The sequence below is a fragment of the Vidua macroura genome, chromosome Z (genome assembly GCF_024509145.1).
Source record: "Vidua macroura isolate BioBank_ID:100142 chromosome Z, ASM2450914v1, whole genome shotgun sequence".
In the NCBI taxonomy this organism is placed as follows: Eukaryota; Metazoa; Chordata; class Aves; order Passeriformes; family Viduidae; genus Vidua; species Vidua macroura.
Genome location: NC_071611.1, coordinates 4,609,481 through 4,753,659, shown reverse-complemented (window position 1 = coordinate 4,753,659; position 144,179 = coordinate 4,609,481). Strand labels below are relative to the sequence as shown.

The following is a 144,179-nucleotide window of genomic DNA, read 5'->3' as shown; positions in this document are numbered from 1 at the left end:
GCCTCAGTGAAACCTTTGTATCACTAAAGTAAGAGCTATCATAAGCACAGGCTTTTGGTCTTGGAAGGTAAGAAATTCTCCAGTGGCCACATTATTGTAGTGGAAGTCAGGAATGCTGCTTCTATCATTAATCTGCTTTGTGACCAGTTTCACTTTTCCTTCCAGCTTTCATCTGACCTGTCTGTTAAAGCAGGTGAGCCCTTGGTTTCAGAGGAGTCTAACTGATGCAATTAGGACCAATAATATGAGGACTCCATTTTAGGTTCAGAGATATTGATAGGTTTTCTATTTGCTGTCCAAAATGTCACTGGAAGGTGAAAATGGTATCTAGTAAGTGAACTTGATCTCTTTGTATGTCCTTCTGAGCCCCAAAATGCACATTTTAGTGTTCTAAAGAGGGTGAAATAAAAACTATTTTAGAGCACCTAAACTTAGCATGGGAGGAAAAATGTTTTGAGAATTACGGCAAGGTTGAACTTGCTGGGACTGTTACTCATTCTCACAGAAATAAGTTTTATTTAACACAGTAGAAAGCCAAGATTCAGGAAGACTGACGGTCTTCAGAGACACTAAGCAGCCTTGGTGATCACAGCAGATGAACTTCAAATCTGAAAAAGACAATGATGCTCTCTGGAAAAAGAGAAAAGTTGGAGTTACTTCATGACTCATCTACAGTCTCAGGGAAACATGCCTTCTTTAAAATTTCCTGGAAAATATACCCACCACTCAAACTTTAGTCCAAGTTTTTAAAGTTCTTAATAAAATGGCCTGAGTTAGAAGCTGATCTGAAGAACAGCCTTCCAGGGAGTTTGGCTACAATAAGGTTTTTATAAACCAGACTGAGATTTTAAAAACAAATTGGTTAATTTAAATCTGACTGGGACCAGCCTTTTGCCAGCCTCAGCAGTTCTGCCACACCTCAGGACCTTTTATCAAATCTATGCCTCAGCAAATTTAAATGCTAGTTTAACTGCTGTTGTTAGTTAAATGACAGTTAATTACATCCTTGTAGCTCAGATTAATCACCTTAGCATATGAGTAGCTTACACATTGGACAGGATGTATCTGAAATGTCCCTGGGAAAGCTGAGTCAGAGCAGCAGCTTTCTCTTCACTGTGAAACCACCTTTCTGCCCCACCAAGGGCAAACCTGAGCACCCATCAGCTCCTCAGTGCCATCCTCAGGTACAGGAGGTGTCAGCTGGGCTGGTCACTGCCTTCTCAGGGAAAGAATTGAGAACAGCCTCATGGCACACTGAACTGGCAAAAGCACTGGAACAAGTTCCCTGAAGAGGCGGTGGATGCCACATCCCTCATAACGCTCAAGGTTAGGATGGATGGGGCTCTGAGTAACCTGGTCTAGATGGAGATGTCCCTGATCATTGCAGAGGTGTTGGACTAGATGACCTCTAAAGGTCCCTTCTGACCCAAACTATGTTGTGATTCCATAGGATTGGAGACTAAAAAATTCTTAAAGTAGAATGATCACATTAAACAGGTGGAGGTTTATTTTGCTGCTATTATTAACACCATTATGATTGTGTCAGTCCTTCTCACAAGTACCAGACAGAAAGAAACCCCAAGCTGTCCCAGTTCCTGTGTAAATTCCAATCCACACACTAGAAAACTGCCACTTAAACTTTACAGGTAAATTACATCGAGTGATTGCTATTTAATTTGAGTGTAATGGCTTTAAAGTAATTGCACTGCAAAACCATCTATGCAAAATATTAATTCATATTCTTATTTATTTCATGTGTCAGTTGGTTTTGCTGCCTTCTCTTCATCCGGTTTTATCAATAGTCTGGCGACCCTCAAAGACCATTTGAGAAGTGGCACAGCCTTGGCAAGGGCTAAATCCTAGCAGAAGACTCTCTGAAACTCACTGTAAAGCTCTCCCATTCTGTTGCTCCACAGACCCTGCTTCACCATCTGCCTTGTGAATTAGATTTTTTGTTGCTGTATTTCACAGATTTAAAAATATGGTTATTATGATCCATAAACCAGCTTTCACAGAGATTATTAATTAAGCCCCAAATATTGTACTGACGTGCTTTGTGAAATATATCTCCAATGTCAGAGCACTGCTGCTGCTATGACCCATCTGCATAATACTATCTCAGAGTGCTTAAAGGCCCCAAGTTTTGTGTTTGCTGCAGGGGTTTGGTGGAGGGGGGGAAGTTTTGTTTTGTTATCCCTTGTAGCAGTTCAAGAAGTAAAACCTGGAGCCTTAAAATCAGGTGGGTGAGATAAATTGAAACGGATCTTATTGCTCCCAAACACTCTCCTGGAAACAATGGCATCTTGACATTTTATCAGTCACTCATGCGGTCATTCTCAGCGGTATCAGCCAGAGCTTGAAGGATAGAGCCGTAAAGAAAGGATTGTCAGCCATAAACATTCCTCAAAACCATGAAAGCCACAAATGAAAGCTTAAGTAATGGAGGACGGAATACCCTTGATATTTCAACAATTACCTGCAACAACAGGCTTTGTTCAGAGCCCAGGCCATTTTTTTAAAAGCCTTTAGTTGTCATGGCCAGAATAGGATAGGGAGGGGGAAAAAAAAAAGAAAAAAAAAACAGAGAAAAAAAAAAGAAAAATGGAAAAAAGAAAAAGAAATAATAAGAAAAAGAGAAGGATTAAAAGCTCTGCTGTGAAAAGATAAACTTGAGTGGCTACATACATGAGGAAGTTTATGGAAATTTTTTATTTTTTAAAAATCAAGAGTTTTTACCAGAGATTAGAGTTATTAGATAGATAGATAGTGAGATACTTCTTTTTTTTTTTACTTTTTTCTCTGAGTGATCATTAGAAAAACATTCATGCTGCTAAGCTGTTACTTCTCTGGTCAATTCTGATGTCAAATTACAGAAGAAAAAAATTACACTTGCAAGCATATGACAATTTGAAGGAGCTTCGGTAACAGGCAGAAGTGAGCAAGTGGAAGAACCAAAGTGAATTCAGCTTCATTACACTTCAGGGAAAATACTATATTTATGTGCAGGATTCTTTTTCTTTTTTTTTTTTTCTTTTTTTTTTTTTTTTTTTTTGTTTTGTTTTTGGGTTTTTTTTGGTTTTTTTTGGTTTTTTTTTTTGTTTTTTTTTTTAATCTAGTTTTAAATTGTCTTTGTGCAAATATTTTAGCAATTTAGAGCTCATAGAAACAAAGCAAAATGTAGTGCTTGGTATCTAAGTCAACCCAGACTCTGGAGGTAGCAAACATGAAAGGTTAAATGTTCTAGAAATTGCATTTGTAGAGTTTCTCAATTTAGGAGATTAATAGTTACTCAAAGCAATGGATAAATATTAGTAAAGGACCATTAGCAGGGAAAAATACATCAGTGAATCAGAGCTCCTCAGCTTATCAGATCAATTTTAAACAGGTTTATCTTGGACTTTTCCAGCACCTTAATAAGGAACAAATTGGTTCTTTACCTCTTTTTGTTTCCTGAGATTTTGTTGATTTTTTGTTGTTTGGTATATCCAACCATTAATACAAATGGGTCAGTGGCATAAGAGTGTTAATTCCCTCTCCTTGCAGGTTCCTGAACACCATAGTTTTATGAAAGTTCCCTTTTATTGCTCATGGTCACCAAAAAATTTTGAACAAATGAGTTATTACTGTTTAATGTTTCCTACAAAGGAGGAAGAGACCAAGTAATTAATGTAAACAAACCCAGAAACAGAAGACTAGCTTTTTTTGCCTTTTATATACATACATATATATACATAGACAGCAATAGGAACAGCTAAGCTGGAGCTTGTTCACTGGCATGACTAAGCCTGTGGTCAGAAAAAAAAGAATCATATCCTGTGTTTACAAGTAAATATTAAACCAGGCAATTGAATAGGAAAGCTCTGTTTTAACTTTTAGATCTCCATGAAGTTTAAAAAAAAAGAAACAAAATTAAACTAAAGAAATAAATTAAAAAAAAAAAAAAAAAAAGGAGGCTGATGGAGAATGATATTTAAAATACAGTCCTTGCTAAAGCAACAGAACACACTCAATATACTTTATTAATGGTAGAGCAGAGAGCACAACAGGTACTCTCTGTTTTAACTGCTCACTTGCTCATGTAGAAACCTGAGTTCATTCACAATGCTCCAGGACATGCCTGTGGCCCCTCACTGTCATTCCAAAAAAACTGCAGGTCCCCATAAATTCTAGACCATTTCTGACATGGTGATGTGGATCTCTTAAACACCCAAGATTGTCTCAGATAATTCAAAACACCTAGGGGAAAGAAAGTAGAATTAACTTGGAGAGCTAAACCATCTAAGACACGGCAGACAACTGCCTCTGGGCCAAGCATCTCATTGACTATTGACTTCTGTGGGCTTCAAATGTCATTTGGCACCTAAGTGCTTCTGTGAAGCTGACTACAGGATCTTTTTCCCTGGGGTACTTCTGTCTGGAGTTCATAACATTGCTCTGCAACTTGGGGGCTGGGTTTTGCTCCTGACCAGTTGAGTAAATCTTGATGATCCAATACCCACCTCTGCTTTCATTTGGCATTGTATGATTTTGGTGTATTTAAACTGCTGCCTGCAAGGCTAAATTTCTCTTTGCGACTGTAAAAGGAGTCCAGACTCTTTTGGACACTGTCAAAGGCTTAGTTTCCACAGTCTTTGAATACAGGTTTGTCATTTTGGAAGGGTGCTGGAAACTGTTTATGCCCTGAGGTGTCTGTGAGATGGAAAGTAGTTACCTTGTGGACCTGTAAAATCTCATGGAGAAATTTACCCTCACCTCCATCAGCACATGTATGTTTCCTGGAGGAGGAACATCATGCAATACACTTCTACCCATGGACTTCACAGACCAGGGACAGCTGCTCATTCTCCTCTTGGCCATATAAACCTGTCAGAATCCTGCAAAAGTCTTAGTTTACATAAAGCATAACTTTTCACCAAAAAATCCTAACAGGTTTTCACATTAGAAGTTTGTTTTATACATAATTTTGACGTAGAAGGTCTAACAGGATAATTCAGATATTTGTTTATACCAACTGCAGCTGGCAAACAGATGAAGCTGCCCTTATACATTTTTTCTTATAATCGGTATTGTCTGAGTTCTGCAAAGAATGATATTAGGAAGTTTAGAAGTTTTCTAAACTGGATTTCTTTTGGATTCATGTATTCATCCCATTTTCATGACAAAAAAAAACGTTCTTTTTGTGTGAATGCTTCATGTTTTTATAGGGGAAAAAACTGAGTTACCATGAGGTTAAATGTTGCAGTAAAGGTCTGCAAATACAAAGCTACACTTCTACTTCCTCCAATGAAATATGCATTTCATCTTCCATGAAGACTTGTTTCTTGCTAGTCTCTGTCAGCAGGAGCCATCAACATAACAGTGTTTTGCTGACCTGTGAAAGAGCTGCTGGTAACCACTACTCAAGAGCTCCATTAGGATGGAATCATTTAAGCTGATTCTGTAACAATGCAAAACTTTTGCAAAATGAGGTTAGGAGGTTGATGCATTTTATATAACAAAATGCAACCATTTTGGGTCTGAACTTGTGAGCTGCTGAATAGTCTCAGCTTCCATTAACGTCACAGACATGCTCAGCATTTTATGAGATCAATATCAATGAAATCTAAAATCTTAAGATAATGTTTTAGTTACAGTAATAGCAGTGAAAGTGCATAGGAATTTGAAGGCATTTCCAAAATAAAAGAAACAAAACCCATAGCATGTTTACTTGTTACTGATGACAGTTCCTAGTTAAATCTTTGCTTTGTTTTGCATTGCCCTGCCTTACCTTCCTTCCTCTTTAATCTGGACTACCTCCTAGAATACATAGTAAAGCTAATCTAATTAATGACTTAATCTATTTTTTGCCACTGTTCCTCAACCAATCACCAAGTATATTAATTTATTAATGGTTACTTGGGCAGTTCTAGTTTTTAATGAGTACAACATAACACAGTCAACCCATTAAACATAATGAAAGGGCCAGTAACCAATGTAGATGAATCAAATCAGAAGTCTACCCTGAAAAGAATCAAGTCCAGTTCCCTGGGGTTTTTCTCAGGAAAGTTTATAATTTAGTCACACATATAAATGTACTAAACACTATTGCAAACCTTTTTGAGTTCAGTTGCCTCTAACTGGAGGCAGGTTCCACAGCCATATTCTTCTAACAGATACAAATTTTATCATGTTTTTCAGGCTAAATATATTAATTTCTAGTTTATCCCTATAAAAAATATCGTGGTGAAACCATTAATGCCCATTGCATCTGAACCCATAAAGCTTTTAAGTTTTTTCTGGAATATGTTCAAGATTGTCCATTCCCATTGATCGCAGCAGGCCTGAACAGAGTCCACCAGGAAGATCAGAGCTAAGATACTTCCAAAAATTTCATCAGTGCAAGTAGAAAGAGGACTGCTAAGGAGCAAGTAAAATTATAGTTTGTGGGAAGTTATAAACCATTTCCCAAAAATATCCTTTAATCTTGAAACTTCTAGTACTTGAACACAGAGATCCCTCCTCTTTCTCAGGTTATTTATCATTTTTAGAGGCTATAAATTATACACACCGAGCACCAATTTTATACATCAACAACCATAACAATGCAGTTGCAAAACAGAACACTCTGAAGGGTATGTTCCCCTTTCAAAAAGGATAAGGAAGAATAATAATGAAATGCCTAAGTCTGCAGTAACGTTTTCTGTTCAAGGATCTCAAACTGTTAAAAGGGAGCCATTAACCTCATTAAACACCTGTGAGACAGGAATCTAGCCATTATCTTCACTGCTTTCCATGAAGAGGAAGAGTGGGGAGGGTATCCTAACATTTGTGCACCTTAAGGGTAAGTTTTCCACTTTTGCTATGACTGGTTCAACTCCATCAGTTTTAAGCAAATTCAGGAGCAATATATTGATTGTTCTGAGCTAGGACAGATTACATGATATATAACATGCTGACAACAATGCTGGATAGATCAGGCTCCTAACACCAACTGACTGACTGTTGTTAGTATTGACATTAAGTTAATTCATTGGGAGGAAAAGTTGTACTATAGAAATCAAAAGTGCACATCACCACCTTCTCTCAAGCCAGGGATTAACTGAGGGAGTTTAGGATCTCCCATCACCTGGAAAGGAGCATGTTTGTCTCTTAGGAGAGCTTGCCACAGATTGGAAGTAGGGAGTCGCCTCAACTCCCTGCCAAGGGGGACATCCTGAGTGAGGAGGGCTGATTGGCAAAGCCAGGGCTGGCAGGATGCTGCACCACTTTTCCTCCTGGATAGCTCCTAGCAATCACCATTTAGCTGAGTTCTGGATCACAGATCAGAGCTAACCTCCCCCTAGTCACTGAAGAGTGACTGTGAAAGATCAGGCTTTCACTCTTGTCTATCTAGAGAAGCCTAGAGCTGAACTTGGCAGCCTGAGCTTTTATTATATTCAGCAGCAATTCAACAGCATATGGAGCACTATTCAACCTACCCAAAAGTGGGTACTGCAGTCTGAATGTAGAACTAAATCCCACCCTGTTTTCATTGCTGCTGTCAGGCATCCTATTTTTCAGATACTGAGATGCCAGAGCTGTCTGTCTCAGTCTTTTCCCTGTGTGTTTATAGTCTGTGTGACATTTTGACTCCTGCTTTTGCTTCATTAACAGTATTTTTTACAAAGTTTCCTGGAAAAACAGGCCCAGAGAGGCTCAACTGCTTACTTGGGGTCATTAGCACAGAAACAGAATCCATATAATCTGTATCTTTTGCCCCCAAATCACCAGACATCAATGCCACACATGGAAGAGCAGTTTTCCACCAAGAGTTAGCTTATTTTCCAGATAAAGTCTTCTCTGAAATGTCTCCGTGGCTGTCATCAGAGTCACATTGTCTCAATTTGAAAATCACTTAGCTCCATTCTGACACAGCCACTAGCACAGGGAGACCCTGCTATATTGCTTATCTTCCAACTTTGCTGCCTTTTCCCTTTTTAATATTACATCTAAATTCTTAGGAGATGTTATATATTCACACAGAAATACATGAAATAATAAGACATTTCTTAGATACCTGAACAATTAAGAAATTTCAGGCAGTACTCAGGAGGAAATTTCCAATTTTTGCTTTGCTTCTTAACTATTATGAAGGTCAGTCTTTGTTCATACTTGTTACCAAGTATATTTCATGAAAAATGCCAAAATTGCAGCTTACACAAAATGTCTTTACTTTTTTTCACCAGCGTTTAGTTCACCAGCTTTTTTCACCAGCTTTTAGTGAGGATATTTAGGGAGTCTGACATCAGTTCCCCAAACTCCAACATAGCCATTGTGGTAAGAACTGAACATGCCATGAGTCAGAGCATCCCTGAAGCGCAGAATAGTCAAGCGAGACAGAAGATGAGTAAGGAAATGTCCACAGAGGCACCTGGCCAAAGTTACAGGAGAGGTCAAGGGGAGAATGAAACATGGATCACAAAGCTCTTGTCTTCTGCCAAGTGCTCTTCCCACAAGGTGAAAAGGACTTGTTAATTTAGCCTTTCTATTTCAGTACCTATCACCACATGAGACTGTCCTACCTGTTTTACAGACTAATTAAATAGTTTTAAAATTCTTGAGGTTTCATCTGGACTCTCAGAATGAGATGTAATACAAAATGAGTCATGAGAAGAAAAACCTGGTTGCTTTACCCTTTCCGCAGTGACGTTCACAGGAAACACACATGTCATCTGATGATTTTATGGGGAAGGCTAAATCATAGTTTTGCACCACACTCTTAAACAAAAATCCTTCTCTCCTTCCCACCCTCCAAGTGCATACAAAACTCAGAAGTGTGTGGTCTTTGCTCTTTGTAAATATGCCTACCTGGAACATGAATTCAAGTTTGAGCATGTGCTTTGCTTGATCTGGAACTCACTTTGCCAAGAGGATGCGAACAAGAACATATAAGTGCTGACAGTTCTCCAATGCCATTTCCACAAATCCTCCTCCAGGGACAGATAAATAATGAAAAGACTGAATGGGAAACAATACTAAAGCATCTCAGCCTATAGAACCACAGGATACGCACCAGACACACATGGGTGAATGCTGAAATGCTGAGAACATTTAGTAACACAGATAGACTTTGGGAATCCTCATGCCTGTCTAGGCTAACTGAAGCGTAAATCTGGAGTAAATGGAGCAACAGCAATGCAAACTGTCATAACAGATTGAGAAACAGACTCAGAGTTCCTACCATCTACCTACATGATAGGAAAAATCTTCATCATCTTTATATCAAGGCATATTTCTTGATATTCCTCTTTTGAACGCCTACTCTGCTGTTATAGAAGTGCTAAAATGCAAAATATTCATCTTACATTTTCCACAGCTGACTCCCATTCTGTTAATTCAGTTATGCAAGGCTTGACCCAAATGATCCTTCTCTTGTTTGTTTGTGGTTTTTTTATTACTTTGCTGATATTGGTAGGCAGTCTTTATGTCCAAGGCTGTCAGTGAACTGAGTTTGATCAGGCAAATCTTTACTCCCAAGACCGTGCTGCTGAACTAGAACGGTGGAGTGTACTCTCCATTAAGTGCATTAAGCAAAACAGCATAACAGCATGCAGCATTTTAGACTTGTAGCCTACAATTTCCCCTCCTGCCCATATCAGGGAGATCTATTATCCTGTAAGGACAGGATTTTTCCATTCAGTGACCACTTCCTTTCCTATTCATTTTTAACATGCTATTAACCATTTCAGCTACTGCTAAAATTGAGCTGATGTTTGTAGAGGAGTATCTAAAATGATTTGAAGATTGTCTTCCTGATACTGTTAAATATCTCCTAAACTTCTTTATAGAATAGTGTGGTTTTTTCCCTTATTTAGCAGGTAGATTTAGATCCCTCTAACTGTAAGGGGACCATATACCACTAGGAATCTATATATTAACTCTGGGACTTCTCAGACACATCAAAGTCTCCAAGTCTGAGGAATTAATGCTTGTTATTGAAAAGATTTACCTCAACTTTCTCTAAGCAAATAACAACTGAAGGACGTACAGTCTTCTGCTGCAGACATTAGGCCATGCCATCCTCCTCCCCCACTTAAAAGCTGCTTGGTGTCTCTTCTCTTCTTAGTCAGAGTGGCACTCTGATTCAAGACAATGAATCAGTGGCCCAATTTTCTACTGTGGGCTATAGATATAACACATCTCTTTTAGTAACCCAGTCCCATCTTTTTGCTATCAAGCAATCCAAGGGTTTCTTTCTAATATGATACGTGTTGTTCTTTGAGACTTTTTCTGATTTTTATGAGAGACTGCCCACTTGGACCCACCTTTAACAACAAGAGGCAGGAAAGGGTCTTAAGCCCCTTAAAACCAGCTTAAAAGGGAAATGCTTTTCAAACAGCAGCTCTTCAGTTTTCAAATGATTCTTGAGCATTGTGCTTTGATTCTATTGATGCTGAATGCTCTCTTGCTATACCTCAGTGTGATATAATGGAAGGAACACCATGTGGTAGTCTGCAGAAAAGTCGATTAAACTAGCAGACATAAAACTGCAAACAGCTTTTACGCGTCACTAATGGACTGGGACCACTTGGCTTTCATGATAGCTCAGAAAACCTTACACACCTGAGGTGTTGTAAAAATGAGTAACAGTTAAAAACAGGAAGAAATGTAAAGGACAAGGTGCAAAGATAGATGGCTTTTGGCATGAGCTGTTCAACAGTGTCAGACCATGGTTTACAGGTACAAACAAAATAAGCTCTTCTTCTCAGAGGAGAGCTGCCTTTATCCCAAACATACCCTGGAAACTTGGTGATCAAAAATTTGACTATTAGCAGAGTCCCTTTCCATCTGTTAAAAAGAGGCAATGGCTTTGGTCAACAGGGACATTAATATTTGGTTAACTAAGGTTGAGACTTGGGACTTCTCTCAGACTTAGCAGAAACAATGGTCATTAAGTATGTCCCCACATCATGTTTAGCTCTGGCCAGCACTGCCTGTCTTTCACTTTCAGACCCTCAAGGCTTTTTGCCTTGTCACCCTGTTGCCTGCCACATGTAATGTCTACATGGTATTGTCTCTCCTTTTAGATGTCAGGACTCAGAAGGACAAAAGTTCTGCCAAATCCTTTTCCTCTCTCCTCAATTCACAGACACACGGGCTAATTCTCCAAGACAAACTTAACAAAGCAGTATCAGAGAAATGACAAATTTCTATAAATAATGCTGAATACTGCAAATGATATGCCTGAAAAATCACTTGATCATTAAACAAGAGAAGATGCCTTCTGTAAAATAAATAAACCATGAAAAGAGAAGGCAAACTTGCAATTTAATATTCATAAGGTCTGAACTGCTCAGGAAGATCTTGGCCAAATGTGAAGACACTCTGTGTGTCATGCACTTTTGACAGATGCTGTCCCCAAAGAAAAGCTGAAGCCAAGTCTGACACCTGACTCATACCAACAGGGAAGACAGAGAAATCTCCAGTGCTGGCTCAACTAGGCAGGAGACAGCAGGGTTTTTTATGGCAAAATCTTTTGACTGTCATAAATTTTCATGCTCTGTACCTCGATAACATGATGAAAGGCGATGGATTAGATCCATTTGTCATTATTAAGATTCTTGCTCATAGTTGGAGGAAAAAAGTTAACTTGCAGACAGTATAGCTCAATTAAGTAGAAACCACACATCCTAAAGAAAACCAACCTTAATTGCAGAGCTTTGACCTAAAATGAATCAGGTTTGGTCTTAACTGACTGAGCACCAAAATGTATATTCTATTATTTTTTATCTTGCCATAGTAATTAATGTAACAAATGTTTCATGCCAAGGTAACTTCGCCTGTAATGTCCTCAGATTAAAGAAATTGGAAATAGCATCTCTGTCAGAGTGGTTGCACAGTGTTCTTATCCCCTGAAGGAAACCCAAGCTCTGCTGATTAAGAAGACTTCAGCCTTTGATCATGAGTTATTGGATATTGACCCATCATTCAGTCAGGGCTGCAGACTGACTGTCCTGAACTGAAAGGCTTGGAATCAGATCACATCCAGGGGGAACAGCTCTCCAAGCAAAACTTCCATCTCATCTAAATCAAGTTTACAAATAGCAACTCACGTTTGTCAGACATTCATCAAATGTGACATGCTTCATGGAGCCAGGCCACAGAAACACAGGAACCTGTCATAACAACCTCATGCAAGACAGTAGATGGTCCTGATGCTGTATGACATGCCAGGGTGCAGATATTGTGCTTCCTAACCACGTGAATGTAAAACTCAATCCTGTAGAAAGAGAAATTGTCACTCATAAATGGGGGGGAAGGGTGGGGTGGGGAGAGGGGGAAGGAGACTATCTGATACAATTAAAGTGTACATTGATTACTGTCAGGTTGCAGAAATGCTGACACAGAAGGATTGATCCTGCTTGAAGATGGTGCGTGAAGCAGCAAGCTCCAAAACTGGGGGTTATTGGACTTCCCAAACCCACAAAAAGTAGCTGATAAACTCAGGCACAAAAGGTCTCCAGAGTTAGGTATCTCAGCCTATCTTTTAAAGACACTACTGGTCTGGGCAACAATTATCACTATTTTTGTTACTGTTCAGTACAGAATGCTGCAATTTAGACCATCCTGCATCAAAGAGCTGCCTGCAAGTCTCCAGGATATGCAAGGACAAGCTCCACAAAAACACAGCAAACAAGATATGATGAGAAAGACCAGTCAGTGCCTATCCAAGTCCAGCTAGCTTCAATGGGCAGCAGGACTGCATCAGAGGGCAGCACAAATGGAATGTTTTGAAATACAGCTGAAATCAACAGCAAAAGAAAAGTAAAAGAAAAATCTTCCAAAAAAAGGAGAAACTTTTAACAAAACTGCCTCCTTTCCAAAATTAAGGAGTGAGAGAAAGTAGGTTTAGATTGAAAGAAGTTCCTGGCTGTGAGGGTGATGAGGCCCTGGCACAGGTTGCCCAGAGAAGCTGGGGCTTCTTGGATACTTCCTATCCCTAGAAGTATCCAAGGCCAGCTTGGACAGGACTTGGAGCAACTTGGGATAGTGGAACCCCCATGGCAGGGAGTTGGAACAACATGAGCTTTAAGATTCATTCCAACTCAACCCTTTTTGTGATTCTATGAAAACTATTTTGACCCCTAATGATTTGTTCCTTCTGCAAATTTTCCCTTTTTTAAGAGGACATTTCCTCCCTTCACCATTCTTCCTTTATATCCCTTCCTTTCTGTTTTCAACCTCTTCCTATCCCATTTTTCCATAATGAAAGCAGAGATAAAATAAGGAAAATAAAATTAGAGATTAACACTTTTAATAAAATTTTCACAACAAAAATCTCAAATAAACAAATATGAATTTGTTTTGGAAATACAAGTTAAAAACAAAACAAAACCAAACCAAACAAAACTTACATAAAAAGATTTAGTGGAAAAATCCTATAAGCAATAACAAATTCAAGTATTTTCTTGCCCTAAAAGAAAAGAAAGATGGATGTGTTTGGTTGACCCAGTGAGTGGTTCAAGGGTCCATGGTATCCATTTGTGTCAAATCCGGACACATCCACAACACTCACATGTGGAAATTTCTGTGCCATAGATAGTATAATATGATACCTACATTTATACTACTAAAAGTGTATCCCCTTAGGTTAAATTACATCAATTTTCCTTGTGTCAGTTCATTCATCTTCAAAAAAGGAAACTAATACATCTTGTGAACATTTCAAAAATTCTATTTAATCCATTGACAAAATTATAGACAGAAAATATTAAAACACATGGACCTATCTATCTAATGCATTGATACATTTTCGATCAGTAGATGAAGTGATGCTGTCATCAGAGAAATATTCCAATTGAGTGGCCTGAAGGAATGTAAAACTCAGCCTTCCCGTGGAAGAAATCATGACTGCTCAACTTTGGCTTATGTTCTTTAGCAAAATAGGTAATTTCTGAAGTAGATAATAGCTTACAGCTGACTTTTTAATGTAAAACAATAGGTGTCTGTAGTTTGCAGATAGAAATTCTTTCCCTTTTGATGGTCAAGTTCTAAATTACTGTGACAGACATTTCATTGACAGCCTGTGATAGTCAGAGCTGGATAACAGTATCCATCCAGTTTATGTACTGGATGTAGCTGTCTTGAGCTACATGAGCTTGAACTTTCAAAAACCTCCCAAAACTGCAAGGCACCTTGGAAAAATCTGCACATAGAACTTCATACAGGCACATGTCTCTTCGTAACACAAGACGTAAGAGATCTTTTATACCACGACAAAAAACTGATAATAACGCCCCCTTGGATGGTTGAGAATTTGCAGATGGAATGAGGTACTTTATGAATGCTGTGTGAGTATGATGCTGTAAATAAAACGTTATTTTGTATTGTAAAGAAATGGGTCTGCTAAGTGCTGTCTAAATCCCCCCAGGTACCAGTGGTCCACAGCTCTGAGAAAAATGCATTTGCAGAGCACTTAGTGTCAAGAAAGCCCATCTCTTGGTGCCAAAGGGTTAAGAGTTTCTCCAAATCAGAGGATAAACTCATTAAAATGGGCCATTACTGGAGAAAGAAGAAGCCCCAAGACTCCTTCCCCGTTTCTGTGCCAGGTTAGCAGGAGGAACCAAAGGGCATAATACAGGTTTGAGTGCACATAAAACAATAGTAAACTCCATAAGGAATGAGGATTCCAAAGTAAATAGAATAGTGAAAGTCAGCAGAGGCAAAAGTTAACTTAATATAAAATACTTGACTCTCAGGTAAGGCATTAAGAGGCTGTTTTGGCAGCCAGAACTAATAGCAGGCTTGCTGAAAGGGTATTGGCTTCAGAAAGAAGACAAATACAATCCTAATCCCTTTTTCCTGCCACACACTGGAGATGAGTGAAACCCAAGGGGGAAATTCTTATTACAGCAAATAGGTGCAAGTCCACAGGAAAAGTTAAGTCAACTTGACAATTTACAAACTTCTTTTCAAGCATGAAAGGTGGATGAAAACAGAAGGTTATTTTTAAATCTAAACAACAATATTTTGTATCTGTTAATATCATTGCCGAAGAAAAAGGGACATAGGAAAAGAGTCCATAATAAACCCAAGCTTCGTTTCACTGGCACAAAGCCAGGACAAAATAACTTTTGTTATACAAGCAGTATTAGAAAATCTAATACCAGGAAGAGATATTTTTCCTTCTTACCATCAGAGGCAGTGAGACCTGGCAGTTTATCCACAGCTTTCCAGGTGAAGATGCAAACCAAGGAAAAATCTGCTTATCCCTGTCTTTGCTGGCTAAGGAATATACAGCACAATGTTCCTCAGTTAAAAAAAAAAAAAAAAAAAAAAAAAAAATTCCTTTACTGTGTACTTCACGTTCCTTCTGATTTATTCCCCTGCAGACAAAAGAGGATTAGGAGTAATCAAAGTTTGCCATCAGCATACCTGTACCATTCCACAAATGAAAGACCTTGAGCTTTGTGGAAAATACCCATACTGTTAGGTGGGCATCTGCTTAACTCTTACGGACCTTTAACACATATTTTGAAACGCTCAGGCATGCCAGGACCTAGCAGTATTAAATCTTGCTTTTGTAGGTGGAAAAAATTGCAATCCATGCTCTGTTACAGTGAATTGACCGTACAGATCAAATTATATCCTACCCACTACATGGAGACAGATATACTCCTGAATCCTGGGCTCAAATGCTCCCAACTCCCTCCTGGCATCCAGCAAGCCATACTTCCACTGTTCACTTTGGGGATGGAAAATAAATACCTTCCTCTCCAAATGCATTGTGGTTTGGATATACAGCAACACAAGCATGAGAGTCAGTGCAGATTGTACCTGGGGCAAAAATAGCTAGTTTGGGGATGAAATGCTAAATGTTAAAATCACATCTTTCTTTGATGTTCCAAAAAGTGGTTGCTTGGCTTTTATTCCCCCCATTGTAGATCCAGATGTCTCTTCCTGTTGAGTGAGGAAATCAAAGCAGACCACTCTGTCCAAGTTGCTGTATGAGCTCTAAGCACATGTGGCTCCTATGAAAGCATGCTTGACAAGGAGAAAGGATCTGATGCTGAGAAGTAGACAGATGCTGGGGGAAAAGAAACTGCATCTCAGACACTGGAAGAAAGAATTTTACCCTTATAGACCATAGAGGAGTCAAAGGGATGTGATAGATGAAATGAGAGAATTGGTTTGGAAATTTGTTCTGTTGTTTCTCACAGAGGTCACATGGGTGGAGAAACATGTTCAGTCCTTGGGGCAGTCTGTGAACTTAAGGCTGGAGCCATGCAGAGATAATTCCCTGGAGGGAAGAACATAATTAAAATTCTGAAATGGAAAACATCACAGAAGTTCATAAACAGACAACATTTAAATGTCTCTGGGTTATCATGATCTACCTCAGATAGCAAAAGAATTTCCAGCCAACAAATACAACAAAAATGCTCAATCACAAGAAAATACTACAGGAACTTTCCAAACCAAGAGAGAAATCTAGCAGTATTTTTTCATTATTTTGCTCTATATGACTTATAACTTAATATAAAATATATGTACCTTATCTAGCATGATTGGGTCTAGTGTCTAAATATTCTTAATAGAATAAGTTAATTACATAATTGCTACCATGAATTGCACTGTAATACTATTAATATACAAAAAGTGTTTGCAGGATTGGGACCTAAGCTGCTACCCCATGAAACTTACCCCAAATCCCTAGTTCTTTTTGTAATACCGTTCTTCATTGACAGCACCTAATTAGAGGATTGTTTGGTGAGAGATCTATATGATTATCTGTATGCATATATAAATATTCAGATAAACATGTAAGTATCTATAGATGAATATATAAATATCTTTACATTTGAGCCAATTTAAAATTATGTCTTCTTTAGAGCAGTGTCAACAAACAAGATGGGGACTTCTGAAAATTTAAGTTGGTTTGGGTTTTAAGATTCATAAGATTCTTCAGATTCACCCTTGCTACTTTTATCTATTTAGTTATTTGCTGTAACTGAGGTCTCTTGCTCATCCTTGCATTTCTCTAGAGTTGAAAGAGAGAAGGAGAGGAAGATGTTCTTTGAGAAGGTGACTCTGCTCTTTTTTTGGGTTGAATCACCCTCTAAAGGTGCCTATTCCAACCCTGCCTAAGCAGCCAATATAGGATTACTTCTTACTTAGCATGCTGAGTTAAAAAATTGAAGTTGAATTTGGTGCCTGGTTCCAAATTCCTTGATCAGCCAAATAAAACAATCTTTCCCCTTATTAGGGGCTGATCAGTAGAAAGGTGTTTGAAGGAAGTGAATTAATCCTGCTTTGTTCAGTGATTGACCTCATCTTGGAACAGGCATCTGGAGGTGCCAACACAACATGACTGACCTCACATGGTTATGTTACAACTTTTTGACAGCTGAAGTCACATGAAGTGCTCCTCTTGCTTTTCTTTTTAAAAATATAAGCATGTTTCCTCTCGTCAGGGTGAATCTCAGATCTCTTAAAATTCAAGCAGAGCAAGGTTGAAATGTAGTGTTTTGGGTTTTTTTTTTTTTCAATCTTTTACAAAACTGTACCTATCATTTAGGACAGAAAATTATTTAAGTCTGAGCTACTCACCCAGGCTCCATCACAGATAATAGAAAGAGGCAAACATGTTCAGAGGACAATTAATGCCCAGGACCAGTCTTGATTTTGGTAAAGTGAAAGTTGTTTTGGGGTGGGTATGAAATGTAGGAATGTCCTACAACAGTGATAAATAGAAGGAGAGGTGTTATTAGACAAGAAAAATGAAGGCAACAGTACATCTGCTAAACATCTGAGCTAGGGGTGTACATGCTGGAAATCATCTCATCCAACTTCATCCACTTAAAAGATCTTTGTCAGGTTCAAGTTAATCTAGGTTCTTTTCTAGTTGATGGAGACAGCATGGCCAGAGGGCCCACCTAGCATCTCCACTATTGGCAGTCAAAACACTCATGGCATGTGCCAGCACTTGTCATCAACTTAAGCAAAACCTTGATAACTAGTTGCTGGGTGACTTACTTTTAGTCAACTTAAGTGAGGTGAGATGGATATTATATCAGATATTTCCTGTGGAGTCAAATTCACTTTATTTAAATGTTGGCTTGAGAAAAGGATACAGTCCTCCAAAAATTCTTCTGTGCTACTGGCTCAGGAAGTGTAAAGCCTGGAAAAAGAATATTAGGTCACCTAGTATAACCACTTGGATATCATCAGCTATTTACTGCCACACAACTGTATCTGCACTAAATCCAGTCAATGCTTTTGCTTAAACTTAATCTGAACTTGGTTACATTTAGTTTTCAGTGTTGGACTGAAGACATCAAAAGCAAGTGAATTTCCCTCATCTCTGTAGTTTATTCTGAGAGCTAATTCCCTTCTCCACTATAAATGTGCACCTTTCTTTCCCATTGGAATTTGCCTGGCTTCCAGCCACTGACTCTTGTTAAGACTTTATCTTAAAGATTCAAGATTCTTTTACAAGCCAGCATATTTCCCTTAGGAGGCAACTTACACATGGTCACAGAGGAAATATATAACAGAGTAAGGAACCAAACCTTACACTCTGAAATCTCAAGCTAATGCTGAGATCATCATCTCATCCATGCTGCTGACAGCACTTTGGAGAATGGAGATGGATAATGGTTATTAATGCAGCATGCAGAAAGGGTTTTTACAGGTGAGACTGTGAGAAAGGACAGTGTTACTTCTGTCTCGTCCAGTGATACACACTCCATGTGGCAGCTGGGACACCACAGAAGAGACCTGGTTATACAGGACACAAAGGTCTCAGGAAGTCAGCAATGTATGGCTCTGGCCTCTCATGAGACAGACTGTTTCCCACATTTCTGTTTCAACCTGTTTCTAACCTAATAAAAAATGTCTGCCTTGACTGTACTCTGACTTTCATGAACCAGACAATGCTCTCTGCAACAGTGAGCCTGATATCCCTCATCCTCTTCCTCCAGCTTCCCCTTCTGGCAACCTGAGGTTATTGTGGCCAAGAAACATGAAAAGGCACACAAGTTTTATAGGAATTGGCAAAATTCATATATAAGAAAGCACCTTTTCCCTCCCTGGAGCTTCACCTTGACGTTGTGAACTGAAGCTCTGTTCTCTGTCTGTTGCAGCCCCACATAAAAAGAAAATTGTTTCTCATAAATTACTTCAGAAATGCACATTGCATGTTAATTGTAAAATAAACAGTTTAAATTCATTTCATTGAGCACAACATCAGAAAGAAAATGAGCCAACTGCAGTAGATTATTTTTGTTGGATAGGTTTCAATCATCTTTACTGATGCCCTTCATTCTTCTCCTGATTATCATCACTAAAAACCCCCATAGCAAATTTCATCTGAGTACCTAAAAATAGAGATATTTATAACTTAGCTGTTTTTGTGTCACAGTTCTCCTCCCACTTTCATCCTTGCATTTCTGATCAGACTTATTTCAGAAATATGTAAAACATCCAAGCAATGACTATGTACGGAGAGGAATCTGGGAACATCAGCACCTTCTTTTTTATCTGTACCATAGCTAGCCAAAGGGGTAGGTTCAGCTTATTCCCATTTGCTCTACCCAGTGTTGTCCCTTGAGACTTTTTTCTCTCAGCTGCTTATATAACAGTGCCTATTGACATTTAGCAAAGAGTTCCTAATTAGACCAGTTAAACAAACCTAGTTTGCTTTCACAAAAAAAAAAAAAAAAAAAAAAAAAAAAGAAAAGAAAAAAGTGAAGCAGAAAACACAAATAGTCCATTCCTCAGGCCAGCAGGAGCAGAACAGACTAGATGGGGAAGACAGAAAGCAACATCTTCCTCGTGAGTTGCACTACATCCAGTAGATGAGTGATCAAGGCATTAGTGCAAATTCTCATTTGTAATGAAAAGGCCATAGCTCTACTTAGCTCACACCGAGGAGAAGTCAGCTGATAGGCTGGATGCAAAACCAGCAAGTTCCACAAGTCACAGAGATGGGTGTATGTCACCCCTCTGTGTTTGATCTTTTGTTTGACATCTCAAAAATTAAGCAATTTATATTGAAGTCAGAAGACTACACGCTGAGCCTACATGATCACACTGTAGGTTGCAAGTCATACCTTAAGGCACAAGATAACTTGAAACTTAGCCCAGGCTTGTTTAAAATTCAGCTCAGGTTCATAGAACTACAAACCTCAGTTAACCCTGTGAACTTGGCTCAGTTTTAGGGTTTGAACAGTCTAGGTCTAAACACATTTAAAATACTTTTTATTTTTTTTTCAAAAGCAGCCTGGGCAACAACTGAAAGCCTTGGGAAAAGTTCCTGTGCATAGGAAAATAGCTAATGCATCAAGTTATGGTTTCTTAATGGCATTCAATTAACACATCACCGTTGTTAGTTGATTAAAAATTAACTGTGAATACACATTTAACATTTAGTACTTACAAATGTTCCTTGATTTATTAAAATTGTCAGGAGTTAAGGAGTCTTGGGATAAGCAGAGAATATTTTCTTTGCCTATTTTGGTAACTCTGTAATGAAGCAAGCAGCTTTTAATAGAGAATTCAGACTTGCTGAAAACTTTTCTGTAAAGCACCTTATAAATCATTCTTCAGATATTAAACACTCACTTTGCTCAGTTCATGCTGTTTGCGAAAGTGTGTATTGACTAGCTGCCGTTGCACTGGAAGAAAAAAACATACTTTAGAATTGCAAAAGAAGGGACTGTTTTTGGGAAAAGGGCCGATGAGTTTCCTCTCATCTTCTGTCTGCCAATGAGAAATCTCCATACTCACTTTTTGGGTTGCAGTATGGGAACAAATGCCACCACGGGCCTTTTGGTGCATGGTATCCCAGTGCCACTGCTTCATCAACAAGGTAAGAGGTGACATTCCCAGATGGTGGTTAGGAGCAAGCAGATGGAAAGCCATGCTCAGGAGAAGCACAGCCAATGCTGGACATGATGTGCATCCTCCGCACAGAGGGTTTCCAGTGACTGCCAGTCCCACCCCACCTCTGATGTGACTTACAGGACCACTTCAGGCTTACAGGCCCATTGATGCAGCCAGCCTGTGTTCCCTGTCATCTCACATCGGTGTAGCTCCTCCTGTGTGGGATCTCCCTAAATTTGGACGTGTCAGTACTGATAATGTATACTGGGCTGGCTCTGACTGCATGTGCAGTTACTGCAATCACATGTTCAAATAGACATTTAAGCCTCTGAAGAAATATTTGTACTCTCAGATGTGGCTAATATGTTTATTGAACCGGGTCCAGGCAATGACAGGCATGAGGACACTGCGGAAATAGAAACAGTCCAACCAAGAAGCAGCAACAGTAGTGCAAAGAGCTCGACATTTCAGCTAAAAAATTCAGAGAAAAGAGGGCTTTCCTCCTACCTTTCCTCCACTGGCATTTCAGGTCTGCCTTCTTTAATCCATGATCATGCTTCTCTCATAAAGTGACATATGGATGCATATCACGAAAACAAGACCCCTACAATGTGAGCATTTGGTCACCCTGCTCGTGAGATGCTGACAAAAATCTCTTAAACACAGAAGCTTACTTCAAACACTAATTTTCTGTCTTTGCTCTTCCACATTGATCTGCCCCCAGTATATAACAAATGAGGAGAAAAGAAAGAAATTAAAAAAAAAAAAAAAGCAAGCTTGGGAGCACTTTTTATCACGTTCCCCTCTGAGCTGCTCCCGGGGAACACAGCAGTATTTTTCCCTAGTTCTGAACCTAATGAAACTCTTGTCATGATGCAGGGATTAATTTGATTATTTATTATTTGCATTAGGATGATACCATCTGCCCTTCCTTCCCCTCTCTTCTCTTCCTCCTGGAATGATTAGGGATCTGTGGTGTTGAGCAAGATGGGCACTATGTGAAGAAAAGGTGGCTGCCCCTGTTTCAAGGAAGGGAAGTGAGGTGGGGAGAATTTAGTGATTTAGCTGGGGTTTGCTGAAGCACAGTCAAAAGCATCCTATCAATTTCTGTGGGCTGTGTATCAGGCCCTAAGCACACGCCTGCTCTGCACAGAACATCACTGTGAGACAGAGATTTAAATTGGCTCCGAAATGGTTGAACGTCTGCACTGCAGCATCGCCACCCGAGGAGAGGCTAGTTCTGGCTGCTCAAGCAGACTGGTCATCCCAGCTTGGTGCTGGTAAACTGAGGTCCTACAGCCTCCTCAGTAAGAGCTGGCTCAATGTACAGCACTCCAGGCTGTATCAAACACAAATGCCCAGGATAACCTCCCTCAACCAGCACAGGAAGCAGTAAAATGAGAAAATAATGTTTTCAATCATATAAAGTACTTTACCACCATTCTGTCTCAAAGTGTATCTGCCATGCTGACAAAACAGGGTTCAGGATGAATAGAAAATAAGAACATTGTTTTCAGCCTGCTCTCAAGTATTCTGCTGTATTTATTGAGTCTCTTACCAGGTCTAAAATTCTAGTTTATGAGAGACATCTGAGAGGGGACCTCATCAGTGTCATTCAGTGTCTGGAAGGAGGTGTCAGAGGATGGACCAGGCCTTGTTCAGCGGTGTTCAGCAACAGGACAAGGGACAGTGGGCACAAAATGATGCACAGGAAGTTTCACTTGAACATAAGGAAGATCTTTAATCTAAGCATACTTAAAAATCTGTTTCTTGTGTGCGCTTAAAAATTAAGTGTCTGTGCATATCTGACACCCTTAACTGTTGAAGTATTTTGCTGCCATCACTTATAGACAGTGATTCGCCAAGAAAAATCTAGCACTAATAACAACCCTTTTTGCCCTTTTTGCTGACTTTCACATGGTCAGAAATCCATGAGCTGATGACTAGTCTCCACAGACACATCCTACTCTACTTAGTAGACTGGTCTTGTTTTGCCACTTGCTTACATGAACCACACGCTGCTGTTACCAGCATTTACTGCTTAAGTCTCGGCCTGACATTCTTCAAGGAAATGAAGGGAAAGGGCTTACTCACCTCAATGCTCTTCATGTAACAAGTATGACAGAGCTTATATGCCTCAGAGACAAAGAAGGATCTACCCAGGCAACAAGAAAATTCTGTCAGAAACCAGGTATTTGTCAGGCTGTGAAATAAAAGGCTAATCTCCACACACACAGAGATGCCCAGAGCATAATAATGGTGAAGGAGGGCCACCCAAATAACTTCAGGGAAGAAATGAGCCCCTGTTACGCCTCCTCCCAGGGGTGTCATCACACCACCTGGGTGAACCACAGGAGCTGCTCTTTGGGGCACCTCAGGGACGAAGAGAGGTCAGTACCCAGGGGCACATTATGAGGTGCACCAGAAGAGTGTTTTGGAATAGGATGGAACTTATGGAAAAATTGGGAGAAGTAAGAAAACTAAAAACATGAGAAAGAGGGGATCAAAGTGGTTTGGGACAACCAAATATGGGGAAAATTAAGGAAAAGGGAATAAACCAGTCTGTGGTGTGTAAATACTACTGGCTAGTGCTCTTGTCTGGATCCTGTGTGTGTGTGTGTGTATTTGCGATGGTGTGTGCAAGGTCTGTATCACCCTGGGCTGCAGCCTCCTATGTGCAGATGCCAGCAATATGAGGGAGATTGGGATTCACAGGTAGCTACTGGTCAGACTGAGTGTCTGAGCCCAGCTGCTGGTGGATCCACATTTTATCCATGCGTGTATATTTTGCACAGACTTTCACCCTGACCAGCCAGAGAGGAGACATGATGGGCTGTGGGTGCTGACTGTGTTTGTGGAGTGTCTTTGAGGAGTGTAGATCTGGATGCATCTCTATATAAATACATATATGTTTCTGTGCAGGGAATACACACTCTGTCTCCGTATTTGTGGGACCTCTGGAGTGCATCTGTAGCAGTCTCAGCTCTCCTAGGCTGCTGAATTTGGTGTTTCCCTAGCAATATTTTCAAGCCACTAGAAATGCAGGTGTGCCCTATGCAACAAATTCAGCGATCTCAGTATTCAGAGTCAGACTTTGGAGGCTTGAAGAGGCTACTATATCATAATGCTCTGTTTGATAAGCTTTGCCAGATAAGCTTTGCCAGCCAGATCTGAGGAAAGGAAGGAGAAAAGGAGGTACCTTTGGACAGTCCTGCCAGGCAGATGGACAGGGGAGCTTTTCTTTTCAGTTGAATGATCCCAAGTACAATTGCAGAGAACAGTTTATGGTGCAAAAGGAAAGATAATAAGAATATAATGTGGAGGAAATTTTCAGATTAACAACTGTCTTCTCACTCTCTCCACAGGCTGATATTGCTTGGTGCTTTCATTTTCTGTTACGCTTTACATCCAAGCAGACTGTGATCTCTCTTGATGAAGGCACTGAGACAAAGAGCAGTTGGGTGCCTAAATATCTCTGAATATCTCTATGGACATAGCTCTGAAGACCCTGAGCATTCAAAATTCAAAATGGGGTTAGATTCCTCCAGCTGCAGAACAATAACTTTTATAGCCCTTTTCCCCAGACAGTCTCAAAGCCTAGAGTTTGAGACTATAATGAGAAGTTTAGAGCAATTGAAGTCTCTTATTTCATATTCATCTGAATGAGGACAGCCTGGAACCTGGGATATCTCACTTTTTCGTTTAAATAGCTAGACCTTTTTTATCTATGAAAGGGGCCTTGAGTAAAGTAAGGCCTTGTGCTGAACTTGAAGACATCAGGGATGGTTCAAGTTATATACCTATCAGATTCAGAGCCTTAACTTTGCCTAATTCCTGGATCTCAATGGGATTTAGGCAGGAGTTAGCCAACCCACTGTTCAAATTTAGAGGTGCCCAGGGTATATTTCCAGGGTAGAAGCATAGAGACCAAGAGATTTTTTATTCCCATGGATTAAACAACTGAAAGGTGGTATGGTTTAAATGGCAATTTGAGAGCATCTTTGGCACCAAATTCCTTGTTTAAGAGTATTCCTAAAATGAATTTATGAGCAACAGAGCAATGGGCTTTGCAGGCACTGTTTGCAATTAGAAAACATTTAATCTCACCTAGTTTATCCCATTCCATCAGGTAGTACTGAACCTGGGGTCCTTCCAGTGACAGAGGTAAGCAGAAGGGACTCCCTTCATCTGCAATCTATGCAGCATGAATTACCTTCTTCATGGCTCTGTCTCTCCCTTTCTCCTATAAGAAGGAAGTTGGATATTCATCTTAAAATAAGAACAGGAAAGAAAAGATAGACCTTTCCTGGCACCACACTCTTTCTTCCCAAAGCTCTGTCCTAACTTTCACTGAGTTTAAACCATAGAAAACTCTGGGAAATGACCACTCATTCCAAATCTTATTCTATAATTGGAAGATGCTTACTAGCATGATGCAGCTTGTTAATTATGAAGCATTAAACATACCAGGCCAGATTTTGACATCTTGACAATGATGGCAATCTTGTATACAAATAGTCCTGCTGTAATAAATTGGACCATTTGTGTAATGGGATCTACCCAAGGCTACAAGTGACTCTGTGAATCCAAATCTGACACCTAGTATTTATAACAGGGGGTTAGATGACTCAGGGCTTCATAACAAAACACAGAGTTTTTCAGCCTCCGGCTACCTGCTTTAATCTCACCGCTGTCAACCGTGACAAAAAGTCAGCACCACATGACAGCTGTTCAGAGACATCCTAATGAGCGGGTGATGTTGGAGGTCCCGGCGGACACCACCCCGGGAAGCAGAGCTGCGCCCCGGCCCCCGCGCTGGCAGCCGCAGCGGAGGAGCGCTGGCCTCTGGGTCAGGGTCGGAGCATGTCGGGTGGCACAAAGAAACTGGCGCCGCCACCGTCCTGCGGCATCTGCTCCAGGAGAAAGGCATGTCTCGGCACTCCAGGCACGGCAAGGACGCAGCACCCCACCAGCATGCACAACCAAAAATAATCCCTCCAGCCCTCCCCGACAACTGTGGCTCACCAGTGAGGCCTAAACCATGTATTCTTCAGGGAGTGCAGCAAACCCGGAGACCATAATTAAAATATGTTAATCTACACTGGGCACTTACCCATGGATAAACACTTCCATTTGGCACAGTTTGCTGCAATCTTCTGAGATTTGTGACTGATCTCAGAACCCCATTCCTTTCCCTTTTGGCATTTTTGGTCTTACTTTTGAGCCAAAATTAAAAAAAAAATAAATAAAAATAAATAAAATTTGAAGTGAAAGAGAGAGTGGGGGGAAATTTACACTTTTTTTTCCTCATAAGCTTTGTAATTCCAGTTCGTTTTTACAGGGGGTGGGGGGGTGCTGTCACTAAGCTATGTATTCATTACAGCCAGGGGGAAAAAATGAGGTTGGCTCCCAGTTTTGCTTATGTTGTTAAAAAGAGCCTCTGAAGCTGCAGTTCTGGAACAGGTCTCCTCTTTCTTTGAAAGCATGCTGTTTGATAGACTGTCATTTGTCCCCTCCTTTCAGAAGAGCCAGCTGGCAGCTAAGTGCTAAAGCCAGTGACTTGCATGTGTTTTTCTGACATTTAACAAATGGGAACAGCTTGCAAATCTGCATTAACTCACTCTGTCTCACAAATAATCATCGGCTACGCGGTGTAGACATTCGAACATTAGCGCAAACACAAAAGGGAGCAGGAGTCTGTGGGAAAAACAAGTTGGCAAATAAAAGACGTTTCACTAAGGGACAGATAAAGCTTTTTGGTTCAGATGGAGGGTTAGGATATAGTTCCTGAAGATAGGGGGTGGGTGGAGGTATGAGAAGAGCGTAGTGAAGGGAGATAATCCTCTCCCTCAATCCACAGGGTAAGTTATCGGATTTGCACCTGAAATTATAGTGTCTTTCCCCACCATTCACAAGTGTTTATCACTGAAGCATTTTCATTCTGCAGCCTCCTCCTGATACAGTCTGAGGAAAATACAGAAAGTGCACCCAACACCAAGCTGTTTCCTCATCAGTGTTTCTGTGTGGAAGCTTATGGATGCCTCCAATTGTTTCTCTTTGTAAATTAACATAAGAGTCTTCTACTAGCATAACAAATGCTATGCGATTGTTCACATAACAAAGGAACATGGATAACCTCAAAATATGATCAGTTCTGAGGCTAAAATATAGCAAGCAAAACATTTACTTTCCAGGCTTATGTCAGAGATTTGGACTTTTGAGTTGAAAAAGAAATACATACTTAATTCCTTTATCCTCTCTGAAAATGATAGCCACAGCTTTCAGGGAGTGAAAGACAAATCCAACTGTTACATCGTATGAACCTCTCTTTATTTCCCCCTCCTGGAGACTGAATAGGTTCATGCCCAAGTAACAATATGGACATTTTTCTCTGGTGTAAGAATATCCTGTTTCTTTGCTGGTAAACATTCTTCCAGGCAATGGGGACAAATGAAGTTCACGTAAAATTATGGGAGAACCTCACATACAGACCCATATGAGTTTGTGGTGATCATCTTCCTTTGAAATAACACTCAAGACAGCACTCCAGCATTTAGACCAAAATGCCTCTCTTACTTGACCTAAGTCCTGTGCCTGGGAGGCACAGAACCCTGGCACTTGTAGGTACATCTCTCAAGGATGTGAGTAGTAAGTTGCAGTGCAGAATTGATCCCCATCTTGGGAAAAAGAAAACCCCCACAGTAATGGCACAATTATGATTTCCAGAAAGTACCTGATGTTTTTGAGTCCAATTATAAATTGTTTTGCCAGTGGAGTCAAAATAATTTGCACTACCGGTAGCTGGGAAGGAAACATGCCTTGGCTGCCTCATCTAGCACACCAACATTTCAGAAAATATTGGTGTTCAGAAAAAGGGTGCACCTGTATTTCTGACAAAATTTAACCAAGATGATATATAGTGTACCACTTTGTCTCTGAATTCTCCTACCTCATACTAGTTGCAGTTTAAAATCTGGATTATATGCAAATCTGTTATTAATCTCACTAATGCCAAGAAAAAGAAGCCCAGGAAGTCTTGTGCCAGCTTTTTCACTAGGCAAAAGTCAGGCCTGTAAGACCCTGTGAGGACACAGTCCTTCTGGAACCTGCCTTGTCTGTCGGTAAAGCCTTAGTGTACTCAGGACATTGTAGACAACTGAACCCCTCTTCCACTGGGAGCAAAAACAGCCCCATACTTTCCTGGGAGTTCAAAGCCTCTACCAGAAAGAGCAGCAGAGTCAAAGGTGCTGGATGGCTGTGTCACCCCTCACCTGAACATCTGTAAGCAAGTTTTCTCATGAGTTAAAGATTCAGGTTTCATTGAATCAGCAACCAGATCTACTGGGTAGCATCCTTGCTTATGGCAGGGAATTGAGGCTAGATACTCTGTGAGGTCCTTTCCAACCCAAACCATTCTATGAGTCTAGGCAAATAAAGAGTTATTATTTGTGCTTAGCTATGTTCCTCCTTTTGTCCCATCCCCTCAAAATATATGGTCTGTTAGTAAGAAATCATCTGGTCATTCCAATCAGCTACAGGAAGTTCAAGACTGTGACTGACAAATTACATACACCATCTCTAATTATTCTGTCATCTGTTTTCTCTCAAGTACTGGGCAATTTCAATGAAGGCTTAAGTAGGGAAATCCAGTCATACTTCCTTGTCACAGATGCACAGTATTTTGTTTGCCTCTCTGAAATATAACCACTGCTATTTTTCCTGTAGCATCCATATTTCTTTTCACTATTTCCTTCTACATCCTTCTCTCTTTCGTTCCTTCTCTCTCTCACAACACCTGGCAAGTTTATTCTTGAAAAATGTCCATCTGTAAAAAATAAGCAGAATAATAACACCTCGTAGGCATGATGCAAGTGTTGCTTGTGTTTTATTTTTGTACTGATACTTACATATTTAATTAAAGACAGTCCTGGCAGCTTTGTAATTACTTAAGAGTATTCCAACAAAAGCTTAACTGCTGAAGTGAGCAGAATTTCATATTCCTTCATTTTTCTTGCACTCCTTTAGTGCATTCTGTGCAGTGCAGCAGTGAATGTATGATTTACTATTGTCCTAGAACAATCTTGCAAAAACCTTACTTCTGATTACCCTCTCATCCTCTGCCTGTTCATACACACATCTACACATTTTCTATCTGGAGTGGTCCCAAGGGAAGATCTGATTCACCTTGTACAACTACCTGAAGTCAGTGAAGTTTCACCATCATGGATGAGTTTGGCTCCTTCAAGCAAAGCTTTGTAGTGGTTGCAAAATATATATGAAACAACCCAAAAGGTATTCTCTTCCAGATTATGAAGCAGCAGATCAGGCAGACAGATGGAGCAGCAGGCAGACAGGAACAGACAGTATTTTCTCTCAGAAAAAGAAATGGCAAATACTTCCATGACTGAGTTCAGAGCAGTATAGCTTTGAACCAAATATCTGAAAGGAAATTCAGGGGCTTGGAGGCAAGTTGCAACTACAAAAACAGATGTTGCCAACTGCAAGAAAGAGGAAAGTGCTCTTAGGTGTGCTTGTGCCAAGTTCAGCTCCTTGACCCCTTTTGATGCTTTAGAGCACAACTAGCCAAGAGATACAGCCAGTGTGCGACTTCTGAAGATGGTGGGGTGCATCATTATAAAACACCACAGAACAAAATAAAAACTAACCAGAAATTTACTTCTGAGCAACCTTCATCCTAAAAAATAATTCCCAGACAATAGCTGGACAAAATCAAGAACTGTAAAGCTCACATTCAAACATTTTACACATGGTCTCATTACCAAAGCCAAACCTTTTGGTGCAAAGTTATTATGCAAGAGCAAATCTCAGTGATGAGATCAACGCTAGAGTTACTCCTGAAACTTTGTTTTTTTGAAAAATGTTTCTGCTCATATCAGCTGCCATGAAACTAATGAATGGACTTTGTCCTCCAGGAGAACTTGTCCTGTGCTCAAGGAGTTTTAGATCAGGCCCAAAGCTATTGGTTTTCTGCGAGGAAGCTTGCCATGGAAAAGCAAAGAAATATGAAGCAGCAGAGAGAGACTGACCTTTCCTAAGGAAAAATTAGGCCTAGGTAACAAAGTAATTTCCTACCAACTCTCTGGATCATTTAACACTTTATAACATTTTTAGATGCATATTTCCAACCTTAATGTCATTCACAGTTGTTTGTATAAAGATATCACAGGAGTGTTTGAGTTTGCTTTTGTTGTTGTTGGAGTGGTTTTTTTCTGTTTGTTTGGTATGGTTTTTGTTTTTGTTGTTGGATAATCAGAGACACCAAACAAATATTTGGAGGGTTTAGAGCTCAATGACACAGGATACCTTAGAAACAAATCATTTTAGATACTTTTAGAAAAGACCTAGTGGTTTTTGTTTTTTTTTTTTTAGAGAATAAGAATCAGCCTAACCTTTTCATGTACATTGAGCAACAGTATCGATCCACAAACCTCCAGGGACAGCTTATAGGCAGAAGAGGTCAGGAAGAAATGCTCCCTGTTGCATAGCAGGGTGTTCATCGGGAGGAACCACGGAGAGACATTTGTTATTCGCGATTTCCTGGAAAATCTCACTGACCTCTCCTGTGCTGTTCTTCGCTGTAAAAAATTTATGTGGGGAATGAAGCCAAGCCAAAGCACCAGATTAAACTACTGAGTCTGGGTCTGAATGGGGGAGGTTACCCAGAACAAATAGAACAACAGGTTTGAGTTCATGCTAAAAAGTCAGACCGAAAGTCCAAAATCTGCAGCCAAGTACACCCTTAAATTTCCAGGTAGCCCCTGCAATATCATTCTTATAACTGGAAATTCCTCTACTTGTTACTTTTGGAAATAGATTGTTGTTTCTGGAAACTAGAATGGGGAAAAGAGAGCTGCTGCAATTGAGCTGTTGCTTCTTTAGACCTGCTCCCTATCTCTTCCAGCTGTTCCTCCAGAAAACATAAAAATTGCAAAAAACAGTCAAAAAGTAGCATGCAGGCATTTATGGCTGTGCAGGCATGTGTTTGCATGTATGTGAAAGAGACAGATGAGGAGAGGATTCCTGACCCAAAAGTGTGATTAAATCCAAAGCAGGTTGATAAAGGATCTACTGTAGTAGGGTGTATTAAAAAAGAGAGTTATTGTATCTTCTGAACTGATCAAGGTGATAAAGTAACTGATCACAGAGAAGAACTGCTGGAACTGCACCCAATTCTACTCTATGAGTAAACAGAGTCCTGTGGCTCATTCAAGAGGCTATAAATTTAAGCTTAGTATTTCAGGTCTATATCTAAAGAGTGACAGAACCTCATATCTCCTGATTCATCCAGAAAGAATGCATCATCTTTTTGTACCAATCTAATCAGAAACACTTTTGCCACGTCCATTTTTCTTTTTTAAGTCAAAAAAAGGCACAGAAGAGATTTAGTTTTGGGTTTTCTTCCCCCCACCCCCTTTCTCCTGGATATGGAAAAAATAAAACCAACCTCGACTTTGCTAAGCCTCTGACACAGATAGCCTCACTACACATCTCAAAGCAGAGCAACTCATTCCAATCCTGTGCTTTAAGTACCATCTAGTGGTTACAAACATATTTGCATTTCTGTTGTTCGAGGGTTTTTGGATTCAGAATTCTGCATCTTTTAAGGGATTAACTAGCCTTATCATTTTCTGAAATAAAATAAAAAGAAACACTCTTCTATTTATTCTTTTCCTTTTTTGAAAGAAAATCTTCATGTCTTTTTACTTACATCATCTCAGTTCCACTGCAATATTTATCAACTTTGGAGAAAAGAGGGATCAAGAAAAATGTAAATGTGGTTTTTTTTTTCTTTTACAGAGAGAAAATAAATGTCAGCATATGATCCTGCATTGCTTTCTATTTTTTTAGACGATTTTTCCATTAAGAGTTCAACACATGTGTCTCTGAATATGCATTTGAGAACTGGCCTTCAATTTGAGCCATTTATTATTTTTGAAAGTACTGCTCCATCTATCTGCCTATCTTATATTAATATCTCTCTTTGTGTGTTCTCCTTTCCATATTGCCTGCCATCTGTTACATGATCACTGAGAGATAAGCCTGGTTCGCTTGTTGGATTAGTTATCTTGCTTTCTATGTCAGTGGACATTGGTTAAATGTACCCATTGTGCTGCTCTCCTGATATCAGCAAAGTTATACTGTAAACAGGGAGAGGTGACCTCCTCTTTTTCACCAAATCTATGTTATTCTCTTCCAGCACAAGGCTCCAAATCTCTGTTAAGTAATCAGATTCAGTCCCATTTGAACAATGGTTTGGGAGAAATTAGATTTTCTCTCATTCCAAAATAGATATTTATGACAGATTAAACTAAAATGTTTAAGACACCTGTCTTCTTCCTGATTACAGAAGTTGCTTATCTATCAGGTTCCTTGCCATCGACCTCTAGTGATAGTCAAGCTCCTCAAAAGAGAGCCTTGAGGAGACTCCTCTGCCTGACTGGCAGCCCAGGACAGGAGGGTGCCACAGCAGCTCAAAGGCCCTGAAATCAGGAAGGATGAGCTGAGTCCACACATGCTTCATCTCTGCTGATGTGCTGTGAGAGCCGTCAGTCAGTGCAGCTCATGGAGTGAGGGGATGATGCTGTTTCAGGCTCCAGGACTGCTCCAATAGCTTCCCAGGAGCCACAGGCAGTGCTGCAAGGACAGCCTAAACACCAACCTGGGCATAAACATCTATAGGTGTCTAAATTCAAGTGTTTTATTTACAGATAATATTCCACTCAATACTGCAGTTGGCTAAAATTTGGCAAGACAAACTCCACCACAGAAGGTTACTAATTTCACCTTGTAAGTCTAACTGGCAAGTGATGTGAGAAAAATAAAGACAATAAAACATTTATCATTCTCACACTGCCTCAGCACGGGCTATTACCCTCTCTGAGTTTGTCCCCACAAACATTCAATTTGGTGTTTGTCACAAGTGATGGAGCAAGATCCCATAAAGAAGGTCCTGCTGCTGATGGAAAATGTTTCTGTCCCTGCTTCTCAGTCCCAGCTGCTTATGCCTTCTCCTCTACAATGTAGATTTCCAGCCATAGTCCAGCTCCATAGTCTAACTGGAGCTACCAAGAATATGTGTACAGGGAGAATTCTTATATGACAGTTAAAAAAGTCAGTTAAGTTCCTAAGTGAGAAAAGCACCATTTAACTACTTTCCATTTGACAAAATTTAGAGATCCCCCTTTTCCTGATAGAATACGGCTCATGCTGCTTGTATCATACATCATAAATTGCTGCCTAATGTTGAGCTGTGAATTTTCATCCTAGAAGTTCTGCTGGAGACATTTTGACATGAGCACAAGATTTATTCCTGGGCAGCCAGTAGATCTGACATCTGTGATGACAGATATTCTTTTTTCAAATGAGTATAATGACACTGGAAAGAACAGGATCAAATTTAATATCCCTGAAGTATTTTTCTGTGAGTTGCAGATGTACCTGCATGCAGATTTTTGAGGAATCTCCATCAGAAGCAGGGGCATCACATAGGGTTATGGGAGCAAGAAGAATGTGCACATCTGTTTCATCAGACAAATGCATCTTGCCTGCAGGGCTGGGGAGGGCAGGAGGGTGGAATGTGGAGACCTGGACGGCAGCTAGTGGAGAAATCCTGCTTTTACGGGGGAAGATACAGCACATCTGTGGGCTACAGCACATTTCTGTTACCTTATCCAGAGCGAATAGTTTATTACGTATCATTACCTCCGAACAACAGATAATCAATTTGGATGTGTCCTTATTTACCTGGACAAACACTGAAAAGGCTTTGCAATTTAATGGCCTAACTGTTTGTTAGAACAAATAGACCTATTCAATTCTGAGATCACAGTCAATCTGACGGTTTATAGCTGGTTGGTTTCTGCTTTCGAACTGTGAAACCCTGATTTGTTTTCAAGGTGTAAAATTAGCAGTAACATTTTCACATGCTAACGGATAAGTCCCTTATTGAAACATATGACTGCACTTGCTCACTGCAGAGTGAAAATAACCTTGCTGAAAAACCCAGCACAAAGCCCGTGGCCTGCCTGAGTTTCACACAAGCCCTGAAGTGATACCAGGTGTAAACCAGCCCAGATATCAGCTGTCTGCTCAGGAGTAAATTTCAACTATTAATTTACAGGTTGGAGCAGGAGGTTTCCCAATCATTATTAAATTGTATTATTTGTATATGGTGCTGCAGAGTAGCAGTGGAGTGCTTGAACCAAGCATGGGCATTTAAAACAGGAATTCTCTGAAATTATTAGCCTTGGTAAACACCCTGAAAAGGGGTGTTAAATCATCTTCCATTGGTTTAGTAATACATTACATTCCACCTTGTAATCACACTAATGTAAATAAGTACAAGGCTAAAAAATGAAGGAATACCTGAACTCTAACATGTGCCTGGAGATCTTTGAAGCCAAAGGAGTCAGAACAGCATACAAGGAAAGGAAAAGCAGCAAGAGGTGAAAACACATTTTACCATCTTAAAGCATCAGTTATTTTCTTCTATTTAGTTGGTTAGGCCAAACTAAATTCTCCAAATCAGAGAGCCAAGATAAATTTTGATAATATAAAAATATCAAAATAAGACTTCAGTGAGAGAATTGAAGATGGAGAAAGAAAAAGTCTGGTAAATTAAATATCCTGTAAATCTGGCAAGTGTGGAATGAGTTACTGTTTCCAGTACAAATACCATGTTATCCAGCAATATCTCAGCATTAATCTACTGGAGAGATCTACCTGCTGGAGTTCAGACTTAAAAAAAAAAAGACATCTCTTAGGATGCACTGAAAAATATACATGGAGTGTATGTGATAAAGGAGATACTTTAAATACACAGTGATGCTCAAAGAGGATGCTTAAAATTGGCAAGTGGGTGTTCCCAGCATTCTCTGTCCAGAGGACAGCTGTACCCAGATATGCAACTTATCTGCACCTATCCACATTTTTCATTGTTTTTCTTTAACTTGAATACCATTTGTTCCCATTAGGAAAAGTAATTATACAGTATTAATATTACTCCCCTGCCTTGCTCTTGCCCCGTTTATTTTAAAGTCCTGTCTCTTTTAAGTCTCCATATAAAATAGGTTCTATTTTCCCCTGTTAATTTTAATACTCCTTCTCTGTAGCCACTCCATCTTGGATTTGTCTTTTTGTAGCTATTAGTGCCTGTAAGTTTCTGTTATATTTTTTTTGTACTTGTCTTTTCTCTATCTGCATCACTGAAATGATTCACAGACATCACACAACTTCTATGAACCATAGGTTTTTCCTCTTTCTCAGTAATAACTGATTATCTCTCTTTTTAAAGCTGAAACGGCTAAGTTACAATTCCTCCTAAGCTCATGAATAATAGCACTGGTATCAACTGGTTCAAAAGGAATCCTACCAGCAACCTGAAGGAAAGTCCACATTTGACACAATGTTTTTATTAAGTACGTTTACATTTTGGCTGTCTCACTCTTGGCCATGCTGAGATGGATTATTTTTTATTTGTTAAATGTTCCCTTAAATCTCACTTAAATCACAGAAACTTCATTTAACAAACTTCTGAATTGTGTGGTACTTAATCACCAACCTACAAAGAGCAAATACCTTATTGGATATATCACAAGCAAATCAAGGAGGTGAGGTTTATGAACTGAAACCACACACAACACACAGAACACAACTGCCCCAGTAGCTCTACCTTGTAGGGGGGTATCCATGGACACAGGATGCTTCACTTCCATATCCAACTTCAGTGATACCATTAACATCTATTTTTAAAGACTAGATCACCTAATAGTAAAGCTAACACAACCATCACTTAGATTTTCCCATCAAAGAGCTTCTAAAGCCTTACTTTTTTTTGTTTCCAACTCTTCACATAAGTGGCATTTTTCAATATTTTATTGCATTTTCAATTGAAGGTTCTCATAAAATGGAAGGAAAAAAAAGACACTGTGAATCCTTTTCCTTATTACCATTAACTCTAATATTATCATTGTCATTATCTTATACAAAAGTGAGTTCTTTAGCTTTTTACTAAGGCTTCTTGCCTCTGAATGTCTGTGAATGACACAGGACAGGCTTTAACTGGAGGTCCTGAATAAACTTAGAGAAACATTTTTGGACCAGGGTGCTAGGAGCATTTATTCAGTGATTTCTAGGAATCCATCTTTAAATTAACTGTGTCTATATAGAATTCTGCTTTTTCATTATTGACATTGCTTAATTGCTTCACAATCAGGGGACAAAAAATTAGAAATAAGAAGAAGAAAGAAAAAAGCAGAAAATTCCTGCCTGACTTAACCACATTAAGCAGCATGGTGCAGAATATAACTTAACAGTCCAGTGAACTGTCAGTGGCAGAAGTAATTGGAAATTGGTGGGATAGTTCTCTATGTGATGGGGATAGGAGTTTTTCATGCCTGTTTTTAATGGGCAAATAGCTCTCAGGGCAGCTTCATATTCTGTCATTAATTTGTAAAGATCCTTTATAACGTAGAAAAGTTAAGATAGCAAAAAAAAAAAAAAAATCCAATTACATGTTTAATGACTTGGCATTTGTGGTAATGCTATCTAGCACTAATTCACCTGTTAGGAAACAGTCTATCTTTTAGTCCCTGGGGTTAATAGAGTGCAAAAGCCTAGTCTTATCTGAGGGTGGGAGAAAACTGAGTAATTTTTTCCTACCAATAAGAAAGAAAGGCAACGACAAAATTGATGATGAATTTTCAACTTGCTTTTTTGAGCTTAGCACTTCTAGTTATTATTAAATACTTTTAAAAAGAAAATAACAGGTTTCTAATTGCTGGTGTCTGACTGTTCCCCAGAATTTTGCAGAGGCATGTGGTACTTTTTTTCCCTTTATAGCCAACATGAGCACCCACTGGAGTGAGGCTTATACCCATATCATATCATATCACGGGGCTGCAGAGGCGATGCTGCAGAGCCTGCCCTTGAGATCAAGGCCTGTTTCACTTCCACATAGAAATGGGATCCATAATGAATATGGTTTGATCATTCAATAGATGGACGGAAGGATTTATTCTGGCCTCAGCTGCATGCTCATAACTACACTGAAATCAGCAGCGGATGCTTAAATGGGACTAAGAGCAGAATTTGTTCCACAGCAGCAAAGAAATACAGCTTATGCAAACATACATATTCATTTTCATGTTTCCCTTTATCAGTCACTGCTTTATTTGCATCTCACCCTGAATAAAAGGTTAGAGAAGGCATTTGTAATGAATGCTCCCATTTTAAAACATTTAAATAGTCTGCAGTATAAATTGAATATTCTAACTGACTGCTCTGGTGTGAATTTCTGAGTCCACTGAAAGGAAAAGAGGCAGCGTTTGCTGTGTTTATGCAACAACTTCTTTGCTTAATACCAGATTTGTCTGTGTCACAGCTAAACCAGGATTAGCAGCAGAAATGCTAAATTATGTTAGAATTCATACACTTCATCTAGCCTATGTAAAACATCAAAATACTGTAATGTCAAACAAACAAACAAACAAACAAACAAAAACCCCAACTGTCATCAGTTCAGCATCTAAAACTAGTTTAAAGATATATTCTGTCTAATTCTGGAACACAAGCCCTGAAATCAAAACTTACCACCCCTATTCCTAGCTCAGCTTGTGATTCATCTGTCTGGAGATCACTAATGAAGGCTGAATACTGAGCATCCCAACTAATGAAATCCAGTGAATTCTGTAACCTTGGGTTTTGTGAGCAGGGACCTCCACAACTTGTACCTGAACACTTTAGGGTCAATTATGGTTTTGTCCTTAATGTTGGTTGGGGAAGAAAATATTGAGCTTCATATTCTCAGCTGCTAGGCACCTTTCCTCTGTGGCACAGAAGATACGAAATCCAACATACCCTGAAAATTTTGTCTGGTGCTTGGAGAATTAACACTTCCAGTGTGCCCTTTAGTGATGTGGAAGTTACAGAGAAAATACATAAATCTCAGCTAAAGGAGGGTATCCACCCCATTTAATATGAGCTTAAAAACACTGGTTTTAATATAAGTAGATCATCTAGGTTCCCTTTACAAGCTCTCTGACAAAAACAGGACTGCAAATAGAGGAACATCCTGACCTCACACAATTACTGAAGGTAAGCGTGATTTTACTGCTTTTGAATATTACTGCCTCCTTCCCTTGCCTCTAATCCAAGGGGAGACTAGCCCAGACTAGGGAAAGTTATGTATTCCAACGTAACAATTTAATTTTAAAGAAAATAATAATCTTTTGTTTATGGCCTGAATCCTTATTTGGATTTGGATGCTATGAAAATGGGAGTCTTCTGCAACTGGATGGATGGATGGATGGATGGATGGATGGATGGATGGATGGATGGATGGATGGATGAACTTAATTTTCTTTACTGTATGGTCAAAATCTGTATTTGTGGGATTCTATGTCTGTTATTTTTTTAAAGTTTTATTATTGTTGCTTCTTATTTGGAACAACCTAAAAGAGATGTTCAGCTACTTTGGGGAAACATGGGGTGCAGAGTCAAAATTGTTTTCCCTAAGTTAGTTGAAAGTGATGTGCCCTCATTCCCATGGCAAAGAACGCTTCCTTTAGCAGCTGACAAGTTTTTCAAGGTGTTTCTGCACATCCTGCAGGGAAAGCAAATTGTCATCAAAATTGAAAATTCAGAATATGTTTTTTTTTTTTTTCCCTGAAGGTCCTTAGGGCTCTTGAAATGCTAAGTAGAAAACCGAGCTCAATGCATATGGAGGAGATTTTCATATTTTAAAAGTCAGACAGAGTGTCAGCTGGCAGACGCAGCAACTCCAAGAATCTTCAAAAAGGCAGAAGCACAAAAGTTTACTGCTTGCTCGACCGACACATTATTTTAGCCTGTGTTCTGCAGATTGAGAGGCAGATTGCCTAGGGTCAGAGGATGACCCTGCCCTGCAGCATGAGTATTATTCCTTCTTTTTTTTTTTTTTTAAGTGCAAATTTACATTTGGCTGCAACCTGCCTCCTTAATGATGGATCAGCCTTTTGTGTAGGTATAAGCTCTGATTGATGGGGACAGGGATAGGAGAGGAGAATGGAGAAAACAAGTTTATAAATTTGACATAAGATTTGAATCGCAGCAGGAACTCTGCCAGTCTTCTTAGGCATAAAATTGGACTGGCTGGAGATATGTACTGCATGTGTGATGTTTCAGCACTTATTGTTTTCATTATATCTTTACTTACTCAGTTAACAGACTACTGAACTTGCAAAATCTAGCAGACTGGGGATTTTTTAAAAATAAATTTTATGATGGGGGCAGGGGAGAAAGAACTGAAAACCCTAAAATTACATAACTACATGACAGGACTTGATCTGAGGTAATTGAATACAATTTACTTGATTTCACTGAACTTAACTCACACAGATTTTCTCTAGGTGATGACCTAACTCAGTATTCCGGTTTGTGTTTAGCTTTTTTTTTTCCCCTTCTGAATTGGCGGTGTTGACATTTCATGTTTCCTATTATTATTATTCCTTCCCCTTCTTTGTTTTGGGAATTATATGGCTTATTGACTAAACAGCATTAGAAAACTAAAGTTAATGGGCCAAACTCTTCCCTAGTGCAACTTAATATATTGAGTTCAAGTGATATAGAGATGAATGAGTTCAGGGACTCCTCCAAAGAGAATTATTTCAGAGGCTTATTCTATAACAAAAGGAAGTTCAGAGCTTTGCTGTAATTTCAATAGAAATTAAATGTTTAAAGAAGTCCAGTGCTTCATATTCAGTTGATGTGATGAAACCTGAGGGTACTGAGAAAAGGTAAAATCATACCTTGTTTTAATGGATTAGAACAAATATTTCATTATTTTCAAAAATTCATTTGATAATATCTTGTTTATGTCTACCTATATCCTGGAGAGCCCAAGTTTTAAGTGTAATGTACCATTACACTTATGCCCATCCTCTCCATCATGTCATCATTTCATTTTATGTGGAGAGATTTTAAAAGACATGGAGATGTGGTATATGTGGACATGGGTTAGGAGAAAGTTGGGTTCATGGTTGGACTTGATGATATCAAAGGTCTTTTCCAACCTGAATGATTCTATGATTTTTAAATTCTATCAATGGCAACTGAGGGCAGGGCTGACTGACTCATATGACAAATGTCCCAGGAGCAAGGTAAGACTGTGAGAATTAGGCTCCTAAAATTACCTAAAATGCACTAATTGGGCTCGGAGAAAACAGACCCCTATGGTTGTGCCAAAGTTAAAAAGGTTGTTTCTTACCAGGAGTTAGCACATCCATCTCGGGGTCTTAGTGCAGCTTGTAAAGTGGAGCTTGCTGAGACAGACTGAACAGCTGGTGCTGATCACAGGAAAGGGTGGGACTGAGTGGGTGAAGAGATAAGAGATGCTGGCCAGTCCTGGGTTTGTTTGAGCACAAGGAATGATTTTGGACAGAAGGATGGGGAAACAAGAGAGTTTGTTTATTCATAGGGTCACTTAATGAGAATAGGCTGGGCATATGCTAGATGGTACTACTTAGCCACAGAATAATAGAAAAATATAAAATCAGGCGAAAAGTAAAACTTATTAGGTAAAATTCCACAAATCAAGGGAAGGTAAGGGTTGTTCTTTTCTAAAATTCCATTCTTATCCATTTTTAAAGGAAATACAATGTGCTAACCACTCCTCCACTGTGGTTTTGAAAACCTCATCACTGCTGTGGTATTTGAATAGCAGAAATTCTCTCTGCTGTACACCCAGCATGTAAAGTCTTTCTCAGGACATTACTAGAGGAAAAAAGGCAGTTGCCAAGGCAGTTTTGTTCCAGTTCATTAGTGAGTGAAAGTCATTATTGTCTGACAGATGCACTAAGGGTTATGTATAGTTCCTAGCTGTCTTGGTCCAGTTTTTAGTGGACAGATGTCCACATTCAGGAAAGATAAAACAAGTCAGACAACATAGCTACTTACAACAACTTTGCTAAAAGTCTTTACAAGCAATGTGGGGCATGGTTGGACATCTGATCAGTCCTCTTCCATATCATGGTAGTCCCACCAGCAGAAAATAGATGGTATATGAGGAATCAGTGTTGTCCTCTGGAAGATGGCATATATTTCTTGGTGGGATTGAAAGGTTACGTATTTCTCTGTGGCTATCAGTCGAATGTGAACTGCAAGTGACACTTCTGCTTCAAAACAAGAAAAATAGCTCTATTCCCTCCAAAGAGAATTGTGTCAGCAGCAGACCTCTCTATTGCTCCCACTGTTTTCTCAATGATTCACCTCATCAGACTTCTGGAAGCTGACAAACTATCAGACTGAAAAACAGAACAGGGATAGTGGAGACTCTAATGCATGAGCAGAGCAATGAAGAGTGTTAATCTCATGCTTGCTATTTTTCCAATGACAAGAATGGCATAATATCAGCAAGCAACTAAATCTAGGTGTAGCTAGCCAGTTATTACAGATTTCATAAGAAAAAAAAAATTCCTCTTGGTGTACTTTTTTCCAAAGAAATTTTAAACACTCACATATTCTGAGTTAAACTGGTGTTTCAAGACCAAACACTGAGGTAAATGTTAGAGAACTACAAGAACATGTTTCTGGGTTGTCCCAGGAAAGAAAGCCAGGGACTTTCTCACTGCATCCACCAGAAAGAAGGGAAGATTTGCAGTGCTGCCAGACCAAGTCTAGACCGGGGCATCAGGCATCTCTGTGGGGATGAGACATTAGTCTAAGAGTGGGAATTGGCTCAATTAAGTCTATGGCTGGGTCAGGCAGGGCTGTGGTAGAGCAGGAGACTGATTTCTATGGCATTGTTTGGACACAGAACTTCCTGAAATGGGGTCATGGGCCATAAGCAGGAGGGACTGGCCATGAGTAACTCCTATAGTCCGTCATGTCACTCTCAGCTTCACCCTAAGCTAGAAGGGACAGATGCTCCTTCTTCTGTTGGCACAATGAAGGTCAGAATTTGATTCACAATGCACTTGGAGCATCAGAAATCTTGACACTCTGGTTTGCTTCCAGAACGTGTTCCTGCTATCAACATATATGTAGTTGCAAGCTGTTCACTCCTGGGCTCCGTTGTGGCATATATTTATTAGACTCCTTAAGGAAGAAACCCAAGCAGAGTTGCCAGGAGAGTTTGCTTATGGGTTTGCTACAGATCAGCAACAGGAGAACAAATGTGCCTCATTTGAAATGCAACATTTGGAATAATCCTACCCTACTTCAAGAGGCCAAAACCAGAAACAAAAGGCCACCATGAAGTGCTCTCATGACGTGCCTTAGGTGTCACACTACAAAACCTTCCCACAGGCAGTAAAACAGTCCTTATACTGTATGATTATAGAACCACAGAATGGTTTGGATTGGAGGGGATCTTAAGGATCCTCTAGTTCCACCTCCTCCTCCTCTGCCATGGGCAGGGATACCTTCCCTGGTTGAAGGACCAGGTTGCTTCAAGCTCCATCCAACCTGGCCTTGAACATTTCCAGTGACAAAGCAACCAAAACTTCTCTGGGAAATCTGAGCCAGCATAGTCTGCTACTACATCAGGCACTTTGAGCTGGAAAACACATACATAAATAATTAAAATAAATATATTTTGGCCACAGGAATGGTCACTGAATTTTAGAAGACAGAAGAGATCAACCAGTTGGGATACGGATAGACCACTCTGCAGAGGTCAGACGAAGAGAGGGTAGCTGTGAGTCACATGAACTACTTGACCCAGGGGCAACAGCCCATGGTGGATACTTTTATCATTTAGTTCAGATGTTGCTACAAATGGCAAGTGAAGGACACACAGAAGTGACAGCAGAGAGTAAAACAGGAAAATGTCCTTATCCAGCTCTGCATCTGCTCCACAGGGAAAGGCCCCATTCAGCTTCACTGGCTGTAGGTTTGTGCCAATACAGATGCCCATCACCTCCAGCCAGAACTGTGTCACAGCACAAGCAATGGCCCTGGATGTTCATCACTGCCTCTTCCAAGTGCTTCAGGACCCTTCAAGGTGAAAAATACTCTTCCTATCTGCCTCTGTGGCAGTATATGAGAACCTAGAAATGTAAGGTTATTAATATCAGAGAGTGGTATAAAGTGACATTTCTGATTGAAATAGTATCTTTCTTCCATTTTATTGTCAAAAATGTCTCTCCTAAACATTTTTCTCTTCTTTTGCCTCACCTAATTTAGTTATCTAGTTACACACACTGGAATCTGAAAAAAAACTTTTTTTATTGCCTTTTTCAGAGGCCTTCTGTAATTTTTTCCCTTAGCTTTTTCCTTTTTTTTCTCTTTAAGCAAAGCTTAAATAATTATCTGAAAGAGCCTACAGTGGTGCAATAGAGTGTGAGATTATTAAACTGATACCACTAATTTCATTAATTGAGAAAGAATCTAATTTTTCCTGACAAAAAAATCGTAGCAGAACAGGTACACACACATGAATGTACTTATTGTTTGTGCACAGAGACATCCATTGCTTAGCTTTAAAACCGTGACATTTATTTGTCTTTTAATCTTTTGCAGGTTTATGGTTTACTTTTTCTTCATACCCAAGGAGAAAAATATGTTTTTTTATTCCTGCTATGGAAAGCAGAGATTTTATGTAAAAAAAAACCCCATACATGGAACCAAAGTAACAAACAAACAGAAGACATCAAAAATTATGTGGAGGCAACAAATGAATGGCAGCTGCCAGGACTGCTGAAACTGTAAATGCAACCAGAAAGTGAAGAATTACGATAGAAAAGATAGATAAACAAATCACCTTTATTGTGCAGAGGAATTTCTTAATTTAATTATGCTTAAATTATGTTTTGCACTCATGATACATACATGCCAGCATGGTGGTGCTGGAAAGCAAAGACTTCATTTTAGGGATACAGGTTCTGGGTTAGGGACTTCTCTAGTTTCCTATTTGTTTTGGAGAAAAAGGAAGGGAATACTTTCTAGTCACAGCACCTGAGGGGGGAAAAAAAGTGGTAAGGTGGAAAAGTCCTTCTTCTCTTTAAACAGGCGTTGCTTCCCTGCTTTGGCCGTTTCCCTCCTAGCTGCTGACTTGCAGGAGAAGAGGACTTGCTGAGACGTCCTTTTATGCCCACCTGTTAACCCTGTTAACCATTTTCCTCCTGTGAAAATGGAAGAGAAAATGCTGTTTCCACATGACAATTACGTTTTGTTTTTAGTCTGAGCTGTGCTGTGGGAGAGCACCTGCCTGGATGCTTCCTCAGGATCAAAAGTGTTTTAACTACAGTGAGCTAGAGCAAAATAGCACTTTTTATACTTTTGTTCAGGAGTCCTGAGAAGTTCAGCAGTTGTGGTGGATCGTAAAACACAAAACTTCTGTTTGTCAGTGCTGGCTGCTTTGCCTACATAGACAGAATAAGAATAGGATAATAATAACTACATGGATGTAGTATCTGTATTTTTGTCACTTAAAGGTGCTAACAATCTGTATTAATTCTCAAAACACTAAGTATTTTTTAAGTCATATATTATTTTACAATATTTAAGTTGTGGGTAGTTTCTAGCTGCCTGTGCCAGATGTAGGATCATTGTGTGACCCCTGCCCTGGGGAAGACCCTTTCCTTGAGCTGAGATTATTTAACTTTTATGAAAACTACTTAATTAATCATAATGGAGGAGCTTTGCTGGAAAAGTTATTAAATCTGAACTTCTATGTATAAATAATGGCATAGCTGGATGGAGATCTGAGATCCGGGAGGAGACCTGGTTTATGGGACGGAACCCTGGTCTAGAGGAAGGTGTCCTTGTCCATGACAGGAGGTTGGAAATAAAGGAGCTTTAAATTCCTTCCCTTCCAAGCCAAACTATTCTATTAGGGTCCAAAGGAGGCCATGAGGATAGTGAAAGGTCTGGAAGTGAAGCCTTAAAGGCAGTAGCAGAGGTCACTTGGTTTGTTAGGCCTGGAGGAGACTGAGGGGACACCTCATTGTGGTCTTCGAGATCCTCATGAGGGGAAGAGGAGGGGTGGGTACTGATCTCTTCATTCTTGCTACCAGCAATAGGATCTGAAGGAATGGCCTGAGGCTGAGTCAGGTGAGATTTAGGTTGGATTTCAGGAAAAGGTTTTTATCCCAGAGGGTGGCTGGGCACTGGAACAAACTGCTCAGGGATGTGGTTACAACACCAAACCCGAGTTTAAGAAGCCCATGGGCAGCCCTCAAGACACACGGCTCCTACCATGTAGTTGGGGCATCCTGTGCAGGGCCAGGAGCCGGACTCGATGATCCTCGTGGGTCCCTTCAGAATACTCTGTGATTCTGTGAGGCTGCTCCCGCTCTCCATCCCCCTCCGCCCTCCAGCGGCACAGCCTCACCTCACCGCGGCGCGCTGCCGCCGCCATGTCGCTGGGCGGGGCGGGCGGGCGGGGGGGGGGGGGGGAGCGGGGGCGGCCGCGGGCCGGCGGCCATTTTGGTCAAGGGCCGGCACCGCTCCTTCCTCCCTTACTCAAGATGGCGGCGGCGGCGCATGCCCGGAGCGCGGCCGGGGAGGCCGGTGCTGCTGCCCGCGGGCGCTGAGGGGGCGGGCGGGGAGCAGCAGCAGCGGCGGCGGCGGCCATGGGCGAGACCGAGAGGCTTTATTATGTGTACAGCTGCGACCTGGACATCAACGTGCAGCTGAAGATGTGAGTGAGCGGCGTCGGGGCTCAGAGGGAAGCGGTGGCTGCCGGCCTGGGGGGGGGGTACCGGGCCGCCCGCCCCTCGGCGGGGTGCGCTGATGCCGCAGCCCGGCGGTGCCCGGGGACAGGCAGTGCTGGCTCAGCTCTGGGTGCCTGCCAGCGTCCCGGCCCGCGGGGAGGCGACGGGACGGGGCGGGCGAGGGGCCGGGCTGGAGCTGTGCTGCGAACGCGTGTCAGATGTGCCGTGTCCTCAGGTGCTCCAAGGCAGCGATTGTCAGTGCAGGCTCCCATGGCCCCTCACCTGTCGTAGAATCACGGATTGGTTTGCGTTACAAGGGACCTTTAAAGCATATCCTGTTACGCCCCCTGCTATGGGCAGGGATACGTTCCACTCTTCCAGGTTGGTCCCAGCCCCGTCCAGCCTGGCCTTTGATACTCCCAGGGATGGGGCAGCCACAGCTGCTCTGGGCAACCTGTGCCAGGGCATCACCACCGTCACAGGAAAGAATTAGTTTCTAATTTGTCTAAATCTACACTGTCTGAAGCCATCTCCCCTGCCCTGTCACTATGTGCTTATGTAAATAGTCTTGCCTGTTCTTTCCTGTAAGTTCCCTTCAGGATTTGGAGGGCCACCACTGTGTCACAGCTCACTCCTGAGTGTTACGGGAAGGAGATAAACTGGTGACGCTCTTGCTGCTTGTTTCCATGCTCCTGTGAAAGCATGGTGGTCTTAGTGCGGTGTTTTACTGTAGCAAGATCCAGGTACTGCGGCATATAAATATATTCCTACCTGAGCACGTGGAAGCACTTTTATTGAAGCTTGAGTTTCCACACAGTGATGTAATTTTTGGTTTGTTTTTTAAGTTACTTTTCTTCATCACAGCAATGAGAAGTTTGAGAAGTAGGAGAGATGTGGCTGACTCTCAAATGTAGTGTACCCAATGGTGGAATATTAAAGTATCTTGCACTTTTCTGGTAAACTAACTTGGAGAAGCTTGTTAAGGGTTGTTTAATTTCTGAACAGGTGATGATAGTGGAAGGTGACCCTGCTCATGACAAGGGTTGGAACTGGATGATCTCTAAGGTCCCTGCCAGCCCCCACTGTTTTGTGCCATCAGGAGTCAGATTCATGTGACCTCTTTGGTAGCTCATTCCACCAAACAAAATTAAAACTAGCAGGTTTTTTTTTTGTTTTGTTTTAGCACATAGAAGTGTATGTCACCCTTAGAATGTGCAGTGCCAGTTCCGTGCAAGTAACTTGTTAATTTACGCTGAAATGGTTTTGTGGAAACAAATAGGTTTTTGTTTGGTGAAGGATTGATTTTACATGTTTTCCCATCACCATCACCTCAATTTTTTTTGTTTTGTTTTGTTGTTTTTTTTTTTTTTGGTTTTTTTTGGGTTTTTTTTGTGGGGTTTTTTTTTTTGGTTTTTTTTTTTTTGTGCATCCACAGACATATCTAATATGCATGAGCATATCTAATGTGCATGGCTGTTTTAATTGTGGTATAGCTGAAGTCTGAGAAATTCCATCAATTCCTCTTAACAGTAACATTGTGCAAAGTGCTGCAAGGCTTTAACCAAATTTTATTTGAAGTGAACTTTATTTTTTGTGGATTTGAGAGATGCTTGTCTTCCAAAACCAGTCATACATTTCATAGATCTTAAAAATTTACTTACCATAGTTGTTTTGGGTTGTATTTTTCCAATAGTGTTTGGAGCACATATAATCTCATGTTTGTTTTGTCAATTTCAATAATAGCAGCATATGTCTTCTCATTTATTGTTGCCCTACTTAAGGTCTGCATGAGAATCCACAGGTTGTACTAGAAGTTACCTCAGTTTAAAAAACAAACAAGTAATTCTTGCCTTCCCTGCTCTTCCCCTCACCCCTGCCTAAATCAGTACAGCAGTACATTCTGTGTTTGCTCAGCATTTCACATCCTGAGTTCCTCTCTGGTGTTTGGATTTCACTAGAAGCAGTAATTGAAAGTAAGAATAGCCTCAGTACTGGGTAATCTAAATATAAGCTATGGAAATGCAACAGGATTTCTACTATGGATAGAATAAGTTACACTTTACTTATGTTTTCTTCTTTTCCTCCTCCTCTGCCCTTTCCTCCTTAGAGGAAGTCTGGAAGGGAAAAGAGAACAGAAAAGCTACAAAGCTCTCCTAGAAGATCCAATGCTGAAGTTCTCAGGACTTTACCAAGAGACTTGCTCTGACTTGTATGTAACTTGTCAGGTGTTTGCAGAGGGGAAGCCGCTTGCTCTTCCAGTTAGAACTTCCTACAAGGCTTTTAGTACTAGATGGAAGTAAGTGGCTTGCCTTTTATTTCATATTCTTCCTAGTTATTGGGGCATCAAGTATTTGTTTCTGTCAGAAAGATTTGTTTTCTGTTGTGTTCTATAAAATGGCTTATGTTTCTTCAAGTGTCTGTATGGTTAGTGTTATCCAGCCAGCACAAAAGCAACCTTTTTGTGTAAAGGGTAAGTGATAAAATGCTACTTGTGTGTTTGGGCATGTAGTGCTACTTTAAGTAACTTCTGGGGCCTGAAATGATACATTTTCATGCTGTTTGCTGACAGCCTGATCCTTGCTACTCAATCATCAAGCCAGAATATTTTTCTTTTGTTCTGTAGCCTTTTAGTCATGCTTCATGGTGTTTGAATGGTTAAACCCCACAGAAAAATAGTCCATTTGCCCTAAGAAATTTATATTCTGAGGAGAATCTGGGTTGTGTAAACTAATAGAGAGTAACTTGAATTCTAAAGCTTTATGACTAATAAATAGTGTTTCTCTGCAGCTGGAACGAGTGGCTGAAACTGCCTGTGAAGTATCCAGACTTGCCTCGAAATGCTCAGGTGGCTCTGACCATCTGGGATGTGTATGGACCTGGTAAAGCTGTTCCTGTGGGAGGAACAACGGTCTCGCTCTTCGGAAAATATGGGTATACTGCTTTTTCTTCTCTGGTGCACATTTAAAGCTCACCTGTGAATAGTAATGTAGGATGGGTTATGAGAGATAAGTTTTTAAATATTTTCTAAACTAGGTTAACAGTTCCATGTTTGAAAAATCAGACACAAAGGTGATTTGCTCCTGATTTTTCCTGAGTGTAATTTCACATTTGCTGCAGTATTGTATAAAAGAAGTCTTCTGTATAACATCTTTTTCCTTTTTTTTTTTAATGATCTGCAAGCTTGGATTTTAAGATGGCAAGTGCTGAAATGACTTCACATCTACAGCCTTGTACTGCATGGATGCCAGTACTGATTACTTTAAAAAAAATTGTTTAATTGGCTTGCAATTAGGCTGTGAATGCACTGTTATTTATAGGGAGTAAAATGTCACTCAGTAAATCAGCACTTTTCAAAGTTAATATACTATGATTCAATAGAAGGTGTGTTCAGTAAATTTGTGGATGGTAAGACTAAGGTGGGAAGGATTGCAGTAATAATCTGTGAGGTGAACAATACCTCGAAAGAATCTTACCTAAGTGCAAAGGAGACTGAAAAAACAGGTTGTGGTCTAAGGAAGATTAAGAGGCACAGGTACTTTTTTGCAATTGATTATCACATTCAGAGTGGGTAGCAGCTGCCCAGGAAAAGAGAGGAACAGATTTGTATTTTAGAGTGAATCTTAAATTTTGTGTGGTTCAGCATCACGGTACTCTTGTGAAATGTGCAAACAACATTGACTACATAAATGGTTTACAAGTATGTGCATAAGAGACACTTCTGTACCCTTTTCTTTTCTTATCCTTTCATTTTCCACTCAGATGGGGTGTATTCTGTTCTTTCTAACTAACTTCAGTCAAATTTCAGACTATTGGGACTTTGTATCATTAAATGTCTAGCAAATAGGTGTGATGGAGGAAGTGTTATGCCTAGTCAGGATGAAAAAATGAATGTAGGAACATTTTTCTAGTATGTATAGACTGCTGGCAAATGGGGAGAAATAGCCTGTTTTGTCTTGCCAGTGGATGAGAAGTAATAAGGTTAGACTGAAATACAGAAAAAGTTTAGATTGTCATTAAGAAAGCTGCTCTAATGATGCTTGAATGCACAAAGTGACTGTAGAGAGAGGTTGTATCTCTCTCATTGAGGATACTGCTTTAACAAAAAAGAATAACATTGCCTTAAGGCAAAAAATTGAACCTGATCAATTGGACTGTGCCCCAAAGACTGCTGGTAGCTGTTAAAGCACAGTACCTGGAAAAAGATAAAAATAAATTTCATTTTTAAGTCTTACTTTCAGCATGTGGAACTTGGATGAAGTAGATTGAGATAAACCAACAAAAAATTTTTGGATTTTGTAGTTTTTAAAAGAAAACCCTTGTAGTAATACTTCATGAAGTAATATGTAATTTAAAGGTCAGATGGTCTTTCTAATTGTTATTTCTCATTTTTAATGGTTCGCTTTTTTAAATGTTCTTGTTAGTTGTATTTACCTGAAGTTTTTAGAGTTAAATGATCAGCTCTTATTTGCAAAGGTAATGAATGCACTTGATTTCTTGGGGTATTTTTTATGGATGGATCAGCACAAATGTGCAAAGTAAGCAGGGTTTTGCAGAGAAAAGATGAGGTCAGTTACTCTGCAAAGTTCTGTTCACTGCACACTTTCAATTATCAATTCAATTTCAAGCATTGGTGGAGAAAGTGGTGTGTGTAGATTTGTGGCATTTTTTTCTTGGTGTGTTTTTGCTTGTTTTTTTTTTTTAATTATTTGGCAGCTCAGAAGGCTGCTTTATAGCTGTTGACCTTCAAATGCAACTTAGGTGGTTTTTTAGTTAATTTTTTTCATACTGGCAGACCTAGGGTTACTGTTATAATTTGCAAGTCAATAGGAATACTTTCTGCTTCATTACAAATAATTAAACTATAAAAGTTGAGCTTTCTCCTCAATTTGTGTTTGTACCACCCCACTGGCTTTGGGAATTACCCATTTTTCTTCCACTTGCCAAGAAAGTTATCTCTGACTTCACAATTTTCTTCTAAACTTCATGTGCCAGTAAAATAAAGGTTGTAGAGAACACAAGGTGCAAGGCACTTATGCAGTAGAGTTCAATTATGCAATTTTGTAGTTTTGGCAAAGGAAGCAACTTCATTTTCTTGCAGCTGCTGCTCAACTTTCATTCCTGACAGCTGTATTATTTTGAATTTACTGAAGTGATTCTTCATTTTTCCATGCAGTATGTTTCGACAAGGAATGCATGACTTGAAAGTCTGGCCCAATGTAGAAGCTGATGGCTCTGAGCCCACCAAAACTCCTGGGAGAACCAGCAGTACAGTCTCTGAAGATCAAATGAGCCGCTTGGCAAAGGTAATGGAATAACAAGTAGCCTTTAAAATGTATGTGACAAGCATGCACTTCACTGGAGAGAAATGAAGACAGCTTCCAGTGCTGTTTTCTCACGTGATAGCTCTCTTCCTTTGGTTATTTAGGTGTTTCACAGGATTTATATAAAGGAGTAAAGCAGATCATATTTAATTGCTTCTGAAGTGTTTTTTTTTAAAAACCTTCCATTACACATAGCATTCTGTTGGAACAACTTAAGAGCTAAATTTTTTGTAAAGAATGGAAACATGAATATGCCTTGAAGATGCTTAAAGCCAAAATTCTATCAGGTTTAATAGGAGCCTCTCTTAACAGTGACTTGTGAGGACAGTCAGGTTTCTTTCAGAAGGCATCCATTATCTTTGAGACTGTCTGGCGTAGTGTTCAGAAGTGTGTGTCATACCTGTACATTAGAAAGAACTTGAATAGAACTGCAGAAATTAACCAAAGTTTCTTTAATTTAAGCTCACAAATATGTACATTAGTATTTTTGCTTGCAAGTTTTTGATGGCAGAGTATATTCTTGCCATCAAAACTACTGCAATTGGTCAGAGCGTGTTAGTTACTGGGCTATTTTACTAGATAATTTCTGACTATTCAGGTAAGCTTACCCCAAGCTTTCCAAACTGCTCAGTATGCTTATTCAGTGAGCTTTCTTCTTAATCTTGGTCTCCCAGGTTTTATGCAGACTTTTGTGGGACTCCCAATGAAAGATAGAACCATTTTCTCATCTAGAGATTATGGCAATGATAAACTAACTTTCATTTAACTTTCATTTCATTAACTTTCATTCTCTATTTTATTAGTATAGTTTGCACTGAATTTATAATGGAAAGCTCATTAAAGCCAGTGGTGCCCCATTTCTTAATCATAGTAGAATAAAAGCCCTCAGCCTCAGGAATCTGTAGAGAGGCACTAAATACCAAGTCTTATTTCCAGTTCATCACACGGTTATATACTGGATGCCGTGGGTTTCTGAGAGAGGCTTTGAGAGTGTAGGCCATGCCTTTCATGTTAGTTCTGTTGTGCAGATATTACCATTCACTCTCTCTAGCTCAAAAAGCACAAATAAAGTAGCGTACTTCCGTCTTAAATAGCTCATTCTGTTTTAGCCTGTTGTTTTGGCATTTGGAAAATGATGGCCCACAGCCTCTGAGGAATAGGAGGGAATTCTTCACATCCTATATGACAGTTGTAGTTAATGGCTAATAGAAAGCTAATAACATCACTGCCCCCATTCTTTTCTTCTGAAAGCTGTTTTGGGCATGCTAATTTCTGAAAGAGGAGTGTTTTCACAGATATTTTGTTGTATTCCTTTTCATAAAACCATTTTTCCATCAGGTGCTAGGGAAATTAGAGTTTCTGGGTAGTGTGTCTATGGGAGCTTTCATTTGCATAGCTGTTTACGTAGCAGAGGAGGTTCTTGTGATGTGTCACTCCTAAATAGCCATTGTTCAAACATACTCAGCTTCAGTTCTTCTGTAACTTATTCATCAGTTTCTGAATGCCTTCTCATGCTACTCTGTGTGAAGGTATATTTAAATACAGGTAAAAGGACTAAGACTTAGGTACATACATGACAAGTTTGTGTGGGCTTTGTTGTTCTTGGTTTGGTTTTTTTTTTTTTTCTGTTTATTGAACAGACTTGTCCAGTATTGTGCTATTGATTGATATCTGGTACCAGAGCCCAAACTAGAATCTTCCAGATAACGGCTAACTTTGGAGAAGACCTTATGAAGGATCTTTTCTCCACCTAGATGATAGCTTCTTTCTTGACATGCTTCTGAGTTTGTCTGTATGTGTTTTTTATTGTCACATGGAATTTGTATAAAACCAGTGACTAGGTGGTCAAGGAGTTTTACCTTACTTTAAATAATAGATACTGTGGCAAGTCTCCCCTTTCATGTTGAGGTGCCATATGGTTGTACTCTCACAAAACACATTAATGTTACTAGTAAAACTGCTACTGATGAAAAAAACCATGGCGTTGCATTCTGGAGGCATTGTGAATGCAGATTTTTTGTGTACTAAGGAATATTAATGGGAAGAGTATTTTAGCATTCACAAACATGAATGACATAAAGAGGTTTCTCCCATGAGTGGTGTGTTAATTTATTCTACTTAAACTTAAAATACTCTTAAGTTCTTTTTGATCCATTCATTTCCTTCACACCTTCTTCTGGCTGAATGAAATTAGATAATAATGTTGAGATACTATCTAAAGGGATGCATCTTACTTAGTACCAAATGATGAATGCTTCTTTCCCTGAAGGGGATACTAGCTTCTCTCTTATTTTAAACTGTAAATATTAATTAAAGACAACAGTTCTTCATGTGTATCTATATGCTCACAGATCTTCCAGGTCTTGTATGCAGACCTAATTAATTGCTGTATTACAACTTTTTTCCTCTATAAGGAAGGTTTAAAGGTTTAAAATATTAATAATTTTCTTCTGAAACACACAAACTAACTTTCATTTTCTTTGTTCTCTAGTGCAATGAACAAGAAAATGAACTAAGAATTTGTAAACAAGTTTTCTTCTCTGAGACTTTGATTACAGAAACTTTAGCCCAATGTACTTGTGCTTGTAAGACATCAGTTTAGTGAGGATTTGAGAGAGAATAATGAAACAGTAAAATTGGTGCAAAATCTTCACTTCTCTATCTTCTTAGTGACTTTTATTTTTAGTGTACCTCTAGTGTTGAGCTCTGGAAGGTCTAGTGCATATATCTGACAGATTTTGCAACCTGGACATCTCCCCATGTGTCCCAGGTCTTAAATCTTCTGTGTTGTTTTTCTGTACTAATACCATCTCCAGTTCCATGTCAAAGCAGCAGGCTGTTGTGTTCTCCTGCATCCAGTGCCTTCCTTCCTGCTGTCCTAGGTCTCTGTATTGCCTGTCCCTTAGGGCAAGAAGTGACAGTCGGTGCCATTGTATGGCCTGTTCACATCCAGATGCTCATGGGTGGGCTGGCTGACCACAGAGCAAAGTTAATGAAATAAAGGGAATATTCTTCCCCTAATAAGAATAATTTTGAGGGGTCTCTTTGCTAGCCATTTTCTAGACAGATCCTAATTTTTTTGAGAGATGAAGGAACTTCACGTCTTCTAGTCCCTTTGCATCTCTTGCATTCTGCAATAATCACTGAATTTTTTGAAGAACACTTGTTATTTCTTAGCAGCCGAAAAGGCGATCTTCATATTTGTATGGTCTTCTGCTGGATGTTTCATTAAAAAATTGTGTTGGTGTATCTAAAACTACCAGTAGTATGCTCTCATCTTGTCTTCCATTCTTAATGAGTCCTTTAAACAATTTTCTTGCTATTGCTACAGCAGTTTGTAAACATAGTAATAAAACTTGAGCTAGTTATCAGATGACTAAAGGACAGAGCAAACTGTCTGTGACTTGCTCTAAGATCTTCAGTTGACCCAGTTATAGTCCCAGTATGGAAACAGCCTTTCCTGTTCAGGAAAGGCTGACACGGCCAGAATTATTCAGTATGGATAGTTTATGAAATACTTTATTTTTGTTCGGCTTGGTGAGTTTTACTATATGAAACAGAAATACAAAAAATGGTATGTCTTTTTTACATGACTTTAGTTAAGCAACAAGTTCCTGTTTTTCCTGTGTTAAAAATGCAAAGGTGATGTGCTTGGATAATTATAATGGTCTTCAGGGATTGGTATTTTAGATAGTAGGCTTATTTTTATGGCATGGTTTGGCTGTTTACAAGGTGTGTACTATGTCACTATGTGTATGCTATACAAGGTGAATACAGTTTTTTCATTTCCTTTATTTTTTTTGTCTGATTTCATATTAGTATCTCTGTTATAACTTTGGTGTTCTTTTTCTTGCTCTGAGCAATTTAAATGTTATCATTGTGGTTTTCTAATACAGCTCACCAAGTCTCATCGGCAAGGTCACATGGTGAAAGTGGATTGGCTGGACAGACTCACCTTTAGAGAAATAGAAATGATCAATGAGGTAAGTAATTGTAGGGTCAGGTTTGGAATTTTGAGGCGTTTTATCATGCTAATATGAATCTTCACTTCTTTAGGAGACTTAGCTCTTAACTGCTTGGTTTTATTTCCTTTAACTGCCAGTGCAAATGGTAAAGGAAAAAGTAATTCTTTGTGCTGCTGTGCCTACTCTAAAGTTGATTTAACTTTAGCAGTAATGAGAATCACAGAATAGATTGGTTTGGAAGGGACCTTTAAAGGCCATCTATTCCAGCCCCTCTGCAATGAGCAGGGACATCTTCAATTGGATCTGGATTCTCTAGGCCCTGTCCAGGCTGATCTTGAATGTTTTTGGGGATGAGGTTTCTACCATCTCTCTGAACAACCTGTGCCAGGGCCTCAGCACTCTCACAGGAGTCTTCTCACTCCATGTCCTTGTCTAAAGTCCCTCTCCAGCTCTCCCTGCAGGTCTCCTTTAGGCACTGGAAGGGCCTCTAAAGACCCTGGAGCCTCCTCTTCTCCAGGCTGAAGAACCCCAGTTCTCCCAGCCTGTCCCAAAAGCAAAGGTACTCCAGCCCTTGGGGCATCTTAGTAGCCTCCTGGACTCCCTCCATCAGGTCCACATCTTTTTTGTCTTGAGGTGGATGCAGCTCTGCAGGTGGGGTCTCAGTGCGCAGAGAGGCAGAGTGCCCTCCCGTGATCTGCTGCCCACCCTGCTGAGGAGCAGCTCAGCACAGAGGTGGTTTTGGGGCAGCCAGTGCACATGGCCAGCTTATGTCCAGCACTTTATCCATCACAGTACACTGTGTCTTAGCTGTCTTAGCTGTTTTCAGCTTCAGGTGAACTTGATCACAGAAGACAGGCTTTATTAATAATTTGGAACAGCTTGGAACAAACACTGTTAGGCATGACTAGCTTAGCTCTAGGATTTTAGGTTGTGATGGGGAGCTTTTTAGACATTTGACCTGTTCCTTGGCTTCCGACCTGTTCAACTTTATTTTTTTAACTTTGGATGCAGAAAAAAGACATTTGTAGTTTTGAATGAATATTTTTAAAAAATAAAATAATCTGGTAGTTTAATTCCTAAATGAGATTATAACCCTCATTGATCAAAATCAGCTCAAACTGTTTAATTTATTATACTCGTCTTGTACCAAAGAACTCTTTTGTTTCCCCTTGCTCTGAGATTTTTGTTGTCTTTTTGGTAACTGGAGCTTTGGAAGTCAGATTCTTTTTTTAACTAAAATCTGTGGTTTTATAAGCCTCTATACATATTTCAATGTTTTTTAGAAATTAGACTATCATCTTTTTTATCCCATTTTTTTCCTTTAGTTTTTTCTTCTTTACTGACAGTAAAAGTACAGTGAAATACAAGTTTTTAGACCTGTCCTTTAAACACTTTGTCTATCGTGGAAAGTCAAGCCATTATGAATGCATTAAATGAACTGAAATTACTCATTGTTAAACTTCTTTCTTGTTTCTCACCCAGATTTTAAAGTTCTAGGCACTTTCTCTAGGTAAAGCATTTAAAAAATGCACATATGAGCAAATCTTCCACTGAAGATGAATAAGCTGCAAATCTAATCTTGTAGTCCAAGCTTATTCTGTCTCTTTTATGGTGTTGGTTTAAAAAAATGATTTTTTTTTAATATCTTCTCGTTTTTTCTTTGATGTGCATAATTATAAGTAATGATTTAGACAAAAAAAGCAAGCAGCAACTACCCACTGGTCATCTGATTATTCTGCCTTGCATTTTTTTATACCTTTAGCCCACATCTGGAAGCTGCTGATGAAAACAGGTTTTCATCTGTTAAGTGTGAATATGTGTCATGAAGTGGGAATGTCAAGTAGGAAGAATGTCAGTAAGGAGGTGATATGGTCTCAAGTAGTTCTATGAAATGATTAACTAAATAATTGCTGCAACAGCTGATAACCTAATTAATCAGTTACAGCACAAAGGAAGTAGGGTAATTGCTGTACTGAGAATGCTGAAGATTGATGCCCTGCAAAAAATGATATACATCTGTGGTGGCTCTTTCCTCAGAGGGAAAAACGAAGCTCCAATTTTATGTACCTGATGATTGAATTCCGTTGTGTCAAGTGTGATGATAAAGAATATGGAATAGTTTACTACGAAAAGGTATGTGCCCTGCAGGCTTTATGGTTGTCTTTAAAAAGCAGCATATGCACCTAAAATGAATGGGTTTTTCTGCTGAGATGAAATATTCTGCTGCAGTAGAGCAGCAGACAGCTGTCAGTGGCAACTGTTTATGTACATACAAATCAAATAGTATAGATGCAACATGATTGCGGATGTCAGTCATTTGTGTAATAGAGTTCAAGATTACAGAACTTAACAAGTGTGAGTGATTAAAAACTTTCTGATTTATAGTTCCTTCAGTCATCCCGCAGTACTTTCCGAGTAGCTGTATGTAAAATTATGACTTAGATCCAGAGGATATATACCTGTATTGAGTGGTAACTTTAAAGAAGATGAGTTATTAAAATTTTGCACAGGAGCTCTGCTGGTAAACATTTTCTGTAAAATGAACAAATATAGAAGTTTAGTCTTCAGTACTGAAAATGCTGTGGAGTAATTAAGTAAAAGACTTCTAGATTGGAATGTCTTGCATATTTCCATACTGTTTATGAAACAGATCTGCAGAGTATTCTGCCTTCAGTATTTTTCTAAAGTCAAAATTTAATGGGATGAAGCATTGAGCTTATAAGTGAGCTTATCAGACATCAGTGTGGTATTGGAAGGCATTATCACTCTATGTATTGTGGAAAGACCCACTGAGATGGAAAAAGCAGTGTATCTACAATCTGGTTTCAAATAAAATTGTCTCTTAGATTTTTCATCATGTTTCGATTCTTAAGAAGTCAGAAAGTCACTGAATAATGCAGCTTTATTGGAAAGAGATAGAAGCTAGGAAAAAAAAACTGGAGTGCTCTTGAGACCAGAGGCACTAAGTTTAAGCAGCATTTATTCTGAGAATTTTGAAAACCTTAATTCATTACACAAAATGTTAACATAATGGAAAATGGATTATGAGTATTTTGGTGTATATGCCTATTACTGATTGGCCCAGCCTGAAAGACCTGTGATTTAACTTAAAATTCTTGAAGAAGGCAGTGAAAAATACAGTAATAAATAGCAAAATGCAGGATTAGGAAAAAAAAAAAAGAGAAAACAGGTCAGAATCTGCTTCAATTATTTGATATAGTGCAAGTTAAGACTTGGAGTTTTTTGGCTTTCAGGAGTATTTTCTGAGGGCAGTGTTTGGTTGGAGATTTTTGGTGGGTTTTGTGTTAGGGGACAGTTGATTTGATTTTCTTTTTGTGACTTTGTTTTTCTTTTACTTTAGTTTCTTGGTGAATTTTGGCAAAATGGATGAAAGTGTGTCTTATGCAGCTGTCTAGGTTAGCTGTTTAGCATTTCTTTTTAGGGACTGTAGTTGACAGTGAGACCTCTCCACACATTTCAAATCTTTTTCCCTTTAGAATAGCTTTTTTCACAGTGCTTCTGTACACTTACCCTAGAACTAGCAATTATAGAGGACTGTGCTATTGCAAAACTATCTTGTGTTACAAATCACAGTGTTACCTACAATGTGTCAGAGTTCCCCATGAACAAAATAACATTATTTACTTCTGTGGAAATGAAGGAAATACTTGTCTGGAGAGGGTAACATAATATGATACTTTGAAACTTTTTACTTTTAGCTAACAGCTAGCTCTTTACATGAGAACATGCTATACCTTTCACAGTTGCAAACATATGAGCATGTGGCATTGTGTCCTCTTGGCTCTTTTCTTTTTATAAATAACATGGTGTTCCTAAAAATGTCTTCTCTCCGTCACCTCCAGCAACCTGCCATTATAGATGAATTATTCCTGATTTACACACATGACTTCTTGTTTTTCCATCATTGTGGTTTTATAGATGTGCACGATACAAGAAAGAAGATTCAGACTCCAAGCATGCATCTTCCTTTTAACAGATGTTTCTGAAGCATATTAAAAGTGCATGGAACAGAATAACTGTGAATTGGCTGCTCTTGCAGAAATGAAGTAATTGAATGTGTAATAGTACATGTTAGAGCTGTAACTAACTGCAGTTTGAAGGATTTGTTGTTACAAAGTAGCTTTCCAACAAGTTCTTGACCCTTTTCTGACAGCAGTAGAAAATGGTGCATAAATTAATGCCTGTTTTCTCAGTTTTGTCATGCTTCCAATTACAGTGTGCAGTCTATGTATCGGGCATCGCCAATCCAGTGCACCGAGCATAATGAAAGAAGGTTCTGTTGTCACCTGCCTGTGACCGATTGTCAAAGTGGAGATTACTTGTCACAGTTTTGTTGATATATTTGTTTTCAAGTGTTTAAGAAGAACTAGCCTGTTAAACAGCGACTGATAGAATTTGGGGTTCTTTGACTCAGCATTCAATTACAATGAAGTGAAGTGGCAGTGTCTCTTTCCATGTTCTGTGTTAACTTCATTTAAATACAGTGTTCGAGATGTGAGGAATAGGGTCTGCTAGTAATGACAGCGTCACTTTTGATTCTCCATTTAGGCTGAAGTTCTGTGTAACTTACCAACATAACACCAGCATTTATCACTAATGTATTTTTATGCAGGTTTCAAGTGAAACGTGTCACATGTTTGCGCTGGTGCATCCAGTTTATTAAAAAAAGAGAAATAAATTTGATTATCAGGTATCTTTTCATGGATTTAAAGTAGAAGAAGTAGTGGTTGTCACTGGTTGTCTGTCCCTTTTTTTTTTTTTTTTTTTTTTTTTTTTTTTTTGGAGGAGATGTTGATTTCATTGGTGTTACTTTAAATGGTGTTTTGGTTAAAATAAGACAAATAGAACCTCCTTATTTATTTATGCTATGAAACTGATTTTCAGGCAAGTACAGAGGAATGTTGCTGGTTTGGAAAATTTTGCAAATTCTGTGAGCTGACTTAAATGGGCTCTAATATAAAGTCACACACTGATCTTATTGTAGTGAAATATCTTTAGAGTTCTGTAACACAGCAGTTTAAAGCAGGTCAGTGCTGTTTGGTATTGATGTTGCTTTTGTTTCCTGGTGGCACAATAGCAGGGTCATTTCAGGCTCTGCCTGTGCTAGGAAGCGTTGCAGCCAAGAGGAGCAGATTCACTGAGGAGAGACGCTGCTGAAGGCCCAGTGTTTGTACCATGTTCTTGTGCTCTGGTCTGTCTTTCATCATATCCCACGTGGTTGTTGGCAGTTAGAGGATGTCAGGGATTTCTGAGATTTCCATGATGTGAACTAAAGTTGTCTGTATGAGCATGACCAGGAAAGACACTTCAAAAGAGTACACTTGGCCAAATTCAAGTGCTAATTTAGGCACTGGTTGGGTTTAGTAAGTTTGTATGGTCAGGGTTGTGGTGCTACACATGTTGCTCTCAAGGTATAATGGAGAATTACAAAAGGATAGTTAAACAGCTGACATTGTCCACAGGACAGGTAATGTCATTCTTGAGTATTTCATTAAACAGTCCATTTCAAAACGTTTGCTCCTGACACTGTAACTTGAATGTAACTAACAATGTCCCATGAATGCTTGGAAAAACTTCATTTCATGGCAAGTTTTGGTTGAGCTTAAGGCTTTGTTTTGTTATGCAGTGAAACACTGGGAATGGTTTTCCTGGTGCTTGAACTGAATAGCTAGAGCTTGTCAGCTTCACTCTACAGCATGATCTGACTACATTCAAAGAGTTTAAAATAAACAGTAATTTTTGTGACTCTTTTGAAAGGTTCCAAAAACAGTTGCCAGCAATGAGTTTACAAATCATTCTTTTAATGTTAATCTTGAAAAAAAAACTCCTTAACCTTCATTTATAAACATTTTGACATGACACTGGAAGGCTTTGCTCTTTTTGTTTTTCTTGTTAGTTTTGTAAGTAAGCAAATTTTAGACAATAGTGCTTTTGGCATTCTCATCCTGATGAGTTTTGAACTTTTAATGTCTGCCACAGTCTTCTAATTGTGGGGTAAGTGTTCCACTTTTACCAGTCTGAAACCTTTCCTTTTTCAGTTAATATATCTGATTTTATCATTTTTTCACTGAGGGAAACATAAGAGCACTGGGTGTTACTATTGCTTATCCCCAGAGAATCCTCATGGAACCTGGATACTCTAAAGAGTTTGAATGCTTGTTAGTAGCAAGTTAGTAGCTTGTTGCTACTGAATCCCCTCCTGTGTCAAGTTTTTCATGCAAGGTTTTTGTGTGAAGGTTCTAAACAGGGTGGAGCCTTGTCACTGGGAGATTGGAATCTTTTGTTTCTATAAAGGCAAAGTCAGATTGCAGCCTTAGAGTTCAGAACTGGAAGACAAGGTATTGGTAGATACAAATTGGTCTGTCATCAGATGTGTTTATGAGAAGGATTCCTCCCACCTGCAACAATTTAATTGTTTTTTATATAATTTGACTTTATGAAGTTACTGTGACATGATCTGAGCATTCCGCCTGGTGAGATGGCAGAGGCTTATTACAATGTGAATGCTGATGTGTCACTGTGACTCCAGCCCAGTTCAGTCTGCTGTTAGTGATGCAGCATATTTTGTTACTATGGACATACTTTGATGCTATTATTTCTGTCCAGTGAGGTCAGAGCTAAGTTCATTATTTAGGCAGTATGCTTTTAGAGCAGAGGTACTGTAAGCAAATGTCATCTTTGCCTCTTCAGCATGCTTTTTTAAAAAGACTAATGAGAAAAGCAACCTGCTCATATTCTAGGACCATCATCAGCCACAGGCAGACGGTGTGTTTATTTCCCTTAACTATGAAGGATATGTGTATTCTTACTGCTTTTACTTTGACTTTTGTCAAAATTGTTACTTCAGAAATGCATAGGACACTAGTAAATGGAATTAAGTGTCTTTCTAAAGAAGCATTTTAATAATAAGAGATTTTACTGTAGCCAGCAACACAAAATTTATGTAGTAGGAAAAAAAGATGTTTCTCTTGGGAGGTTAATGGCAATTTTAAACTCATGTGTCTTGTTAGCGATGAATGATTCTCCCCCTTGAAACAACCTCTCATTTGAATGTTACTTCTGAAAAGTATAAAAGTAAAGCTATCCCAAAGGGCATATGTGAATGGAAAAGTAGGGAAAAAAAGAGGATGGGGTCAGAAAGAAACCTAAGCAAGTTACCTCAAAACTTAGTTACTGTGGGAAATGTTGGTATGTCAAAAAAATTTTATTCTGATCTCAAATTAACAGCAAAATAAATTATAACAGACTCAGTATAAATATAGCAGAGCACATATTATGCTGAGCTTGTTTTGTTCTGAGTTTGACTGTTTTATTCTGTATTTTAAATGAAATGTCTTTTCATAGCTTTTATTAATGTTAGTTACCCTTGTGTTATGAAGCAGAAAACCACATTACGGTGTGTCTAGAAGACAGAGTTGCTACTTTTGTAATGTGATGGCAGCCTTTTATTTTTTTTCCTTGTGTCTGGTTCAGACAGGAATCTTTTAGCATCTCCATTCCTTATTTAGGCAGCACACATTAGACTCTAAGCATGTAGAACGTTTGATAGACAAGGTTACATAGATCTTTCTGTTGAACTCTAAAAGTGTTGAACTTTTAGGAGACATTTTCTGCAACGTGGTGTTTTTTTCTAGAAAACTGTGTGGGTTTTGTGGAAAACTTTTGTGGGTTTTGTTTCTCTTCATTCTTCCAGAGGACACATGACAATGGTGGCAAATTTCTCCACTCACCTGTGTGGCATCATAGTAGTGAGCTGTCAAGCTGCGTCTCCTCTGGTGAACTTCCATCTGTCTTGCCAAATCATTTTTCATCTGGGAAAAAGACAAACAAGAAAAATAATCTGTTTATTATTTTATTTTTTTCACCTTAAAACTGTCAGCTGTTGAATCATTCTTCTACTGTAGTAGAGTTTGCAATGCATTAATATTGTATATTTTCTTCCTAAAACTTGAGATGTTTAATATGTCTTCAACTTTTTGTCATTCAGGATGGTGATGAGTCATCTCCAATTTTAACAAGTCCTGAAATTGTTAAGATTCCAGATCCCCAGATGTCTATGGTAAGCATGCTACATGTGGTGCTATCTGTATTACAGAGTTACTGTTGAACTTTTGATAAATGTAGATGAAAGTTTGCCATCTTAAATATTTCTAAATTCCAGTGGCAAGATACATTTAACCAGTTGAGAAATATCGGTGGGTTTGAATTTTGTAATTTTTTTTTCTATTTCTACTGCTTCTAGATTAAAATACAAGGATTGATTTAATTCTGATGTTCACCTCTTCCTTTCCATGCACAATGTGCTTGCTTCTGAGGTGTAAGAAAGCAGAGGAGGGGGATTGTTGGCAAAAGAGATCAGAGGGTGGGAAGATAAGAGGGAGATGAAGAAGAGGAATGTAGAATTTAGAGACTGGTGCAATAACTCTTGGTCACTTCCTCTGTTGAATTATTTTCTCCCTACACTCTCTTGTATGTTGTCTTTCATGTAGACAGTTCCTAAGTACAGTTCTAGAAAAGATTTCCATTATTGTGGATGCCAATTCAGTGGGACTGGTATTGGCAGCTTTGGGAACCTTAATGTAAGTGGGCTTGTACTGGCAACACTGTTTGAGCACCGTGTAATCTAACACTGCAATAGCAAGTCTGACAATGCTGGAAACTGCCTTGGCTGCTGAAAACTCATTGGCACTGTGGCTCCTATTGTGGCTCCTACTGTTGCTAACATGGTATTAACAGTGGGACCAGTTTTTGAGATGTTTTTCCTTGCATACAAAGCTTTATGCTGCAAACATCATCCTAAAGAAAATGTTTATGAAGTGTCTAGCACGTTTGAGTGCTGTCAATCATGGATGTGTTGACTGAAATGCTTACGTTTTGCAGCAATTCACCAAAAGGCAAGGTAGGGTTTGTTAATGCTGTGTCATAAACTGAAACAGACCCTCAAAACTCCCAACAACCCTCCATGTATTATTAAAGGATTTTTTTTATAAAATAAACAAACAAAAAAACCAAAAGATGCTGTACTTTCAGATTTGAATTTTCATTTTCATGCATTTTTCAAAAGACTGGTGAGTCTTCTCTAGATGGTTTTGTTTCAATAGTAATTTTCTCTGAAATTTATTATGTATAAATACTGACTTACCCTCTGCATTTAGGAGAACTTAGTAGAAAGCAAACATCACAAACTTGCTCGAAGTTTAAGAAGTGGACCTTCTGATCATGACCTGAAGCCTAATGCAACTACACGAGACCAGCTTAATGTAAGTCAGTCATACGATGGCTAAGTTCAGTTTTAGGTAGGTAGGTTGGTAGTAATATATGGTGACAGCTTAAGGAAAATAAAGTTAATTTCAGTTTATAGAAAATCATGAATGAAATGTTTCATAGTATTTAGATAGAAGAGCCCAACTCAGAAAGGAACATAAGGTGCTTGTTCTTTTTTTTTTTAACCATTTAGAGGGGTTAAGAATGTGTATTTTGTGCATGTCATGTAGGTGTGAGTGGTACACTTAAAGCAACTGTGTTTGCCTGCACTGTCAATTCAACTTGTTACTGAGAAGCATCACCATGATACCATAGCTTTGTGTTGTTGGAAAGCTTTTTTTTTCCCCTAGCTATTTTTGTGTTGTCATTGTTGTGCTTTCTCACAGTATACTTTGTTAACTTGTTAATTATGCCTGTTCATGTTCTTAAACTCACTTTCTGACTGTGTATCAAATAGATCATAGTGAGTTATCCACCAACAAAGCAACTAACGTATGAGGAACAGGATTTGGTGTGGAAATTCAGATATTACCTTACTCATCAGGAGAAGGTGAGTTGAGTTGTTAAATGGTTTGGGCTGGAAGGGACCTTGTCACTTATATCAGTAAGCTTTTCCAGGTCTGTGCTTATGTAAATATAATCTGAATCTGGTTCTACCTTTGTGTAAGACATTAATTTTTGAAATAATTTCCTTTGGCTAGCTTTCTACTGATGAATTGTCCAATCTCCTATTTAGGCCTTGACAAAGTTCCTGAAGTGTGTCAACTGGGATCTACCACAGGAGGCAAAGCAAGCACTAGAGCTGCTGGGCAAATGGAAGCCCATGGATGTGGAAGACTCTCTGGAGCTTCTGTCATCTCACTTCACCAACCCAACGGTTCGGCGCTATGCTGTTGCCAGGCTTCAGCAGGCTGATGATGAGGTATTCACTGGTCTGTTGGTACATGGAAAAGTTAGCTGGTCTCAGGATTTTTGATCTAATTGAGTCCTTGAAATGTTTGCTACTTTTTACGACATTTTAGTGAATATTGGTAAAGGAAAGCAGAAGATGATTCACTGTGTTGCTATTTATTGTAAGGTTTTTGGGGAGCAGTCTTTGCATTATTAAGTGTCACACATTGATAATTGCCTTAGTATGAACTGCCAGTAGTAGCTGGTTTTGTTAAACAAGGTAAAACAGCAGTACACTCTCACCAAAAACCAGTAATAAATTTTGAGTGTTAACCTGCAGAAGTGCTCTGAACTTAAATAGTCAATGGAAGGATTTTCAGCAGATTCATCAGGTGAATTCAGTATATAATCATACTCTTTTGCTAAAGAAAATGAGTAGGAGATTATCGGTGGAAATGAGGTCTTTGTAATTGTATACTGATTAGAATGTGATGAGCTGTGATTATGAATTGAGCCCACTTAAAAGAATCTAATATGTTAAATATCAGTGATTTATATATTTTATTTTGACAGTTTAAAAAAAAACAAACCCAGGTTTGAATGTATTACCATAACTCTTGAATCTTTAGCAATCAATAGAATTTGAAATAGGGAGCATAAATATATAATATTTTTTCAAGCCTACTTCAATAGCCTAGATTATACTGCTTTGACATTAAAAATACACCTTTTACAAAGTACTGGAACGTAAGTAAACAGAAGAACAGTAAAGGCAACAAATTGATTTTAAACAGAAAATGGTTAAAAATCTGTTCTTTAATCTAAAAGAGATTAGATATATGTTTTTTCTCTTAGATCCCCAGCTACACAAATGTTGCGAACAGGCTTAGAAAGAAAATTTAAAGTAACAAAAAGGAGGCAGGTTAATTAAAAAGGTAAGCCTGTTTATTACAAAACGAACAACTGGAAGTAAAAGCCTCCGGCTAGTCTGGAGACTGTTTCAACAACTTAGTAATTGTAACCTAGGGGTGTTTCCAGTGAAACCGGCTCTGAGGAGAGACCCGGGTGTCAGACACCCAGGCCTTTTAAAGTCTCTCTCTTGTCTCCTGATTGGGGCGCTCAGGATCCGTGCTGTGACAGGTCTATTTTTCCGTTGCTGATTGGCTTATAAGTTGGAGCAGTCTTGGGCAATCATTTTGGAATTCTTGCCTCTCATTGGTTGGTCTCTCTTCCAATCTTGATTTAAGTTGTGGTTGTGTTCTATGATGTAATACTCCTGAAAGTTTCTCTGCCCCTCCACAAAGATTGGCACCCCATCTCCTCCCCGGTTCCACTCCCCTTTTATACATGAACAACAGTACTGGGTTTTAATACAACTAATCACAATTTGTTACTTGTATAACAACATTTAACTTGTATTAACAACATTTAAGTCTGTAACAACATTTAACCATTATTAATTACGTTCCCCAAAAGTTAAAATTTTATTATTGTTCATAACACAAAGGATTAAAAAAATAGTCCATAAGAGAAGAGAGAATCTCCATTCTTGATACCATAGTCCAATTTATGCTTGAATTTTCAGTTTTCTTCTTTTGAGACACAAATTGAAAGCTTTATTCTGTGGATGCTGGAAGCAATTAGGGCAGCTTAACTAACACTTAACTAACACTTGAATATTCACTAAATTAGCACTTACTGTCTTTGAGTAACAAAGAATAGTAGAATGATAATTCAGTATCTTTCGGGAGTCAAACTGCATCCAGCACCAGTGTTGCTATGGTATATTGCTTGTTTTGGGAGACTTCCCTTTCTGTGTTATTAGAGGTCACTAAATCCTAAGTTTATCTGTAAATTAGAATTTTGTAAACAGAAGGAGTTCTAGTTTGCTTTGACTGACATCCTTATTTCACTTAGATTTTTTTTCCTCCATAAGGATTTGCTGATGTACCTGCTACAGTTAGTCCAAGCATTGAAATATGAAAACTTTGATGACATAAAGAATGGCCTGGAGCCTAGCAAGAGGGACAGTCAAGGTTCCATGTCAGAAACTATGACAACATCTGCATCTAATGCTCCAGAAATAGACAGGTAAGAAGCTTAGACTTCCAGCAGAAAGGCAGAAACATGTAATTTTCTAAGCCATCAAATTGTTTCTTCTTTTTAGAGGAGCTTTGCATATTCATCATGTTATTTTATAATCTGAACATTAAAAAAACCTAAGAATAAAAGCAAACCTAACAAATCCTGAGCATACATGAGATGTGTTTCCTGATTACACATAGTTTACAGAGCAATGTTAAAGTTGTGGCCTTTGATCTTACTACACAAAAGGAAGAAAACTTCTGTAGAGCAGGAAAAACACTGCTGTTGCTTCCTTCTGTATTTGCAAAAGTTAAGATGTCTTCACGGAAGTTATATGAGGTTCCACTTCCTGCTTTCATCACAGAATATGGATCTAAAAGTCCAATCAATTTGAAATGAAAAGAAATTTAATCTTGCTTCTGTGAAAGAAGGTGTAAGGGGAGACTTGTGGAAGCATACTTCTTATACTTGCAGGAATCCAAAAGAAAGACTGAGTTAGCTAATAAAATATTAAGCAAAGTGCAAACAAACTTGGTAACCAAAGTCTTCTGTGAACATTTGTTACAGATTTCCAGTGTTTTCAGTCTTAAGCTTATAATGAGTTGTAACATGAGGGTATATTTTTTGTGTTACAGTTCTACAACTTTTCCTTGATCTTTCTACAAAACCATAAAAGTGGGTGTTGTGGGAAGGGTGGTGTATTTTGAGGCTGCAATGATACTTAGATCTTAGGAGAGCTATTTAATTACTTCCTTTCAGGTAAATTTGCCATCTGAAAACTGCCTTGCAAATAAGCGTTTGTCTACTCTGTGTAGTTCATTCCAAAGACTAGTGCTTGCAGGTGTTGTGTATTAGCAGTTTCATCTTAGAACATTTGAAAAAGCTCCTGAAATACAGATTTGTTGAATTACTATCTATGTCTGCTTATTTTGAATGGAAGATGTAATAAAATGCAAAGTTTTTTTAAGTGAATGTCCTTCACAAGCATAAACTGTATAGCTCTCTAGGCGCAGATTTTTGCTGTTTTCAGGAACTGCAGCTGTCAATGTTGCTGTTCATGCAGTTTGTTCTGAAACAGGGTTGGAATGCTACCTTCAAAGAAAGGTAGCAAAGAAACTCTTCTGGTTTTCTGAATTTATTATGCTGTGGAAGTGAAATTCATTGTGATTTCCGTGCATGCTCCCTGGCCTCTAAGCAAGAGCTTTGAATCATACCAATTACATGCTTTCCTTTGTGTAGTTCCCAGATTATGAGTCCTATTCCACCTGTTTCCTCTCCACCTCTTACTTCTAAGACAAAAGAGCTTGCAGAAAATGAAAACCTTGATGTAAGTCACACAATTTACTTTGTATTTGTTGTACTTTTCTAGTGACCTGGTATTGTTTCTTGCTTTTGTGTGTGAATATTTGGATCTTTTGGGTGAATCTTACTGAATATATAAAGTGCCCAAAGAATATAGATTTAAAGTAAATTCTAAGAAAATAGCATTTTTTTAGCTATTTTTTTTTTACAGGATGTCTCTTTATGTCCATGATCATAGTATCCAAAGCTGGGGTACTGGATATTGAAATTGAAATATTCTTCTGTAAAGGAGAAAATTATTATATGATAGCAAATGCTATCACATACTGATTAGACACTGAAAACTGCATGTATTCAAGGTGTTCTGAAACAGTCTTTTAACAGAAAACAATTATCCAAATATTTCAGTCTCTGCAATCTGTTCTTTCTGTAGCTGTATTCTTTGACATGTTATCTTTTTTGACCTAAGTAAGACACCTTGTTGATTTACTTCTGCCAAGGACTATATTCAGTTTATGCCAGAAATAGATGAGTAATAAGAATGGGATGGGAGGAAGGGAAAGATAGAAGGTAAAGACATTTTGAAGGAATCTGATTTTAATCTGATATGTGGATTAATTGGTCTTTGAACTAATGATCAATTCCCAGTTGTAAATTGTCCTATTTGAGTCTTAATACTGCATTAAAATAAGCCTCAAATTGAGCATATCAGTAAAGATACACAGATTTCTTGCTACCTGGACTATTAAACCTGAAAGAAGCAGCTAAATGCTGTATATCTTATACAAATTTGTTTTCTTGAAATGTAGAACATCTTCAAGATTGTTAGATGCTCTGGATACAAAACAGCAGGAAATCTCTTTGGAAGTTGATTGTTATGGCATTTCCAGTAAGATGCAATTGCATAGGAGGAAAGAGTAACGTATTATAAATAGAAATTACATTAAAGGTTTATTTTTGTAGACCATAATGTGCTTTTTATATGTTGGTAAATACATTACTGGAGTAGCAGACCTTTGACTTTTAGTAGTGTTGCTGTATTTAAAGGAATATTTAAATTATTGTGATTTAAATATTAGGTGAGATTGGATTCAGATTTTAGAAGATTTTTTTATATCTCTCACAGCTCTTATGCTTAAAACTTGGTGTTTTTCCTTAACTTTATCTCTCTGTCAGATGCTTAGATCTCTTTGTAATTTTTTTTCTTTTTTGCTCTTCTTAAATCCCTTCCAGCAAGACCTTTGCACTTTCTTGATATCACGGGCATGCAAAAATTCCACGTTGGCAAACTACTTGTACTGGTATGTTAGAAACTGTTTATTTATACTGTATCAACATGTAATTGAAATCAAAGCTATAATGTCCAGAAGGATGCTCATCAAAAGATGACCTGTCTTGAGAGCTTCAGAGTCTCAGTTTTTCTCAGGGTAAAGTAGTAGATTTGAAACAACATGCCTTTGAGCACAGTAATTTATAAACGGAGGCTTATAAAATGCAGTAATATGCATTACTGTTACATGAAAGAAGGTGATGTCTAGAACATTACGTACAATGTCACAAAAGGCAGCCTAACTATGTTAAAAGTTGTCATTCAAGCTATTTATGGTGTTGAGGAGGAGATTAAGTTCACCTTTGCTCTGCTTTGCTGTCTGTGTAGTTGTAATTTTTTGTGCTTACAATGTTTGACAGAGTTGGCTGGAATACTGAAGTTATACACTTAAATATCAATCAAAGGTGTATGTTAGGAAGATTCATAAAGCATTTTTTGTTATTATTGTTGTAACCTAATTTTAGTTTTATTCCATTTATGGTTATGAGCACAAACAAAATTGCAGATACATGCAATCTTAAGGGGGAACTTTAGTTGTAAATATTAGTTCATCTATACTGTAGAGAGGTAGGATTGCTTAGTTTAGGATCTTGTCTTAGGTCAATGTATTAAGAGTAAAATTAGATGTCTAAAGTAGTAATCTGCAAGCCTTCTGAACAAGCATTTGCATGTAGGAATTTTCTCATTTGAAGCAAGCTCAGATGAGTAGAGTTATAGTGGAAGTGTGAGTCTATGTGTGTATTAGTGTACAAATATCTGCATATGCACAACACACAGCTATTTACTTGCATATACTCATGTATTTTAAAAGGAGGACTTTCAGTGCCTTGTACGTAGCTAGACCAATGTCACATGATTCTCATTTGTAGCCTTTGTAGCTACATCAAAAAACTAAAAATATTAATGCAAATGATCATATTTTAGTGTGCTAAGAGCATTAACCACAGATAAGTTGTGAATTGGGAACTAAGTGTGATATGTGATGTAAGACCTAACAGACCATTTTTATAAATTTCTTGCAAGAAACCTGTAAACTATGCTGAGATATTTTATTTATAACTTTCTAAGTTTTATTGTGTAATTATTTTAAGTAGGTTGAATTTTAAGATACTTAGTTGAATGACTTAATGTACATTTGCAAGCAGTAGTTACTTCTGTTGCAGTGGCCAAAGAAAATGTTTGGCTTCATTAAAAAATACTATTAAATATAAATTATTAAAATAATTGCAGTCTTAATTGGTGTGAAACCAAGTGCTTGACCTAATCAAATATTCTTCATTAAGATGTTGGTAGCTTAACTTACTTCTATCAGCTTGCTAGAAACTGTTCTCTTACATTTCAGCAACATCTCAGACACTTCGTCTGCAGAAAGTTCAAACGTCCATAACTCTGTGAAGTTTTTGACTTATGACTTAAAAAAAATAAATTCAACAAAACAAATAAAAAAAGTCCACCAAGCCAAAAACCCTAGTCAATTTATTCTATGTTTTCTTTCCAGACATCTCAATTTCTCAGTGACAAAATACAAATGTTGCAGCCACTGTATGAGCTGACGTAGCCATAAATCCTCATGGCTACTGATCAATTGTTTGTTTCAACTATCCAGACACAGCATGCAACTAAAATAATCAATGGAAAAAGTACAATAACCCTTGAAAATTAAACCTTCTGCTCAGTCACTTGTCATTGTAAAGCTATCTTGTCCTTCAACAGTGGCCTCAGAAGTCAGTGCTACTACTTCTGTCTCCTCTTTGGACATATGGGGCACCTACCCAAGTATGAAGCATTACTCTTACTCCTTGTTTCAAGATAGCTTTGAGAAACTGTCCAGAGATTTTAACAAATGAAGATGAAAATAGCATGCTTCAATTAATTACTTTTTTTTTTACTTTATTATATTTTATTGCATGTTTTTCCTGGGTAGTACACTGACCAGCAGAAAGACGACATGTATGTAGCTTTCAATAAATAGATACTTTTTTCTTGTCAGTGCTGCAAGTAGAAATGTAGGCAAAAGCATCCAAATGACTGTTTAATATCAAAATAAATTTTCAGTGTAAGTATTACATATTGTATTATTAAGGTTTGTATCCAATTCATAGTTTAGAAATGGAAACCCTGGCATGTAGACTCTGTAGAGCTGCTGTAGGACTAATACCTTTCATTCCACCATTTCTAATGGTAAAATAGGGAGCAGGTCACGTGAGATGCTCCTTGTACTGTAGGTGCTCTTGAATAACAAGTTTGCAGCCACTAAATTATGTAGCAGGTGGTATCACAGTGGAAAACATGCTCAGTTGTACTTATAGGCTGGTGTGTTCGTACGATTTGGACTTCAGGTATGTCCTCTTTGAGTCATGATGCTTCACTGTAAGTGAAGAACCACAGACACTTTGATAGACTCTCCTGATCCAAATGGAATTGGGGACCATGCAATTTTAAGAGTTCAGCTGTTGGTTGAGCTAAAGATTTCAAAGATCATATTCATTTTTAGTTCCAAGTCTGTAATACAGGGATACTGTATTTCTCACAAATTGTGTAGTTTCAAGAGTATGGTATAACATGGGTTGTTTTTATGCTTCAGGTATGTAATAGTGGAGTGTGAAGACCAAGATACTCAGCAGAGGGACCCAAAGACTCATGAAATGTACTTAAACGTGATGAGAAGATTCAGTCAGGCTTTGCTGAAGGTAATGCCTCTGTGTAAGAAGTCCATAACGGTTTGAGATAGTCCTTCCTTAAAAAGGTTCAGGTGTCTAAGAGGATGAGTTGGAGTGTTTTGTGTATGTATGTCACATGCATTGAAATTTTATAAAAGCTTCCAGTTCTGCTTGAATTTCAAATTTGTAGTAAGCTGAAGAAACTGCCAAAAAGGAAAAGAATAAATATTGAGAGCTCTTTCTTCTCTTTTGTTGTTTGTTCCTGTTAGCAACATACTGATTCTAAAATACTCTGCCTTACACTGGGTCAAAAACCTTCTAAAAACCTTGTGTAATCAATGTGATTTATTTATTTATTTATTTATTTATTTACTTACTTACTTATTGTAAACTCTTGTCCCTGAGGTGCAAGTGGAGAAGTCTGATCTGGAACTCAGAAACAGCACTTGCTGTTCTGTGTGTCAGCAGCAGAGGGTGCTGGAGCAGCAGGGAAAAAAAAAAAAACTAGAATTGCTGAAAAAACATCTGTGAATTGGAAGTTTTTCTGTGTAGCAGATATGCAGTCTTTACAGATTTTCATGAATCTCACACTTAATATTATTTCCAGTTTTAGGGGGGTTACTTGAATCTGACTCTTGTGCTTCATAAGAATATTTCACAGTTATCCATACTAACTTATTTTGGCTGTGTGAATTGGTTTGTCATGCATGACTGTTCACCACTGAAATTGTTGAAGCAAATTGAAGTGCAGTCTTAGGTCAGATAATTGATTGCCAGCTACAGTGACTGTGATTGTGTTTTACAGAAAATACCTTTTGAATTGACGGGAAATTGATCATTATTCACTTAACCTCTTAAAAGCCCAAAGGTCTAAGAAGAAAGGAATGATTTCTAGATAAAATAGTTACAGAACGAGGAATTAATTCTGTTTCTTTTCTTTCTCTTAGGGTGATAAGTCCGTCAGAGTTATGCGCTCGCTTTTGGCAGCCCAGCAGACATTTGTAGATCGGTTGGTTCATGTAATGAAGGCAGTGCAGCGTGAAAGTGGGAATCGTAAGAAAAAGGTAACTAAAGGATTGGAAAGCCTGTCTGTAGCTTAAATTTGACAATGGGTAGGAATGCTGGCCTTTCATTAAAGTTCCTTATCACTGAGATCTGTAACAGATGTCCATCCTTCTGTAATAATTTTGTTTAACTGTGAACAAACTTGGGAAAGGTTTCGATAGTTCAAAGTTCTAAAGTGTGTTCAAAGTTTGTAGACAGAAAACAGAAGAGGCCCTTATGAGCACTTGAGGGGTGTTTCAGCCAAAGAAAGATATCAGAATAATTAAATAGTTGATGATATAATTGAACATGTTGTGGGGGATGTGGGAGAGTATCAGGTTATTGTTACATGAGTCATAGAACAGGATAGATAGTGAAAATCAGTTAGAGGCAAGGTTTCATTTGTTCCAAGAGCAACAAAACTGTTCTTCTGTAAGATATGTGTTTATCAGAACTCTGTTTTCTGTTGAGTCTTGAGGAAAAGACTTTCTATTACATGTTTCAAGAAGCTTTGTCCTTGTAAGCTAAAGTGTTTTAAGTGCACCTGACAGGCAGATCTGGGAAAGAAAGTGGAAATGGTAGAGAGATTTCTGTTTCTGTATAACCTTTTCCTTTGACAAACATCAGTATTTTTTGAAACAGATGAACATGAATTTTTCAGTGTGATGGTTTCTTTAAATGTATCGGGTATATTTATGCAGAAAAATAAAGCACTTATTAACAAAAAGTAAGGCAACTTGTTCTGTGTGTCAGTAACAAAGACTAAAAGAAGAGGAGAATTTTTCAATTTGTAAGATTCTCTTTCCTTCTTGTGCACTGGTAGTGTTCAGTTGTATATTCTTTTAAGAAATTTCTGTAAAACTAAGAAATACATGGCTTTTACTTTTAGATTGCAATCTAGCTAGCAGCAATTAAGGACTAGAACTATTAGTAACAGTTGTGGGCCTCCTTGGTGTCTGTGTCTGTTGTATTCAGCAAGGGAAAAGGCTAGGGACTTCAACATATTCAACCTTTATTATGTACAACACCAAGTGTAAAGTACTCAAAAATTGATGAGTTTTGTATTTCTGATAACTACAGATGTAGGAATGTCGAGCAAGTCTGGAAATCAGATCAGTGCAAGCTATTGGCTGTTTGGTTCCTTGGTGGTAGGAAATTCCTTGGGGGAATTGAGGGATATAAAGTTTCTAAGATGGATTTAAATCAATTTCTGAAATATAACTAACATTTAATTTTGTTATGAAAAACACATCATCATGTGCTTTGTGTGGGCAATTTAAACAAGTTTTTTTTAAGGCTATTATATCTGGAATTTAGAAGATTGCTTGACTATACTAACACTAGATGGAGTATCTCCTTTGTTATTCAAATTACTGCAAATAGAGAGTTTTTATTTTCCTGGATTATATGAGTGAAACCTTGATTATTTGTACAGATAAAGAATGGAATAAATTGAATATTTGTTAGTAATGCATCCTTTGTTTATGGACTTCATATATACCTGGTGTGTGTCTTATGTTTTGTGGGGCTTTTTCTTAAACAAATTTTCATTCTTTTAGAATGAGAGGCTTCAGGCATTGTTAGCTGATAATGAAAAGATGAATTTAGCAGATATGGAACTTATTCCACTTCCTCTGGAACCTCAGGTGAAAATTAAAGGAATAATCCCTGAAAAAGCCACACTCTTCAAGGTAAATGAGAGCTTCTGAATAGCTGAAATACAAACAAGTCTTGTGAATCCTAAGCTTAGAAACATCAGTTGAAAGATTTAAAGGGACAGACATAGTCCAGGCAAAATGCAATTGTAGCATGCTCTTTAAGTGGTTAAACAACTCCTTATTTTCTTTTGTTTTTCAATTTAATTTTTTTAATTTTAAAGCAGCTTTTATGAGAGTGATACAGATAATGAAGTTCAGAATTTCCCAGAATTTTGTTTGTGTGTTCAACAGGAGTAGTATTTTGAGATCAAAATCATGTAAATGAAAGCTGGTGTGCTGTGTCTCATTTAAATCTGTGTGTCTATTCCACTGCTTAATAAAGCTTAAGTTCATAGAGAGTGGAAAGCACTGTGCCAGTCCATATCATGTAGTTGCAGTCAGCTGACAGGTAAATACTATATCCCTATGCTTGGTAATTCCTTAAACCGAAATGTAGCTGCTGCTTGTGACCAAAAAACAGCCCATGTACCATTGAAAGGGCTGGGGTTATTTTGTTTATTTTACTGCTTGAAATATAAGTTAATTCTTGCGGTGTAATTTATTACCTGTGCTCAGTGGTGTTGGAATATTTTATAAATTTGTGTTCGATTCCTATATGTAACTGCAATCTAATTTTAGGATGACCAAAATTTGCTGTACAGGTCGGGCCTATGTCCCGGAGCCCTTTGTTTGCCAGTTAAAGAATTCATGTAGGCTGCTATGACAGCAAAGTGTTAAATCTGTCATCTCTAATAGGTCCTAGATTTATTATGCACAGTAATTTCATCAGATGCCTTGTTGATTTTGTTGTAATTTGAGTTTGCTTAAAAACAGAGATAATTTGTGCATAGCTTTCTACCAGTTTTAGCTTGCTTTTTTCTATATCAAGTTAGTTCCTTTGAATCATAGGCTTCTGCAGTGACATGCTCTTGCACCTTTGGTTGGAGGCAACATTGAAAAGATTTTGTTATGAAAGCAAACTTTTGCAAACTCAAATCATCATTTTGTGTGAGTATGACTTAAGAGTTAGGGAAAGAATGTGGAGAAACAGATTGCTGGAACAGCAACTGTTTCCTATCAATAATAATAGCTGAAGTTCTTCAGGACAAACTCAAGGCAGTCTTTTATATATTGGTCTTCTGTAGCTGTGCAAAAAATGTAGGACCAAAAATGTGAGATGTAACTTGTTTTAAAATCAGAGAACTTTTTTTCTTCTCCTAAGTCTGATAGCTTACATTTTTCCATTTAATATCTCATTCTGGGCTATGGGATAAAATTCCAAATGGAATTAAAAAGGAAAGAATTACTAATTTTAGGTGCCCTTGGACATCACATTAGCTTTTTTAGGACTATGTAAAGAATAATTTTGCCTTTACTTCTAGAACTTAATAATTTTGTGGTATTAATTTAAAAATGTAATCTAACTGCTCAAGATTAAACTCTGTACCTTAATTATTTTGTTTGGTTTGCTGTGGAGAGAAGTGACTTGGTCAGTTGCAATAGATTGTAACATTCATGTAGATAATTGATCCCCTTTGACCCATTTTATGGGGAAAAATTGCAAACAATAAAATGGACTTTCTCAAACAATAATATAAAAAGGCACTTCTGCTTTTGCTAAAGAGATTAAGGAAGCAATTAATTGTTTAAGATGACTTGCCCCTAGGAGTTCTTTCTTGCTTATCCTATAATTGTGTCGCTTTTTGATCTGATCACTTAAAATTTGTTTTGATGTGACCTTTTGCGTAGTGCTTCCTTGTTGATTGGAGTTACAAGCAAACAGAAAAAAAATTGAATACTTCCACCCTTTCCTCTTCTGCTGCTGTGGGGTGCAGGGAGGGAGAATGTATCCTTGATAAAAAAGGAAGGAAAGCATTAAGGTATTTTTCTTATTAAAATACAGTTACAATTTTGGTAATTGGAAGTGGTACACTCTAAACTATTGAAACAATGCAAATACAATGCAAAGACTTTATTTCTGAGTTCCATTGTAGCAATGTGTTAATATGAGCACTGCTGTGAACCAGCTTAGTAGTACATTTCCTTTTGCAGAGTGCCTTAATGCCTGCTCAATTATTCTTCAAGACAGAAGATGGAGGCAAATATCCTGTAATTTTTAAGCATGGCGATGATTTACGTCAAGATCAACTTATTCTTCAGATTATTTCACTCATGGATAAGGTGAAAATTATTAATCTATATGCTTGTCTTTCTTTTTTCTTGATTTTCCTTGTCAAAAGCAAGACTATTAAAAACTGTTAATGCAGCTTATATTGCTGATAATTCCAGAGTTCTCAGATCTCCAGCTGGCCTTTTTTTCTTTTCTGTATAGATGTGCAATTACCCTATGTAGATTAAGGAAAAAAAATACAGAATTGCCAAACAGGCTCTTACTCATTATCAGTTTCAGTGAAGAACAGTGGAGATCAATGTCCAATACACATCCTTTTAGTAATAGAATCTGCCTTTCTGTGGCATTCATCTTTGCTTTTTTTATATTGTTTTTTCTAGCTGTTAAGAAAAGAGAATCTGGATTTGAAGCTGACACCCTATAAAGTGCTGGCAACTAGTACAAAACATGGTATGAATTCATTTATTTCCTAAAAATACAGTATGGAGAAGAATCTCCTCCCTGTGTTCTTAGTGTGGAAGAAAGTCTTATTAGAGTTTAAGCTATGGAAGTAAACAATCTGAATCACCACAGTGTTCCATAGGTGACTCAAATATCTTCATAAAAGGAGCCTGGTCAGGATTTAGGAGTAAATGACAATCAGCAGTTACCAATCTTTGCTGCTGGCTTGCAGTGTGATGATCATGAATAAATAACCTAACACTTCTATTTAGAGATCTTTGCATGAAGTGGAGGACAAAAACAAAAAATCAAACTTGACTACTTTTAGATACATTCTGGATAAATATTTAGAAGGCCATCAACATACTTTCTCTCATCTTGAAAACTTGTGAAAACACACCTTTTGCAGGTTAATTTGGTGTTAATGACAAGTTGTTTTAAAAGTATTGAAGACAGGAGATTGGAAAACGGGACCAAAAAAATGTGGGTTTTTTTTTCCTATAAGAAGCAGTTGAATGACTGTGTATTAATTCTGCCAATTCATAAACATGTATTACAGAGTAGTTTGAAAGGTATGTGCATTGAAGATTTTCTCTTCTGGCTGTTTTCTGTCATAGGCTTCATGCAGTTTATTCCATCAGTACCAGTTGCAGAAGTTCTTGCTACTGAGGAAACTATACAGGTATGTGATGGGGGAGTTGTAAATTGTCTTCTGATCAAACAGTGTAAGCTGAAGGCTTAGATCTTTTGCAAAATTCTTAGTCTCTCAGCTGATTTTTTGATCTGTTAGAAGACAAATTACAGCTGGAAACATTTGGGGTTTGTTTAAAAAGGTATACATGAGTATTTCATGTTCTAAAAGTAACACTGTTTAAATAAATTACAGTGGAGTTTAGTTATGATATTGAAATCCCAGCTTTGCTGTAATGACAAATGGCAGATACCAGACACTTTTTGCTGCATGTTTTGTTTCAGAGTGTTTGTCTTTCATTCATTTGACCTTGTCCAAATATGATTAGTTCTTTTCTTTGTTCAATGAAGCAAATAAATAATTTGTTCATATAATTTTTGGAGCCTGTTTCCCCTCAATAGTGGATGTATAGGTACTGTAACTTGGTTTTGTTAGCAGATTTTCTTAATTCTCATGGATTTGAGTGGGGACACACAACTGAATAGTAGCACACAAAACTCATACTGCTTTCAAGCCCAGGACACAAGTGAGATAGCAGAGCTCAGCTGGTTGAAATAAATATAGCTGGATAAAATCATACCAAATTGCTATAAGAGGTGAGCAGCTAATGGATTTTTTAATGAAAATACAACATATTTATTTGGATCTGATTTGTCACGGTCCTTTTTTCCTTTTGTGTAGATGATACTGAAGTTTGCATTTTTTTATAGCTCAGTAACTGTGAGCCAAAGCAAACTAGCTTTCAGCTCCTATAAACTACCTATGTTAAAAATATGAAGATCTAAATCATTTATCATTTGCTTAACAAATAAGCTTACCAAATAATTATCACATATAAAAAATGCTTATCACTAATCAGTGTCCAGCATCAAGTTGCATAAGTTGGGGTTTTTTTAGCTTTCCATTCCATATTGGTTGTGATAAGGTACATTTGCACAGTCAATAATTTTACAGTGCTTATAAAGTGCTTTCTTGACAATTCTTTGTAATTTGGAAGTGTTCTATTCGTGATTCATTCCATTACATGGTTTATAAAATAATGTGTTTAGAAATGCTGCTGAAACTGTTATTTTTCAATTCCTTACAACATCATGTGACTGGAAATAGGTATCCTATTGTATCAGTTGCTATGCAGACATAAGGAGCAATTATTTCTGTGAAGAATTTTTATTCTAAATAGACACTGCAGCAAAAGACTGAGATTCCTTTGCTGAAACATGATAAAATAGCTGGGCATCGTAGGCCAAGGAAATGAAAAGTAATTGAGCACTTTTAGATATTGTGGAATTTTGGTTTACTCTTTTTGGAAATACTCATTGTGGATTTCACAGCAGTTCTAGTAAAGATGAGCACTTTATGAAGCTACTGTATTAACTACTGAAAAGATTTAAAGCCAGTAAAGCAGTGCTGCCTGGTGAAACGCAGATCTCCAGGAGAGAAAAGGTGTTTTGGTGTTTCAGTGTTACTTACCTTCTATCAACAACCTTAAAATTGCATGTTTTAGAAGTTCATTTACATAAGTGTCCTAGTTTTTCATTATGATTTTAGTAACTTACATGCCGTCCAGGGAACTACTACACTCTTCTTACAGTGCTTTCTTAGATTGTGCTTACTGGAAGAAACTTTGCTTAGGCTTGAATATAACTGAGTTTTCTCTTACTCAAGAAGGTTAAGAGGATTGTTTGGCCCTGTCCACATTTCACAGGAAATTAATATTTTTCCATTTGATGACTTAGGCTTATTTTCTTTTTTAACTCAATAGCAGCAGTTGGTTTTAATGATTAATAGGGAGACATATAAGGATGCTAAACCCCGTAAAAGCAGGCTCCCCAAATGTAGTTATAAAGCTGTTAATACTGTTTTAGTTTTTGTTGATATGACCTAAATAGTTTGCCTTGGAAGTATTGTCACTCATAGTTACTGATTAGTAACTTTTGAGTGCATTGTTAATTTTCTGAAACATTTAATAAAGGAAACTGCTTTTCAGTTTCTGTGTCGAGTATAAGAATATGATGATTGAGACAGGATATAAATGAAGATATATTAAACTAGATCTTATGAGGTGTTTTGGGGGTAGTTGTTAGTTTAACAGATTGCAATAATGGCCATGTGTGTTCTTGATTTAAATATTTTTTTCCCTAAAGACCCAGTTTCATATTATGTGGAATAACTAAATATCTTCATTGCATTCTCTCCAGAACTTCTTCAGAAAATATGCCCCTAGTGAGACTGGCCCTCATGGAATCAGTGCAGAGGTGATGGACACGTATGTTAAGAGCTGTGGTGAGTTACAGTCTTAACAGCTGGTAACTTCTTAGGGGAAGTCTGAAGGGTATGGTGGATGAGATATTAAGTTATCTCAGTTTAGGTGGCTGCAAACAGGGCACTGTGCATGTACTTGCTGTCAGAAATGCAGTGAAAAGAATAATTTTAAGCCTGGCATGTCACACACAAGAACACTCTTGGTGGTTCTTAAAGAGAGTATGAGCACTCTTTGCTTTCCAGCAGTAATCTTATCTCTGCCATCTCTGTATTGTGAGTTGGGGTCTTCATAATGCGGGGACACCTAAAGCATTTATATAATGATAAATCATCTGTATCAGAATTCTATTTGGTTTTGAAAATATTAGGCCTTTTGGGATCTGTGGTTACATTTGTAGGAAAAGAGAAAGTGGTAGTGTATTTCATGTTCAATAAACCGGTGACTGTGTTAAAATACCACATTTGCTGTCCATAAAATTAAAAAAACCTCCATTCTAACAAAAGAAAAAAAAAATGAGCATTCAGGTGTGACAGTATCTTCTCCTTTGCCCTTCTCTTCCTGATGGTGCAGATTTTAGAATTGCTTCAAACTGTTGTGAAAGCATCAATTGAAACAATGTGCTTTTTATCACTGCTGATCTTGTGAATGCTGCTGACATGGATATCCAAGCTCATATCTGTGCCTAATACTTGTTTACAGTGGCCTTAAAATAACTTCAGTTCAAAACATGTACATTCACTTAGTTAAAAATATTTCAGCTTCTTTTGAAGTACCTTTATCCCAATACTGAACTAATTTAGTCTTTAAGGCTTAGGCATATAATTGTATCATAAGAAATTAAAATCCCGACAGTACTGAATAAGTTCCAGAGTTGTTGTACTTCAAATGTGTTTCATAGTGCTGACAATCTTCATTATTCTTCACCAGCACCACTCCTGCCCCAAGTCTCTGTGGTATATTTATTGTTAGTGTACTAGAGCTAGGATAATGTAATATGCTGTTGTTAATTGTGTGGAACTTGTTTCTCTCCAGGAAAGGTACTCATACTGATGTTTACAATTTACTTTTTACAGCTGGTTATTGTGTGATTACTTACATCCTTGGAGTTGGAGATAGACATCTGGATAATCTGTTGCTAACAAAAACAGGTAATTCTTTTTAGCAGTATAGTTTTATAGCAACAGTTGTTTAATTTCTAATGTGTTGATACTTTTCCATTGCATTTTCCTTGTGAATATAACCCACTGAGTATTGCAGACTAGATTATATTTTAAAATGTAAGTTATATTGTCTCATTTAAAGTAATATTTGCTCCAGTGTGTAATAAGAAGATGATTTCTTAACTGGAGGAAATGAAGGATTTGAAAATAAAACCACTTCAACTATTATAATCATTGCTGTAGGGTAGAGGGAATTCCAGTTGTTTTCATTGAAAATGAGTTCATGTGTAGCTGCTTGTGCTTCACAAAGTTTTGACAAATAACATTTCTTATAGAGGAACGTCTTCTTGAATTTTTGTTTGGCTTATTTTTACTTGCTTGCTTACTTTTGAACTACAGCTTCCCTAGGAGTTCTGATTGCTTGAATACCTTCATTACATAGTGGTGGAGAATTAAGAGTTGTGGTTAAGTGTTTATTATGAAGTGAAACGTTTATTGAATGAGAAACGTTTAAATAAAAAATGTTATTTGGAAAAAGAGACCCATCCACGTGGAAGGCTTGTTAGTTACAGGTAAGACTGAAGCATATACTGCTTTTAACCATGATAGTCTGTCTGAAAGAATAGAAAATTACCAATTGGCCTTGATTAGGGTAAAAGGTCTTGCTCTAAGCTCATGGGGGAACAACTAAAGCAAGTGTATTTTACCTTATCTGTTTGAAAAGATACAGTCATTTAAAGATCTATCTTGAGAGGTCTCTCATTTATCTGTGGTGGTGGGTATAAATCTTTCATATGAGGCTCTGCTTGCATGCTGAGAGTAGTAGTAGTTCAGTGTTTTGATTTGGGATAAAGTGCATCTTACCTCTCTGTGTTAAGAAGTACAGCACGGTGGCTTTACTGGAAGAATTTGGGGAGTACAGCAGAGGGCAGTGCACATCCATCATACTTCCCAAGTCTGAAAACCCACAGTCTGCCACAAACTGAGAGCTTTTGTGAGCTATCAAGAGAAATCCTTATGTTCCACATGTTACAAGTACATGTAGTACTTGTAACTTGCTACCAAGGCTTGTTTCTTGCTACTGAGAATCCCTTAGCCTTAAGTTCGAAGAAGCTAATTTCATTCTTCTCTTGAAGAATGCATGTTCCAGATACCTCCTTCAAAATCATACGACTCTATATGCATCCTTTCTTGATGATATTCATTTAATGAATTGAAGTTTTCCAGTAAAGAATGCTGGGTACCAGCTGTGGGTTCACATATTTCTTATATTTCATTACCTGTTTCTTTGGCTCAACCTTTCAGTTTGATGAATGTAGCCACATCTGTTAGACTCCTTCCAATAGAATTGGTGCATCATCTTGTAACATACAGATGTCCATGCTTATAATAGATACAGTATAATTTAAATATTAAGCACTAGATACAGAAGTTCATAAAAACATATTGTTTTCTACACATCAGAAATGTGTTTTTTTGCATGAGATGTCAGTTATCTAATGACATAATTTCTGTTGTCTTTCGTGACTCTTTTATGCCTACAGTTCTAGAAATTGAGTGTCTTTTTGTAGTAGTGGTCTTGAAAAAATCATCTGGATTTTCAGGTTTTTAAGTGCTGTATCATTGTACTTCAAGGACAACTGTAGAAGTGTGTTTGAAAGGAGATGTGGGGAACCTTTAGTCAAAACATCCTTATCTGTCAGTAGTGTTAAAAATTACAAAAATACTTCCATCAGTTTCATAAATGTGTCTTGGCTGGTAACCCAAAGGTCACATTATATACTCAGTATTTCATGATATCCAGGGATATTTATTTTCTCTGAAAACTTTGAACTTTTTTCTTCTCATTGAGATAAAATGCATTTTCAATTGGTCCGTATTTTACCATCTTGTTTCTAAATCTGTAGCAGATATTACTGTGATTTGTAGGTAACAAGGCACTGTTTTTCATCTGTATGCCCAGGTTTAGGCAACATCAGTGCATCCTTTTAGGATTACAGCCTGATTTATATATTGAAGCTGGCGTCTGATTTAACAGCTAACACTCCTTTTGTTGCCTTGGAAGGAAGATCTGGGTGGTTGTGAAGCTGGATTGTGATATATGAGGTGTAACGTGTTCAGTTAACTTCCATGGAATATGCACTAGGCTATTATATTGCAGTTATGCCATGCCTTCCCCTGAGAACATGATGTTCTGCAGTTCTTAAACTCTCTGATTTGATTGTAGAGTGAGGATCTAGGTACTAATAAAATATCCAGATCTGGATGTCTTCATATTTGCAAGACAGTCAGTACAATCATAAGGAGAGTTAGAAAGTATTTCAGCTTTCATAGACAAGTAAAGTCTCCTGTCCCATTAGAGGTATCTTAGTAACTCCAACTTGCTTTATAGACATGCAGAGGTTTCACAAAGGTCCAGGCTATGTATAGATATTGTAGGATATCCTAGACATTCAAATGGCTTTCTTGATAGCACTGCTTATGTGTGTTTTTGACCAACTTACTCTCACCCTAGTGATGACCAGCTTATCTTTCAGTAACCTCAGTAACCTGCATGAAAATGCACGTTCCCAGTATGAGCTCCCAAAGTACCTACACTTGACATTGCTCTGTATACAGAGGAAAAATTACTATGTGGATAAAATTATGTTATTAATATCTAAGAGCAGGTCAGAGACTGGGTGCTCAGAACTTGAAAACCACATTTGCTTTTGGCATCACAAGTAAATAGATGAAAGAACTGGACTGTCTTCTCATTTAATGCTTAGAGGTAGAATTGTGGTCACCAACTGACACCACATTTATTCTTCAGTCTCAGTTAGAAAGGGTTACTGGGAAAGACAGCAAGGACCTGAACATATTCATATATGAAATGACACCATGTGTTTGTACTTCCTGAGTTTTTCAGTCAAAAAAAAATCTATCCCAAAGCAGGTTTGAGATGGTAGAAATGGAAAACCTGCAAGATTCAAATATTTACTCTCTGTCAGTACTTAGACAAGTACATTGTTAAATATATTTATTAATGTTGCAAAATACTGTAATATGTAAAATACAGTTTTTAAATATGTTTTTAAATGTTACTGGTCTTGATAGAGGGACATCCTTATTTTTAAAAAAAAATAAAAACTAATGCATACTTTTGTCCTTTAGACTTATCTCTGGAATTCCATTTTCTGTGATGCTTATTATTAAAAAGAATATAACCTTTTAGCTTTTAATTTGTTAGAACACTTTTTCTTCTAGGTACCTTGAACAGCATTTGTCATCTAGTTATAAATATCAGACCTGTTTTTTTTCTTATAATATGCCTGAATAGAATGTATTTTGAGAATGGACAACTTGGGGGAGGGGGGGTGAGTTATAATGCTTAAGACAAGCTGGGCTCTTACCAGTTAAATGGGTGACAGTGTTAGACTTTACCTCCGTCTGTTGCTGCATGCTGACTTCAAAACCTGTATCCTGAATAAGTTCTTAAAAATTCACATTGCTTTCATTATTGTGTAGTCTTAGAAAAGTTGTAAGATATTGCTTATGAAAGTAAATTAGGCATTCCAATTTTTTCATCATGCCAGTGGTCTGTTAGCAAAAGATAAATTATGACAGTAGTATTAAAATTTGCTGAGAAAGCCAGAAAAACACCCCATCCATCCAGTCATTTTCATTGAGGACTTTTCATCCTATTGCTTCAGATTTAAAATAGGAAATCAGTTAAAATAATCACTAAATTGTATATTTTTATATGGGCCAAGTTAAAATAATAGTGGTGCTTGAGGGTTACAAAGAAGTAATTAAATTTTTGTTTTAGTTTGAAAATTATGTTTTGGTTTAGTGTTTTTTTTTGCTACTCCCCAACAATGCGAACACAGTGGATTGAAATAATTGGCTTTTTTACTGTTAAGAGACAATTGCCATCAGACTTACTTTATTTCAGTAAATGCATTTAATTTTCTCCGTCCTCTGCATTTTTTTTAAGGTTTTCAGAGTTCTGTCTGGTTTTCATGTTTTTTTCCTGGCAAAATGAAACAATTCCTGTGCTGCTCTATAGGCACCTTTCTCCTGTATTAAAATCTAGGTATTAGCAATGAAAATAAAGGGCAGATCACCCTTTCCAGCTGCAGTCAGGTGTTACTGGCTATTGCAAACACCAGGTATCAGTTTTTATTCTCTGCAGGTCCATGCTTCACTTAATCAAACATTGCTGAAAGAAAGTCAGATGGACTAGGAAATCCCTGATGCCCTGACTAGTAGTCAGAGTAACTTCCAAGTTTTGTGCCATATCCTTGAAGTTACCAGTGGCCTTTCCTCTTTATTCCATATGTTAGAAAACCAGGTGTTGAGTGGAAAAAGGTAGTCAAACTCATAGAATAATTTAAAAAAACAAAAGCTCAAAAGTACCCAATAGCATCAACTTTTAGATTTTGAATTAAAAAAATTTATATATGCATGCTGCTTACTCCTGGAAGCTTCTCATCTTCTTCCAGTCAGTAAATGCCTTAGGTCTTTCTTTTTCTACAGTAAAATAAATGGGGAGGGCAGGGTGATTTCCAGTGCACTAGTTTTAAAGATGAGATCTGTTTCACGTGTTGTCTTAAGTAACTCCTGGTTTTAGTTTTAATCATGACTAAAACAAACAAAAAAAAACCCGCACCTTTATGATTTAGCACTCCTTTGGGAACAGTAGTAAACCAAAGTAGAGGCCCAGTTTTGTCTGTAATTTATAGGCATATCTAAAGATTAGGAGCCCTTTAAATTAAGACATAATAAATCAGAAGAAGTTGGATCACGGTAAAACATGATGGTCTAACAGATGGAAGTGTATGTGTTATAACACTCACACTGTATATTGAAGGAAGGACATGTAATTTATTGTAAAACCATGTTTTACAAACAATTACATACTTTAGAAAAAGTAGTGTTGCACAAAGAATAACATACTTTAGAATATGCATAACATACTTTAGAAAAAGTAGTGTTGCACAAAGTTCACATGAAGGCTGGATTACTGGGAGGATAGATGATTACTGTATATAAGTATCATGATATGAGTAGGGAAGTGACTGATACAAGTTGTACAGAGACAATCCCTGGAGATACTCAGAAACTGTCTGGACATGGTCCTGGCTAAGGCACCTGGCTCTGGGTGTCTCTGCTCAACCAGGGGGTTGGACTAGATGTCCTCCAGAGGTCTCCTAATTCTTGCAATTTGAGTTATTCTAAGTGAAAATTGTCCCATTCATGAATATAATGAAAGTGGAATAGTCAGTGTAATGCCCTGACACAAATGGCACTTGGAAAGATCAGTTGAGATACTTGCAACCTTTTTATCTTGATATTAAAGATTTGAAATTATTGAATTTATTATCTTGATAAATTTATTATATATTAACATAAATAAGAATATAAATATCACCTATTTTCAGTATTAAATAAGTAGCCAATTTAATTTGTCCAAAGCAGGCTTGTTCTTCACTTGTTCAGTTGTTAAGTCCTGGAGGGTAACACGAGTCAGGTTCCATTCTAGAAATCTCTAGACCTTCAGTGCTCCCTCAGGCTGCTCCTGATGTAGCAGCTTTGTGCAAGCACCAGGGAGAGCCTTTTGTCCATGTTCTGTAGCATGGTGTGCTGGTTTAATTGATCTTGCAGGAGCTGACTTAAAGTTAATCAAGTCTGTACTTAGTAGACAGGTTTGAAAGGATTTTAATATACTTACTTAAATGTGAGCTTGTACGTATATTTTAAATCAGCCTAAAAGACAGCTGAATTTTGAAGTACAGCTAGGAAACATATAAAGTTAATGCAGGATGGCCTCATCTCACTTTCTAAATGTCTATCACTCAATTATTGAAATATTTTTAAACGTTTTAGATGTCTTTGTTACCAGTGTAAATTATTAATTATCATCTTTTATTCCTTATCTCCAGAGCAAACTGAAAAAAAATTATTTTCTGCAACAAGGGCTACTGTTTTATTCAAAATTTTGCTCTTGACTCTTCAAGGTGGCAGGTTTGAATAAGTGAACAGAAAGCAAGTCCCCAAAACTTTTCAGTTAAACATTTTTTCTAGCTTCATGATGAAAGGGTTCTGTGTGTGATTGCTTCCAAAATTTGGAGTACAAAAATGAGCACTAAAAGAATCTCCTTTACCAGCTGTCCTGGTTCAGGACAAATTTGGGAGAGAACCCTTAAAGGGGTTCCTCTAGAAGGCAGATTCAATTGGCCCCTCCACCCAACTGGTTCGGGAAAAACTACTTCCTTGGAAAAAAGTGGAAAAAACTGTTTATTAAACAAGAAAACCTAAACAACATTAAACAATGAAACTTCTTGCCACTCTAAAATACAGACAAATTCAGAAAAATCCCCTCCCCCCCCCCCCCCCCCCCCTCCGGGCTGCAGCTCGGCTCACTCAGTCTTTGATCAGTCCCTCCATCGCTGGAAATGCCGTGGCCCAGGTCCAGCCCGCTGGGCCACAGGTGTGAGGTGCCGGTACTCTTCTCGGTGTTCAGTCCAGAGCAGGTTTGAGCAGGTCCAAAGAAAAGGAAAAGGCACAGTCCAGGGAACTTCTTTGCTTCAGGTAGCTAAAACTAACTAAAAAGCAATGGAGAGCTCTGTCTCGCTGTCCGTCTGTCTGCAGACAACACATCCAGGAGGAGGAATGTGGAGGAGTGAGTGCAGTTTCTGAAAACAAAATCTGTGCTTCTTCTCCCCCCACTTCACTCCTGGAACAAGTCTTAAAGGTGCAAAACTGATTATTCAGCATAAACAGAACAGACGATTGGGGATAAAAGCATCATACAGTCAACTTAAGACACCAGCCCAGAAAGAATGTATTGAAAGAATGTTTTTTATTATAGCACAATTAGTTATGCAATATGTAATGGTTGTGGCATTTATCAGTCAGGAAATACTTTGCCTCTTGTTGAGGATACTTGTGATCTCTCTTTGAAATTGGACTGTCATGGAATTTGTTTCTTGGATTGAAGAAGAATGCTTATGACAGATCTCAAAAAGCCTTTTCTATTGATACTAATGAAACAGTCAAAGAGGCATGATTAACTGTAAAATATGACTGCTGCATTTTTTTTCCCCAAGAGCACTGAGAACCTAATCTTATGAAATCTCAAAATGAATACACATGCTGCAGTTTAAAATACTCCATAGCAAATACACCCCTGTCTGTAATGCTGCTCAGTTCCATAATTCTGAAGCAGGACTCTATCTTCTGTGCTGCGTTTGTCTAGATAACAGTCATGCTAATAATTTTCTACCTTCTTGTTTTAAAGATCTTCTATCTTGTACCTGCATGCATATCTGCAGTCTCACCATCTTTTTGTAATATAGCTGTGGTATGGCTCAAGTCATTGCTTAAATTACACATTCCAAACTGAAAATACATTTGCAGAACACATTAAGAGACATTTTTTTCTGTTTAATATGGACAGTATTTAACTGAGTCAAGATTATTCCTAAAAAATGGCTACCTAAGAATTATGAATTGTTTTATTTCTAGTACCATATTTTTTTGTGTATTTATAATATATTTATTCCTCAGTTAATCTAAATATTTTATGTTTTTTGAAGTTGCCAGTAAACTGAAGTTTACCAGGGGAAGTTCAGTTGTTCATTTTGCCACCGATAACATCTCATGTGTAGTTCAGTAATATTGGAAGGGAACACTCTGAATTCTCCCCAGTTAATGTGTGAGCATTATGGTGAGCAGCATGGCAGGCTGTTGATAGGAAGGGCAATTGCCTTGTGCATTTGAAAAGAGGAGGCATATATAAGTTTTTGTTAATGCTGCAGAAGTGTTATAAATGCAATCAGTTGAAATGAGGATGGAAACTTAGTGATCAATTGAAGGAATTCATTTTAGTACTGAAAAAGGGTATGAAAGACTTCTTGGTGGATTTGAAATCCATTTTCAAATTTGAAGTTGTAGTGATATTTCTTCAGTGTATTTCAAAACCACTGATAATTTTTGACTCTACTTGAACAACTCAAAAGACTTTTGAAGCAGCATTGAACTCATCTTTGGTGTTCAGTGGCTTTGAAAGGTTGTTTATAGGATGATGAATCTTACTTTCTCTTTGTTATATTATTTTTATGTTAAATTTACCATATTTCTTGCCTCAGCAACCAAATGCGAAACACATTACACTGCTTTAAGTATTAATTTTTAAATTTGCTAAGAAATTATAAAGCAAGTGCAAAGCATTAGTAGTATCTATTATGTAAACTGTGCATTTAATATTTACTGACCAGTTTCAGTATTGGTTTTGTCTTTGTGAATATACTCCACATGTTTAAAAATCAAAAAACCTTGAATTTTAAATCAGCTTTGCTTCTTTAAAACCATAATTCCCACTTAACAGCTGAAGATAAAAATATACTGTTATAAACCTTAGAGAAAACTTTCTGAGAGCTGCTTGCTATCTACTTAATGATTCTATTTTTCTAAGTTTTGTGCCAAGAACTTTTATTATGTGCAGTGTTTGCTTCTTCTACAGGTAAACTGTTTCACATTGACTTTGGTTATATTTTGGGCCGGGACCCCAAGCCCCTTCCTCCCCCAATGAAGCTGAACAAAGAGATGGTGGAAGGCATGGGAGGCACCCAGAGTGAGCAGTACCAGGAGTTCCGTAAGCAGTGCTACACAGCCTTTCTCCACCTCCGCAGGTAACAGCACTGGCTTTATGGTTTATGCCAGAACTGATGAGAGCCACTCTAAAGCAGGAGAGGAGACCAGTAAATGAATTGCTGAAATGTTTCTGTTGAAAAATTCAAAGCTTGTTTAAATGTGAACACAAGATTTTGTGTGAAACAAAGGAATGAAGACATCACAGTGTTGGTGTAATGTGGTGGGTGAATGTAATTGTTCAAGTTAAATGCCTCAGTTTTGCTTGTTTAATAACTTAAGTGGCTTCATTTCATAACGCAAGTGGGATATTAAATTATATTTCTTTTTGGGTATGTTTTTGCCCTTAAGCTTCTTTTCCTTCGATTATTGATGATCAAGGAACTGTCATTTTAATTTAAGTCATTACTCATTTGCTGCTTTATCCTCCTCCACTTTAAATTAGTGATGATCAAATTCTTTGGCTTGAAGATGACACACACACATATGCTTAGTTCAATTCAGCTCCTGTGGGACAAAAATTAGCAACTTGTAGTGACAATCAAGCATGTTAGAAATTTCTTTAAAAACCCAGAATTGTGGCAGCTAAAAACTCTTTAGACTCTGGTGTCTATGAACCAACAGATATTTCTTTTAAATTTAGAATCAGCTTCATTCTTTCGCAGTGACTATATTACTTATACATTAACTTTCTGAGACAAGTTGCTCATTTTTGTTCTGATTGAACAGAGCACAGGTAAGCAATCCTAGTCTGTCCAGTGATTTGATTTAGCATGTCTTCAATGAAGAGGAAATATTTTCATTTTAATATCAAAGATACCCTAATGGAAACCTTCAAATATATGTAAGAATTTGGTAATATGGTAAGCTTATGTGAAAAGTACCTGGAATATGGAAAGCAGCCAGTGATAAAAAATGAAATGCTGCATGTAGTTCTTCAATTGATAAAAGGAGGAAGACTAAGGAGTTGGTCCAGGAACTGAAGTTGTTAATGGGTTAAAAACCAGTCAGCAATTTGAAAAAACACAGTGGCATGTCATCAACAAGCAATATTTGTGGCTTCAGAGAACAGTCCAACTTCTGAACTTTGTTTAAAGCTGTTTTGTAATGCTGTATTTCTTATTTGTCATATACTTGAGTTGTTTTTGTTTAAACCTAGCTGTTTCAGTGAAAAGGTCTGTTGTGTCAATGAAAGATTATTCATTGAATTAATTTATGTAATGATTTGCTACAAAGATCATCATTAAATTTGTAGGATAGGGGTAATTTGGGTATACAAATAAACTGTGAATCAAGATGGTTTCATTTTTAATGTCTGGAATTGTCATTGTAATTATAGTATCGCCAATATTTGCTCATTTTATTGGAAAATATTTTTACATGGTTCTGGATAAATACCCTTAAGGCTTTCAACAACAATACTATGATAATATCTATTATATTGCATTGCATGTACATCATTACTATGTATGATAATATTAAAAGTACTGTAACTATTACTTTAAGCAGCTAGAAGTAAAAATAATTAAGATTACTTGTTAAAAAAGAATAATTGGTTCTGGAGCACTTTAGTTCTAACAGTTCTGCATATTAACAGAAACCCACTTACAGACAGATATTCTGGCCAAGTAATGTGAAATCATAACCTCTGATAGCTAAGACAAAATGCAAACTGTCATCTCCATCAGTTTGTGCTTTATTTTAGTTCTTTATTTCCCTGAGGAATAACCAGTTCTCTGCATATTTCAAGTACTGTATCTTGGTGTATCAGGATTCCTGGTGGAATGGATGTTGCATAGTGAAAAAAAAGTAAGGAATTTTAAAGTTACAAGTGAAAGAAGAGTTGTGTCTGTTGTTTCTGGTTGTAAGCAGTTTGGCATATGATCATTACTGTATGTTCTTTAGTTAGTTAGGGGGATTTTCTTGGGGAGTAGGAATAAGGAGATGCTTTCTACTTGAGCAACAGTAATCATTTGAGTGTCTTTGTCAGCAGTGCTGGAGTGAAGGAGCAGCTGCTGCATTCTGAATGTGTTTCAGGGCAAATTGTAGCTGTCAGCAGGACTTGGGCTGTAGCAGCCTCTTATGCTTTCATTATACGTGTTGAGCCTGTTTAAAGATGTATAAATCCTGCTACATGTCAGCATTTCCTTTCCATCAAGAATTTCCTGCTTACATGTCTTCAGCAGGTTCCATAGTATGACAAAATGGATAATTTGTCCCACCGCCCTGCTCAAGGAGGGTTGTCCCAGAGCACATGGCACAGGGTTATGTTCTGAATGTTCTGGAATATCTCCACTGAGGGAGACTCTGCACCCTCTCTGGGCAATCTGTGGCAGTAAAGAATTGAGTCAGAGCATTTCAGAATTTTTTTCCAGAGAGAGGCTCTAGATTGTTTTGTTCCTTCCAAGTAAGGTTTTCCCCTGCATTAGTCCTGTGAGAAACTTGCTGTTCAGTTTGAGTTAGTGGGCATAGGTGAGGGCAGAAGAGTAGGAGGTAAGTTGGAGTAGGGACAGAATCTGTAGTTTGGGCTGAGGTTTTTTTCTCTGTGTGGGTGGGTTTGTCCAGTTGGCTGGAGCAGTTTTTCCCCAGTCTGTTCCCAGCTGACTGAGGGTGCTGTCCAGATCTGAATAGAAACACTGCGCAACAAGTGGAAAGTGTGATGAACCTTGGGAAAGGTTGTAGTGCAGGGTCTGGATAATGTTCTAAAAGCTGGGATTAGATGGTGAAGAGAGAAGAGCAAAAGCAAAGCTGCGTGGGATCAGGTCCATATTCACTGAGTTTGGACTGCAAGGAAATACTTTGGGAAGAATAAATGCTGTAATTTATTACAGCTAACTGTGACATGATAATGATTAGGGAGTATCCATGCTCTTGAGAAGCTAATTTCGTTGTGGGGGAAAGAAGGGTAGTATCCTTAAGGCATTTTAAACGTAGGAATTTTGACTTAGACCAGATAAGCAGGGCTGTAGTTTGGGACTGCAGATAACTGTGTACCTTCCTGTCCTTGTCTTTATAGTGGATGTTTGTAGCTTCAGATTTGGTAGAGTATTGCAAAGTCAACATCCTAAATATTTTATTGGTTAGGACATTTATATACAAAGGGTCTGGTAAATATTGAAAAAATAAATGAAGGAATGCTTCGGATCAAGCAGGTGTTTGAGATATCTACTTGAAAACAAAAGTTGCTATTCTCAGAAAACATAGTAATGAGAATTTGATCTTTTGTCTGTTACAGGTTTCTTTCCCTCTGTGAGGGAAAAGTCTCTATATAAGACCGCTTCTATGTAGAAGGTAGAGGTTTTTTGTTGAATTTCTTCAACAATACTTCATGTTCAAACCAAAAGATGACCAACCTTCAGTGCAGCTGAGTCCTCATTTATTTTGTGAGTTAATTTGTTCTGAGTTTGAAGAAGGCAAAGAATAATGTAAGAAGGATTTAGGTTTCAGTTTAGGTAGTTCATTAAACCTTCTTAAAACTAGGAAAACCTGGCTCAGAGTTTGTTCTGACTGTGGATGGATGTCAGCCATTCCAGAGGCCTTTGTAATGTAGGTGTCAAAGATGAGTCAGGCTCCTAACTCACGTGATTCAGCAAAATCTCTCCTCTAGAGTTTGGGCTGTCAATTCCCCAGCTGTAAACCTCATGGCATGTTTGCCAAAGGTGTTGCCTGTAAGAAGTATTGCAGTTGATTACTGGGTTATAGAATGTTGGGGTGAGGGGCATAGGACAGATCTACAGGTAGTATAGTGAGCAATTCTTCAATTTTTAAGATTTTTTCCACTTCATACTCCCCCCCAGATTACCTTTTCTTGATTTATTTTTTTCCCCCAAATGAGTTTCTTCAGGTGATCTTATTCTTCAAGAATCAGAAGATTGCATTGTATGGAACAGAACCGTCTCTTAACTGGCATCTAACAATGATGCCTAGACCTTTAAAATCTTTTTTTACAAGCCTCCATCACATAAATAGCTCCAATAACCTGTAGTGCTTTTAAGCTTTTATCCTCTATGCAGTTGAAGAGCAAAAGGGACTCTGAGACTTTGGATTCTGTGTCAGTTTGAAGGGAAAACTACTGATAGAAGGTAATCTAGGAAGAGACTTCAGAGCATGTACTTATAACATTTAAGCATGTTTAAAAAGAAATCTGCTAGTTTCAGGCAAGTAGAAGAAAAATTGATTAAAATCTGTGGTGTCTGTTCCTAGCAGCGAAGCAACATGACTTCCAGATTTCTTAGCCAGACCTCAAACAAAATGGTAGAGTTAACTTTCCTTTGTTTCTTTTCATCTGCCATAAAAGTAGTTTTCCTGCTCCAGCTCCCTGCCCTTGAGGAAGTGAAGTAAAATTGCTGAAAGAAATAACGCACTAAAAATTTCTAGCCAAACAGTTGATTTTAATGCTTTTCTTATAATGTCTGAAAACTTATATTGGAATGTGTTAGGTAATGTTAGTTCCAGATGATAATAATAAAGTGTCAAGAGGTTTTGTTGAAATTAAGTTTTTCTAGAGAGGTGTCTTTTTTGAGCAGTATTTACTTTGTAAAATACAGCTATGAAGCAGACCTTTCGTTTAGTTGAAATACTCTGCACTCCTTGCAATTGTCAGCTGATACATATTCAGCAGCTTCCTAATAAACAAGTTTTGCTGCTAAGAATTAATTTTCTCTCATCTGTGAAGCTCCTGGTTCTCTTAGCAAAGCAATATTTCAAATGGTGAAGTCAGTAACATATTTTGTGTCTTAAAGGGAACTAGATATTTTGCAGAGGAAGGGGAGTTTCAGTTTGTGTTGAACAACTTGAAAGGTATCCTCTCGAAAAGAAACTGACAGCTAATTTTCTGCAAGGGCAAAATGGTGTTCTTTAAAAAGATAGTCATGAGAGTTTCCAACACCATTTTAAAGCCGAAAACTCTTCTCTGATTTGTCACTTTTAATGGTTATGGATGACATTTGTACTTCCTAAATGTACTGTGCTACCACTATTACTGGAGCTTAACTGAGCAACTGAAGACTCGGATCTGGTTGTTTGTCAAAAGCCCTCGCAGTGATAGGAAAAATAATTTTTTTGTACTTATGAAGACTTCATCTCTTTGAATATATCTCATGCTGCTGTATCACTTCATAATAAAAAAATAAACTTTGCATCAGTATTCTAGCATATGTGTATCCTAACAGAGGTAGAAAATGGCATTAAAACTTAAAATATATGAAATCACAGTTTATATTTGATGTGTCTTTGAGTACATGTTCTGGCGATTTTAGAAAACAAGAGCAAAATCAGAGCCTTTTATTCAATTCTGGCAGTTTGAGAGATTTTGAAGATTAAACTTTGATAGTGTATGTCAGTATCTTGTGTTCTTTAACACAAATACTTTCAATTAGTATTAAAAATGGATCTCTGAAGCATTAAAAGTTCTTTGTAAGATGATGATGAATTCTTAAATTAAGTTGTTTACAAAATGTCTTTTGTACAGTTTACAACATGTTTTACCTAATTTGCTCTTCTGCTTAGGTATTCCAACTTGATCTTGAATTTATTTTCCCTCATGGTTGATGCCAACATTCCAGATATTGCTCTTGAACCTGACAAGACTGTAAAAAAGGTAATTGTAAAGTTTTCATTGTCTTTCAGTGACCCAGGGCATCTCATTATGAAAATTTCAGTCACTTGTGATGATGACTTATTTGTCTCTCACCTGAAAATACTTGCTCTGGTTTTATAAGCTTTGAGCAATTTCTTTCATCATTGAAGTTAAAGATAGGAGAATGTACTTGGAGAACACTTAGCACATGTGCCAATTAATACAGAATGGCTTTTCATCATCCATGTAATGCTGCACACTCTGCTGTAGCACTCTGTTCCAATGGGTACTTTAGCTAAAAATAGTGTTTCCACCTTATCAAGCTTTGAATTGAAGCAGTCAATACTGACTGTGTCACAAAACATTGTCTCATCTAGTCTAGAACCCTTTAAGACATGGATGGTTTTATAAAACCAGTTTTCTTTTAGTTATAAAACCAGTCTACTGAAGATTTAAAACCAGTAGGCTGGTATTATCTTCATCAACAATAAATTTTTGTTTATTGGGAAGGCAGACCTGTGTCCCATAATTCTAACTTAGTCCTTTATACCAGCTTAAGTCATTCTTCTCCATTTGGTGTTTGAGCAATAGTTGACATGAAAAATACTGGATACATCTCCATCTAGATTTCATTATACTTACATTTTAGACAAATATTGGGGGGTTTTGTAACCTGATTTATAGTGAAGGGTTATCTGTTTTAATTCTCCAAAATTCTCTGTGGAGCCTGTGCATCCAATGGAAATTAGTTCACTGTAATTTTTATTCAAGCAGTGGATTGTCTTTCAGATAGGCTGTTCTTCATTGTTTTCAATAAGCTATGATAGCAGAGATTCAGAATCTTCAAATAAATATTTCATGTTCTAATAAAATTTGCTTGAAGAAAACTAAATTGTAACTTGCACAGATTTTTCCTTTTCTCTTCAAGGATCCAGGCATTTCTATTTAGAGTTTCTTGGTTCCAAATAAATACAAAGAGTTCTTGCAGCTGCTCAGTTTCATATCCAGGAAACTAAGCTAGTCCAAGTGCTGTGTTTTGTGGTAAAGATGACAATCTTCCCTCCACTTAGCTGTTTTCCTGAGAAAATGACAGCAAATAATTTCTTTTTATCAATACTTGAACCTCACCTCTGTACCTAAATGCCCTACAGATTGAGTAGATTGCTTACATAGAACATAGGAGATAAAAGCCTAAAGTAGGCAACTGAAATGGTTCAATACCTGCCAAGTTCTGGAAGTAACTACACTTTTGTAGAGACATCTTCTTTTCAAGGAAGAGACCTTCCCAACAGTATGCAAGTCCTGTCTTAAGAATTTCATCTTTATTAAGAAGACGCATTTGGCTCTGCCTACCCATTGGAAACATGAGTGAATACAGTAAGGAGGGGGAAGATCTTTTATATTGCAAAGTCTACTAATAAATGCTTCATAAATCCTAGTAAAATTTGATGTATGCATCAAAAGGTAGAGTGGGCTAATTTGGGATAAGTTTGTGCTTGACTGAAAGAGTCATCAGGAGGTCCAACCACTGGTTTAATTGAACTTCAGAAGTGCTGGTTCTTTAATGTTTGCACCAATAAGTTTGAGACTTAATGGCGCATTTTAATCTTATTCATTACTGGTCCAGGGTTCCCTGTCATTTAATTGCAGAATCCCAGAATGGCTTGGGCTGGAAGGGATTTTAAAGATTATCTCATTCCATCCCCTTGCCATGGGCCACTTCCACTAGGACAGGGTGCTCATGTGACAGTGTTATTCATCCTTGTCTTGAATGTGTTCTTGTGAGCTGTGATATTTTTTAGCAAGAGTCTTGTGATACTTCCTGCTAATCAACATGCAATATCCGTATTTCTTATTAATATCTTGGCATTGCATTTTATGGTGGAAGACTCTCTAGAAATGCTGTCCAAGGGTATATGCTTTCAGTAATTTATGATAATAGGATGTTGGGTTCTGTAAAATACTTGTAAAGGATGGTTTTAATATAACAATAGTTGAGTATTTCAGACTCTTCTAAAACTCTTTTACTCTCTGTAAATTTCCAATATAATTTTATTGACTTAACAAATCAAGGTACAGAATTGAAAGCCAGAAAGTCTTTTCTACAGCTGAGAAGTATATTACAGTTCACTTATGTACAATATTTAAAAATCAAGATTATGTAAAGCATAACAATATTGCATACATTTGGAGATCACCGAAGGCAGCAGAATCTAAAAGGAAATTCAGAATCACAGAGTATTGTGAGTTGGAAAGGAGCCACAAAGATAATCAAGTCCAGCTCTCAAGTGAGTGGTTCATGTGGGATCAAACCCACAGCTGTGGCATTACCAGCACATACTCTGACCACCTGAACTCTGAACTGGATCCGTGTGGTTATTCTAAATTCCATTACAAAGTAGAAACAACAGTGCTTTCATTGCATGAAAAGAACATGACATTAGTTGTTACGTGACGGATCACTATTAGATCAAATGCAGCAGTTAGTTATTAGGATCCTGAGCTCTGACAGTGTTGCAGCTTGGTGAACTGTGTCTTTTATCCTCATGGGAGATTCCAGGCTGTCCATTCACAGAGGCTTTAACATATGAAAGCAGATAGAACTGAAGCAGTAAGGAAAGTGCTTCTGATAAGGAATGCATATCACTTTGAGAGGGAAAGATCCTACTTCCCCAGGTTCTTTTAAGTTAATGTAGAGTGTGCTTGTTCCTTAAAAAAAAAAACCAAAACCCGCGCAGTAAGGTATTGTCAGAAAGATAGCCAAATTGTTCAGTTCTCTCAAGTTTTGTTATCTTTTATAAACTTTTTTTTTTTTTTTCCTGACAGCTCAGCTGTCTCTGAACCCTTTTGACAGTTTGGTCTTTTTGGTTCAAAGTTGTCCTTTAAATATACTCCTTAAATTTGTACAAAAATAATACATCATCCCAGGATCCCTAAAAAGTGGGTAAGCAGAGGAGCCTTCCATTAAGCAGTTGTTGATACTACAATCTGCTGGATGCTTATGACAATGTTCAAATTCCTGTGAAAGTAATTGTTTTCTTTAGTTCTCAATTTTTCATTTTACTATTTTACTTTAATAACATAAACCAGAAAATAGCTTTAAATGGGCTAGGATCAGAATAATCTTAACCTATTGTATAACACTGAATAGGTCATTGCTGTTTGGGGTTTTTTAAAATAATGTGCTAGAAAACTTGTTTGGGGTATTAAATACCCATTAGCCCATCTGAAGCCCATCTGAAATCAGTTATAAGCTTTGTTAGAACTAATAAAAAAAGGAACATGGTGCCTTGCCTCTCTTGGGGTGAGTGTCAGGTTGATTCAGTCATTTAACAAGGTAATACTGTACCTTGTTGTAGAAAAATTGAATAAATGCTTTCAGCATCTCAATTGATTTTTTTTTTTTTCCTTAAAACTTTAACAAAAAATCTATATATATTTCAACAGACTCAAATTAGGTAAAGATCCATTTTGGACTGACCTGCAAAATTGAATTACCTTTGATGTGTGAGACAAGTCAATAGCCATTTCAACCAGGGTATCACTTTCACAGAAGACAAAGGTGGAGATTTACCAATGTTTTTGTATTTAAGAAGGTGTCCTGGTGAAGAGTAGAGGTGAAGTTCATAGCCAGTATTTTTCTCATTGATGCTGTACTGGCAGCACTCATGCTCACATTTCTGTAGAGCCCTTCTTTTGCTTTAGGGGCTTGGAGCTAGTCAGGCTCTGGACTTGCAGGCAACAAGATACATTACCTGTATTTCAGTTTGGATTAATCAGAATACTGGTTTGATGATTAAACTGCAAGCAGAGTAATTTCCTTTTTCGCAAAACAAAGGAATGCTTACTGAAGTAGTATATATATTATATATCTTATAATGCCTATTGAAATATTACACTGCAGTTATTTTGTCAAACAATTTGTTTTGCGTAAGGAACTTTGATACTCAATATTTTCAGTAGGTGTAGCTATACTGCTGTTATGAAGTAGGCATGGGTCATTCAAAAGGTTATTGCTAAAGAAAGACTTTTCTTTAATGGTCACAATTTTGCTTCCTCAGAGTGAAAGCATTGCAATGTGAGATGGTAGTTGAACTCCCAGTTTAATCTTTGTCTTCACAAAGGGACATCCTGTCCCACGAGTGGGTAAGAAGGTGTTTTGCAGGAAGTGTCTGCCTGTGGGTTACAGAAAAGTGTAAAAACTGCATTCAGAAATAAATTTTGTGTTCCCCTTTTCTGAACTTTCAGCAGATAATCTATGTGGTCTTAGAGCCAGAATGAAGGTTTGATTTTAGTAATCATACACATGTTCTAAATAAAAATAGAATGTGCACCTACCATACGGTAGTGATGGCTAGAATAAAATAAAGAACGCTACTTTGATATTCTATGTCTTGATATTGTCTCTTGTCATTTCCTGCAGTGTATAGGTGTTTAATAATGGGATGCTCATTAGTGAGAGTAGCTAAAAGGAGATGTTGGAAGGACTTTCTTACTTTTAGTCACAGAAGGAAACATGTTCTCCTCTATGAGGCCTTGGATTATTTGAGTTGTGATTACTTTTTTTTTAAGAATTTCATACTGATATGTTGAATGAGACCTTCCAGAAAAATCTGAGTGCAGAAAATATTCTTAAAGACTCTAACTACCAACCTGAAGAACAAAGACAGGGCTTTTGGGCTTTTTTTTTCCAAATTATTTTGGGCTTTTTTTTCCAAATTATCCTTTACCATCTAATAACAGTGGGATATCCGAGGGAGCTCACTGACAGAATACAATTGTATAATCAAGCTTAAAATCTAACAGTAGGCATATTGTCCAAGTGTTGTTTCTGTCCAAAAGTTACAAAATATCTTGGGAGAAACACAGATTGAGTGAAAGCAAAATTGGAACAGTAGCTTATGTCATACACAACATTCTGTAAAATAAGTATAGACTGCACCTATAAACCTTTTATATGGTTTATTGGCACAGGATGGTCTAAGCACATCTGGGTGCTCTGTTCCTGTCCTCCCTGAAGGAACTTCAACAATCTTCTTGTACAAAAGATAGCAGACTACACAAACTGATTTACTTACCAGAAAAAAATGGCAATAGTGATAACTTTTTCCTGCTGGCATGAAAAGAAACTGAAACTACCTATGGCTTCACCTGAAGACACAGATTTAGAGCACATGAGAATTTGGCAATACATTCTTACTTGCTTTGCATAGCATTTGTTTTCAGAAATTAAATCAGTGCTGACCTTAATCATGCATTTTCACAGCTTAAATTGGACTGAAAATAAGTTAGTCAGCATTGACCTGAAAATAAACAAAGCTCTGTTTGAAGTTTCACAACTATTCTTGAAGAATGTATGGAAAACTGGTTTGGGAACCAGCTGTCTGCTTGCAGTGGGTATACACAGTATCACTCAGTGAGTTTACCCAGTATTTATAGAAAACTAGGCTAGGACTTCCCAGTTGGAAGAAAAGCTTGTTGTACTGACTCACTTCCCTCACTTCAGTTTTGATCACTGGTTTCCCCATAGGAGAACCTGGAAAACAGGGATTACCAACTACACAAAATTGTCTCTACCCTCAAACCTGGAGAAACCCTTTTCAGATTCTTGGTGTTTAGTTTCATAGTAAAAAGCTTGTCAGATTTTGACCAAGAAAAAGTAACTGCAAAGCCTAAAATTAGTGGTCTTTTTGATCCTTTCATCTCCTTTTGTCCTCTCCATACTATTTATAATGAAAGCTGTCAGTATAGTGTGCTTCATCTCACGGTTCATGGCACCGTCTCCTACAGCCACTCTGATTTAGGCTTTTCTGAAAACCTGGCTCAAAAATGTCACAAAATGGAATTAAATTGAAAAGTAGCAGAGGATTCTCCTCTGTTTGTGTCTCCTTTTCTTTGGCCTCTGAGATAATTGCCTTTAAATTTTCAACTCTTCACATATGCTTTTCCATTTCTCAGATTTCAGGAAAAAGACTGGGCTGAAATCATTATATTGACATGTTAATGCATAACTAATAATACAATGAAGATATCGCTACACTCACTTTTTTCCCTACCATTGCTCCGTGCTTTTCCATTTTTAGCACAGCTGCAGTGCTAATTGTTGGGCATTGCAAAATTAGTCAGTGCTATAAATTCTAAGTAGTAATGACTAAAATCTGGAGTCAATTATGTAGCCAGTTTTGCGTAAGGAAGAGGTGCACCATCACTCTTCAGATGTAGCTAATGGATTCAGCATTGTCACCTCCTAACAAAAAAAGCTTTTTATTTTTCTACAGAAAAGCCAGATGGTTTCTATCTGTCCTTCATAGCGGATTTGACCTTTAAATGAGAAATCATCAGGGACCAATGATTCATTGTCAGACAAAGGATTCAGAGGCATTAAAGGACAGTGTCCTAATTGACTGAGCTCTGTTTCAGATGTCCATTGATTAAAGAAAGTGCTGCAAAATGCTGTGTTATAGGCAAGGTTATTTTGAACGCAGAAAGCACAAATACCAGACTCCCAATAAGCAGAAGCTTAACTGCTGTTTTTGAAAGTAGCACCATTCATTTTGGTATCACCTTTGGATAGACACAAAAAAAGGATAAAATCAAAAGGGAGCAAAGTTGTCTGTGGGCTGTAATACTGAGAGCACTCTCCGTGTTTCCAAGGCTGTGTGAACACTGATGGGGGCTCACCCCCCCTTGGTAAGAAAATGATAAGTCTAATTGTTTGGAAACTAGCAAAAAGAGAGAGCAGACATGTTTTTTTCCTTTAACATTAAATATGTCAAAGTAAAATTATTTTTATTCTACAAGTATAAAAGCTGAAGCAGAGATGTGACTGGAGGTACAGAAAGCTTCTGAGCTACTTTGTTTCTAAACCTGAACTAATTGTTCCATTTTTTTTCACCTGGCTTGTAGTGAAACTCACTGCTTTCCCCCTCCCCTGTGCTCCCCAATCAGCCAAAGGGTAACTGAGAGTTGAGTTCCCAAGTTAATGAAATGGAAAGGACTTTCTAAGTTGGAGCTTGATAAGCCTTTTTAGGCAGTGGATATCTGTCCCTTTTCACCTGACCAAAAATAGCAGTATTTGTTAAAAGGTGGTGCTAGGAAATCTTCCTGAGACTTATTAATGTCAGTAGGAAATTTACAGGAGAAGTAAAGTCACTTTTACTTGATTAGAGTATGTTTGTTTCGGTAGTATTTTCTTGCTGCTCCATGAAGGTTTATGCTTTGTAAAAATGTCACATTGCCACTGAGCTTATTTTGCTTCGGCAGACGTTCATCTCTCTGTCCATTTGGGTAATGATGCTGCAGCTGCACACCCAGCTTTTTTGTTTCTAGGCTGTTGATTTTTCATGCATATTAATTAATTTCAAAATATTGAAAAAATACGGAAGTTGGCGTAAACACCAAAACATGAACCAAGTGTGAGAATACTCTTTTGCTCCTGTTGCTTTATATCAGTCTCTAGTTGATTATAAGTTTTTGGCCAGTATGGTGAAATTCTGAGCAGGAACAGTGTCATCTTTGAGTACCGTAGTGGCTGAAACCCCAGTTCTCACAGAAGTTCAGTTTAGAGATGTTCACTAGCATCTTCATTATCTTCTAATAAAAATAAAAGAAAATTAAAAAAAAAAAAAAAAAAAAAAAAAAGGAATTAGAGAAGCCTACATGGGCTTGTTTACAAAGCACATTTTATTCAAATTGAGCCCATGGAAACAAGGACTGTTGTCAGAATAGTCTCTCAAATGAAGTTCATGCAAATAAAGCATCTATATAGTTTGTGGTGTGAGTTGTTTGAACTGTAAGCAACAGGAATAGCAGGAAAGTATTTACTGAAAAAGAGGAAATGTGATAATGATTAAGCCAAGCACTTAGTGCCAGTTTCTGCCACATGAATATTGTAATATGGCATAATACTGAATACTGATGCTGAATACTGTAATAATTGTAAGACAAAACAGTAAAAATAATCACAAAAAAAACCTTTTTTTTCTTTTTTTTTTTTTACTGTTAATTGATCTTTGTCTCATTTTAGTAGTGCTTACAGCCAGTGTATATTGTGACCCACTAGAAAAGGACACTGAAGATTCTCTTTAAAGCAGCTGAAGTTGCAATGAGCAATCCCATACTAGTGTAATGAAATTGTATAAAACATAATCAGTGTTGCTTAATGTTGCTGGAAGAATAAATACTAAAGCCCCCACCAGTCTTCAGAATGCCTGACTTGCAATTTGTCTGAAAACTAGATAGGATTAGCAAAGGCTTCTCATATGTACATCTTATATGTCACCTTAAAATGCCATCAGTAATTCTGAAAAACAGAGCTATGAGTATCCATGAAATATGGATTTGGGGGCTGCCTTAAAGATTATAAAAGTTTCCACAGAATTTCCAAAGTTTGTCTTAACCTCGAGCATTAAGTAACTAATCCATTTCAGGTAATGTTTTACGAGCGAGAAGGTGCTTGCTAGTGAAAATTCCTGAGTTTAATATGGTAACTGTGGTCCATATTGGACAGCAAGTCTGATGTGAGGACAAAAAAAGTCCAGAGAAATCTGCTCTTTGGTGGAAGGGAGAGGTCAGTCTTGTGCTTCGAGAACAAAAGGCACAAGCAACAGTCTTGGAACTCTGCAGGGAAGTGCACTTACCCACAGTAGTTCTACTCCCAACTGTGTTTTCGTATGATTTCTGAGTTGTAAGCCCATCACATTCCAAACAGCCAAAGACAGAAGGTTGAACTTGGAGATTCATTCAACTGAATGAAGACCCTGGCCTACCCATTTTCTCAGATCTTTAACTATCATTCTTAATAAGATGATAAATGTTTTCTTGAATATTTCTTCTCTTCCTTTTGCCATCTTTTTTTTTTTTTTTTCCTACTTTACACAGTAAAGTGTAAAGCTCTGTGGGGCTTACTGTGAGTTTTCTAAGTTTTCTGTGAAATCAGCTTCATAGGACATCTTTGATGCCATTTTCCAAACAATACTCATTTTAGTTCTCCTTGAAGACACTTCAAGGAAAAAAACAGAGTCTGAGTTTACAATCAGTTAATGTTGCCTGTTATTCTGGTAGATGTGCTCTTCCCCTGTGAGTTAGATTTTTGGAATAATAGTGATGTGAGGTAGTGTTTCTTTCTTTTTATTCATGTAAAATATTTTTTCCCCTTCTTTGAAGTTCCCATCTTCTGTGTGATTCCGCTGCAAGTTATGATCCCCTTCTTTTTTCATCATCAACAATTAAGCTACAAGTAAATTACACTTAAATGCTTGTCCCCTCACCCTCACTCACCCATATTTTCTTCTGAACTGTTCTTGATATTATTTTCTCTTTATTTTTTGTTATTTGAAAAACAGAAGCAGTATCAGGGTAACTGACAGAATTTCCTTATAAACTTATTTCAAATTTAACTGAAGTATAGCAAAATTTCTAGTCAAACAGTTTCTTACAACTTTTCAATCCTCTTGTTGTAGACTTTGATACTAAACTGTCGTCTTTTCAGGGGGATAGGAAGTGGACAATTTTAATTTAGTTTCAAGTTGAAAGTCAGTATCTTGATATAGACTATTCTTACTTATTCAGCCTATTCATCCTTGGAACATTCAAATTCTGCAGTTGAGATTTAATGTTTCAAAAGAGTATTTTTATATCAAATGGAGTTCAATGTTTCCTTTTCTGGAAACAAAGTGAAAGTTCAACTAGATTCATCAAGCTTATTTTTTTGTCTGTTTTACAAATCCTGAACTATAACAATGCACTTGATTTAAGTATCAAAGTGGGAGCTCTGAGTCTACAGGTGAGATGTTTTTGATGCCTTCATGGTGGTCATCATTCATAAGTGTGTAGAATGAGATAACTATATATCTCATCAGTATTTCACAGCCCAAGTTTACCTCTATTTTTAACACCATGCAAAAATCTCTTCCTGTTGACCTCATCTGTGAGAAACTGTCAGCTTTTAGAACTCATCCCACACTGAAACTTGAGAGATTTCAAATAAGGATTACTGTTGCTTTTTCCTACAGGAACTATAAGTTAGTGCGTATTAATCTTGTTGCTGCTGTTGCAGCTCAAGAGGTTATTTGTAATTTTGCCTTGTTTCTTCTCATCTAGGTTTCAGCAATCAGTTTTGATGCAGGGCTGAAAAACTTTCAAGCAAAGATACAATACTGGGCATCATTTGAGCCTTCTGTTAATTGCAAACTGATTGCAAGATCTAACCATGGATGAATTTCTTTGCACATATATCAGTGTGCCCAGTGTTTTTTGTGGGAAATGGGTTTAATTAGTCATTAAATCCATAGAACGAAGCTGCATCTTAATATAACTGACTGCAGAAATTCTGAGAAGGTCTTCTATGAACAAATTAGAAGATTGCCAAAATATTTGATTACTAAAATTGTGTAAAAGAGTGTTACAGTGACTTTTTTCTATTTTTCTTGAAACTGGACTTAGTGATTTTGATGAATTCTATTAACATCACCTTTTCTGTGAGCACTAAACTAGATCTGAAAGAAATCTCTGCTGTAATTTGGGGATGTATTTAAGCTTTTGCATAATTGCAAGCATGTGAGTAATCCATTAAATTCTGTTGGATTCTACTGTTTGCTTCATTTACTGTTGAAAACTTCTGATGTGAGAGTTAATAAACTTCCTTCTCCTTGTTTGTTATTAAGATGAAAGTTCTTCATAACAATAACTTCTTGGAATAATCTGCTGAATCTCTCACTGGTAACATGCTTAATTAAAAGTTTGAAATTTTTTGGCTTAATCCATTCTTTCATATTGATCAAACGTCTTTTTGCGAGGAAGTTGAGGAAAAACTCACTTTATACTTATTTCAAACACATCAGCAACAGAGTTATAAAGGTTATTTTGAATGAGGAAACTTCTCCAACCTAAAGGATTCTGTACTCTTACCATACTGTGCTGGCTAGCTTAGGCTTTTTATTACAGTGCTGAAGGGCACTATTTTGGAATATATTACCTTTGGAAAGAACACAGAGTTATACTAAATTGAAATCAGTTAACACTCACCTGAAATCCTGGAACATTTTTGCTCTCATAAAGAGAGTGGGTGAGTATGTGGTATCCTTGGTGCATAGAAAACATAAAAAATAGGACATGAAGGTAGTATCACCTCACAAATTCAACCTTATTATGAAAATTGTTGAAATAACTTAGCTTACATTTTTGTCAATGGCTAACAAACAGTGAATTCCTAGAAAATGTTCAGGAAAGACTTGATTCTGTCTTACAGTCACAGCCACGAGCAGGTTAAGAACCTGCCAATTTAAATCATTTGATATTTTCCTACATGAGAGATTCCTGATTGACAGCTCTTTAATATAAAAAAGTTTTAATGAGCTCAACTATGTGAGGTGGAAATTGGACAAATTCAGATAGCAAATAAGTCACAGTTGTTAAACAGGACAATTAATCATTGAAACAATTTACCTAGGATGTGAAACATTCTGACTTGCCATAAAGATAGGGTAAAAGAGATTGTTTGATACCATTTTACCTAGTTCATTATGCAGGAGGCTGAAATACTTCAATATGATGGTCTCCACAAGAGCTTGGATTGTTTGAGATTTATCTTTATGAAAATAAAGCATGTGACAACATGGCAACAATAAATCTTCTACAACTAATGTGAATTTGCTGGACAATTTACATACTGTTACCAGCACTACTTTGCAAGGTAGCTAGTACTTTAAATGATGGCCATAGTATTGCTTAGGCAGTGCTGGAATCTAGGCTTATCAAAAGAGATTTCAAGGAGAAAGAGGATAAAACCAGGCTTAGTGGAGTTAGGGCTGGGCTCCAGTACATTAGGGAATTTTGGATCAGTTCTGAACTATTTTCTTGGAATTAGTTGGAAGTCACAGAAAGGCCTCCACTGCACCTTCATAAATGATCTTGGCATTGCCAAGATGGAAATCGGAAAATACAGGTATTGCTGTATTCTTAATTATTGTGCATTCAGCTTTTAACTCATATACAAGTTGCAAGTACTAAGACGAATTTGTTACCGGTACATGTAAGGGGTAGCAGTGTGTCCAATGAACTGTTCATGGCCGGTGGATACAGTTAATGAAATTCACACTTACCATACAAAGGTCAGTTTTGATGGAGTTGATTTGCTCACACTTTCCTCTCATTCTGTATTCTTTACTTAACTGCCCTACAGTTTCTGAAAGACAAACATTACCTGAAAGTAGGTTTAGAGTAACAAAGTGTTACATCCTTTCTAAAATTAATATGATCATCCGGAGTCTTCCAAATTCATATTTAATATGTGAAATTTTGTGGTTTTTCTCAATACTCTAGTGAATGTTGAATGTTGCCTCTTTTTCTCATAGCATTTCAGTCCCACTTAAACTTGTATTTCCAAGTGCTACTCTTGACCTTGAGCTTTGAAATTACTAGTTTGAATTAGGGGATTGTTTCTAGCTTATTTAAACACTGTTTTTTATTAAAAGATTTTAAATAGGTGTTTTAAATAACATTGTACATTTCCAACACTCTGCTGTAGTTTAGAAGTAGGAGAGAGATTCTCCACTAAACAGCCAAAATCACTTTGTCGTCTTCTGTATACATTGATAGAATAAAGCATGTCTTTAACCATGGAACTAATTTTAGCCATTTCCGCTCCCATTCCAGGTGCAGGACAAGTTTCGTTTGGACCTGTCTGATGAAGAAGCTGTCCATTATATGCAGAGTCTAATTGATGAGAGTGTCCATGCCCTCTTTGCAGCTGTCGTGGAGCAGATACACAAGTTTGCACAGGTGAGGTATTTTCTTCTCAGCTGGTGGTCTCTGTGGTAGCTGAATAAGGTGAGAGGTTGCAAGTGGTAAGTTTTAGTTCATTTTATTACAAGATGAAACTGTTTTAGTTGTAAGGACTGGAGAACAAGGTTGTAGAGGTCCTAGGACTGAGAGCAAGCTTGTAGAGGTCCTATAAATTTTTTTTAAGCATCTTAGCAGTCATGCAAGGTCTGGCATCTGGGACAAGACAACTTCTGATGCCCATCCAGGCTGGGGAATGAACAGACCCAGAGCAGCCCTGCCCAGAAGGGCTTGGGGGTGCTGGTGGGTGAGAGGTTGGACATGCCCTGGCCATGGCACTCACAGCCCAGAGAGCCAAACATGTCCTGGCTGCATCCAGAGCCCTGTGGGCAGCAGCATCCTGCCCCTCTGCTCTGCTCTGCTGAGACCCACCTGGAGCACTGCATCCAGCTCAGGAGGGACAGGGACCTGCTGGAGAAGGTCCAGAGGGCTTCAAAAGTTATCAGAGGGCTGGAGCACCTCTGCTAGTGAGACAGTCTGAGAGAGCTGGGAGAGAAGAGAAGGCTCCAGGAGGACCTTACATCAGTCTTCTTGCTGATGATCTGGGTTGACAATAGATTATTGCCTCTGTTACTTTTGTTATTACAATATACCCTGTATGAAGAATGAAGTGTTTAACCCAACATCTTATACTCCGTGCTGTATTACTACAATACACACTAAGACAATAAAATATTGATTCCCATGTTAAATCAAACTGTGTTTATAAAAACATTTCTGCTTTGACTTTCCAATTTTTTTTTTCCTTAAAACCATCTGACATTTAGTTTGTGTTTTTAGGAGATTTAAGATATTACACTGTTTGCCTTAAGTATTAGACCATGACAAGAAATGGAATGAAGGGGGGAAATTAAATTGCGCTGAAAAGCCAGTCATTAGCCTGGTTTTTAATTGATTCTTTCTTCAAAAGACTAGTCAAATTCTGATATGAACTGAGGAGAACTATTGTTATGGCTATCCATTTTGCTTAAAAGTGTCTCTTCTTTTCTTCAAACTTAGTTTTTACTTTGAAGAATTGCACTGTAGTGCAGGATGAGAAGAAATAATGTCATTTCCATCTACGTATATATTTGATAAAGGTGATGTTTTATGAGATTTGAAAAAAGGAAGCGTAATTATATGGAAATGATTTGGATATGACAAAATTTGTTGTCATTCACTATGGATTACTTTGAACTTTGATGTAGGATGGTAATTTCATAAGACAAAGTGAAAAATGCCTGGCATCAACCTTAGGGTTCAAATAAAAAAAAAAAAAGGCCATTAGAAATATTCAAGATTGAAGTTTTAAGTTTGTCCAGTATGTGTGTAGACCTTTCTTTTCATTACATACTGACAGTCACTGGTTTTTTTAAGACTTGTCTTTTTACTTCATTGGCCTTAGGTGACTGCCACACTCTCCCAGATAATTGTTACTGCAATTGTGGAAGTGTATTACAGGTTTGATTCGGGTGACCTTTTCTTTTTCCATTCAGGCTTGTTTTTGCTTGATCTTTCTTCAGTTCTTAACTCTGCCTTTAAAATCACAGGACAGATTTGTTCAGAATATTTAAAAGTACCCAAGAATGTTATTCCCATTTTCTGTGGGATGGGGCTCTGAACAACCTGGTTTAGTGGAGAGTGTCCCTGCCTATGGCAGAGGGGCTGGGTTTAATTGATCTTAAGGTCCCTTCCAACCAAACCGTTCTGTAATTCTGGCTCCCAGGAATGGTGTTCTAAGCAAAAAGCTGATACACATTCCAGCAAGCACTGATTGCATCTTCCATTCATATTTTTGGAAGTTAATATGCAAGCCCACTGGTGTATTGCACTTTGGATACCAAATAAGCAGATGTGACAGCCACTAATGTAGGCCTGATACAGTTATCTTACTTTGTAGTTTTTACCTCTCCAGCTGGCCTGTGCTGAATTTCATCACAGAGTTATTTTCCTGAGGCTCTATGCAATCTTTGTGCACTGTTGCAGAGTGTGCAGCCTATGTGCTTTTAGCTTTCCTTTCTGCTTTGGGCATCCGGTGCCTAGAATGAAAAACAAGTGTCTTGATTTGTAAGTGCTAAAGGCATCTCATGACTCCATGTGATGCTAGTTTTGGAGTTCAGGTTACTGCCTTTATTCATACTCTAAAAAATTTAGGCTTGCAGGCTTTCTTCTGCAAAGACACTGGATTGCAAGTGTGAGGAGGATGCAAAAAGAATAGACAAAGATTAATCAGCAGCTGACAAGTCTTAAGAATCTGTGCTTTATTAATGAATTTTTTTAAAAAATACTTCAAAAAACCCAATGAAAAATAAGTGTAATTAATGTCTATTCTCTATATTATGGGTGAAATGGGATGCTTCTTAGTGATATTTATTACTTCATCAGTCAAAATCATTATCTTTCCTTTTTGTCTGAGGCAGTCTTAAGAATTTGCTGCTGTAGTCTTCCTGGAGTCTGCAAATCGTTAAACAAATGAACAATTAATGGGTCGTGAATTTGCTGTAAAGGGGTCATCTTACTCAATGGCCAATTGAAGCTTTCAGTTCCTTCATCTGTAATTCTGCATTGAATTGCCAGTGGCCTTGCTCTTCATAGTATTATAAGTTGTCTGGAAAAAATCCTAACGCTACACAGGTGTTATGACACAAGTGTAAACAGCAGATACGGCTTAATGCCACACAATATTTCATTTCAAATGCTGTTCAACACATTTTTTGTTTATCATTATATATTTATTCTTTTAATGCCTTCAAAATAGGTCTGTGAGGAATCTGTGCAGTCTCCTGCAGCACTTAAGAGCTTTTCAACAAGGGTGGTTATAACAGTAACCATGGTGTTTCAGTGTGGTATATGTCACTCTGCATTAAGTAAAGCTCTTGGATAAACTACTCTGGATGTTTTAGAATCAGCTCAGTATTGTTCTTGTATAACAATATTCTAAATTGTGTTCAGTTTACAGCTGTGTTATGAAACCTTTAGTTTAATTCTAATAGTCTCTAATCTGTTATTTTATTAGATATTTTACAGACCTTTTCATACACTGCCTGTTTCCTTAATGGTTATAAAAAAAGTTGTCTCAAAAGTAAATAAATTCAGCATTTAGAATAAGGTAATGGTGTTGTACAATAGTTCTCAAGAGGAGGAAAAGGTGCATACTAATTTTAGTTGATACTAATGAAGACTGGATAGCCATTTCTCCCTAGAGAGTCACTTCATTTTAGCAGCATTATTTATTCCTGCAGAGGAAGGAAAGAATCTACAGTTGAAGTGTCTAGTTTCACATTTTATTTCCCTTGTAAATTTACAAATCAAGTCATTTGTATTCAGGGCTGAAATAGTAAGCAGTGATTAGAAAAGTGGGATACAGGCTGTCTCACCGAAACTGTAACTGTGAAGTTTTGGGGTTTTTTTAATGGTTGGCTGATACCTGTTTTGGAGCAAACTCAGTTTCAGCTGTAGAAGTTGCATGGATTTAGAATATCTCCAGGCTGTAACCCAGTGCTTCTGCATCAGGGAGTGCAGGCACCTCAATGCAGGGCTTCTGTTTTTCTTCCTACTGGATGTCAAAATAAGATAGTGAATGTCTACCAGCAGGACTGTGTATATTGGGTAAAATAATTGGTCAAGGGGCATATAGAGTTGGCTTCTGTTTTTTCCCTTAAAAGGTTGTGAAAATTATCTACCCTTACACATTTCACCATATTTTTCAACATAGAGTTCAATTTGTGCATAGCATTTGTTCTTTGAGAGTAAAGCAGATTGAATAATCTCTGTGCTGTGTTTTTTTCTTTCAGTATTGGAGAAAATAAGCTTTTTGCCTGCTCTTGGTGGAAACAAGCAAATGCTCAAAACAGAGACTTTCTCAAGCCCTTGTAGACTTCACCAAACAGTTTTGGTAAAAAGCTGCAGATTTAATGGAGTGAAGAACTGAGAACTCAGAAAGTAGAGAAGCTTTTTGAATCTCTGTTCATTAAAGGTTTAAAACCAACCATTTTTTAAAGGACGATGACTGTTTGTACCATCCTTGGGAGCCTCAAAGGTTGAAATAAGCAACTTCCTCTCAAGCCAAAGATAACTGGAAGAGGTTGGATTTAATGGTGAATTCTTGTACGTGTTAATATATTTTCTTATTTAAAAATAGAAGTAGATAGAAAGCTAAAGCAGGGAGGCTACAGTTTCTCGGTGCAGAAAAACCCCTCACAAAACTATTAAAGACTAATCCCCTCTCATCCCTCCCCACCCACTTTGTTCCTTGAGTAAGTTTTTAATGTAATTCTTATGATCCTTTATTTCCTGCCTTAGGCAATGTTATCGTTTAGAACGGACAATCATTTCTTGCCTGCTTACAAGTGTTTTTAAGTGCTGATAAGTTACCCCAGCTGTAGGCAGCAAATTAAATGATCACTAACAGGCTCAGCAACGGGAATGCACAGTGAGCAGTTCAGTATTTCACACTTTAACTCTAAATGTTTTCTGTACAGTGATTATATACTCTTCACTCTAATAAAAACCTTTGTTGTTGCAGTCTTGAGGTATTCTGTTTTGTCTTTTTAATCTTACCTGCTGAGACATGGCACACTAGAGGATTATGTTTGTAACTACTGTCTTTTTGCAAAGATTTTCACTTCTCAGTTTACTTGATGCTGGAATAATGCCACTCATGAAATGACTTTTGTGCCACATGTTGAGTTCATAATGAATCTGGTTTGTATGATCAATAATGTAATTAGCTCTTCATAAGTGTGTGGCTCTCTTCAAAGGGTGCTCTAATAGTCCTGTATTTTTTAAATAACATTTTAAGATAGGAAGAAATCCTTCCCAATTATAAAGATAAGAGGGACTGATTTGAATGTGGGGACTGAATCTGACTGGTATTTGTGAGTCAATTTTGCTTTGTGCTTTTGTCCCTTTTTTCCCCTGTATGTGTGACTTAAGAACTGCATTACCCTAGTTGCTTGGTGCTCATGCTGTCTAGGAATACACAATGCCATGAGGAGCCACAGTATCTTTAGCCCCTCTTATCTTTAGCTCACTCTTCTTTGGAGAAGAAGTAATGATCATTTTCTTGTGGTTTGTTTGTTTTTTTTCTGTCAGACTTATATATTCCTCTACTGCCTCTGTTTCACATGAACTTGTTCTATGTACAGTGCTTTGTGGCATCTTCCGAGTATAATTCTGAGAGCCTGGATTTCTCAGATGTTCAGAGAGAATTCTGCAAAAAAAAAAGGTCTTTTTCGTTCTTTTAGTATGTTTCGAATGTGCATCCTACGTGCTCAGACAACTTTGGATCTTTATGAAGCAGCCACACTTCATTTGACTTGAGTTCTCGTCTCTGACCTCAGCCCTTTCAACTGTACATATTGTAGGATTTTTCATCTATTTCTTTTGAAGAAAACTTCCTGTTATTCCTGCTCAAGTCTAATTATGAAGGATATGGGCATGACCTGCTGTCTGCCAGTTGACCAGACAGGCCAAGGTTGTCTCCTTATTAAAACCCAAAAGACATCATCAACTCGATCCTACAACACATCTCACTTTGCAGAGATGTTTATAAACTGTTAAATATTGGCCTTTATAAGTGCGTGGTTGTTCACTATGTCTTGTGTTTCGGAATTAACCTGTTCATATGCTCAACTATGCAACAGCCTATTAAAACTGTAGTCTTAAGTTATAAATGTTAACATGTGAACCCAAGTGGAATGTCATTACAATAGGTAAGGCTTAGGAAGAGCTAGACTTCACTGTAGTTCACTGTCTACTTCTTAAATGGAGAATGTCAGTCACAGAAGCAGAAAAGCTTGCTTGAATCAGTGGAAAATAGTCCAAGCAGTTGTGTTCGTATGTGTTTCAGCATGTGAAGTGACTCTGGATATATTTTCAGTGTATTTTCCAAAGAATTTTGTAAAACAGTGAGCCCTGACAAACCAGCTGGATATGTCTCTCATCCAGCTAGTGGCTTTTCTTAGGCTGATCTGCCTATTCTTTTCCTAGCTCATAGGAACCCTTATAGAATGAAGAACAGGTCAGCACTGAGACTGCTACGACATACGAGATACAAGTAGATTTATACTTTAGGCCTTATCTTCTAAATACCAAGTGTTGTTTAAAATTTAAAAACCTCAATAATTTTATTTTTTAATAGTCTTGTACAAAGTTCTGACTTTGTTTAGTAAAATCTAATGGCTCTTAGCACTCCATGTGGCATAATTTATTTAAAGTAAAACAGACAGTTGAAGAAAACCAAACAAGCTGGGTTGCTGAGGGGAAATAAGTTACTTTGTTTTAAATGAAAGATTTTCCTTTTTTTTGCTATGTTGCCAAAATCTTTGACTTACTGGAGTTAATATGTATAATAGGTTATCTATCATGGCTTGATATTGCTGTATAATACCATAAGTGTATTATGTGTCTGTTGTCTCTAATAAATTCTGAATCCCTTGAATAACTACATAAAATTCTGTCTCGAGGAGTAAATTCTATAAGGTGAAATCCTTGTATATTTCACAAAGGTAGAACCCCAGTCAGGCGATGGTACCCATGTGAATGTCAGACAGGAGTTTTACCCTGCTCTTCTACTTGTGTGAGTGCATAAACTGGGTAAACACAGCTCTGCGTGGAGTGAGGCAGTGAGCTCCATCATGTGTACTGGAGCATGGTGCAGCGTGTGGCAGGAAACCAGGCTGTACCAGGGGCGTCTGTCCTGGATTGCAAGGCAAGATGTATTCAGTTGCCATCTGTTAGAGGTGTTATCTTCTCTTAATTGGGCAGTTTCCTTTATCTCTTCCACAAACCAATCCTCCCCCCGCCAGGGGACATCTGCTGTTAACGGGCAATTGAATGACACTGCATTACTGATAAAAGTTACAGCATCCCATTGTGAGATACTCTGCCCAGAGGGAGGAGCCAAGCATTCCTACCTGGATATAATCTTGAGTTTCTGGAACACCAGCACGGCTTTTTCTGCACTGGATTTCCCAGAGGGACAGCTGCCTCTTCCACTGCCTTTCCAGAGGAAGACTACACCTTTTTCTACAGGATCACTGCTCCAACAGAACCACACCTGACACTCCAGGAGGACTGCAGCCATAATTCCCAATTGGACTGCTGCCAACACCCTGAGTAACAGGGTGTCAGGCTGTATTGTGGCTCTGTCAGTGTTGTTTCGGTTCACTGCATTGTTTATCTTTTTATTTTCTTCCCTAATAAAGAACTCTTATTCCTGCTCCCATATTTTTGCCTGAGACCCCCCCCTTAATTTGAAATTTATAACAATTTGGAGGGAGGGGGTCTACATTTTTTTTTTTCCATTTCAGGGGAGGCTCCTGCCTGCCTTAGCAGACACCTGTCTTTCCAAAACAAGACAGTGTCACAGAGTAACCTGTTGAAAGTCACCCTCTTAAGTCTCTCCAGGAAGCATTACACAGCAAAATAAATAAAACAGTCAGTAATTTTGCCATGGACTTACTTTGACCAGCAGTTGTATTTCATATAACTTGAGATTAAAAGTACAATAAAACTGCCTTGTAGGTGCTTTGTTTGCCTTTCAGCATTCATCTTGGTCTCATACTGATCTTTTTTTTTACAGAATCTGTAATGATTCTTTGGGATCGAGGGTGGGAAAAGCAAATTAAATAATTTGATTTTTCCTTCCCTAACGTAGACTGTCCTTGGTTGTTTTCAACTGCCAGTTGAAGCAATTATTGCCAAAGTAGGATTTTTCAGGAAGGCAAGGTAGGGGAATGAGAAAGATGTGAATGTGCTCTGTGTTTTTAATACAAAAGGCCTCTACTTTTGGCAAGAAACATCTCTGTTCTTACAGACAGTTACCTGGTTTTGTTGTTCTTGTGTGCAATTTAAAATAAAAAGCCTTTTGCAAGGCTTTACAGGAATAATGACTTTGGAAAAGGGAAGAAAGAACAGCGAATGGGAATTATAACACCCCCTTGAAGAGTGGGGATAGCAGAGAGAGAGGTAGTCCAAATGGCCTGCCTTTTGTAGTCAGGAGAGGTTTTACTCACAAGACCTGGTATCATGAGCAGATGGTAAAATACTGTGGTTATTAGGAAGTATCTGAAGCGCCTACATTTAAGGAGTCTTAAGGGAGTCATTGAAAACAGATTGCAGGTTGATTGTGTTAAAATAGATTTTTGTAACCTCTTCAGGTGATGTGATGATTCTTTGTAATAGTGAGGCTACTCCAAGTGTGATATTGGTGCCCTCCTGTCCTTCTGTCATTTAGATTGGACCCTTCAAGGGGGAAAGAAATTTCATTTTGGAGGATAAATGCCCAACTCCTGTTGCTTCCTGGGTATTAACAGTGAAGTGGTTCACCTGCCTGGGTTCAAACCTGAAACAGGGAGAACACTGCTTGGGGAAGAATTCATAGCTCATCTACTCACAGGCATTAATCACTTCGGCTGCATGTGGGACAGTCCTTTCCAAAGGGAATTAAGCTATAGCCCAGGGAGGTACTTAAATTCCAAATAAAACATCTCTGCAATTAGAAGCTGTGCAGAACTTAAACATTTGGATTCCTTCCCGTGATAGAAGAGTGTCCCCTTCATCAGTGGTGAGGGATCACAAGGTGGCAGTTTGATCACAAGGGTCAATGTTCATAGCCTGCAGTGTAGGAAAAGGTGTGAAGGTGTGGCTGAACCAGTGTGGGCAGTCTGGGTAGCTCTGGACTCCTTTCTTCCATGGTCAGACAATTCACTTTGGTCCAGCCTGTTGTCCTCACGGTGACAGTCAGATAATTCCACTTTCTTTCTCTTGATTTGTTTTTAGATATTGACTGGATTATCTAACAGGTAAATCATACAGATGCACATCCCAATGTGACAAACAAACTACTTTGTCTCTACTTCATCTATTAAATGGGAAGATTGTTTGCCACAGTCCTTTTTTTGGTGTGTCTTCTTTCACTGGGCATCAAAGGGTTTTCTCTCTCAAATCTAATTTAACATCTCTCACTGATTACAGACTAAAAAAATCTCACGTTACAAAAAAAAATGTTCTTTTTAAGTAAGCTTATTTTCTTGCACAGACGTATATGAACAGTTTTCTAGCTGAGAAGATAGGAAGTATCTGCTTTTAAAAAACGATCCACAAATTTCTTCCCTTTGGACTTCAGGTGGGGTAACCTAAGTCCCATGTCTGGGTGCATGTATAGAGAGATGGCTGTGCATCTTGCCAACCTGATGGTGTAGCATCTTGTCCTGTGTCCTCAGGGCAGGGACAGAGCTTTTTTTGTTTTCTAGTAAATACTGGATTGTTTTTTTTTCTCCTTACCTAGTGATGTCAGTTGTACTCACTCAGTGCTTTCAGCTGTCCTATCATTTTTCTAAAGCTGTATTTTCACTGACATACAAGTGAGAGATTTCTGATGAAAGCACAGCTGGTCTAGTAGCAGTGTCTATTCCCTGAAGTAGGCAGCTTCCATTTCAGCTTAAACTTGGAATTTTTCTCTCATTGTCTGTCCCTACTGGGAGCCATTCTTATGTAGATAACTTCCCTGATCCTGCAGTGACAGACTCAGATGCTGAGTTTTCTTACCCCAGGGCAGTGAAGGGGAGATGTTGGTGCAGTAATGGCTGTCTGAGTCATTCACCAACCTCAGGGATGAGGACTTCGCTGGCATGGCAGGAAGCTCTTTCCTTAAAGGAATGATTCAGCTGAGGTCTCTGGTCAGGTTCTGCTTTTCCACAGCTGCAAACCTTGGGACAGTGAATGAGGTCTTAAAAGCAAACTGCATGGCAGAGACCTGGCTGTGGAGACCTGTAAGACCTGTACTTTTTGAAATCCTGAATATGGGAAAAATTGGTTATATAGTTCAGAGATGTTTTGCATAGTTAATCCACAAAATTTACTAAAACCTGTAGGCGGCACATTTTCAAGGATATTGGGCAATATTGCATTTACCTTTTCCAAGTTGCAGCATGACAGTAACAAGGTGCTCTGTGACATCTTACTCCAAACAAGGAGATGACAGGTCTCAGCTCCTGTTCTCCTTCTAACTTGACAAATGATACTTTTGAAATCCAAACTGAGAGGCTCTGTGCTACAACCATGGCATGTTGTCCATTGGCCTTGAAGATTTTTTGCTTCTTGAACTTCCATTTCCCTCCCAAGCTCTGTAAACTCAGTGGTGCAGAACCCATTTTTAACTTGTCTCACACAGAAAGTACCATAGCTTGGGGCTTTAATTTGAGATGGATCTGGGAAGTGCCATTTTAACTTGCCAAATAGCAGTGCCATTATAACTTGCCAAATAGCAGTATGTTTTGATTGCACTTTGTGCTCAGATTTGGTTCATTGGCTTTTGTTTGTTCCATACCTTAAAGCTCAAAGGTGCCTGAAGAAATTTGCTGGAACCCCTGATCCTGTCAAACAGTGTTCTGGCAGTTCTCTCCACCGTTCTGTCTTAGAAAGCTCTAGAAAAAATAAGGAAAATGAATATGTTTCTGTGTTTTCATTAAATAATTAATCAATCCTACAGTTCTGTACATACACAAGTAAAACTGAACTGAAATACAGCAGGTTTTCAGCTTAAGCAAGCCATAGCTACAAGACGCATTGTCAGGCCTTTTTATCAGTGTCCATGTTTCCTGCATCCATGTTGTCCAGCTTAGTGTGTACCTCATCCTGATGTTACATGTCGTAAGAGATAAATTATTTCATTCAGTGAAGAGATACAGCCAGAAGGACAGCTAAAAGCTGTATGATTTTTTTTTTTCTCGTTTATCACCACATGGAATGCAAATGGAGCTATACAAGAACAACTGAGAATTACATGTCCCAAGGATTATTTTCTTCTTTACAGTTTCAGATGTATAAATGAGCAAGAACAACTCATTTCAAATTCGGAAATCAGCATAAATCAGGATGCCTACAGCTCAGTCTTACATCTCTATTATGTGTGTATACAAAAGGCTTGCTTAGCATATGCTTTTCCACCATTTCATTATTTGGTTGTCCATGTTTATGTCCCTGGTCATGTACCTACTAATGGTCCTCAACAGTTTTAGTGTTGAGCCTTCTGTTCAGTCATAAAGGTTGTTGGTTTTGTTGCTCATACTGAGTTCTGTTGTAGCCATTGCCATTTTTCAGCCCTGGGGTTGGCACTGGTGCAAAGGCAGGCACAGCTGTGGTGGTCAGGTTACCAGCTGTCCTGAGTTTTGTGACTGCAGTGTCAGTCTTGAATTAGACTCTCTCTGAAGAAGCAGTCACTGAATGCTTGAATTCAGTTGCACAAAATACTGAAATGCAGGAGCATTGAGGAAGAATCTGGGGCCATTGCAGTTGCTACCACATTGACACAGATTTGGGGCAATTACCCCTATTATAATTATCCTAGATTTAAGCTGCCAGCTGTGTGCATGTTGTGATCGTGTATGTTCCAGTATCTACACGATCCTGTAGGATTCTTTACTACCCTTGGATAGCTGCTCAAGAATCTCATCTTCCCATCTGCCTTGCCAGACTAGCAGGTAAGGATCACCATCCTTAGCTTTTCATTTGGATCGCGGATTAGGATTTCTAAAGGAGATTTATTCAAGGTAGGTCCTCAATTTAACCACTAGCCTTCCTGGACTCTAAGCATTGCTCTATGGGAGCATGGATATACCCGTTTTCCATGTTGTCTTTGTCACCCTGCCATGGCAGTCTTGGCTACCTCAGGCCATTACAAATGGCACTGTGTTCTTCACTTTAGCCAAATTGGATCAAGGCCCATATGCCTGCTTTAGTACGGGCTGATCCTGAAATTACTAAATTCCACTGACAATGCTGAATACATTTACGTGGACCACGCTGGGAACTTGAGGCAGGTATTTGTATGAAGCCGAAATACACGCGACAGTTCTGCTTTCCAGTACTGGCATGTTCCTTGCAAGAGCCAGACTCTTTCCATTCCTAACTAGATGTCCTAGACATGGCAGATTTCAACAATTTTAAGAGTCAGGTCCTCCTAGTTGTCAGCAGAGAGGTTCAAGGCACTGGCCCACCTCCATCGCTAAAGGAGGTCATAGCCATGGGCACGCAGACTCTGAGCAGTGGAATTCACTGTGAGGTGTGGATTAGGTGTGCATCCAGGCTTTAACTTGTCTGACTCTATAGTCACACACGTGCTTTCCAAGAGGAGTCATACGTACAGGAGTGTTCAGGGAAAGGGTTAATCCTATCACATTTTTATCCAGCTTGTTACCTGTGTTTCCATGAGCCTGAAAGATCTTTCCCATGGGCCCATTTTCACCAGAAATTGAGACATTCACATACAATAAAGTATAAGGAGTAAAAGCCCGATCACTGATCACCGTGATACTTTTCCCATACTCAAATGCCCATGGATGGGGCTTGGAGCAACCTGGGCTAGTGAAAGATGTCCCTGCCCATGGCAGGGGGTTGGAAAGAGATGGTCCTTAAGATTCCTTCCAACCCAAAGGATTCTGTGATTCTGTGAGAGCTATAATGAGCGGTCTTCCCCCAGAACCATAGGGGATGGTGGTGTCCCAAGAAGACAGACTGTTTTTCCCTAAATTTGTTAATGGATGATGTTGTAGCAAAGAGCACCACATTCTAGAAATGCCAATTTCTCAGAAGCTGGAGCAGAGTTAAGTGTACTTCACACAACTGGGCACATCAACCAAGCTTAAATCACAGAGGAGATAATTACATGGCTCCAGAAAATCAAGTAGCTGTTCTCTTACACCCAGCTGGGGCTCTGAATCTTCCCGTTGCATGCAGTTGCCACAATAGCTAGGCTTCAGATGGGCTTTCTCTGATCTCTCTTATTTACCTGCTTTCAGGTGTTTTGTGAAGCTTAAAATAGCAAATATGTTCAGTTCCTGGCAGTGGAAAGATGCCAGACAAGGCATAAATTATCAACTTTTCTAAGGTAGAGATTTTAATGAATTATGTGAAACTAAACATGAATTTCTACTCATACTGCAGTTTTCAAACATCAGGATTTTATTGGTTATTCCCTTAGTATTTTCTTTAATTCTATAAAATCCAGCATGACTGAGGATAAGAAGGAGGATTTTTTTCCTTATTAATATGTATTTGAATAATTGAAGAAATGAGGTTTACTTGAATTTGAAATAATTATGGTGAATTCCTGCTGGCACAAGAAAGGACAGACTTCATCCCAGTGCTATCAGGCTATCACACCAGCTGTTTTCAATTTCACATATATGAAGAGTTTTGCCAGTCTCCTTTAAACCCTATATATCTGGCATCAGGTATCAAGTATCCAAGTGGTTCTTATTTCATCTGTTGCATCCATCTGTGTTGTCTTCTCTTGACCTTTTAAATCTGCAAGCTCTTCTGAGCAAAGATCATACCATTGCATTTGCATAGTGATTATTGCCAAAGGTCTGGAATCAATGAGTGTTCCCATAATACAAATAGTTACGGAAGAAACTAACAATCTAAGCCCAAATGACAAGGCATTTGTAAATAGCATAGCTAGATCCTGATAGTTAAACTAACTGTAAAATCAGAAGGAACACTGGATAGCTGCATAAAAGCCTGTGAAGAAAATGTGTACTTGCACATTTTCATTTTGACCATCCTGAAAATACCAGAAAACAGAAATTAAGGTTTTGTTTTCTAATTCACAGTGAGAAGAGCTGTCAACTATTAGTTTTAAACCAAACTGTGTAAGCACACAGTAAAATCTTTTTAGTCAGATTTCTACACTGTGCTGGTGACTTCTGGTGGAGAACAAAACAGGTAATATATTCAGAGAGCTTAGGATTACACAAGATAGAGCTGTAAAGGGACATCCAAAAGTTAAGCCTGAAAAATGTTATTGTTCAGGGGGCAGTAATGCCTTCCTGTGACTGACTCCTCACCATGAAGGCATGTGCTGGATTGCAAAAGCAATTATCCAAGGTTTATTTGTTACAAAATGATGGAATGACAGAATAATTTGTGTTTAAATGGATTTTTACAGGCCATCCAGTTCCACACCCCCTGCCATGGGCAGGGACATCTTCCACCAGATCAGGCTGCTCAGAGCCCCATCCAACCTGGCCTGGGACACTCCCAGGGATGGGGCAGCCACAGCTGCTCTGGATGACCTGTGCCAGGGCCTCACCACTCTCACTGTGAAAAATTTCTTCCTAATATAGAGTCTAAATTTACCTTCTTTTAGCTTAAAAGCACTATCCCTTTTCCATTTGCTAGAGATCTAATAAAAAGTCTGCCCCCATCTTTCTTATAAGCACTCTGTAAGCTTTGAAAGTGTAATTCTGGGCCCCTCAGGGGCTGCCCGGGTGCCCAGTCAGGCCGGGGAGATCCTCGACTGACTGGTCCATGGGGAGGGGCCGATGGCTCGCGGATAGCTCCACCGAAATAGACGAGAGGGCACTCGAGCACCCCATTGTGTGAACATTTTGTTCACCGCGTCCACAGCCCGAGTTTCAGTCTTTAGATCTTGGACTTGCGTTTGGATCCGCTGGATGTTGGCCTGTATGGATGTGCTTTTGGATGGTAAGTTGAAACAGCACATCCCTTCAAAGTCTTCGCAACTGTGGCCATGGGCGAACAGCAGGAAGTCGATGGCTGCTCTGTTTTGTAGGGTGGCGTGTCTGGTGGTCTCTTCGTCTGCCAACAGGTCTGACAGTGAGGTGGATGTAGCGTTGGCATGCTTGCTTAGCCAGCACCCCAGGTGAGAGATCTCACCGAGGGCCTTTGCTGCTGCATAGCAGGGTAGGAAGATGGATGCAGTGACCCTCTTGCCTTTACTCCAGTCATAAATTTCCGAGTCACAGTTGGGGTCGAATTCTCCATAAGAACGTTTTTGGTGGGCCAATTGACTCTCTTTTTTCCAATCAAGAATTTGAGTTTTGTTGGGTGTCAGCGTTGTAAGCTTGCCAAGGCTACAGGGACCCCCTTTGATCTTAGAGGGGATCCCAGCCCACACCCTGTCCCCGCAGATCAGAAACACCCCCCTGGGGAGCTCCTTGGGATATGGGTAGGACCTGGACCACACAGGGCTAGTATAATTGCACCACTCGTTGTTGTATTTTTTATCAGTGGGTGAAATGTCTCTGATGATGATGTTTTTAGGATTTGTTTGTGGAGCCTTACTATAAAACCGAATACAGAAGTGGGCTTTAGTGGACCCCAGTAGATCTAACTCCTGGGGTTCCTGTGGTGCCTGTGGGAGGGTCCTTATCCACCCCATCCTGGAGTCCGCCGGGTTGGGTTTCATCCCTGCGTATGGGTAGTCGTTCTCGGACAGGGGGACTCCCACCAGACATGTAGACAACAGGTTGTCTACACTGCCCATGGCCATGCAGAAGTGTTCCTGGCCGATGGATCTTGCCAGCGTGACCCAAACGTTCTCTTTGGGCTGTGGTACGACCCAGCTTCCTGCCGCTTGGAACCATATGATGACAACGATGATGGCTGCAGAAAGCTGGTCGCGGTGGGGTGTTCTGGCCGGTGCCATCTGGGTGGTTGATGTTCTGGCAGTTCTAACATAATAAACATAAATTAATTATAATAACTTCCTTTTATGCCCCTTCTCCCCCGTTGTATTTAAGGTTGCAACATAAATAAAAACTTCAGGCTAAAGGTCAGGGTTAATTATGAGGGGTAGAAGGGTGAGGAGAGTGGTAGGAGGGAAAAGGGTAGGGAACGGTAGGGGATGGGGTAAGGGGGTATACAGTCGTAGCAGGAGGAAAGTGTCTGTGAGTGATAATTGTCCACACGGCGGCGTTGGTGGGCCGCTTCTTCCTCTTCCTGCGGCTCCAGGCAACGGTGTCTTCCGCCGGAGCCGACATCTCGGGGCAGTGGTCTGGGGGGTGGCTTTCTTTCTTTGGGTCGTCAAGGTAGGGTTTGATGTACTTCCCTGGGATCCACCTGGGGCCCTGCTCTGTGGAGACACATCCATACCCTCTCCCCCATGTTATAAGAGGGTACAGACCTTTGATGGTTTTGGACTCAGGGTCTTTAAAGAGCACAGGTGGTCTCTCTTTTAACAGCGCTCGAGTGTTATTGTGGAAGTGGCGCAATATGGGGGGATTTGGCTCTCTGTCTGAGCAGTTCATGAAATTTAAGACATAGAGGGCTTTGCACAACCTTTCTACAGGGCTCATTGTAATTGCCGAATTGTGTTGTTGTTCTAATAATCTTTTGATTTCTTTAGGAGTTCTTTCTATGATGGATTGCCCTGTAGGGTTGTGAGGAATACCGGTGGTATGGGTAATGCCCCACTGTTGTAAAAATTCCATGAACTGCTTGGACACAAACCCTGGTCCATTGTCTGTCTTCAGAGATTTAGGGACACCCAAGGTGGAGAAAGCCATGTACAGATATTTAATAATGTCCTTGGTTTTCTCCCCCGTATGCAAGGAAGCAAACACTGCACCCGAGAATGTGTCTATCGAGACGTGGATGTATTTCAATCGGCCAAAGGAAGGGAAGTGTGTTATATCTGTCTGCCAGATGTCCAGTGCCCCCAATCCTCGGGGATTAACCCCGGTCGCAAGTGTTGGTAAAGCGTAGGATTGGCAGTTGGGGCACGTAGCTATGATAGCTCGAGCCTGCTCCCTAGAGATCTTGAATTGGCGGCTGAGCGACGGAGCATTCTGATGGAAAAACGCATGGCTGAGCTTAGCTTGCATGTGGACATCTGGCAGGGTAGGTCTGATGATTGCTGAGTTGATAGTGTTGGTCATCATTGCCAGGAGATCCACTCTCCGGTTACCCCCAGTGATCTCTCCAGGCAGAGATCTGTGTGCGATCTGACATGCATTATATGATAGGGGTGTTCTCGGTGGGAGATCAGCCAAATCAGTTCTGAGAGCAAGCCATACAAGGTTTTATTTTGAATTTCTTTGAGCAGGGCATGTTCGGCCTGCTCTGCTATCCCGGCCACATATGCTGAATCGGTCACCAAACTGAAAGGCTGTTGGAATTTTCTAAATGCTCTCACGACCGCAGCAAGTTCTGCGATCTGGGGGGATCCCTGAACTAATTGGACGTCAGACTCCCACTTCTGACTATCCGGGTCCTTCCAAGTGATCACCGACTTGTGGGATCTACCCGACCCATCGGTGAACACTGTGAGAGTATTTTGTATAGGGGTTTTACTTTTGAAGGATTTTGGGGCCAAATACAGAGTGTCTTTGAACAGTTTGTGTTTTGGGTAGTGTATGGAGATTTGGCCAGGATAGCTGTCTAATGATATTTGTAAATTTTCATTTGTTTGTAGTAGCGAGTTCAATTGTTCCAAATTCAAAGGGAGATAAATGCATGCCGGATCACACCCTGCAAGGGTCCAGAGGCGTTGGCGGGCTTTCATAATAAGCTTTGACATGAGCTCCGCAGGTGTGGTGATTGTTTTTGCAGTTTGGTGCAGGAGGAACAACCACTCTATGATAATGAGTGGGTCCCTCTGGCTGTCATCCCACTGGAAGAGGAGGGCATGTAAATTAGGGCACTTACCCAAGATGGCACAGGTAAGGGGAAGGGACCGCACGACCCGATGCGCCTGGTGGGACTTGATGGCGTCTGCGACTCTCTCCAGGGCATCACGGGCACTCGGTGTCAGTTGTCGTGGTGATGCCAGGTCGCCGTCGCCTTTCAGGAGGTTGAACAGTGGCGACAGCTCCTCCGTGGTGAGTCCCAGGAGAGGTCAGATCCAGGTGATAGTGCCACATAGCTGTTGCAAGTCCCGCAGGGTTTGTGGATTGTCCTTGATTGTCAGGGTCTGGGGCGCGACGGTCCTTCCGGTGATTAAAAATACTTCCAGGGGGATGACAGCTGGATCTTCTCTTCTACAATTTGAAAACCTGCGGCCTTGATAGTTTTTACCGTCCTGTCCAAGGCCGCTCGTAGATAGTTAGTGTTGGCGGCACAGATAAGAATACCGTCCATATAATGTAAAAAGAATGCCTCGGGAAATAATCGGCGGACAGGGGAAAGGACCTGAGCCACGAAGGTCTGGCAGAGCACCGGGGAATTTTTCATTCCCGGGGGCAGAGTGGTCCACTGATACCTCTTATAGGGTTCCCCTCGGTTTATAGATGGGACTGAGAAGGCCCATCTTCTCAGTGATGAAGAACTTTCTGGAATCGGGGAGTACATTAAACACTGATTGACAATAACCACGGGAGGGTAAAACATGTGACTGACAGGTCCCTTTAGATTTCCGCTGCCTCCCAAGGGAGTGCAGGGGCCCCTCCCACAGAAAGTCTGCTCAGTGGAGCACCACCAGCACCATAAGAAAAACCGACATTATGCAGGTCCAACTGTTGAAATGCTTATTCAGTGAGAGATTCCAGAGTTCTAATACCCATAATATTTTAAGGAAAAAAATCTTTTCATGATCAGTACCAGTCACAGAGCAGTAATACAGTAGGATTTGTTAGAATTAGAGAATGTACAGAGAACATCCTCAAGCTGCTGCATGTCTGCATGTGCATCCACACACTGAATGCAAGGAAAGAAAAATGGGTGTCCCATTCCAAAATGGATTCCAAAATGGATTCCAAAATGAATTTGGCTTAGAGAACAGGAAGATGAGTAAAAAACATAAGCAAGGGAAGAAAATGCCTCTTAACACAGGACCAATAGCTGGACCAGGAAGCTTCAGTCTAGGAAGGAGATGAATGGAGAACAATATGAAAGAGCTCTTTAAAATCTGCAGTGCCGTGTCCAGTACAAGAAAAATAAAAACTTGCTGAGGAAGGGACTTCACTGTAAGGAGAGGCTGAGAGAGCTGGGCTGCTCAGCCTAGAGAAGAGAAGGCACAGGGTTATCTTACCCATGTGTATAAACAGCCAGTGGGAAGGAATGAAGAGGAGGCTCAGACTGTTCTACATAGTGCCCAGCAGCATGACAAGAGGTGTGGAGGTGGTCAAATTTGGGGACAGGCTGCCCAGAGAAGTGTTGAAATCTCCGTCAGTGGATGTGCACAAAACCCAGCTGGACATCTGCTCCAAATGGCTCTGTTTGAGCAAAAGAGTTGGACCAGGTGGTCTCGAGAGGGTTCCTCTATCATAAGCTACTGTGAAAATCCTGAGTTGTAAGGGAAAAAAAGCAATAAAGAAGAAATTACTGTACTTTTCTTAGTGAACAGATGGTATCAAAAGGAAATTAACAAGACAAAGGCTGGAAACAAATAAAAGAAGTTTTTACACCGTGCATAATTGAACTATGGAGCTCTTTATCATAGTGTTTGTAGATGCTAAATAGCAATTAGATAAATGCATGGAAGAAACATTCATCAAGGTCAGTTAAATGCAGTATTACCCACAATTCATGGATTTCCTACATCTACAAGTTATTGGAAGCTGAGAGAATAAACAGGAAAATATTCATATATTCTTACCAAAATAATCTCACTCTTCCGTTGACTTTTGTTACCTGTCACAGTTGAGGACATGATATGATACAGCTGACCTTGCATAGCTGGTCCTATGCTTAGAAGTACAATGCATGTGCATTTTGTAATCCATTTCACTGCAAATGCTCTGGGGAAAGAAAAAAAATTAAAAAAAAAACCAAAAAAAACCAAAAAAAAAAAAAACCACAAAAAAAACCACAAACAAACAAACAAACAAAAAACCCCCCAAAACCAAAAAAAACCAGCTTGTCTTAGAAGAAGAAAATGTGCCTTAAGAAGAGAAAGAAATTATTTGCATAGAGATCAGGTTTGTTCAGCAAGACAGTTTCATTCTCATATCTGCTTTTGATGACTGCAAAGGCTATTTTAAAAATTGTTATGTCATATATAATACAGGAAATTTCATACTGAAAACTACTCAAGCATAAGTGAATATTTAATATGCTTTTCAGAGGCTTGGTCTACTTCTAAAGTATAGAAGTTTAAATAAAATTACTTAAATGACTTAATATCAGATGGGAATTAGGAAGTCTGTGATTTTTGCAAAACACAGGAGCATATTAGGAGACTGAAGATTTTCCTGTTTAAAAAAGCAAATCTTACCGTTTTAAGAAAATCTGAAGCATATGCCAAAAAAAATGTTTTATCATAATTAATTTTTAGGCAAAATAGGGAAGGATTTGATTTTCATAATCCAGAAGTCTGGCTATCTCTGTAATGGACTACAATTGAGGAGAGTGAACCCTAGGGTTTATCTTTAGCTTTGATTATGTCAAAAAAAAACAAGTTAATAAGCAGCTACGCCACTGGCTTGCAGCAGAGGGAAGAAAAAGTCTGGGTAAGAGTTTTCATATTTCCTTTCTGGCTGAAGACCTGTGAGCTCAAACAGAGAAGAATAAGTGGATGTGACAGGATTTTGTGCAAAGATTCTGAACAAGGTTGAAAATGTTGAGAAATTGGACAGTGTGGGGATTAATTGAAGTCTGGGCAAGCAAGTTTTCTCTTGAAGATGAGAGCAGCTGAAGCTGCCTTTGAACTGATGTCAGTGGGACACTGTGATTAAATACATCTTGTTTTTAAAGCATGCTGGTCCCTGTGGAACAATGATTATGAACCAGATCAATTATGCTTCAGTATTCATTAAGGCTGCATTTTTTTCCTGCTGTTGCCTTCATTCCACTTCACTTTGGAATGAGATGGTAGAAAAGGAGGAACTCAGGTTACTAACTCAGGAAGGCTGATAGTTTTGTCTGGGTAGGAAGAATCCCATAGAATATCTTACCTCTTTCTTCCTCTAAATTAGTTTAGAATATTCCAGCTTTAGGTTTTGGAGTTTTGGTTTTATTTTCTTTCTTTACTTTTTTTTTCACCCTCCCATATCTGCCCTGGGTGAGTACTGACTTCTGTGGCCAGCACCTGAGCCTGATACATGCTGTGTCATGAAGCTGTTGTGAGCTTCGTCTGAAGAGCTGAACACAGCTGTAACTGCTCCAAGTCCCTTTGTCTGTACTTTGATTGCCTTGATAATATTCTTCAATTATGTGTGATGATAATTAAAGGACATTTAAAGCATTGTACACAAAAGAAACATTTAACTGTGCTGGAAGTGGGATAAAAATTTCCTTTATTTAAATGCTGAGATCGTAAGAAAAGAAAAAGGAGGAACACACATGCTTAAAACAGCTTCTAAGAAGAATCTAAGTGTCTGTGGTGCTGACACCACCCACTGAGCCAGATCACTTTGACAAATCTCTCAGTCACTCTCTTTGACCTTAAAGTTTGTGCCTCAGGTTGAACACGGTATTATGTCTGTTTTGCTGCGTTTAAACACTACCAGCACTTAAATCAGGGCTCTGAGAGCAGGTGAGTCTCTCAGTTTGTGGCAGCCTCAATCTGATGGGTTTGATCTGAAGAAATATGAAACAAAGTCAAGAATCAGACTACGCAGACTTTCACCAGCCACGTTACAACAGTTGTTGGCTACTGAAGAAAGTTTTCCAGAAGATGGAGAGCCAAAGCCTGTGTCCTTCCTGGGCTCCAGGCTGACATCATTTGTCTGAGTACTGCTTCTTCCCATGGGCTGTGATTTCCCTCAGAAATCTCTGTACTGAGTGAAAGTTCCACCGTACTCCAAGGACCAGAGTAAGGACATGGCCAGAACTTCCCTCTGTAGCATAATCCCCCAAGCTGTTGGACTCCTCATTCATTAGAGATCATAAAAGCAGCTAGTTTTGATGACTGATTGATATTAATTACCTCTAGGATATAATCCCTCCTGTCTCTGACTATTTAAATACTCTTCTGAAAAGTCAAGTGAGAAAAAGAGGAAAAATCCCTCTTGGAAACTGCTTCCATATCCACTATGCTTAACCCATTGGCTGTTAATTATTCACTGTGTGTGAGCTCATATTGTACCTTGCAGAAAAGGCAACATGAAAGATGTTATAGACAGCATTTATGAACACAAAGAGCTTTGTAAAACCACTTTTAGTCCATAGTAGTCAAGACAAGCCTACACTCCAGTGAGTCAACTGCTTCTCAGATGATTTGGACAGATTTTTATAAAACTCAGCACACAGTGATTTTGTTCTCTTTAATCAATTTTCCACAGAGGGGCCTACTATGCAAACCCTGGCACTGCTGACAAACAGAACTGAGCATATTGAGATTTTCTCCCTTTCCCAAAAGAAGTAAAAACTACAGATATATACTTTACATGAATATTTTGTTAAGGTTTGTTTTCAGCACAATGTTTTCAACTGGTGAAGCTGTTTGATTATCTGAAATTAACTACAATATATGGAAATTATGTCTGCCACAGGAAAAGACCCAGAGTGACACAGCAGGACATGAGAGGCTGCTCTGGAAGAAACAGTTTTCCCCTGAAGGCAGTAGAGCTCATTTTGGGATTCCACTTTAACCACGTGCTGTGGTCTCTCAGTATGTAAAAAAAGACCCCAGTCAAAAGGGAATTACTGCCTGCAGATCACACGGTCCGAGAGACATGAAAAACTCTGAGCTGCTTCTGTGGGGAATGATTTACTGGCTCAGCACAGGTCCCTTAGAAAAAGGGCTTCTATAATTTTGTTTCTTCATAAAAGATGAGGAGAGAACAACTGTGCTGTGGCTCAGGATACCTATTTTAGATCTTTTTCATAGTGAGTTTCCAGGGGAGATTACCTCTAGTAGCAAACCCACTTTAGGACAGACTTTTCTTTCTATTGTCCCACAGCTCATTCTTGCCTCTGTGTTACATTGTGAGACTGTGTGCAATGAAATCATATAAATTAACATGAAACACAGTGACAAATACAGGGCTCTCCTGAATGAAGAAATTGGATGAAAGAAGTTCAATTGAGAGAAGTGATCAATGTAGTTAAAGTACTTCCAGTTCAAAGGAAGATATGCCTTGTTAACACTTAAATGAAGATAAATCAATTACTGTGCACTGCTTAGAGCCCCCAAAAACTGTGCTGTGAGTGAAAAAAGTTCCCTACATGTTGAGGAAAGCATGTACCTGCCAGGCAGTACTATAGAAGGAAACAGACACCACAGAGCTCCATCTTTCCCAGCCCTTGGGGAATATCTCTATATTTTGGAAAGACAGCTGAGCTTCCAGAGTAAGTCCAGTTCTGTCTCCATGATCTCACTGCCTTCTAAGGGCTTTCTGTGAAGGGTTGAAATGCTTTGGAAAAAATTCATTATGGGATGAGGGTGGTTTAGAAGTTTGGTGCCCATTCATCTTGATATCTAGTCCTTTAATCATCAGATAATCTAGCGGGATAAATGAGTGGCAGATATTCATTGGCAGACAAATGAATGGCAGACAAACATTTAATGAGATGGATTAAAATTCTTGGAAACAAGGGGTTTTATAGCCATTAAAAGTCATCAAACTTTTTTATCTGCTTCAGGCACACAAGCAAAATCATTGGAGACTGCTGTGGAGCTTGAATTAGGTGAACTGAAGCTGTCTTCTAGGAGACATGTGTATGTGAAGGGAAGCAAGCAAAATCAGAATCAGTTACAAAAGCAGAAAAAAGACAAGTGTTGGCTTTGCTTCCTTCTAGGTACAGATCAAATCCAAGGGGGCATCTCTTGGACACACAAAATACTGCATTGGAACAACTGGTTCTTTGAACATTGGAAGTTCAAATAATGGAAGAGACTGGTCTGCTAAAGGGTGGTCACTCAGCTGGATTTTCAAATGGTGACAGTATTTCTTGTTTTAGTTTTGGGTTTTTGTCTCCTGAAGCTAGGAGGGTTATAAAAATTTCTGATACTCCTTCTCTTTTTAATGATTCTTGCTCTCACACCGCAGCTGTTCTAATCAGAAAAGAAATTAATATGGTCTCCTTTCTTGATTAAAAATTCATTTCCATGAAACATACATTCATAAAATCTCTTTGTGACCTCCCCAGTCCACCAGATGTAGCTGAAGTGAGCTGGCAGCTTCAGCAGTTATAGTGTGAGGAAGCTCAGATGTATGAAAAGTGGTAACATATACCTTCCAGCACTGAAAATGTTCTCCTCAGCTTTGATGTCTGTCAAGTAAAATTAAGCTAGCCAATTTCTCCTCTACCAATCCTCAGAATAAGGGATATTAGGGAGCTTAAATTTTATATTAAAAAAAAATATTCTGAACCCAACATGATGTCTTATTGAAAAATGCTGTTTTATCACCTTAGATCCAATGGCAAAACCATCTCCTTTGATAGAAAGCATTAGTCCTCACTTCTCATCACCTCTACTGAATAAACTACTTTTTTAAACACTTTATTGCTACTATCGTATTTAAAACAACGCACATCGTCTGTACTTCTATATTCTGAGTGTGCCCTTCCCATTGTCCTTCAGTCTTTGGGCAGAACTTTCATGGGCTCAAATGGAAAATATCCATGATAAAGTCTAGACCTATCCCCTTCAAGATAATCCTTGTCTACATTTTATTGCAAGCAGCTTGAGCGGTCTGAGCCTGATGAGGGTTTTACAGTCCTGCCCTGCAGCCTGAAGAGCTCCTCAGCTTTACAGACAGCTCGAACAGGGAAAAGAGCTGCACTTGGCTGGGATTACACAAAGTTCAATCAAAGCACAGCAGTTATAACATCCTTGTGCAGCTCTGTGATTCGCGCTTCAAGCTTTCCAATAAATTACTCTTTTTACAGCCTTGATGGTCTGTGATTTCACCTCCCTCACAGAGAAACCATTTTTCCAGAGTTTCAACTTCTGCCGAGAAGCATGAGTGGCTGTAGGTAAGCCAAGGAGGCGGAGGATGATCCCTCCAGCTAAGGCAGTGACACAGTTAAGGGCACAGTAATCCTCTCCTAGAAGTGATGGAAAAGCTCCATAATGGAGCAGACATTCCCTGAGCTGCACAAATGCCATGTCAGTGCCACACCCAGGTGTACAGGAGCTAAATGAGGCAATTGAGCAGGATATCAGAGCATCGCAGGAATCTCCAGCCTGGCACCCAGGGGGGACCCAGGTGTGCTTCGGGAACAAATTGGATCAGGGACCGAAGGAAAGATGAGGCTTTGACAGGGGAGGCAGCAGGCTTGGGAGGGAGGAAAGGCAAAAGAAAAGAAAAATTAATTCAAGGAATTTGGTACAGCAAGGAGTGGAGGTAGTGCTGAAAATATATGCAGTGCATGGCTCAGTGCAGGGCTTTGAGGGCACTCAGTAGGATTTACTGGAAACCCGCTGATGACGTATAGGGAGAGCTGTTCCTTGCCCAGGCTCCCTGATGATCCTGATGATGATGATGGTGCTGCTTCAGCAGGTGCTCAGCTGCAGCATTTGCTTCCTTCCATGAGATCCCAGCGTGCAGTCTGGGAGGGGAGGAACAGACTGGGGAGCTCCAGGGATGTGTGTGCTCCACAGTCCCCGCTGCTGAGTCACTGAAGTTAGCAAAGACCTCCAAAATCATCGAGTCCAACCACTGACCCAGCACAGAGCTGAAACCTTCCTTAAGTACAAGGATATGGGTCCTGCCTTTCCAATAGAGGCAGCTGTCTAAACCACTCTTTTCATGCCAGTTTTGAGGCATTTCAACATTTCCTTCATTTTAGAGGCAGTCTGAAGGCTACTCTGAGCTGCTGCTGGAGAACAGACTTGTCCTCCATCCAGGAGGATGTGGAGAGATGGGCACTACAAGAGCTGGGCCCTTCCCACCTCCGATGCCAGCTTAAAATGAGCTACAACACACCCAGGGGTAGTATCTCTTTCTGATCAAATAAATTTAGCCACCCAAATGCTTTGCTGGATCAGGCTCCTGTTGCTGTAGAATGTTGCAACATCTGCCTGGAGACTTTTTTTTGGCCCATGGAGTTACCAGCTATAATCTTTGAGCTGTTTTTAGACTGAGCAAATGCTTTGTGCATATTAAGCTGTTTTAGTGCTTCTGTTTTCTGATGTAACTTAACAATGATGCAAAAACAGTGTCAGTCCTGAGTTTCCCATGGAATTTGGATTGTTTTGCCACCATCTGTCTGCATTACTGACTTTCAAAACTGTAGGAGATAAAGACTGATAGTTTATCAAGCCACCATTCTGATGTTCAGCTATCTGGCAGACTGATAAAAACGTGTGTTGAATCCTAGTCTTGTCATAGAAGCAGAAAGTCAGCCCTAAAGAAATGAAGCTGAGACAGGGAAGGTTTAATCTGTGTATTAAGGAAAAAAAAAATCTTCTCCAAAAAGGTGGTCAGGCACTGGAACAGGCTGCCCTGCTGCCCTGGGGCAGTGGTAGAAACACTGTCTTGGGAAATGTTCAAAAATTGTTTAGATGTGGCACCTGGGGAGGTGTTTTCATGGTGAACCTGCCAGGGGTGGGTTAATGGTTGGATTTTATGGTCATAGAGGTCTTTCCAGCCTTAATGATTCTGTGTTTCTTAGTAAAAACTATTCTGTAATGCCCTGGAAAAAGCTAATGAAGTGGTTTAGACCTCAGTGCACTGGGTTTTGTATAGCTCTTTATGTTCTTTAAAGGAGAAAGTTCAAAACAAAATATACCCAAAGTCAGGGAGAGGAGGTTTTCAAAAAACAGTAGTTTCTTAAAAAAAAAAAAAAAAAAAAAAAAAAGAAAAAAGTTCTGCAGAGAATATGATGGTACTGTCTTTTTAAATTGGACCTTTTACATTATTTCTAACACCTAAATAGTAAGAAATACATCCAGCTTCTCATTCATCATAGGTACCTATGGTGCTGGCTTGATTACAAATATATGAAGTGCTCTGGGCTCCATATTTTTACAGAAGACTCTGTAAAGGGGAGTTTTATGCTGTTTTATACAGGAGTGGACTTAAGAGGGTAGGATTTCTAGCCTGCCTTTACTTTGTTGTTTGGGGAGGCACAAAAGTGTTTCCAGTAATAAACTGATTGAGCACTTATCTAATTCGCAGTAATTTTCATAGCACCTTGTCTTGTGTCTTTAGGTGACTCTTCAGATTTCCACGTCGCCTGTATAATTTCTTCTTATCCTCATTCAGATTCTGCAAGGTCAAAATTAGATTAGACTCTCTAGTTTTAAAAGACCATTTATGTGCATTAACTCAGGGAAATAAAACCCCACCACACAACACTTTGGCACTAAGCAAGGTCCTAACTGCCATGAAATGTCATTGAGCTGAATCCGTCCTAGAATTTGTTCTCCTCAGGCAGAATGGGCACAGCAAACCATTTGTCTGAATGGCTCCCCTGGGAGTAGTTATATCCTACTTCTTTTTCTGCAGCACATGAAGTTCCCTGCCATCCCTTCAGCCCTACTGGTACAGCTACAGTTTAAACCTGGTCTGTGGAATTATTTGGGTTAAAATAAACAGTTTTTATGCTTTTGCCTTGTTCAACATCACTGTAGACTCTGTTGTGCTGGTACAGCAGATGGGAGGGGAAGGTGAAGGGGAAGGGGAGAAAAGGAAGGGGAAAAGGAAGGGTAAGATTTCTTTAGAGAAGGAAACTGAAGGACTGTCTTTACCTCCATCCTTTTTTGCAGTGCTGTCTTCTTTCTTGATAGGCAAGGTTTGAGCTTGGCACATCATTAATAGCCAGTTCCCTTTCAAGGGGGAAAAAAGGTGGACAGTGAGCCCCAAGTTAGGAAGGAAGAAGAGGAATGCTGTGTAGTTCATGCATTTTCCCGGCACACATGATAAATTTCTTTTTAATACCCCCAGCATTTTGTAATTTGAACTGCTGCCTGCTATTTGTTTTACTTTAATCTGTGTCATTTCTCTGTGTTTATTATCTTCCTTCCCAATGTCCCTCAAATTCTGCATTTCTATCCAGCCTCCTACGACATTAGCAAGCCTTTTCATGAAGGGAGGACTGTGTTTGTGACGAGAGAAAACTTCAATAAATTACCCATGCAATTTGTAACTGTCACAGAACAAAATACAAAGTACTTAAAAAAAATAAATAAAACAAATGTTTGCATTTACATTCCATACTGGGAACTTTTATTTTCCACTAAAACTAAGCCCTTTATCTGAACTGTCAATGTTATAGATGGTGCCTTTATAGATTTAAAGATTTGCATAGTTTTTATCAAATTGATGCACTTAACTGATTTAACATTCCAGTTGCTTATTTAGAAAGGGGAAAGAGATAATATTTTAAAAGAATATGAAAAATGGATCGCCTTTATTCAGGTCAGTTCATTAATCTGTCTTGCATTTGTTCACTTCAGAGACAGCAGTTCTTTTTGGTGTTTATTCAGGATATAGTGCCTGAGAGATGCATTCTGGGATTGATCATCCATCTTGGTTTTCAAACTCTATTTATAAATTGTCACTGCTCTCATATTCTTTTGTTACCAGAAGTCCACATATGGTGCTGAATTCCCTGACCAACACTGAAAATCAATTCAGGAATCACTAGTTGAAACAAGGAGGGTTGGGTTGGTTTAGTTTAATTTTTTTTTTTTTTTTACATTAAGTTCATGATTGTATTCTCAGATCCTGAGATCAGCTTTGACCTACTGGCTACTGTGTGTTTTGTGGCCATTCTGCACAGATGGTGCAAATCTACCATGGTTCCCCAAAACTGCGAATTCTTCACAGCCTAACCCACTCTGTCAGAGCTGCCTTTCCCTGTCCCAGCACTGGGTAAGGCCCCTGCATACTGAGTTCAGGCAGCAAGCCAACAAAATCCTTATCCATCACTTTTATAGTATTGGATTTCTTATGGCTGAACTCACTGAACTGATTTACTCAGCGAGCTCAGGAACACCAGGGGTGGTGCAAGTGGGACAGGGTATCTCTCTGTGGCAGTCCCAGTTCAATTTATTCTGCCATGGAGCAGAACCTTTGAACCACCTCAGACTGTTGATACAGCAGATTTTTACACTGAAAGTGCCCACTTTGGCCCCTGGTGTGCATTAGTTTGTTTAACAGTCTTAACCAGGGAAATGATATTGAGGAGTATTCAGTCCAGTCCACTAAAACATAATAAAATTGGATAGCAGGAAGGTTAGTTAAAAAAAATTCAAATGGAAACTACTTAATTCAGTCAAGGTGTTTAAGCACTTTGTAAGCTTGGCAAAGAAGGCGGTAAATTCACAATGGAACGTCTACACCAAGACCCAAGACTGGATGTCTTACTTAATGATAAGCTATAGTTCAGCCACCAGCAAGTTATTGGGCTTGACAGTGTTCAGTTAGGGAGAAAGAAAGAATAATTCCCTCTGCCACAGCAGGAGAAATCCTATGGCCTGTGTAAAACAGAAGGTCATGCTTGCAGAGGGCTATGATCAATTCTCCTTTGAGATCTATGAATCTCTGCTGGTAGATGTTTTAGGTTTCCATTTGCTCTGTGTTTTACTGAATACATGAAGGGAAGTCCCAGACCTCTGTATGTGAAATTGGTTGCAGCTGTAGTAATCTCTCAAGAGCTCTCTGGCTTTTAAAAACATACATCTCAATACAAACAGTGACAGACTGCAGTGTCATCTAGGCACTCCCAGGTTGCTGAAGACCCAGAATTTGTGTTACAGTATTAAGTTAAAATCCTGTTTCTAAGAAGGAAGTGATCGTACACTTTCAAATTTTGTACCCTATTGTCCAAATGAGTTTTGGACGCTCAGTATTAGGTAGCCTGGATTCCCATCTGGGAGAATCCAATGACTGAGGAAATGCAGCAGAGAACCCATAGTAGGTGAGATGTATCTGAAAGCAGTGGGGCCTGTATATCCATGAAAAATCCAACTGTGGGATTAACATTTTGTTTGTTGTTTTTTTTTACTTATGAGATGACAGTTTCTGCTCTTCTACCTGATACTCTGTGTTATGCCACTTAGGAATGAGAGTTCAAACTCCACCTGGCTAAGCTGGTGGAGTTTATCCAGAGCACTAGGAATCACAGAATCACTCAATATCCTGAGTTGGAAAAGACCCACAACGACCACCAAGTCCAACTCCTGGCCCTGCACAGGGCAGCCCAAGGATTCCACCATGTGCCTGAGCACATTGTCTTGAACTCCGTCAGCCTGGCTGCTGTGACCATTCCCTGGGGAGCTTGTTCCAGTGTGAGAGGGACCAATCTGATTTTCATTTATGCCTCAGCATATGTTATAATCTTACAGGGGCTGTACATGTGCTTGCAGCCCTGTCCCGGGGCGGAGTTCTCCTGGCAGCCAGTCAGGGCAGACACAGCCTCCACGGCCGGACTGTGAGTGAACCCCGCCACTTGCTGGTGCAGCGAAAAGCCCGGATGCCCGCCAAAAATGCCCGCCAAATCGGGCTGTGGGAGGAGCCTTAACAGAGAAAAAACACCTAACTGCGACGCCGCACGGCGCATTTTGTTTGAGTAGCTCGGAGGGAGCGGCGGCTCCCCTGCAAGATCCGCTCCGCCGTTCCTTCCGCCCCCCGGGCTTTTTCTCCCCGTTGTGCTGCTTCCCTGCTTCATCATTCCCGCAAACCATCCTGTCATCGCCACGATCGCTCCGCTGCATCCCACACGGAGCGGGCGCCGCTGCAGCCGGCCATCCCCGCCGTGCTTCCCGGCCACCGCCATCCCCGCCGTGCTTCCCGGGCACTTCCATCCCCGCCGTGCTTCCCGGGCACTTCCATCCCCGCCGCCAGCCTGCGGGCAGCCGAGCCCGCTCGCACCCGCCCGCCGCACCAGCCTGCCCTAGCGACCGGCCTGTCGCCGCCGCCTGCATTCGGTCGTGCCCGACCCCGGGAACCTCCAGCTGCTCCAGGACTGCGCCCGTGGCCGCGGCAGCCTGTTCCCCGCCGACGGAAGGAGCACGCAGCCTGCTGCTGTTTGGAAAGGGCTCAGCCCGCCGCGGCAGCTGCGCGGGCGCACCGTGGTTCGCAGCACACGCGCTTTGCCCGCTAAGCTGGCGAAGAACCTTTCCTGATGCCCAGCTTAAACCTTCCCTTACACAACTTCAGGCCGTTCCCTGGGGATCTGTTCCTGTCACCGCAGAACAGAGATCAGAGCCTGCCCCTCTTCTACCCCCCCCACGAGGAAGTTGTAACTGCACTGGGGTCTCCCCTCAGTCTCCTCCAGCTGAACAGACCCGGAGCCCTCAGCCACTCCTCACATGGCTTCCTTTCACGGACCTTCGCCACCCTTGTGTCCCTCATTTGCACTGTTTAATGGCTTAATAGCCTTCTCATACTGTAACACCCAGCGCTGCTCCCAGGACTCCAGCTGACGCTGCCCCAGTGCAGAGCAGAACGGGACAATCCCCTCCTTGCCTGGCTGGCAATGCTGTACTCCCTGCCTCCCCCAAAAATACCCCAGACGAGAGAAAGCCAAGAAATGCCACAACATCCCTCATTACAAACCTAACTAATCAACCAAACCAAAAGACACATATGCACAAAAAACCACAAAGTCAACACACCCATGGTCTCCAGTCTTCAGTGAAGTCTGTGATCTTCCTGAAGTTTAATATGAAGTCCAAGTTCAATACAAAGTTGGAATCAGAGTTAAAATGTTCTTCTGTCTGCAAAACCAGTCTTTTCCTGTTACCCCAAGGTTTCCCTGGTCCATGAAAAGAAATACTATCCCAGGGACTGTATTCCTCTTTCTCTCTCTCTCTTTCTGACATCTTTCAATGAGTATTCATGACACTGGAGGATACCCAAAAGTGAGAGAAGTGCTAGGAGCTCCCATGTCCCTTTGTATATAAATCCTTGACATGGGGATTTAGCTACAATATGCAATTATCTTTGGCTTATTTTTTAAAATATTAAAATTGATCTCTCTAGTGCAAAGAATTCACAGTTTCCACCTAAGAGGAAACTGAGGGTCCAAATTGCAACACAGGGATTTGCTTTTTTTAAAAGGTATGATTGTTAAACTTGACCTCACCATTTTTGGGATGGGGAAAGGCTGACCAGTAATGTTATCCAGCCTCTCTCAAATGCCTCTATCTCCTGCTATTTCCTGCTGTTTCAGAGAAAAGTGAGTTTTACTACTTGTCAAGATTATGTGGAGCCAATACAATTCAATTACAATGTGTTATGGCAACTCTGAGCACAGGGCTGCAGTTCTAATGTTGGCAAAATCCCCCACTGCTTTCTCTGCCACAGGAGGAAGCATCTCATCCATTTTCCTTGTTCCCTTTCTTCAATGTTCTTACTGAAATTAATCACTTGACAGCAGCAAAGGCTTGCCTTCTGGCCTCCTCCTATCTATCATGGATTTCATTTAATAGTACAAAACTTTCTTGCATTCAAATCTGTTTTGATGTTTGTTTAGGAACTTCATGAGCTGTTACATCACTCCTGGCACCTGATGAAGCCACGCAGAGTTCAGGAACTGCGGGTTCGAATTGCCTGGTCACAGCTGTGGTGGCCATCCAAAGTGCTTGTTACCTTTGGAATTAAACTAAGCTTGTCCTGCCCCTTTAGCCCAGTTTGCTGACTTTTTATCTCCTGGTAGAGATAAAAGGGTATATCATTGACAGGTTTGCACAGAGACTATGAGACACATCAGGGCTGTAGCAATTCTGTCACGTGATGCATATTTGGGTCTGGGAATGGTTCTCTCCTCTGTGTGCTTGCTAGGCTGTGGTTTTTCTTCCCTGGGGAAAAATTCCTCTGGAGTTTTTTTTTTACCCAGAACAAGTCTGGAGTGTAACTGCCCATGAAAACACAGGGCTGCTTTTCAGGTAGGAAACCAACTGTGTGCTACCTACCTTAAAAGGTAGAAATTTAGTCAAAGCTAAGTCATTTAGAGGAGAAGCAGGCCTGTGGTCCTGAAACACATGGCAGACAGGAGCACAAGGAGCCTGTTTGAGTGGCTTGGACTAGATATTAGATAGGGCCGTGAGCAGCCTACAGGTCTACTGGAGGTGTCCCTGCCCATAGCAGGCAGTGGAATGAGGTGGTCCAAGTTCATGGAGTGTGTCATTGAGGTGGACACAACATGACATTCCAAGGTTCATGGGGTGACAGCAAACTTCATTGTTCACAGCTGCAGCGGTTTCAGTTTGAAACCGGGTGGAAACATGGATTTTGTGTAGTGGTTTTGGTTTGCCAATTTAAGATTTCCCCAGTTTTGAAATTTTCCCAGCCAGTGCAGCAAAGAATGTGGCAGGTTCAGTGCTGGCTAATCACCAATACACTCACTGCCTGGTGTGAGATAGGATTAGAAAAAAGACAAAGCAGGCTCAAAACTTTAAAAGGGTACAAAGAAAATCTTATTAAAAGTAATTAGAAGGGGGGCGAAAAAAGGTAGTAAGAATCAAAACAAACCCTTCAGAACACTTCTCATCCTCCTCTAACCTTTTCTTTCCCACTGACAATGTAAAGAAACCAAGCCTAAGATTTCCAGACAGTTTACCATCCCTAAAACAGTCTTTCTTCAGTTCACTTGGGGAGAGAAGTCCCTCTTGTTAAGTTTATGGAGACTTCTCCACAAGAGGAAAAAACATTCCTCTCATGGCTCTCAATTTCATCACAAATAGCAGCCACCTGGGGAACCCTGCCATCGTGAAATCCTTCCCATTTCCACAAACCTTCCCACAGCTTGTCAATGGGCCATGTTGACTTATGGGGTATTGTTTTAAAGATGAGCTGTTCAAAGGCAGAAGTTCTCATTATCTATCTCTAAAATTATCTTCATCCCTGGGAACAGAAATCTTTTTCTCTGGGAAGCAAAGGACTACTCTACTCTCTTTCTCTATTCAAACTTCTAATGGGATCACAGCTGTAGCAGCGTGTGGCTGCAGTGACAATCGTGATCCAGGGAGGCCACAACCAGCAGCCACTGCCCTGGCCACTACTAGGGAAAACAGACAGGACAAATCTCTGTTGTTTAGCAGGGGAGTCCATTTTATGCCCCCCACCTCACCCCATGCCAGGGGGAGCAGGGGAGCAGAGGCCCAGGAGCCTGGGCAAAGCCCAGAGAGCCTGAGAGCAGAGAGGGAGAGAGAGAGCAAGGAGGAAGCAGACCCAGGGCTGTGGAGTTTTATCAGGTGTCCCATGGGAGGAGTCTTAAGATGAGATTACAGCCTCCTCAGAATTTTTGGAAGTACTTTGGGAAAAATTAAAAACTAAGACAGAGTTCTATAACTTACTTAGTATAATCGTGCAGTGCGGTAGCTGGCAGGGCAGGAACACAACCTCTGTTGAAGGGAGCCAGGGATGAAGAGCCCCAAGCAGGGGCAGGTCCAGGGTGTTTAACTTGAGGGAAGGTAGGAGGGGACAGGGTACAATCAGACCAATGGGGGTATGGGACCAGGGGAGGACCTGGGATGGGGTGGTACACAATTAACCAATAGGGAACGAGGAGGGAGTGGCTGTGAAGGGAAAACCAATGGGGAGGCTGGGGGTACAGATCTTTCCAGAACAAAGGAGTAGACTCTGGTTGATAGGTATGCATATGCCATTGGGAGCAAAGGGTTCTGGGAAGATGTAACACTTTCTCTCCCTATGTTAAACAAGGCATCCCAGTTGTATTGTCTCCAACCTCATCTCCCACATTTCCTCAGACAAACAGCCTCGTTTAGGGTCTCCGGCACCTATTATAGACCATACAAAACTTCCAGGTCGAGATAGGTCATTGGCCTATCTGTGTGTCCCCAGGCTGAACCAGTAAGATAGCTGCATCCTAAGACAGCTCCCATGGGCTGTGAGCTTCTGTCTGTCAGCCCAATGGCTGGTACATGGAGGTGAGCCGGGCTGCTTAATATAACTTGATTAATGCTAATGCCACAGTGTCTCATGCTTAAATAGTTATTTTTTCCATTTTTTAACATCCTTCCTTGATACTTGCTCCTTTCGCTTTGGTCCGTCTGGTGTATCATAATTGAGGGTGGAAAATAGTATATCATCTTCAAAAGGCTGATTGTACTATTCAAGGATGAAGCTCATGAAGGCCAGAAAGCGGGCATTGCTGCACCACAGCCCCTCCTGCACCGCCGCATCGCACTCCATGGCACAGAGCCACTCCTGCCGCCAACCGCTCCCGCCGCCGGCTACACCCCACCTTTGCACGCGAATAAGACTCTTTGTTCTATACTGCTCTACGGGGGTCACTGCCATTGCCAAGGCAGAAGACTTGGAAATTGGCTGAGAGCAGAGAGTTTACAGGATGCTACATTTCTGTATTCCTTTGACTTCGTTTATCATACTTAAATATTTTCTTCTTCCATTTTTTAACGTCCTTGTTTGACACTCGCCCCCATTGCTTTGGTCCATCTGGTGTGTCATAGGTGAGAGTATGTATGGACAAAAATATGTCACCTTCAAAGGGATGATTATCCTGCTCCAGGATGCGGCTCATGGAGGCCACAAAGCGGGCGTGGCTGCCCCAGAGACCCTCCTGCACCGCCGCATCGCACTCCATGGCACAGAGCCACTCCTGCTGCTGATCGCTCCTGTCGCTGGCTGCCCCCACCTTTGCACACGAACAAGACTCTTTGTAATATATGTGTGAATTTAATGTAAAGATACATACCAATGTTCAACTGCTCAAATGCACACAAGTCATCTGATTTAAAAAAAAAAAAAAGACTGCTCTGTTGCTCTGATATTTCTATATTCTTTTTACTTTGTGTATCATGCTTAAATATTT

At 38.9% G+C, this 144,179-nt stretch overlaps 1 protein-coding gene and 1 long non-coding RNA gene across 4 annotated transcripts; one reads left to right on the top strand and one right to left on the bottom strand.

Annotated features, from left to right (window-relative positions):
* Positions 1-43,587: 43,587 nt before the first annotated feature.
* Positions 43,588-45,163, bottom strand: LOC128822011 (uncharacterized). The gene is made up of 2 exons (XR_008441315.1): positions 45,040-45,163; positions 43,588-44,204 (listed from the first exon to the last, which is right to left on the bottom strand). It is a non-coding gene; the product is annotated as an uncharacterized LOC128822011 (long non-coding RNA).
* A 213-nt stretch (positions 45,164-45,376) lies between these two features.
* Positions 45,377-113,327, top strand: PIK3C3 (phosphatidylinositol 3-kinase catalytic subunit type 3). 3 transcript variants are annotated; one of them, XM_054003231.1, is made up of 25 exons: positions 45,379-45,484; positions 47,605-47,793; positions 48,285-48,428; positions 50,671-50,800; positions 54,715-54,801; positions 56,821-56,916; positions 62,792-62,863; positions 63,960-64,064; positions 64,526-64,618; positions 64,805-64,990; positions 66,896-67,050; positions 68,284-68,371; positions 69,580-69,647; positions 72,261-72,366; positions 73,284-73,400; positions 74,940-75,071; positions 77,130-77,258; positions 77,589-77,658; positions 78,267-78,331; positions 80,539-80,623; positions 81,677-81,751; positions 90,270-90,438; positions 95,906-95,996; positions 108,630-108,755; positions 112,589-113,327. In XM_054003231.1, the coding sequence occupies exons 1-25, from the start codon at positions 45,417-45,419 to the stop codon at positions 112,601-112,603; spliced, it is 2,661 nt and encodes an 886-aa protein (XP_053859206.1). In that variant the 5' UTR covers positions 45,379-45,416; the 3' UTR covers positions 112,604-113,327. The 3 variants fall into 3 exon arrangements, 2 of the variants coding, with proteins under 2 accessions (XP_053859206.1, XP_053859207.1); XM_054003232.1 differs by lacking the exon at positions 56,821-56,916; XR_008441257.1 differs by lacking the exons at positions 95,906-95,996; positions 108,630-108,755; positions 112,589-113,327 and adding an exon at positions 82,163-82,335 and having other exon boundaries at positions 45,377-45,484; positions 90,270-90,355.
* Positions 113,328-144,179: the final 30,852 nt, after the last annotated feature.

What these genes read in the sequence shown, in the direction of transcription:
- PIK3C3 (XM_054003231.1), top strand. Translation starts at nt 45,417, where the DNA reads ATGGGCGAGACCGAGAGGCTTTATTATGTGTACAGCTGCGACCTGGAC. An exon ending in CAGAAAATGAAAACCTTGAT is followed by an intron (nt 68,372 to 69,579) that starts GTAAGTCACACA and finishes AATCCCTTCCAG; the next exon opens with CAAGACCTTTGCACTTTCTT. An exon ending in CACGTATGTTAAGAGCTGTG is followed by an intron (nt 80,624 to 81,676) that starts GTGAGTTACAGT and finishes TACTTTTTACAG; the next exon opens with CTGGTTATTGTGTGATTACT.